The following is a 144,179-nucleotide window of genomic DNA, read 5'->3' on the forward strand; positions in this document are numbered from 1 at the left end:
AAAGTAGAATGTCAAGATTATATGATAAGGTGTGCTTGACTTTTTAAGAAACTGCCATACTTTTCCAGACCAGGTGTACTATTTTAAATTCCCAGTTTCATAGTATGAGAATCTGTTCTTTCACATCCTGGCCAATATTTGATACACTGATCTTTTCAACTGTAGCCATTCTAATGTACTTGTACTGGTACTTCATAATAGTTTTAATTTGGATTTCATGCATTTAACTTGATTTTTTTTTTACTTTTAACCAATACATTAAAATTGTACATTTTTAGGGGGAGTGTGATGTTTCAACACATGTATACATTGAGTGATATTCCAATCAGAGTAAACATATTTATTTCCTCAAACATTCATCACTTCTTTATGATGAAAACATCCAAATCCTTTCTTCTAGCTTTTTAAAATATATCTAGTACAGTATCATTATCTATAGTCATGTTGTTATGCAACAGAACTCCAGGACTTCTTTCTCTTCTCTAACTATAACTTTAGTTATAACTTCCCTTTCCTTCCCCTCCCCCTACTCCCCCAGCCTCTGGTAACCACCACTCTACTCTCAACTTCTATGAGATCAACTTTTTATATTCCACACACACAGTGAGATTATGTGTTATTTGTCTTTCTGTGCCTGGCTTATTTCACTTAACACTTATTTCACCTCCAGGACTTGGGGTATAGCTTAGGGCACAGTAAATGCTTAGCATGTGGAAGGCTCTGAGTTCAGCACCACCACAACAACAACAACAAAACAGTGACATCAACTTCTATTCTTGTTATCACAAATGACACAATTTCATTCTTTTTATGGCTGAAGAGTGTTCCGTTATATATATGTACTACATCTTCTTCTTTATCCATTTGTTAGTTGATAAGACACTTAGGTTGATTCCATTTCTTGGCTATTTTGAATAGTGCTCCAATAAACATGGAAGTGCAAATGTCTCTTCTACATGCTAATTTCCTTTCCTTTGGATATACACCAGGTAGTGGAATTGTTGGATCATAATGTGTCTTATTTTTAATTTTTAAAAGGAACTTCACTCAGTTTTCTATAAGCTAGATTAATTTCTACTCCCACAAACACTGTGTAAGAGTTCCCTTTCCCTTCTCCAGCACTCTTGATTATAATCATTTTAAATGGAGTGGGACGATATCTTATTGTGGTTGTAACTTGCATTTACCTGATGGTTGGTGATATTAGCATTTTTTATATATTTGTTGTCCATTTGTATATCTTCTTTTGAGAAATGCCTACTTAGGTCTGTTCATTTTTAAATCAGATTGTTTGGTTTGGTTTGCCATTGAATTGTTTGAATACCTTACATAGTCTAGATATTAAACCTAGAATGATGATGTGAAGCATCTGTTCATGAGCTTATTTGCCATCGATATGTCTTTTTCAGTGAAGTCCTTTTAAACCTGCTACCCATTTTTTCTTGCACTATTTTCATGTTGTATTTACATTGTGGATATGCATCCTTTAATAGATATGTGCTTTGCAAATGTTTCCTCCCTAGCCTGTGGCTTGTCGTTTCATTCTTTTAACAATGTCCTTTGGAGAGGACCAGTTTTAATATTGATGATGTCTAATTTATGAATAATTTATAGATCATGATTTTGGTGTCATACCTATGAAGTAGTCCACTAACCAAGGTCACAATGATTTTTACTTTTCTTCTTCTAGAAATGTCATAGTTTTATATTTAGATTTGTGATTCAAGTTAACTTTGAATTAATTTTTGTATGTGGTTCAAGGCTTAATGTTTGTTTGTTGTTTTGCATGTAAATATACAATTGTTCTAGCACCATTTCCTGAGTTGACTCTGAATCTTTGTCCAAATCCACCACGTATACATAAGCATATTTCTGTCCTCTATTTCTGTTTTATGGATTCATTTATTTATCCTGATGCCTTTACATCGTCTTATTCAGCTTGGGTTGCTCTAGCAAAGTGCCATAGACTGGGTACCTTAGACCCTGGCCAAAAGGAAAGTGTGTCTTTGGGTGAAATATTTTTCATGTTCTGTGTCTCTCTCCCTGTGGGCTAGTGAGATGAGGACAGCATCTAGGACAGTGCATTTTTAAGTACGGGTCCCTGACCAGCAGCACCAATGTCATGGGATATTTGTTAAGAATGAAAACTGTTGGACCTCATCCCTTATTATTAAATCAGAAACTCTGGAGTTGGGGCCCAGCCCTCTGTGTTTTAAAAAGCCTTCCAAGTGCTGGGCGTAGGTAATGATAGCAACTCAAGAGGCTGAGGCAGAGGATTTCATGTTCAAAGCCAGCCTCAGCAACTTTAGTGAGGCCCTAAGCAACTTAGTAAAACCCTGTTTCAAAATTAAAAAAAAAAAAAATTTAAAGGCTGGGAATGTGGCTCAGTGGATAAGCACCTCAAGGTTCAATCCCTGGTACCAAAAAAGCAAAAAGTCCTCCGGGTGATTTTGATGCATGCTATGCTTGAATATAGTTGCCCTGGGGATGCACATCATCAGTTTCAATCTAGTTGTCTGGCTATGCTTGGGAGGAGTCACCCATTCTCCCAGGACCATCTGCCCAACCCTACCCTCTACTGTGTTGGAAAGATAAACTCTTTGTTTGAGATTTTGTAACTTTTGCTTCTTTGATGCACTACCTTAACCAATCTCCAGGGTGCCTCTACTATACTGACCTCCAGTCAGAGAAGATTCTTTCAGATGACGTTTCTCAAAAATGATATCAAGATTATCACTTCATGTTAACTTTTATTTGCTTACACTGAGGGTCCATCATAAGAACTGGTAGTACCTTACCTATATAAACTTTGATATTTTTAAAAGTTGGGTAAGTAACAAAGTTATATAACACGCTATATTCAAAGTTATAAACTTATAAATTATCATATATATTTTAATCAGCTTTGTCACCACTGTAACTAAAAGACCCAAACAGAATAACTGTAGAGGAGGAAAAGTTTATTTGGGGGCTCATGGTTTCAGAGGTCTCAGTACATAGACAGCAGGCTCTATTCTTTGGGGCTCAAGGTAAGAGAGGACATCATGGTAAAAGAGTGTGGTGGAGGGAAGCAACTCACATGATGATCAGAAAGCAGAGAGAGGGAGAGATCTCCATTGCCAGACTCGAATATATACCCCAAAGCCACACCTCCAATGCCCCATCTCCTCCAGCCACACCCACCTGCCACTCGATTAATTCCATTAGGTGATTAACTCGTGATTGGGTTAAAGTTTTCATAACCCAATCATTTTTCCTCTAAACCTTCTTTCATTTTCTCACACATGAATTTTGGGGGGATTCCTCATATCCAAACCATAACAATATATGTCAGTCTTTAAAAATTATAAAACATATATTTTCTGCCATTTTTCCCTTTTTGCATAATTTTTTCTAGTTTTAAAGAAAAAATATGAAATTTTTTCCCCTCCAAACTATTCACTATCCATTCCATCATGTGAGTCCTTCAGTTGTCAGTAGCTGCAAGAATTACCCTAAAGACTTGTTCAAAGGAATTGAAAAGGAATGAGTAGCCCTAGCTGCTGCTGAAACAGAAAGAATGCTTTAAATAATATTCACAGTTGATTATTCCTCACACAGAAAAAAAATAATTATGACCCAGAAAAAAATTATATTTTATGGTCATGTACAGAGATAGATCTATCTACATGACCTAAAATACATATATGGATGTATTTTACATGTGCACATGTGTATAGAGTCTAATTACTCTTGGTGGAAAATTTTCAATAGCTCACCATGAAGGACATTTTATGACACTTGAATGAGCCCGTCAAACTTGACTCAAGTTCTTCCTAGTGACAGGAAAACTCAAGTGTTCATAGCTCATTCAATATTCTACTTATTTGCTAAGTACCTACTCTGTATCAGGCAGCCTCCTCATTTCTGAGCAGCTGTAATTGTTAAAAAGTTGTAACTCTGGGGCTGGGGATGTGGCTCAGAGGTAGAGCACTCTCCTAGCATTCATGAGGCACTGGATTCGATCCTCAGCCCTGCATAAATGTAAAATAAAGATATTGGGTCCACCTATAGCTAATTTTTTTTTAAAGTTGTAACTTCTGTTAAATGAACCCCATCACCCCATAAATAGCTTTATCGTGGTTTCATTGCAGATACAACGTGCGCTAGGGTTATAGACATAATAGCCCTCAAGAAACTCACAGTGTCATTGGGGAAGGGACTAGGATTAATAAGAGCCAGGATGTGGATGTACAGAGCTGTAAGAAACAAAGAGGAAGACTTGAGCTAACTCTGTTAAGGGACTGTCAGAGAAGGCCTCAGAGAGAACATGGTGTCAGAGATTCCTAAAGATGAACAGAAATCAAGAGGAAGAACATTCCAGGCACCAGGAAACACATGGATACAAGCAGAGAAGCATTGAAAAACATGGCATAATTAGCTTCAAGTAATTCAGTATGTCTAAAATAAAAAGTTGTGAGAAAGAAGCAAAGACTACCGAAAATCAGTGAGAAGCAGATTAACAAAAGATTTGTACACCACAATAAGGAGTTCAGACTTAATTGTCCAGGCAGAGGGGAAGCAGCAAAGAACAATAAATGAGGGAGTAACATGATTAGTTTTCTGATTTGAAAGATTTCTCTGACTGAAGTATGACCTCCAACTTATAATTGTTTAACTTAAGATTTTTTTTGACTTTATGATGGTACAAAAGTGACATGCATTTAATAGAAGCCCTTGAACTTTGAATTTGGGTCTTTTCCCTGGCTATCAACATGCAATATGATTCTCTTGCACAATATTGTGTTGTGCCAATGAGAGCAGCTCCCAGTCAGCCACACGATCACAAGGGGCAAGTACAAGGTCCTGTGTTACTAAATTATGATGCTTGGTCAGTGACATGTATTAAGTGCATTACCAATTTACAATGGGTTTATCAGGAACCCCATCTGAAGTTGAAGAGCATTGGTATAGAGAATGAATCAGAGAAAGGAGAAAACAAAAGAGAAAGGAAATGTGTAACATCTGTTAGTTTCTTCCCCATCTTTTCTCCTATCCTCTCTGTTTCTTTCTCCTGTAATGGAAAATGTGGCTAAACTAAGAAAGTAAAAATGAGGATATTGCCAAGTGTGGTGGTGCATGACTATAATCCCAAACACTTGGGAGACTGAGGCAGGAGGATTGCAAGTTTGAGACCAGCCTCAGAAACTTACTGAGACCCTGTCCCAAAATAAAAATTAAAAAGAGACGGGTTCTGCTCAGTAGTTAAGCACCTCTGGGTTCAAATCCCAGTACAGAGAGAGAGAGAGAGAGACAGAGAGAGAGAGAGAGAGAGAGAGAGAGAGAAAACATAGATGAATCAAAAGATTTGAGAGATAAGGAATACAATTTTCACCAGGTTAATGACATATTCAGTATGGGGAGTGAAAAAAAGAACTTTTTTTTTTTTTTGCTCTGTGAAGGGAAGACCCTATGTCAATCCTTCAATTGTTTGGAATTATTATTGCATTCTTTCCCTCACCATTAAAAAAAATCTCTTCAACTCATGCAAAGTAAAAGATCATTTCTTAGGCCTCCTATTCTCCAGAGTTATTTAGGTATAGAGGGTACCTGATCTAAAATTTCTCAACTCATCAGTTTACTCCACACTTAGTAAATAGATAAATGCATTCCATTTCAGTCCATAGATATTTACACCAGTTGAGAGATCTCTCTCACTGCTCAGTTGTCAAGAAAATACATTAATGCCTCTAATTCAAGAACAAAAATAAAATACTCAGAAATAAAGTTTAACATTTCATATTTTTGGCACTTAAAATATTCCTCTATTTGTGCTATCCTAACATGAGCATATGACTTGCAAAGTGAAGTAGCCATAAATCAGGCTACTATAACACCCTCCCTACAGACATTTGTCAGGAAAAATAATTAGTATACTGGCGAAGAGAACACTAATAGAACATGCATTTCATTTCAGTTGGTCCTTATTCAACAACTGCAAAGAGTTCCAAAGAAATAGACAAAGAAAATTAGAATTATCATGATCCTCTCCCCAGCCCTAATGATGAAGCCCATTTCTTGATGCTGGCAAAACTCCTGGACCTAATCCTTATTTTTTAACCTACTGATCCTTTTCCATCAGTGGCAGACTTGTTCTGCTGCAAGGGATGGGTTTCCAAATTGGCCTGAGCGAGGCGTGTGGGTTAGAAACAATATTGTCATTGGCCTAATTTTGGCAGGATTCGTGGAAAGTCAGACAACTGTTATGTTTTGGAGTTGTGGGTTAATAGTGCCCTCTGTTTTCCATTTTTGCTCCCAGCAACAGAATTACCAGATGGCCAAGAAGCCACTAAAACAGAAGTGAAGTCCCAATACAATGGAAAAAGACCAACCCAGTAAACTCTCTAACATCTATTTAGTGGCTTAAAATAGCGATCTGAATGATCTAAAGATGTAAGGAGGAAAAAAGAAAAAAAAAAAAAAAGCAGAAACTAAGCCTAAATCCTTACATTCAAATACTTGGTCTTTTTAGAGAATAAATTTTTCCCAGATTTCAGCAACTTCAAAATATATCCCCTGACCTCCCAAAAGCCAAACTGTGTAGACCCTGGACCACAAGTGCCTGAAGACTTCAAAGATTCTTCCCATCTTCAGAGACTCTCAGTCAGCAGACAGGGTGGAACTTAGGAGCAAATATTCATAAACATTTTGGTAGTATTTCTCTTCCTGTGAGCCGCCTGAGGTGATTTATGAAAATGGTCTGCTACTTTCTTGACCTGAAAAAGCCCACAAAATTAGGCAAATCAGGAGGTTCAAATCTTGGCATTCACTGTAAGAATACCAGTGAAACTGCGCAGGCCATCAAGGGTATGCATATCCAAAAAGCCACCAAGTACCTGAAAGATGTAACTTTAAAGAAGCACTGTGCGCCATACAGGCGTTATAGGTAGAGTTGGAAGGGTGTCCAGGTTAAAAAGTGGGGATAGACACAGGAACAGTGGCCCAAAAAGAGTGTTGAATTTATGATGCACATGCTTAAAAATGCAGAGAGTAGTGCTGAACTTAAGGGTTTAGATGCCAATTCTCTGGTCATTGAACATATCCAGCTAAACAAACACCTAAGATGTGCCGCCATATTTACAAAGTTCACAGTGGGATTAACCCATACATGAGTTTCTCCTGCCAAACTGAGATGATCCTCACTGAAAAGGAAAAATTTTTCCTAAACCAGAAGAGGAAGTTGCACAGAAGAAAAAGATATCCCAGAAGAAACTAAAGAAACAAAAACTTATGGCACAGGAATAAATTTAGCATAAAATATGTGCAATCAAAAGTTAAAAAAAATCTTTGTAGGTGATTGTGGTGGTGATCACAAACAAGACTAGGGTCTATCTGTGGGAAGAATTTTAAGATGAGGTGCTGGATGTGGAACTGATCAGTTGTGTAGCATTTCAGTTTACACTGGTCCTCTGCACTCACTCCCAAGTTTCTTGTATGTCTCTTGGTGGATAGAGGTTACAGTACTGCTAGGGTTTGGATGTAAACCATTTTTGGAATCTTGGACTCTGATGTGGCAATGTCAACATGGTGGAACCTTTAAGAGGTGGGGTGTAGTGCAAGGTAACCAGGTCAAAGGACTCCCCCCTCGTGAATGAATTAATGAATGACCTGGAGTATGTGAAGTCTCATGTGAGACAATTTGTTTTCCTGAGAGTAGGTTGTTACAGGGCAAAGATACCCTATGCACTAGGCCCTTCTGTATGTATCTAATTCTATTTTCAATTTCTTTGCTATGTTGTAAAACAAGCAGAAAAAAACAAAATTCATCAGGATGCTGGCCCAGTGCCATGTGGACCTTCCAGCCATCAAAATCAAATACTTTATAAAGTATCCAGTCTTAGATATTTTGATACAGCAATATGAAACAGACTAGGACAAACACCTAATGAAGAAAAGACTTAAATTGAGAACCAGTCCTCTTTGGAAACTATCAGGAGGGAAAAAAAGAAAGAAAGAAAGAAAGAAACCTCCCTCTCTGATTATGTGAACATGAAGAACTAGTTGGGTACAATTACAAACCAGTTCCCTTCACCATTCATCCTAACCCTGGTTCATTCTCTAAGGCAAGTTCTCTCTCTGCTCCTGGAAGAAATTCTGGGTAGGTGAAAATTGCTTTGTTCCACGCATTCTCAAGTGAATAAAGTCACTTTGTCTGAACAAGAGTCATGTTAGAGCTAAAAGTCAAGTCAAGTTGTAAAGTTTAAAGTTAAACGTTTCCCTTTGCGTCACTGGACACCCATTCTCTCAAGTCTGGCTTTGCATTTTCAACCTTCTCTCCGTTCCTCTCTTGCTTCTCTCCTTCCTCCATCTCACTCAATCAGCTCCTCTCCCTCATGGAAGATTATAAGTGGAACCAGAGGCTGGGGAGAAGAGGTAAGTTTACAGAAAGGTCTTGCCTGACCAACGTTGATGCAATCTGACCCAGGTTCCCTCTGACTGGTTGATGTATAAAGTTGACTCTTGCTCATGAGATGCATCAAGAGTTTCTTGAAGTGCTCCTGCTATCACTGGAGACCTCTCACCTGCAGAACCTGGTGACTTTGCTTTCAGTTCCTCCCTCACTCCCTTACAGCCACCATATCCCTGCAGCCTTCTCTGCTGACATCTCCTCGCCCTCTCTGCCCACTGCAGGACGTAAACCAGTTAAAGGAAGCTTTCTCCTCAGACATGGTCAACATTTTATCCATGGAAAAGACTCCGTGTCTTCCCTTTCCCACCAACAAAACAGGCAGCTCTGGCCAGAGCTTCTAGCTTTTAGGTGCTTCAATCATTTGTCAGATATCAGTCTCTGGTGTCCCTCACATCAGAGAACCATGTTAGAATTTTCAGTTTATCCCATAGACCTATTTTCCCCAAACTGGGGTGAAGAAAAAGCCACCCCCCATTCCACCTCCATAAGTGATGTGTATGAGCAGCATATTAAAAACTCTCTCTAAAAGATCTTCAATCTCCAACCAACATCTCTTTCTTACATTAGAGGCAAATGATCTGCAAAAACAGTTTATCTGCCATCTTCTCAAATTGGTATATGGTATATCTATTGCCTTGAGGCCTTACAAGAAACCAGGATTTGAAGAGACCCATTTTACAATTTGGTGGCTAAACTCCTGGTCATTTGGACTGCCACACTGAGTGGGTCAATGGATCCCCATTAGAGATCTGAACATGCCATGCATTCAGTTGGCTCTTTGACATCTGAATTCTGGGCAGTCCAGCAGGTCCCATTTGCCAAGGAGCAATTACTTCTGTAGTGATTAGGTCGGAAATCATGTTGCCTGTTTGAATCAAAAGCAGCTATCTGCACCAAAAAAAAAAAAAAAAGTCAGACCAGTACAGACACAGAAAAGTAAACAAACAACCTATGTTTCTTCCACCAAGAGCAGTACTGAATTGAATAGTAGTATTAAAGGTTCTGAGAGTATTAAAGATTACAAGCCAATAGTCCTAAGACTGCCGAAGAGATTTGTTAATTTTTCCAAAATTAGGAAACATAAACTGAAGTTATTATTATTATAATAGAAAAAAAGAACCGTAAGATAGAAGGAGAATAAGAGAAAGAATCTGAATTGGAAAGAAAAATCACAAAAAATTTAGATATAACAAGGATTATAAAATCAACTGGTTAAATACCTTCATTTTAAATAAAATAGTAACAACAGTACCCCTGCCACTCTATTGAACATTTACTATGTCTTAAGCACTGTATATGTGTTATTTCATTTATTCATCATATATGATTGTGGTATGTTATAGTCCTTGGGTCTTTACTCATTTCCTTCCTATGTTTACGTAACCTACTGTGCACAGTACTGGGTAGAAGATATTTCCTCAGTCCCTCGATGTTGGGCCTGATCATGTGACTTGCTTGGACCAATATGATGTTAGCACATGTAATAAATAGATTATTGGATTGTTCCCCTTTCATTTAACCTTGTTTTGTTTGTAATTTTTTAAATCGTGTAATTTGACTTTTCATCTTTCACTCTTGATATTGGTGCTGGCCCAAAGATCACAAGAAGTGTATAGAGCAGACCTAAATCCAACCTGAAGTCTGGAGCCAAGAGTAACAAACCAATGAGCATCCTGAAGCAGGTATGTCCCAACAAAGTTGCAAGCCCATAAGCTAGGAAAACTAGTGCTTGTGGTAAACCACTGAGTTCTGGATATTTTGGCGTACAATATTTTATTTTTAACCAACAACTCATTAAAACAGAGACCAAGAAAAAGAGAAAAGAATTATTGCTCATCACTGGGACCAAATTAAATTTCAAAATATTGCCAGCTTTCCCATACTATTTGTCTCAATTGTTGACACTTTTTTTTTTTAAAGAGAGAGAAGAGAGAGAGAAAAAGAGAATTTTTTAATATTTATTTTTCAGTTTTCGGTGGACACAACATCTTTATTTTATTTTTTTTATGTGGTGCTGAGGATCGAACCCAGTGCCCCACGAGTGTGTTACCACTTGAACCACATCCCCAGCCCCAATTGTTGAGACTCTTGTCACAAAAGAAAGTTAACAATTTTATTTGAAATGAGTTCTATAAAGAACTATAAAAATTCCTAATTATTCTTTTTGGTGTTTGCTTTTCCTGAAATACAAAGACCCAAATGGACATCTATATCTTGACTCAAGAAATATATTGGCTTTTGGATGGACAAAATTAAGCAGATTGGCAAGGGGTTTTCATGCAAAATGGACCATCAACTCACAGGGCTTGAAGAATATAAAAAGCTTGGCTTAACACCCATTGATGAGACACCATGGAGAAAAATATAATATCTATTAGAAGGCATAAAAGATGACTTAAATAAATAAGACATACCATGTTCATGGATTGTACAAATACATATTTATCAAAACAGTGTCAATTGTCTCCAACTTGTTCTACATATTCGATTTAACTTCAATCCCAGTTCAATAGGGTTGTATGGGACATTAATAATTTTTTTAAAAATTGCATGTACATTAATAAATGGATAGAGGCATAGATGTGTAAAAGCAATGTAATAAAATATTAATTATAGAATTGATGCAATGAGTTTGAAAACAATATGGCTTTACCCAATAAAATGAATTATACATATGCTTTGTGACCAAGCAAATCCATTTCCAAGCATACATGCTAGAAAAACTTTTTTTCTTTTTTTTTGGGGGGGGAGGGGGGGAGGGTACTGGGTATTGAACCCAGAAAGGTTTATCTCTGAAGTAAATTCCTAGCCCTTTTTAATTTTTATTTTGACACAGAGTCTTGCTAAATTACCCAAGCCAGCCTCAACCTTCAGGTCCTCTTGCTTCAGCCTCAAGAGTATATTGGATTACAGGTGGGCACCATTCTGCCTGGCTTAGAAAAACTCTTATTTGTGACATGTGACATATGAATTTCACAGCAGAATTGTTTGAAATAATAAAAATGTAAAAAAAAATTTAAAAAAGTCAAATCAGTCAGGTGCGGTAGTACACACCTGTAATCTCAGCAGCTCAGGAGGCTGAGACAGGAGGATTGAAAGTTCAAAGCCAGCTTCAGTCAGCAAAGGCAAGGCGCTAAGCAACTCAGTGAGACCCTGTCTTTAAACAAAATACAAAATAGGGCTAGGGATGTGGCTCAATGGTTGAGTGCCCCTGAGTTCAATTCCCAGTACAAAAAAAAAGTCAAATCAAAAATAACACCAATGTCTACTACAGTAGAAGAGATAAAATTGTCATTTATATACAATCATGTATCACTTAACAAGGAGGATGTGTTCTGAGAATTGCATATTTAGGCAATTTTGTCATTGTGCAAACTCCCTAGAATATATTTATAGAAACCTAGATGGTATAGAGCCTACTACATACCAAGTCTAGATTGCTTTTTTTTTTTTTTTTTTTTGTAGTTCTGGGGATTGAACCCAGGGCCTTGTCCATGCAAGGCAAGCACTCTACCAACTGAGCTATATCCCCTGCCCCTTAGTTTAGATTATATATATATATATATATATATATATATATATATATATATATACACACACATTCTGTGCATGTGAGTGTGTGTGTGTGTGTCTGTGAGTGTGTGAGGAGAGAGAGAGAGAGAGAGAGAGAGAGAGAGAGAGAGAGAGAGAGAAAGAAATATCTGCATTGCTCCATAGGGTCATAGAGTCATGAGGAACAAAATAATATGAGGTTAAATCAATCACAAGATGTAATCAAGAAACAATGTTATATGTATGAGACACATATAACATGGCATACTATTTCTACTTTTTTTTCTTTCTTTCTTTTTTTTTTTTTTTTTTTGGTACTGGGGATTGAACCCAGGGGCATTTTACTACTGAACTTCATCCCTAGTCCTTTTCATGATTTATTTTGAGACAGAATCTCACTAAGTTGCTGAGGCTGACCTCAAACTTGGGATCCCCCTTCCTCAGATTCCACATTTGCTGGGATTACAGATGTGCACCACCATGCCCAGCATGTTTCTGAATTTTTCATAAGTAGAAGTACACTCTAAAACAATATTTAGAAAAATATCATTGCAAATACATAAACCATGAACACAGTCATTTATTACCAAGTAATATATACTGTACATAATTACACGTGCTAAACTTCTACACAATTGGCAGTAGTAGGTTTATTTACACCAGCCTCACCACAAAAGTGCAGGTAGTGCATTGTGCTAGGACAGTATGATAGCTACAGTGTTAGTAGGCAAAAGGAATCCTTCAGCTCTGTTATAATCTTATGGGAACACAGTCACACATGCAGGCTGTCATTGATTGAAAGTTTATGCAATATATGATGGTAATTGAATATAATATAACTGGAATGTATGAACTATGATCCCATATCTCTCAAGAAATGTAATGCCAACAATAAAGCAAAGCACAGAAAAATAGTGTGAGATAGAAAAATGTATGCCATGTGCATGAACAGATAGATCACAATAAATCCCACTGTTAATGTATAATTATAACTCACCAATAAAATATATACAGTGAAAACATGACTATGTTCACGACAGATAAGATTGAATAATACATTACTTAGTGATAGACAGAAATGTAAAAATTAAGTTAGATATTATTAACACAAGAATTATGAAGTAAAGTTTGAGGATGCAATTTGGAATGAGCATATAAGGAGATGTAGGAGTTGTGATAGTGATCAATTTCTTATACTTGTTGACTTGTATCTAAATGTTCATTTTATTAATATCATTGAAACTAGACCTATGCATATTATTTTAGATATGATGTAACTTACTCATTAAAAAAAAATTTTAAGGCAACTACAGAAGGATGTCGAAAAGCCAAATGTGGCAGTAAAAAAAATCTAAAGTCTATCAGAGAGGAAAGAAATGAGCTAATTCCTTTAGAAATCTTAATTTTTTTAAAGCTCCTCAATCTTAAAAAGAAATAAGCCCAAAAAAGGTGGCACACTTAAGCTATTCTGTAATGAATTTGATAAACTTCCCATAAAGTTTAATGTAGAAGTTTAAAAACCACAAAAGATTTCATGGAGACTTGCTTATTACTCTCTCAAAGATGTACAAATTATAGGGGCTGGGGTTGTGGCTCAGTGGTAGCATGCTTGCCTAGCATGCATGGGGCACTGGGTTCAATCCTCAGCACCACATAAATGTAAAATAAAGATATTGTGTCTACCTAAAACTAAAAAATAAATTTAACAAAAGATGTACAAATTATAAATTATGTCATCTGCTCAGGAAACAAAACAAGGGAGTAGAAATTAGGACCAAGTATCCCTTTCCCTTCCTCCCTTTCTGTCCTTCCTTCCTTCCTTCATCCTTTCCTCCCTCCCTTCCTTTTTCTTCTCTTTCATTTTCCTTCTCTCCCTCCTTCCTTCAATCCTTCCATCTTCCTCTTTATTCACAGAACACTTCCATTCTGCTCTCTATATTGGTTTTTTTTTTATTACTGCATAATACAAATTACAAAAAGCTTAGCAGCTTAAAACAAAACAATTTATTTTTCCACAGTTTCCATGGGTCAGGAGCCCAGGAACAGACTCACCAGATCAGGGTTTTACCAGGCTAGACACAAGGTGTTGGCCAGGGGTCTTATCTCACCTGAGACTCAGAGTGCTCATCCAAGATCCTTCAGGTTGTTGGCAGAATTCAGTTCCTTGTGATTGTAGGACTAAGATACAGTCGACAAACTGGCTGCTGGCTGAGGTTGCTCTCAGCTCCTAGAGGCTGACCTCGGGCCTGGCTACATGGTCCTGTTACAAGATGCAACTTGCTCCTTCCAAGCCAACAGGAGAGTCTCTCTCATGCTTCAGATTTTCTCACTTCATGTAAAGCCTTCAATTAGGTCAGGCCTCCTTTCATAGTCTCCCTTTAATAACACAAATACAACTGCCTAGGGACCTTAATTACAGCCAGAAGCCACAAATTATTTTAAATGCCTTATGTATAGAGTGACAGGTGGCATCGAGTGGGAGAAAGCTAGAGAAATAAAGGCCATCACATAGGACTCTGTAAGGCACATATGGCATGTGGCCTTTATCCTAGCAACAGTTAGAAACCATGGGAAAATTGAAGGTTCTTAAGAACGACGACAAATGTTAGAATCAAATTTCAAATCTGCAATTTAGAACAATGACTCCAGGGGGCAGTAAGAAAGAGAAAGAAAAATGGAGCCGTTTACTTAAGCATCTACTTGTGGGCTGAAAAGAGAGGCTGTGACAAAATGACTTTAGACGCCACCCATCCAATACACTGTCATGTTCTCAGAAATTTTTTAATTTGAAAAGCATTACTGAATATCTATTGTATGCCTAGAAATGAAGCTTGTGATCAGAAAAACAAGTAACCTGGTCCTTTTCTTCCGGCCTGCCACTGATATACACACATGACTTTTAATAATACAGTTAAGGCAGAGCCGAAATCAAAATGTAAGAGAGAATCAAATCGAGCACACCAAAATCCGGACCACTTCTTCTGTTGCTTTTGGTGAGTTTAAAACACCATTCTTAAATTTCTTTGAAATCAAAGGGATGCAAGAAACTCGGTCAGTTACAAAGTCATTTTATTCAAGGATAAATTATTCAGGAGAAAAACAAACTCACCTGACTGTGAGATTGAGCAAACCTTTTCCCATGGATCGTCAGTGTTATTTTAAGCAGCACACTAAGAGCAGGAAGAGGTCAAAACAGAGAGTAACCAGCACACAGTGGGGTTTGCCTAAACAGGTCTCCTGGTGAAGGGAAGGGAGAAGGTGTGTCTGCAGAGAGAAGGAGCAAATACTAGTCATTTATTTCTCTCTTCATATGGTGTTTGATTACTATTCCTTCAGTTCATCAGAGGGCTTAAGGGGTTTTTTGTGATTGGATCATCCCACCTGTATAATAAATTTCCAACTTCATCTCTTGACTGACTTGTAAATCTTGGACCTTTTCAGGGATTAAGTACTTGCTAAATTCATTTATCAAAATTAAAACTAGGTTTTCAGAATGCTGCCCTACAAATCCCAAGAAACTATGAAAGATTAACCTTTTGCAGATCCTTCCAGGCTGAACACCAGTGGGTGACATCAACACCAGTGATTAATAGTAGGTATCTAAGGTCTGGGGGAGAGGCTGACAGACGTTTGCCCCACGTGAAGGCATAAATCAGCTGCTAATCAACCTAAGAGAACACACACGCTGAAACTCTCCATACTAATGAAACCTTTCCAAGTAATATTTACAGCATCCATACAAATTCTCTTTTGCCCTAGTACCAGTGGATCAGACCTCCTAAATGTTGTAAAAAAGACTAACACAGCCTTTTTTTTTTTTTTTAATCCTTATGGGAGCAACAGCAGCAACCACAGAATGAAACCTAAAATCCAGAGTCAATCAGTCATAGTTGTTCTGTGATGCTGTTTGGAGAAAAGGACGTTAGCTAACATTTTTATGCCAGGACCCTTGCACTATTTGAGTTGCACACAGTCTTGATACTTCTAGAGAAGCATCCTGCTCTTCTGTCTCCTTTCTTCCTTGTCTATTTAGAGTCTGTGGTGCTATCTTGGGGCCTGAGAGGCATTTCATCCAAATATCCACATTCACACAAAATGTTCCTACACCTTCCCAGTACAATTCTTGACATTTTCTCTTCCCTCCCTGAGAGACACATGCTGTGAACCTGTTCCTTCTTGCATCTGAAATGGCAGCTGGGCTCATTAATGGTCCCTTCAGATCTTCTACCTCCATTATTCCTCCAAAACAAACTCTTTCTCTGTTCATAACAGGCCTGAGGATGCTCTAAATAAAGTGCCACCAAGACTTTGCTCCCCACTAAAGGGTACAGGTTGGGCCCAGATGAAGACATAAAACAGCATGTCCCTGCTGAAGTACTCCCAGGTTCCCTTGATTATACTTTATGGAATTATTCCCTTCAAATTCTCCAAAACAGTCATGAATGAGCTGTTCTTTTTCCCTTGGGGGCCACTTGCTTACAGTACAATCATTTAACTGGGGAATCATGAGAATAGGGGTCATATCAGTTGTGTTCATTTTATCAGTCTCTGGTAGAGCTAGCATGACTGAGCCTTTCTGATTAACCATGAACTGTCAGAAGCAATTTATTTGCATCGTTATCAACAATCTTTACCACAAGTCTGTAAGATATGCTCAGTCACCAATGTCCTGAGAAGACTAAGGCACCGGGAAGTTAATTTGCCCAAAGCTATTAAGTGGCAAGACCAGAAGTCAGACCTTGGTCTGTCTGGCCCCAGAGCCTGGGCCATACTCACCAATGGCTGCCTTCTCCCTCCCCAAGGCAAAGCCCTGTGCTGGACCTAAAGGCAGCTGGATGACATGGTTGCATCAGAAAACATTTCTGCCCCACACCCATCTGGGGCTTCAAGTCCAAGAAAAACACATTAAAAACTATTATAGAGCCAAGAGTATAGTGGTGGTTCAACATGGGAGGTGGGATAGCTAACTCTATTAAGAGGATTGAACAAAGGGTCCCCAAAGGCATGACATCCCAGCTTTGAATGTGATAGAGAGTCAAGACAGTCATACAGGAAATGTACTAAAGCGAAGTGTTAGAAAAGCTAGAAGCTTGGCGTGACAGTGACAGAGGCCAGGAGAGTGGATGGAGGAAGGGAAGGAGAGTTATAGGAGAAAAAAGAGGCTAAGCAAAACTTTAATTGCAATGCTCAGAGGTCTAGATATTACTTTTTTGGTAAGAGAGCCTATTATTTTTGAGCAAAAATATTGCATTACTAAGGTGGACTTTAGAGCTCTTTTAGGAATATTAGCCAAGTCAAGTGTGGATAATGGAGTGCAATGAGGACAAAGACCAAAAGGGAAGTCACCTGTTACCAGGCCAGGGCAACACTGAAAGCAACACGTACGTAGGTAGAGAGGGCCTGGGCCAACCAGTGGCAGTGCAAGTGGAAAGGAGAGGCCAGATGAAACCACATGAAAATTTCTCCATGCCACTTCTCACCATGTGTTTACTCATTAATTTGTTTATCTTCTGTCTTCCTCTAGATCGTAAGTTCTGTGAGGTTGGGGTTTTTGCTGAATCCCTAGTACCAAGAACATTGCCTCCCAAAACCCGCAGAAATATATTTAGAATGATTAAAGTTAACATAAAGAAATTTGGAATTTGTTGTGTTTAATAAATCACAGAATGGGATGCCTGAAAAAACTAAAATTTCTAACTTTGAAAAGTGATTGGGGCTGGGGTTGTAGCTCAGTGGCAGATCCCTTGCCTAGCACATGTGAGGCACTGGGTTCAAACCTCAGCACCACATAAAAATAAATACAATAAAGGTGTTGTGTCCATCTACAACTAAAAATATTTTAAAAAGAAAGAAAGAAAAGTGAATGAATGGTGACAGAAATCAGGAGTGTAACACAAAAGAAGTTTTGAGGTATCTGCATGTTCTAGACTAACATATGGTTAAGGCTGTTCAAAGTCTGGGACTGGAGCGCAAGTGTTGAGACTGGTTTCAAAGATTTTGAATTCTCCAGCATACAGTCAGAAATGGCACTACAGTCATGGAAACCACTGAGCCTAGGAGGGAAGAGAGAGAAGATATGAGCAGACCAAACTGTACAAGAAAGAAACAATGGGGCTACCACCAGCTCAGGAAGAAACTGAGAAAGCTAAGAAAATCCAGAGAGAAAGGTGTTCCTGGAAACACCAAAGGAAGAATCTGGAAAAGCAGAGTCTGATGCATTTGGAGATGACGATAGACTTCTCAAGCATGTACAGGTAAAAGAAAATGAAGACAAAAGAAAGGACATTTGTTTGAATTTGGAAGATAAACGATCATTAAAATCTATAGAAAGAACACCAGAACATGGAGCAGGGAACCAAACTGAAGTTGTAGAAACTTACAGAGAAAGAATAGGATTACCACCAGCTCACATGTTAGGCACCAGGTACAGGGCCTGGCAGGTAGAGCGCCCTTCCCCATGAGCTGGCCCATGTGTGCAGGTGTAACTAGCCCCGAATCATGTGATGGCCCCTGGTAGGAATAAAGAAAGGAAGTATTTCAGAAAGGGAGACCAAAATGCAGGTACCCGTGGAGAAGTCAACTTAAGATAAAGGAGAGGGGATAGTAACTGGATTACAGTGTAAGGGGGAGACCAAAAAAAAAAAAAACCCCTTTGAGTTCGAAGCATGGTAGACCTTGGAAACAGGGAAAATAAAACTTAAGCAAAAAAAAAAAAATTGATGATCTGACTCATATTGATAGTTCACTTGAGATTGGAGAAGCCCAATAAAAGAAACAAAGACAGTGAATGGTTAGATTCATCTTAAAATATTTTAAAATTTTAGAAAATTAAGAAATACTTCACTATCCATTTTGAGAGTTGACAGAAATCAGAAAGATCTAGACGGCGGGGAATTATAGACAAATAATTTGTCCCCTCAACAAATAAATTGAAGTGAAGAGAGAGAGAAAGAACAGGAACATATAGAATAAAAACTATTAATAGAGGAATCAACCAATCACAGTAAGTGAGCTTTACTTGATTTCAAAGAGAAAATGATAAAATCATTTTTAATTGACATTAGAGGGTCATTGGAAATTGGAATGTTAACTGGATTTTGTAATAAGAAGAAACTGTCGAGTTTTTGAAGCATAATACTAGACTTTTGGTTATGTTGAAGAGTGCTCATGAGTGACAGAGATGTACAGATATGTTTACAGATGAACTTGTAACAGAACTGGAACTCGCTTCCAAATAATAGGGTCTAGGAAGCAGGAAGGATTGTAGATACAAGTGAAATAAGAGGGTCATGAATTGACAACTCTGAAGCTGGATTTTGGGTACAAAGGGATTCATGATATTCTATTCTGTGCATTTTCATAAGATTTCAGTTTTTCTATGATAAATTTTGTTTAATTAATGACAAAATGAAATTCCACCCAGTGAAGAACGGGAAAATTGCGTTTGTTCTAAAGGACAGTTAAGGAAATGGAGGAAAGCATTTTAAAAGGAGGATACATAAATCAAAAAAAAGGGATAGAAATTTAAAAAGACGGGAAAGCATAAATACAAACAGAAGCAGCAACCAGAGTGAAAGCAACACAGATTCAAAGACAGACTCGTGAAATTACATTACCACCTTGTGGTCTTTTAGGATATTGCCCCTAAATGCTCACACCATGATGTTTTTTCACACCTGTAGGCATTTGTGGGGGTATGGTGCCCATGCTTGCACCCACTGTAACTGCATTAAAGGTCATACCTAAGCTTCAGTCTGGGGTTTCTTATTTGTGACCTAAACTTTCTTGGCTTTCCTAATATTTTCAGACCCTATTTCCACTTGCTCTCACGGGACTCAGTATTTACTAACTGTCGTCCCAGTGTTCCACTTTATACATTCAGAGTTAACCCTTAAATTGTTATTTCAGAGTTTTATGAACAGATCCTCCTTTTGCCTTGTACAAACCCTTGTTGACCTCTTGTCTTTGGTTTTATCAAATCTTCTTTTCATCATTTTTTTTCTCCATCCTGATTAATCTTCACTTTTTACTTTTCTATCTCTTTGAGCATTCTCTTCACCTTTCTCTTACCTCCCCCAACTCCATGGAACTTATCTTTCTTGCAGTATGTGACTAAGCAGCATGTTTTCAGAGAGTATGGCACCATAAGACAGGATAGCAGAATGCGGAACCAAAGGCACTCTGTGGCTAAGGGCCCCACTGTCCAACCAGATAACCCAGTCTGGAACATTCCATCTCTTATATGTAAGAAGTCCAAATACTATGACTAATACCTATTATTGTTTGTTTTTCTTTTCTTTAAGGAGGAAAAGTTTTAAGAGTAGGGGCTTATGGGTTCAGAAGTCTCAGTCCATAGATGGCCGACTCCATTGCTCTGGACCCACAGTGAGGCAGAACATGATGGCAGAAGGGCATGCACTGTATTGTCTTTTAAATTCTCCCTCCTCTCCATCCACACACCTGTGTGAGTTCCAGCTGTCTTGATCTCTGGTAGGGCTGATTCGCAAGGCTCCTAGCTAACCTCCCTGACACAGGTCAGTAGCACCTCCAATTGACCCTCCACCCTACATGCAGTTACTTTTCCAAAATGTGTGTCTGATCATATGACTCTGTTTAACATCTTGCAGCTCTTCTTAAAACCCACAAGAAAAGAATCCTAAATGTAGACAGTCAGCCTCTCCATAACACTATTCCTGCAACTTTCTAGCCACATTTACTGTTGTTCCCTCAACTCACACCCCCTGCTTCAGCCATACCCAGCTACTTGCTATTCCCAGCAAGGTCACTGTGTGTTCACACTTCCTTATCTTTGTGCAGTTGGCATTCTTGTCTGAAAACCCACTTTTATGCCAGTTAACTCCTAATCTTGGTGTGTCTTAATTCAAACATATGGCTGACCTCACTCCCAAATGAGTGTTCCCCCAGCACTTTCACACCACTGCACATCATATCATAATGATATATTTACCAAGCTCTCTCTAATCACCTGCCTGCAGCCCCCTTAAACGCAATCATAAGGTAGACTGGACTGTGGCATATTTATTTCAACATTCTCAGAGTCTTGCACATTGGCCCGCCAGGTGTGGGTACGCAATAAAGATTAGCTGCCTTCTACTCTGCAGCTGTGCACGGGGATCTGACCTGCAAAAGATAAAGTGCATGGTCAGAGCTCTCATGAAGAAAAGAAGATACCACTAGGGACAAGTATTTTTAATGATAATTAACCAGTATTAGAAAGAATTTTCTCTTGACCTTCACGTAAAACATTTTTCAAGACTTCTGAAAAAAAAAACACATCAAAACATATCAAAAATATATACATTATTAGAACCAGATTCCACTTGTAGAAACTGAAACTGAAAAAAAGATTTTGATATAAGAATGTTTGTCACCATAGTATTAATATGAGTTTAAAAAAAAAGATCGAATGTTTTCTCTGATATGCAGATGCTAATTAACAATAAAGCAGGGAGGGGCTAGGGGAAAATAGAGATACTTTGGATTAGGTAGAGGGGAGTGAAGGGAGGGGAGGGGAATGGGGGGCAAGAAGGATAGTAGAATGAATTGGACATTATTACCCTCTGTACATATCTGATTACACAACCAATGTGATTCTACATCATGTACAACCAGAAGAATGAGAAGTTATACTCCATTTATCTATGATATGTCAAAATGCATTCTACTAATATATATAACTAATTAGAAGAAATAAAAACATTTTTTAAAAAACTAGGGATCAAAAATGTTCAGAATAAAAGTTCCAAAATGAATTCTGATATAATCTATAGTGGAATTCTGGGCAGCCATTAAAAAGAAATTCTTCTGAGAGCTTAGAATGTAGCTGAGTAGTAAGTAGCAAGTGCAAGACTGTGGGTTCTAACCCTAGCACTGAAAAAAAAAAAAAAAGAAAGAAAGAAAGAAAAGCCAAATTCAGGTATAAAACAACTATGGTCAATTTCACAATAGTGTGTGTTAATTCCTATCAGGGACTAATGCAATCGACTTATGTACATATATAACCAGTACACAGAGATTGAAAGATTGAAAATATATATATATACATATATGTTAAAACTAAAGTAGGGTTATAATTTAATCTTTGTCTTCTCCTTAACTTCTGGTTTTCCTCTATAAACAGGTATTTCCTTTAAATACTAAGTGAAAAAAATAAAGGTTATATTTTGAAAGGAACAGGAAAAAGAAAAGAAAGGGGGCAGAGTCCCTGAGACCATAGAGAAAGGAGAGCAGAGAAAGTTGGCCTGGATTGAAAAGAGCAACAGAATCCTAATAACAGAAAGATGCATGGAGTTTTACAGAAGGTTAAGCCAATCGGTCACATGTGCCTTCGTGTCAAGTATTCAAATCAATATGTACTTGAGGTCAGTGTCAGTGAATGGAAATTATTTGGAGAAGAAGGAGGTGGGAGGAAAAGGTGATAATTGTCAATATCATGGGTCAGACTATTCACATAACCCTTTTTTCCTTTGTTGCCCCATCCCCACCACCATGCCTTACTACAGGGACTTGGAGAATTTTAAATACTTCTCTTATTTGTGCAGAATAGAAAGTATGTCTATAAGAGGAGCACAAGATGAATATCTATGCCACATGCTGTAGCTGCATTATTAGACTTCTCGGCTTCCCATCCCTGACCAGAGGACAGACTGATTTTTTCCAAGATCTTGGGAATTTACTTAAAGTTAGATTTCCTAAAAATTTCCTACCAACAAATTTACCCACAAAAATATCCCTAATAAAAAGAATCTCTGGCATCATAAAAATGAATATAAAATATTTGTTTTGAAATTTCTTCTGGTTAGACAAAACAGAATATCAGAATCATAATAGATGAAAGAGGAGGTTGAGGCTGGGTGTAGTGGCACACACCTATAATCCCAGCAGCACGGGAGGCTGAGGTAGGAGGATCACGAGTTCAAAGCCAGCCTCAGCAAAAGCGAGGCACTAAAAAACTCAGTGAGACCCTGACTCTAAATAAAATACAAAATAGGGCTGGGGATGTGGCTCAGTGGTTGAGTGCCCCTGAGTTTAATCCCTGATACGTACCCCCCACCCCCACCCCCCAAAAAAGCCAGTCTCAGCAAATTAGTGAAGCACTTAGCAACTCAGGGCTGGAGATTTGGCTCAGTGGTTAGGCACCCCTGAGTTCAATCCCCAGTACCAATAATTTAAAAAAAAAAAAAAAAAAAAGGAACAAAAGAGGAAATTGAAGGTGATCAAATGGAGACAGCAAGAGTAAGTAGTTTTTCAAAAACTTCAGAGTAGATAAGAAGATGCAGATAAGGGGAAATATTTACTTATTGTTTAAGGAAAAAATAAACTTCAGTATCTTCATATCTTATGAGGAAAGTTATTAAAAGGGATGTTTGAATATTTAAAGAGAAGTCACAGAGGGGCACTGGTAATGAATGGAATAAAGAGCATCACAACTTAGGAAGTTGCAGAAAAGTAGAGGAGAATGATGTATAGTATTTGCAGAATGCTAAAAGTCAACTTATTTATAAACCAACACCCAAACCATATAACCTAAGTGACAAGCCTACTTGGACCACCACAGGGTCAACTTGTTGCAGAGGTCTTACCAGCTCTAAGCCCTACTCAGAGCTGGTGGTCTTCCAAACACTCCAATGCAGAGGCTGAAGCAGTATCCCTCCATGTGGAATGTGTTGCCTCTGGAACTTAGAGACCTGCTAGGCGTGTGAGCACTGCTTCTTTAGTCCATAAGCACAATGAAACATTATGTTGTACTTTGGAGATGTGCCAACATGTTCCTTACCACTAGATCCCTTAAATATTTAAGTCATTGTCCATGAATCTTATTGATTAGCATGTTTTTGCCAAAGTCTCTAATATGTTGGCTCTTTCTCATCCTGCTTGATTAGCAGGATGTCATTGAAATATTGAATTAATATAATGTTTTGTGGAATGTCTAGATGGTTTAAATCTATTTGGACTATATTATAGTGGATCATGAGAAACATAATAAAATCTTGGAATAAAATTATGTCTATTTTCCCTTCTATGTGAAAGAATATAGTTTCTGATCCTTTTTTTTGTGTGTGTGACTGGGTTAGGAGAAACTTTTTTTTCTGTCAGATCTTTTTTTTATTGGTTTTAGTTGATAACTTAGGAAAATTATGTCAGATTCATTGTACTCTTTCCTTTTCCTATCTTTCTTCCCTTCCCTTTATTCCCCATTATCTAATGTACTGAACTTCTCTTCTTTCCTCCTCCTCCTCACCAGAGAAAACATGCCACCTTTGGCTTTTGGGGACTGACTCATTTCACTTAGATAATCTCCAGATCCATTTTTTATGACATTTACTGGCAAGTGTCTTAAAGTCATTCTTCTTTATGGCTGAGTAATATTCCCTTGTGTGTGTGTGTATGTGTGTGTGTGTATGTGTGTGTGTATGTGTGTGTGTGTGTGTGTGTGTATATATATATATATATATATATATATATATCATATTTTCTTTATTCATTCATCTGTTAAAGGGCATCTAAGTTGATCCATAGCTTAGCTATTGCAAACTGAACTGCTATAAACATTGATGTGGCTTCATCACTGTAGTTTGCTGATTTCAACTCCTTTGAATATAAACCAAGGAGTAGGACAGTGGGTCATTCAATGTTTCCAATCCTAGTTTTTTGAGGACTCTCCATATTGCTTTCCAGAATGGTTGTACCAATTTGCAGTCCCCCTTGCAATATATGAGTGAACATTTTTCCCCACATCCTCATCAATATTTATTGTTACCTGTATTCTTGATAATTACTATTCTGAATGGAGTAAAATATCAGTGAAAGTTTTAATTTGCATTTCTCTAACTGCTAGAAATGTTGAACATTTTTTCATATATTTGTTGATCCATTTATATTTTAGAATAGAAGACACTGAGACAAACCCACAATAATACATTTACCTCACACTAGACAAAGAATGGTGCTGAGAAAACTGGAAATTTGTATGTAATAGAATGAAATTTAATTCCTATCTCTCAACCTGCACAAAATCCAAGTCAAAATGAATCAAGGACCTAGGTATTAAATCAGAAACCCAGCACATATTAGAAAAAAAGATAGGCCCAACACTCCAACATATCGGATTAGGAACTGATTTCCTTAACAAGCTCCTAAAGTGCAAGAAGTAAAATCAATAATAATAAATGGGATGGCATCAAACTAAAAAGCTTCTTTACAGCAAAGGAAACAAGAGTGTAGAGAGCAAGCATATATAATAGGAGAGAATCTTTGCCACCTGCACCTTAGATAGGGCATTAATTTCCAGGATATATAAAGACCTAAAAAAAACAATCAATAAATGGGCAAAGGAACTGAATACACTTCACAGGAGGAACTTTTTTGTCCAACAATTTACTGCATAACACAAATCTGTGGCCATATGAATGTGAATCTGCCCTAATATATACACCATAGTGGCATGGCCAATACTATTGAGATCATTACCCAGAAAAATTTGTGATAGTCCACTCTCTTACTTCAAGATCTACTTTCCACAGGGGTTAAACTGACAAATATAAAGGGTCCATCACTTCTTTATTCTTTAAGTCTTTAACAATGGAGCAAGCCAAGCATGGTTGCGTGTGCCTGTAGTCTCAGCTACTCAGCAGGCTGGGGCAGGAGAATGGCTTGGGCCCAGAAGTTCAAAGCAAGCCTGAGCAACATAGCAAGACCTTATCTCTTATTAAACAACAAAAAGAGGGTGGAATGCATCTCCACCATTCTCCTCAGAATGCAATACTGTTGTTTTTTTTATTGGCTTGAGAGAAGGCAGATTCAGGATTTCCCCATGGTTTTATCCACTCTGTTTACTTCTATCACTTTAGCCAAGGACCCCATGTGAAAATGACTTCAGCTTCCGATATGTTAATCCTAACTACTCATTTGGGAACTGGAAAAATGACCATCAGAAAGGTTTGTGGACTCAATGAATACAATAAACCAGACTTGACTGGGACTTCATTTGAAGTCAAATCCTCAAACATCCCCAGCCTAACAGGGAAGCCATGATGACGCCAACTATAGTCATCAACGCCAACATGGACCTTATGTCTAACAGATAAAAAAGTCCAGGCATTCCTCTTCCTCTGCATACAGCTTCAATAGCTAGAGGTCTCTTGGGGAAAGGCCAGTATTATTACTGTTTAACTTACTATGGGGATGCACTGACCTTTTCCATGAGGACTTGTCTAAGACCTTTGCAAATGGATTCCAGGCTTAAAAATTAGAACGTGTTTGAAAATTTGTCAAGTAATTGCAACTTTTTATTGGCAAGACTTCCCTCGGGCTTCTGCTCCTCCATTCTTGCTCTTATTTACATATAACAGTACACGTAACAGTACATGTGTACTCATCTCCTTTGCTGTGTTCGATTAACCATCTCTACCAAGGCCCAGTCCTTAGTTGTGTATGGCTTAATTTTTTCTGATGTATCCCTGTCTGTATAAATAATTTGACTTAAAATTCATGTCCCATGTGTAATATAGTGATTTATCAATGAATATTTAGAATAATGAGTAAAGAAGAGGCAAATACATGTTTTTCTGTCCAATCAGTGCATGTGAAGATTCCTTATATGTCCATGAACCATCTCTGTATTTAGCTCCAGCAATGGTCTTTTAATGTTTTGTTTTGTTTGGGGTACCAGGGATTAAACTCTGGGATGCTCGACCACTGAGCCACATCCCCAGCCCTATTTTGTATTTTATTTAGCGACAGAGTCTCACTGAGTTGCTTTTTGCCTTGCTGTTGCTGAGGCTGGTTTTGAACTTGCCATCCTCTGGCCTCAACCTCCAGAGTCGTTGGGATTACAGGTGTGCACTATTGGGCCCCACTAATGTTCTTTATTCTCAAATGTACCATTAGTAATTTTGTGTCTCCCATTATAAGGAAAAGGTAGTAACACTGTTATTAATCATAATGCCATGGCTCTTCAAAATCTGCATAAAACATAAATATCTCTTGCCTCTAGCTGCAGTTGTCTCATACCATTCAATGCTTGTTAAATAATTATGATCCGGTATAATATTAGTGGTTTCCATGAATAATGGTTTCCAGTGACTCTCAGTGTTGTTCCTATGCTCTGTTTCTGATAACCATGAATGTAGGTCTTAGCCAGAATATGCAGGAAAATGTGAACAATAATTTGGTCTTGGGTCATTTGAATTTACGATTTGGAGTTTGTTTTTAATGTAGAATAAAATCCCTTCCAATCATGTCTTGTCTTAGAATTTGAGGACATAGTTCGCTACCTTCCTAGAATGTATGGATCTCTTTTAACATTGACTGGCTGCTGCCTTCCACACACTACCACCAGCAGAGAGGATAGTGAGGCATCCTTGGGTGGCAGCCATGCATGGATTGAGCATAGCAGGCTTGTTTGTACACAGAATATCTGTCCCTTCATTTGGCTTAAGTGTGACCCATATTAGTCATGAGCAAGAGAAGACATCAATCAGAAGGGGTCATGGCAACACAGAGCAAGAGCCTTAAAAGCCCTCTAAGAAAATAAGTACAGTCACCCTTGTAGAATTAACTGCCTAAGTCTAAAGAGGGAATGGAGTACCCCCAACTCTAGGTGCTGGCAACAGGCAGGAGGACACACAGACACAGAATAAAGGATGACTGAAATCATGCTACTGCCCTTGGTGCTATAGTACCAAGGTAGTACCATAATCAAAACATATTTTCATGAGAAGGCAAGGGCCTACATGGTGTTCAATCTCAGGATCATTAGGCCAGCTGGTCAGTAAGTCATTGGTAGCCAAAATCCCTGACTTATTCTGTGTCCAAAATAAGTAAGAGTCATTTCAATATCAGCACATCAGAACCATTCAGTCAGTCCATTGAATTCATTGATTTAATAGAGCTGAGTACCACCTTATGAAAGCCGTAGGTAGCCCATATACTCTACTTTGCATTAAGTGACATCATATTAACAACTTGAAATTAGCCACAATTAAAGTGTTTATACCATGGTTTGGCAATGCTACAGGGATTTTGGGGGGAGCACTCCACTGACTTGATCCAACAAGATACACACTATGTTAACCAGCTAGAGTGTTCCACTTATCTGGCTGGTCTCCTGGGCCTGGGTCCTGGTCACAGGATTCCAAGCAGGACAACACCATAAACATGAGTCCTTGAGTTTGTTGGAGTATCTGGTTGGTTCTATATTCAGGAGAGATGGTCGAAGAGGAGAAATAAAAACTGAAGCACATGAGGGTCCGGCCTAGTCTTGGGCACTGCCCTGGATGGCAGGCCTATTTCCTGCTGACCTCAACATCAGAGGAAGACTTTAAATTACTGAAAGATACTCCAAAGCAGGGGAGACCATGGCAGGAGCTAAGCTTGCTCATATCTAATGATAATGATGAGTTCCCTGATTTCAACTGATGAAGCTCCAAAGACTTTTATTATTATTATTATTGTTATCTTATTGTTTTGATAACCAGAAACTCCTAGTTTCTGGCAGTTTGGCACCACCATCTGGCCTCTAAACTTCAGAGCACTTATTCCCATTGCTATAAATAAATGAGATTATTTCTATGATAGCATCTTCTACCACCAGCCATGGCTTACAGAGGAGTCATCTCTGAACATTTCGGCTGATGGCATTTCACCAGCTCATTCCCAATGGCCTTGGTGAATGATGTGTCCTTTGAACTGCCCTGTGAAACCTGATTTTATGAGTCTTCTGGCTTCATGTAATATATTTGATCCCAGCATCCACTTTCTGGACACTATGATACTTTTTTCTAATGTCTGTCATAGCAATCTGATCATTTCAACCTTTCTCACATAGTTCATAGTTTTTGCCTGTTTCTAGGAACCCCAGTGATAGCAAGTTTATATCATCTCCTGTGGGAGACCAACCTTACATGTGACTGGGTTACACTCCCCGGCTGGGTGCTGAGGCGCTCAGTCGCAGAAATGTGGCAGAGCTTTCCCCACCCTTCTTGGGTTCGAGGGTCGGTGTCTCCTGCATGGGTGTGTCTTGCTACAGCACCATGGGTGAAGCTATGCTCACCTGTTCCTTTGTAACATAACCTCTTGCCCTGTTTAGGGTAGAATCTTCCATGGAAGTGCCTTGTGTGTGTCCCCTTCTCTTACTGTGCCCTTGGGTGTGGCCTACCCAGGTGTCAGACAACCTGCTGACAGTGGACATCATGAAGATAGACTCAGCCCCCTGAAACCTGACCCCTTGCCTCATTTAAATAACTTCTCAATAAAAGGGGTCAGCACGTGCTCTCGATCTTTCTGCGGACCCTTAAGGTCAGAGGAGCCTTCAAAGCGACCCCAAAGAAAAAGGTATTTATGTCTCTTGTGTGGTTATTTCATGCAGCCCAGTTAGCCCAGTTTAACTGGAGTGACCTTTGAGCCTTTGAGTCGCGAGAACAGAAACCCAGCAATCTCCTAGAGCTATTACTAGAATGTTAAATTGTACATCCTAAGAGAATGCCCTCCTGTCAATACACTCATTTTGTTACCAAATAGACTCACTCTATTACTCAGTTTACCAATGTTTCTGAATTGATCTCAACTGTTCATTTCCTATCTTCAGGGTATAAATGCAATTTAGTAATAATATTCCAATTTGATTATCTTCACATTTGTCCTCTGTTTCTTCTGTTTGAAATTTTGAACTCCTGATTAATCACAATGGACCAATGAATTTCAATTCCCAGCACACCATTCCAGTTTACTAGCAGGAAAGCAGAGTGTATATATTATCATTTAAATTGCCATCTAGTGCCAGGGTCTCTCTGCACCACCAACCAGGTTGGAGTGGTGAGTTAATCAACTCCAATCCTATCTTAATGGTCTGCCTTCTTGGAACTTTTGTCACCAACTGCTGCATATTGGATTTCGGAAAAAAAGATCCTAAGAGTTTAGAAGACCTATTGAGGAGTAACACATGTGAAAAAAGTGGGCAGGAGGCTTGCTCGGAGAGATATTCCAGATCATGAGGCAGACACAAGAAGTCTACAAGACCAATGAGGCGCTCCAAGGCAAAGAATGCCAATAGCAGGAGCCCCATATTGGGCAGAAATGACCAAGTTACTGTACCATTGGCTATGGGTCACCTGGAAAAAAGTGTGAAGTCGAGTTGAATGATTAGGCAAATTCTGAAAGAGCCAATAGCTGTAGCCTATGAACTAACCATACTCCACATGAAGCAATGTGGGGGTTTTGGAGGATTTTTATTTGTTTCTGGCTTTCATTTTTTAAATTGGTGCATTATAATTGTACATGACAGGACTTATGATTACATTTTTGTACATGCACGTAATATAACAAGAAAATTTGGCTAATCTCACTCCCCAATACTTTCCCCTCCCTCCCTGCCTCCAATCCTTTCCTCCCTTTCCTCTACTAATCTCCCTTTGATTTCAAGAGATCCACCCTATCTTTCTTTTCCTTTTTCCTCTCTAGCTTCAGCATATAGGAAGCTTAACCTTCTGAGTTTGACTTATTGCGCTTAACATAATGGTCTAGTTTCATCCATTGTCCTGCAAATAACATTTCATTTTACTTTATGGCTGAATAAAATTCCTCTGTGTACATATACCATATTTTCTTTATCCATTCATTCATTGATGGACACCTAGACTGGTTCCATAGTTTGTCTATTGTGAATTGTGCCACTATTAATATATATAGGGGTATTCATGTATCCCTGTAGTATAACTTCTTTAGGATAAATACCAAGGAGTGGCACAGCTGGATTATATGGTGGTTCCAAGCCTACTCTTTCGAGGAACTTCCAAACTGATTTCTATAGTGGTTGTACACATTTACGATGCCACCAATAGTGTGAAGCGTTCCCCCTTCCCCACCCCCTTAGAACTGGGAATTGAACTCAGGGACACTGAGCCACATCCCCAGCCCTATTTTGTATTTTATTTAGAGACAGGGTCTCACTGAGTTACTTAGTGCTTCACTGTTGTTGAGGCTGGCTTTGAACTTGTGATCCTCTTGTCTCAGTCTCCCAAGTTGCTGGGATTACAGGCATGCACTACCGTGCCCAGTTAAAGTGTTCCTTTTCTCCACATCCTCTGCAGCCAGCATTTATTATTACTTGTACTCTTGATGACTGTCATTCTGATTGATGTGAGATAAAAATTTAGTATAGTTTTTATTTGCATTTCCCTAATTGCTAATGATGTTGAACTTTTTTTCATGTATTTGTTGGCAATTTGTATTTTTTCTTATGAAAAGTGTCCATTTATTAATTGGGTTATTTGCTCTTGTTGTAAAATTTTTTGAGTTCTTTATATTCTAAATAATAATTATCTGTCAGAAGAGTAGCTAGCAAAGATTTTCTCTCATTCTATAGGTTCTCTTCACATTCCTAATTGTTTCCTTCAATGAAGCAAATATTTAACTGAAGAGGAATACAAGCATCATATTTCCAAATCTGCCATAGATATTGATAGATACACAAAAATTGATAAGTTCAAGTACTTACCTTGTTAGGGTAAATAAACATAAGCATGTTTTATAAATTATGAGCATCCAACACAATAAAAATAAAATGTGTAATTTTTAACTCATTGTAAATTTTACATATGTAATAGAAAGTAGGGAATAAAAAGAAACAGAACAATAAACAATATGAAATACTAAGACAGAACTAAGTTTTAATAGAATTACAAAAAAGTAAATTCACCTATAGATGAAAAGACAGACTCAGACTGAATTTTTAAAAAGAATACGCAATAATGTCATCTTCAAGAACCACCCACTTGGAGCAAAAGACATAAAAAGATTGAAAGTGAACAAGGGAAAAAGATATACCAGGCATATATGAGCCAAAATAAAGCTAGGATATCTATAGTTAGCAGCTTTAATATCTGATATGTTATATCTATACTACATATATTTTTTATGAAATTCTTATGTTAGATTTAATAAGAACATTATATACCCTGATAAAAGGAACATTAGAATAACTTTAGTGTAATTCAGCAGTATTTCGTACAAAAAAATTATATGCACACCCTGTCTCAGCAATTTTCCTCTTTGATGTATCCTAGAAAATTATTACACAGGACCAGTAGTAGATATTATAATAAGAACAATGGCTACTGTATCAATGTTTGTGGTGGCAGAGTGTTGGAAGCATCTAAGTGTCCACCACTGGGAGAAAGATGGGTGAAACATGTTGGGTGCACACTACATGTATTATGCAGCTGACGGAAATAGTACCTTAGAGATGTGTATTTACATAACTACACAAGTTAATCTTTAAAATATAATGACTGTTGGAAAAGGTGAGGATGAGAATGAACTTAATAAAATCAGTTATGTGCATTAAAAGATAAATCACCACAAAACAATACACATTTGGTAAAACCACAAATATATACAATGAAATGGTTACTTATGAGGAGCAGGGAAATAAAAATAGAGGATACGAGTAAATAAACTAGAAGTGACCTGCAAGGACCAGCAATAATCATCTGGCTTTAACACAGGAGTACAATTAACTCAGTCCTCAGTTCCCAAGCACAAAAAGTGAGAATGATCAGAACCCACTCCAGTGAAGAATTAAAGTGTACAGAGTGGTTAGTTCAGAGGCTCTTCTGTTGGTTCCTTCAGGCTCATTTAAATTCACAACACAACTTTTTTCCAGCAGCCCTAGCCAATGGTACAGTGACCTAGGCTTCAGGATATATCTGGGCCTAAGAACTGGCTAGATGGGGCTGGGAGAAAAAATGGAGGCATTTTAAGCATGCTGGCAGCAGGGTCTGGGTCAGAACTCTAAGTCTAGGTTGGATAATAATGACAGACCAGAAGAGTGATACTTAGAAAGGAAAGGAAGAGATCTAAGTCCTAGAGGTCTGAAAGAGGTAAAAGGTGAGGGAAGAAAATGGGGAAAAAAAAAAAACAGATAAACAAGAAAGTTAAGCCAAATACTGGAATATTAGAAGATTTTACATTTCAGAGGTATGTGTTCAGGCATGACTCTGGACTATGACCATGCAGATAGGATGTTGATATGAAGCAGAAACACTAAAACATGAAGGGGCCAAGAATCTTGGAGGCTGAGTTGTTGCAAGGGGCCTTCTCAAGTACAGTTGAGCTGCATGTGATCTTTCTTGTTGTGTGTTCACAGGGCCCTTCCTCAATGTGTGGGGAGTAGGGAGTGGGTTCTCTGATGCATCTTCTTATAACCACATTAATAAACTCAGGGCCCATATGTCTCTACCTAACCTTAATTACCTCCTTAGAAATCTCTTCTCGAAATATAGCCACACTGAAGGTTAGAACTTCAACATATGAATTTGGGAGGGAATAAACATTCAGTCCATATTGTCAACCAAATGCTAAAGGTGAAAATGGCACCTTATCAGGAAGGGCCTATATAATATTTCAGAGAGAAAAGACTACAAGAAGTAAAATTGAAACACCTTAGGATCACCAAACACAAGGTATCTCCAAGACAGTATTCAGATACAGTGGAGCCACTAAGATTAACTAGGAAGCACAATAAAGGGAAAGACGTGATATTACAAAGTGATAGAAAAATACCAAAAGGGCTTGATTTTTATATTAAATCTTTCAAAAGTATTTTTGGTTACTGTATCTTAAGAGACTCCAGGGTAATCTTAATCTGATCATTTTCTAAATGAGACAGGCCCACAAACCCATGATCTTAATCAGGAGTTCTTTCTCCTGAAAATGGCCTTTCCATTATCCACCAAATTATCTCTACTCTTTTTGTCTGTCTCCAAAGAACTACTCTGGGAAAAAGAAGAGCAGAAACTAAACTCCATTCAACTGTCACAAAGACTGATGCAATGAGCAGTGCTCTGTTATCTTTCATTTTTATTACAAAAGGTAAATAAACTAATGTGGTCAAGATAGTACCAAGTAACATAGATAAAGTTCCGTGTCTTCTAACCAAGGAGGAAACTCATTTGTCAAATGTGGTCAAGTAGTTACATGTCTTTCTTGTTAATCATGTTTTTCTGGTTTAGAATATTTCAAAGGTGGAACTCAGAATCTTTTTTTGGCAGGATTGTTTTAGGTTCTTGTTAATGATGTCACCAAAACAGCCTTTTACAAAGCACTTACACAGCCTTCTGCTTTCATGGAGAGGGAAGCAGCACAATAGCATTTTAAATTCTTTCCACAAATCTCAGAGAAAAGAGAAGTTTGAATACCTTTTAAAATGTGGTAAGATTAAAAGCACAATGTTTCATCAACTAATTACTAAATATATAGTATTTTTATTAAAAAGTCTAATATTTCAACTATTAAGATTCATAAACTAGTTGATAAATAAATGAGAAATTTTAGTACAATCTGGGATGTTTGATTATGATCATGTGTTGAATTAAAATAATTCCAAAAAAATAAGTGATATGTCAAATGAGTTTTAGGCAGATTTTTTGAAATTCTGGTTGTGTGAAGGCATCAGAGGAGATAATCCAATGAGAGAGAATTTTATTATTTAGTTTTTGGCGGACACAATATCTTTTTTTTTTTTGTATGTGGTGCTGAGGATAGAACTGGGCCGCACTCACGCCAGACAAGCACGCTACCGCTTGAGCCACATCTCCAGCCCTGCAACCGCCAAATCTTTAGGGTGGAAAAAGATTCTTGCCTGCATAACAAATTAACAAGGACTTTTAAAAAATAAATTTCTGGTAAAAGTCAATAATATGTGGCTTGAGTTTATTGACTTTTATGTAATAAAAGAAAAACAATTACAGGCTTTGACTGCAACTCATCTAGAAGAGAAAAAAAATCATTTGCTGCTTATTTCAATGACATGGGCATTTTTAAAACGCTTATACACTAGTGGGGCTTCAAAAGCTGTTAGGATACTAGATTCTAAGAATACTTAATTCTGCTCACCTCTTGAGGAAATGGCAGTTAGTTAACAAAATATTTACATACTTTCCTCAGCTGGGGTACAAATAAATTAAAACTAAACCGTTCGTAAAAGTAGACGGGCATGGTGGCGCACACCTGTAATCCCAGTGGCTCAGGAGGCTGAGACAGGAGGATCACAAGTTCAAAACCAGCCTCTGGAACAGAGAGGGGCTAAGCAACTCGATGGGACCCTGTCTCTAAATAAAATACAAAATAGGGCTGGGGATGTGGCTCAGTGGTTGAGTGCCCCTCAGTTCAATCCCGGTTAAATAAATAAATAAATGAGGTAAAAAATGATGAAACTTATTTCTTACTTACAAAGTAGTAAAGCACAAGTTCTCCAATGAAGCAGCTTTGCAGTTACCAAATCCAATACACAAAAATTTTTCTGGATAACTATTTCCAGAGTTTTTAACCTCTGACCAAAATCAAATTCTGTCTTCCCATTTTACTTGTTTTTACTTTTTGTTTGATTGGAAATATTTCTCAAAAAATACATCAGTGTTTTTATTCATTCAAGAAACATATATCCAAATTTTACTGTGTACCTAAAGTTCTGAGACTATAAAATTAATGTACATGTCAATAAGAAGCATGAAGTCTATGCAGGGAGACACATTCATGAATGAAGAGAATTTGATGAGTCAAGTTTATATGATACTTTATAGTATGAGTTTTATAAAATTAAAACATTTGCTATCTGGCATTTTAGAAAACAAAATATTTTTGAAGCCTTGCTCTAATAGATTCCTTAGAATATATACTTAAATATTGTATTCTCTTGAGTACTTACACAATCAAATCATTTCTCTGACTTTGATGCCTAAAGCTTGACTGGTTATAACATTCCTGAAAAAGTATTGGCGGTGATGGGAGGAGTGGGACAGAAGGGAACAACTGACCAAGGAGCAAGATGACTTTCTAGAAGTGATACTTCCTAAGAAATTTGAGCAGAGTCTTAAAAGTTTTAACAGTAAGAATTAGTCTGGTCAAGGGAATGAAAAGAAAAGCATGAATGAAAGAAAGCACAGATATTTGAACAAGATGGATATGTGCCAGAGTGTTAACAGATAGATATCACTGTATCTCAAAGTATAAGGCAGGGGGGTTCAGAAGACATGAGGCTGAAGAGGAGATTGAAACCAAACATTGGAATTCTTATTTTAAAGATCCATATTCCTGGGTATATGAAGACTTCAGAGTTTGAAATTCAGATTTTTAAAAGTTAAATCATTGGAGAGGCCTGTGGAAGATAGATTTGAGGAGACAAAACTAATATCAAGATGAATAATAATAAAGGGCTGGGATGAACTAAGTGGTAAAGTACTTGCCTCACATGCAGGAAGCGCTGAGTTTGATCCCAAGTTCCAAAAAATAATAACAATAATAAAGAGAATTTTGAAAGAAACCACATGTGGGACAGAAGGAATAATTCCAAACCTATCTTGGAAATTAACCAGAAGCAATTAACTTTGAAAGTATCCCAATAAAATTATTAGACTTGAAGGATAAAGGAAAAAAATCAAGGTTCAAAAACAAAATAACAATGATCAAAATCAGTAAGGATAAGAAAATTAAGACAGCATTAGAACTTTCAAATCAAAATTTTCAAGGAAAGTAATCACAAGTCAGGAATGTTATAACCAGTCAAGCTTTAGGCATCGAAGTCAGAGAAATGATTTGATTATATAAGTACTCAAAAGAATACAATATCTAAGTGTACATTCTAAGAAGAATCTATTAGAGCAAGGGTCCAAAAATATTTTCTGTAAAATGTTTTTTAAAGGTAACTTATGATCTCTGGGCATATTCTTTACTTTTTAAAACAATCTTTAAAAATATAACACCATCCTTAGCTAAAGTGCTAGATTTGGCCCATAGGCCACAGTTTGCCTAAAACACCAAAAGATGTACTTTATCCAACCAAGAGAGAACAAAGAAATTTTAATAAAAGGACCCATGTAATTAAATATGTTCAATATATTTAAATGTGAAGCTAAGTCTAAAACAAGAGTGTAGGCATGGGTGAAAGAACAGTATGTAAATATTCTATGTTCTGACATGAAGAGAAGGTAAATAAAGGTGGAAGAAAGGAAAAGGAGAATAACATTATTGATTGTTCAACATAAAACAAGCTGGAGACAAAGAATAGAATTTAAAACCAAAAGGTAAGATAGGAAAAGCTAAGACAAAAGACTCCTAAAAAAAGTACACATAAAAGAAATCACTAGAACAAAAATACAAACATAAATAAACAACAAAATAACAAAGACACTAGAGGGAAAAAAATGATAAAATATAATACACTGTAATTTGACAGATTAATATGGCCAGAAGTATATCCAAACTTATCAGTCACATAAAAAATAAGAATGGATTTATTATTAAAATGCAAAAAAATTCAAATCTATTCATAGGGCAAAATCCAACTACATGCTGTATGTAAGAGCTATATCTTAAACAGTCACTCAAAAAAAGCTAATGGGGTGAAACAAAGATAAACCAAGCAAACAAAACAATAAGAACATTGGGTTAGAATCTGACATCGAAGTGGACTTCAAACCAAAAATAATTAAATAAAATTAATTCTAAAAGTCACAATATACAATGAAAGCATAAGTCAAGAACCAAATGACACAAAAACAATTTAAATGAAGCAGGAACTATAAGGGTTAGAAGAAAAATTGATAGAACCACACACTGGTGATTAGAGACTTTAACATATTAGTAATTCCAAACAGGTTTTGAAGGAAGAAAAAGGATGAAATTCGAACAACTTGATCCATAAAGTAATCCTGAGGGCAGGCCACAAGTCGGAAGTGTGTAGGGCAATTAAAATTCAAAAATCTACAGTCTCACTTGAAAAGCCAGAGGACAGACAGGGCAATCATAACAGTTTAGCTGGAAAGTGTATGCCTAGATACCTGCTTAAAAAAACAACAACAAAGTCAGTGCCTTTCAGATCATAATAGAATCAAGAGTCTACAACATATATCAATCACAATGTCTAGGATACATATCAAAACTATATCACACACACAAAGAAACAGGAAAATATAAACCATTCTCAAAAGAAACCAAATCAATGGAGATGGCTCCTTGGATGACTGAGTTGTTGAAGTTCGTGAATAAGGATTTTAAAGAAGCTATTATAATTAAATTTAGATCTGGTTTCTAAATACTACTTTTCAAAAAATTTCCTTGAAAAATATTGAGAGTTGGAGCAAGGAAGCTACAAAATGAGCCTGAACATCTCATGTTATCAGAAAAGCAAGTGCTCAAAAATGATGTGAACATGTTCAAAAGATATAGAAGCCAACTTGAAGGATCTCCCAATTACAAACTGAAACAATATGGGTAACACAATCATTGTAATGGATTATAGCCCATTATAATTAGATATCTGAATTCTTACTAATATGAATAGTTGAATAACTAAATGTAAGGTTAAAACAGGCACAGCTCCTTTGAGCAGAAATCCAATTTATAAATATACAAGGAACGATGGAAATAGAAAATCAACATTAGGCAAACACAATAATTACTGCAGACAAAACTCATCAATAGATGGTAAAAATTGTGGTAAAAAAGATTTGCACAGTTTGAAAGTATTCCCCATCCCAAGATGTTTACTAATTAAAAGGGGAAAATCTGGTAGACACTATTTCAATCAGTAAGGGTAAGTCACTATAGGTTTAACATCTTTAATCTGAAAATCCCAAATCTAGAATGCTACAAAATACAAAGCTTCTAAAGAACATGAAAACGAGTAGAAAACTCTATGCCATGACACTTTGTTTCATGTACAAATTTAAAATACTGCACTAAATTATCTTCATGCTATGTATATAAGACCTAAAACCATAAATTTCATGTTTAAATTTTATTCCATCTCCCAAAAATATTTCATTATATACATGCAAATATTCCAAAATCAGAAATCCAGAACCCTCTGTTTTCAAGCATTTTTCAGAAAAGGGATTTTCCACCTGTAGTAATTTACAAGTTAACATCTTTCACACATTCCTATGATACCGTGTTTTTTTTAATATATTTTTTTAGATGTTGATGGACATTTATTTTATTCATTTATTTATATGTGGTGCTGAGAATTGAACCCAGTGCTTCAAACATGCTAGGCAACAACTGAACCACAAACCCAGCTGCAAGCCTATGGCATTCTTAACACACACATATACTATATAATTTCAGTAAGGATAAAGGAACAAATATGGACAGCAAGGAAAAACTTCGCAGTTGAATAAAAGATATTAGTGATATCATTCTCAGCATTTTGGCTAAGATCAAGCATAGAAAATTAAAGTATCAGTATGCACTTATATATAAATGTTCATGTCCATCCTTTCTTGCTTGGTCAGCAAGAAGACCCTAAAGATAAAAGACCCAAAAGATAAATCCCAAAAGCCAGGAGCATACCGAATTCTCAAATCTCAGTTTCTAAATACCATTCTTTTTAAAAAGAACCAGACTCCTTAGAGAAATGGCTGATACCAGGGATAAGGGCAGAGAAGGTACAAGATGAGTCTAGAATGTCTTGCTTCCCAAAAAGAAAGAAGTGCTCAGAAAGTGTTGTGGGCCTCATAATAAGACACAGTATCCATACTTTATAGGACTCTCCCAAGTCTAATCTCAGATAATTTAAAAATCAATATAGTAAAGATTTTAACTCACTTTATGAAACAGAAATCTATGAGTCTACACTTGAAATAGTTTCATGGATGATAGCTAGCTAGAAAGATAAATAACAAGAGATCAATTCCTTAGAGTAAAATGCTGATAAACATGGAACACAATATAGAACTGAAATTTTTTTGCAATTATCATAATTAAGATTATTTTGAGATGTTTGATAAGGGGTAAAGTAACTACATAATCTGGAAGTACCTTCCCCAGAGATCGCCCATTAGTTGCAAGGAGGAAAACAGCTATACAGCAAAGACAGAACAACACTTTAACCAGGCAATCAAAATTAAGATAACAACCAGCTCCTCACCTCAGATGTGAAATCCTAACAACCCTGCCTTCACTTTAGTAGTATGTTGGTTGGGGAACATTTATCCTCAAGCTTCATTGGAAAATACCAGATAAACCAAAATTAGAAAACATCCTATAGAAAATCTACATACACACTAATTATTAATTATTTTTGTTATAGAGAACTGATCCACCTGAAGGCAGAAAGCATATCTTAAAATCTTTCTCTCTACCATCTCAATATCTGATTATTTTTAACAACTTAGTGAACACTGAAGACACAAAATATAATGAGATGGTTAGAATAGCAAATTTTGAAACTAAGTGAATAGAATTTTTCTTAAGTAATATTTCACACTCTCATTTCAAATTCCCAAAAGTAAACCTTTGCAAAACTTTTTAACAGTATTATTGTAAAATCAGAATATGTGAAATATAACCACTCCAAATATACATTTAAATAATGAGAAGTCTTATATATTCAGATACTCTACAAAAAGAAAAAAATCTCAAAAATGAATTGAATTAAAAAATTTATAAATACAACTGTAGTTAGAACCCAACTTTATTGTTACAACCAATTTTTATTTACAGAATATAAATCTCTTCAAAAAGATACATTCCTTCATTTAATCAATGGTAAAAAGCCTTATTAATATGGAAATAAAGGCTAAACATCACTTATATTTAAACAGAAAAACAAACTGCTTCCATGAAAAGTTCTTGAACATATAGTAAAAATGTATTTTTACTTAAGCAGTTACATGAATGAGGCCGTTTTAATTTTCTTCACTGGCAATGCCATTTTTTCCACAGAAGAATTTTACTTAAATTAACAGTAGTAAAAATGTAAAAATTAAATTTTAAACATGAATTATGCAACAAAAAAAACAGGAAGTATCTCCATTAGCAAACAGACTAACAAATTCTCAGACACTCAGATACTTTCTGAGGCATATCAAAACACCTACATCAAAAGTTGCATTCATTTGAGAGGTATCAATACATTTTCAGTGCTGAGACTATTTGTAGCACTTACAGTATATACAAAGCAGCATTATACTACTATAGTTCACATTTGATAAACACAAATTTAAGCTTTATGCCACAATTTCCCAATTCAACAAACAGCTAATGCAATGACAATTACTCATTCCATTTTTTTTTTCCTTGCACATGGGATAGCCACATCTTCTTCCTTAGAATAACAGTATGTTTTAAAATTCAAATACTTTCTATCATGGAAACTTGACCTAACTGTACAAAGCCTCCTAAACACAGTAGAGTCAAAAGTTTCTTCTTTGTAAATTCCATAAACTTATAGTTATTTCAGTACAGTTAAATACAGAAAACTACTTCAGATTATTGGACAATAAAATTCTGTATGTCACTACCTGTATTTAAGTAGGAGCATACCACAACTAAAACCACGGTAAGTAAACACTCTCATCTCCTCCACTGCTTTTTGGGGGGCCTTTTCCAAGTCATAGGAGCTAGTTTACATGGATACCACTGGATTTCAATCTATCTCTGATAGTTTCTTATTAAGAGTTTTTAAACTTAACTTTCAAAAGCCTACCATTCCAATCACCTAGGGTTTTTTTTTCCTTTTCTCTTCACTAACTAGATGAAATATAATATGTAATGCTTCCAAATTTTATAAACATCCTGTGTTTCATTAAAAGGATTAATGGTATCTAAAATACCATTAGTGGGTAAGATATTAACCAAAAAAATGAGATTAAGAATATTTTAGAGAGCACTGTTTTCATAACTAGAAAAGTTATAGATTCATAATGAATACAGATATACTAATATCTTAACCCTGCTGATTTATAATGTCAGTAGTACAGTAAGTGCATGCAGGAAAGAAAAAGAAAATTTCAGGAGAGAAGTCTACTAAAAAAAGTTTTGGATGATGCCTGAAACACAAAATAATTTTATAGTGCTTATAAGCACCATCATTTTTTCCCCCATCCAAATAGTTCAGATTTTCTTCCCATATCAAATTCTGGAAATAAAAAATTTTCAGTCTAAAAATTGTTAAAAAAAATTCATTAGGTAATACATCTTATTAAATTTCAGATTTCACATATCAAAGCAATGTGAACCATGTGTTTTCTTTTACAGTAACATTTTTTTATAGACCGAGTACAAAATTGGGGAAATATTCATTTAAAATAATTGATACACTTTTCTGTTTAAGACATCAAACCCAAAAATTAACACTGTAATCACACATGTGGTATGTAATAGAAAAAAAAGGTAGTTGAATATAACATTTAGCTAGGTTTTATTTTTAAGAAATGAAAATAAAACAGAGTGCCTTAATATGTAACTAAATTTCCCAGTAAAAGGACATTCTGAAATCTAATGGACCAAAGAAAAAACAAAGCTACTTTACCACATTACTTTAATTCTTTTTCCTCTGTGCATAATAATTACTAGTATTTACCTTCTGTGTACAGTAGTACAAGTTGATGCCAATAACAAAACTCTCCTAGCATAAAGCACTGTTTACTTTGTCTATCAACTGAATAAGTGATTAATATTAAATGTTGAAGTCTTTACTACTTTGGAATGCAGTATAAAATGCTTCAAAATAAAGCAAAAAAACCAAATTGACAGTATTTTTATTTATATTATGAAGTAATGAACTAAAACTGGTACTGAAGTCTTCTGTATAATGTAAAAAAGAAATATCTGGATAATTTTAAAAGTGGAGGTTTTTAACTTTTAATTGAGAGTGTTTGGGGGGACTTTTTTAAGTCTGGAAGTTTTAGTTAAAATACTTATGAAGTTAAAGTAAATATTTTTAGTAAAAAAATGGATATACTTGTCATTAAAAGATCACCTATGTCTTTTCTGTCTTTTACAATCCTACAATGAACAACTTTAGAGAAGTCACCTGAGAAATTTTTAAGTTGAACTAAGAGAAGTTATTTGCCATCTCTTTATGGGATTAAGATTCACACTAAACTTCAAAGGGGTTTTTTTTTGTAGAAAATATTAACAAACATATTTCCACAAACAGGAAAAGATAATAATACATCAGTATATAAGCATTAAACTATATTTTCAGTTTCCTTTAGTTTAGAATTGTGACTCAAAGAATGAAACTCTAATACTATAACAGTACATAAATTCACTGCTTCCAGGAAGCTAACCTTACAAAAATTGATGGCAAACTGAAAAATGAGAAAAGTCTTATTAGGCACTGAGAGGCTAAATAAATAATTACTGACATTAACCAAAGCTGATAAAACCCTATTTCCAGTTCCTGTCACCTCACTGTACAGCCATAACTGTTGGCTATTTTCAGTCTAAAAGCAATGAACTAGATTCATTTCCTGACAGAAAAAAAAAAAAGTCTACAAAAGGGAAGAGAATGCAAAACAATACACAATCTCATATGCAAGATACAATTCACACTTATTTACAAATTTTTATTTACACTGCTTTATACACATTCCAGGCAGACCTAGTTGATGAGTTTTGTGCTCATATTGATCTCATATGATCATGTCAACAGTATGATTTGCTACCACATCTCTTTGATTTCCAGAAAATGTTGGTAGCATGGGGTCAGGAGAGGAAAAAAAAAATCAAATATCATTGGTTACAAGTATATAAGGGGGGATAAAAGAAGGGGGTGGAATTTTGCTTGTTAAAAGCATTGAGGCCACTATGGTCTATTGACTAACATTGAACATATATGAAAGCCACTTCTAACAACCATTTTCATATATACAAAATGAGCTTACTACCAATTGAGTGATTAGGTAAGGCATTCAAATTCCTTAGCTTAACATAAAAAGGCAACTGATATCTCAGCAAGCCACAAGACAAATTTTAATTTAAGAGGGATGATTTTAGAGTGCTGTTGAGATTTACTCTTCTTTAGAATCCCTTAAATGGCCAATATAAAGAGAAGCTATTTTGAACCCTATTGTTAATCTGCACCATGATCCGCAAAACCTGTACAGGAAGCAGGAGCATCACAATACCCTCAATCTAGCCAGAATGAGGGCAACAGTTTAAGTATCTTAACTTGTTCCCAAGATCCACTGAATACTTCTTCCAGGACTAAAGCGACAGCCTTTATTCCCGGCTACATTCAATTCTATATGAATCTCTCTGAATCACTTAGTATCACAGCTAGCAGCTATGCGCAGACTAACAACAAAGGCTCAGTGAATCTCTATTCAAAATAGTTTGAAGTAAGATTATGAAGTAAGGTAGAAAAATGATCTTCTTTCCTCCCATAGTAGTATAAGATATATACTCTTGGACTTTAAAAGTCAGAGAGCAAAAAATCAAGAGTAACATTACATATTCTTCATCATTCTATGCTAATGTTCAAACCACAGATGAAAATTCCACCAAAAACAAGTTTTTTTGAATTTACTTTAACATTATAAAAAGCTACTCATTATTTAATTGGTTCCATTTATTTAATCAACTAGGCAAAATTTTATTGATCTTACAGTAATATGGTTTATAAAAACAAAAGTGAACATTTATAACATTGGGGAGGTAGAAACCAAATTTTGGTCTAACACTGTTACAGATACAAACATTTTAAGAGTCTATTTATGTAACTAGAATGTACCATTTTAAATGGTCTGTAAGTGTTTCTATTTACTTTATTATCTTGAGATAATCCAAGTAATTTTAAAGCACTTGTCTGAGAATATAAGTCATTTGGAATAATACATCAGACTCCCCAGAAGATTTCTCAGAGGATAAATTTGTAGTTGCATATCTTACAAATCTTTGAATATGCAGATCCAGTAAGCCAACTTTGTACATGAGCACTTACGTGACGAAAGTGCAAAGCCTGTCAGACTAATTTTCTAAGTATAGTTAACCATGACTGCTCAACTCCACAGAGCAGTCTTTAAAACTTGAAGCCTTCCTAACTATCCCAAAGATCTAACTTTCTTCCATAATATAACTGCCTCTCTCACCCCTAAACAAAATATATACTTAAACAAAAACAAGATACATAAAAACAACAGAAGCCCTCCTACCATAAGTATTTCTGCTAAATTCACATTTTGTTGCTTGTCAGATTTTAAGTATACAAGATCAATGTCCTCAATGTTCCTTATTTAACTCATTCACTGCCTCAACATATTACTCTGAAATTAAATGTATCAAGTAATTATTTGCTATCACTCTAAAGACAGAACCAAAGTAAACCATGAAACCAAAAAAGGAATGAATCTGAATAGATTTTTTTAAAAAAAGAATCAATCTAAATGATATTCTTTATAAGAATGACAATTTTGTGTGTCTGTTTGAAAATTAACAATACAAGCTATTATGTAATAAACTAAAACATACAGTATCTCAATTAAGTAAAACAAAATTTGGATTAGAAACAATTTGATACCATGAAATTTTAAAAACTGAACTGGTAACTCCAATGTCCACATTTAGCACTTGAAAACAGTACTAACTACAGATTTTGGTAACATTAAATCATTATTCTTATTCCAGGGTTATGTGGCAAATATAAAGAGACAAGAATTTAGTTCTAAGTTGTAGTTCCCCAAAAGGAAATGTTTTCCAATATTTAATTCAAGAAGATGTACCACCAACAGAGACATAAATGTATTTTTCCCTTCTAAGCAGATATTTTTATATGAAAACCCTAAATTATCTATACCAATCAGTGACTGGTATTTCAAGGGTAAATAATTCATTTTACTTAGAATCAAGATAAAAAAAAGTTACAATGAACAACCAGAAAATTTTTGTAAAATTATAAGATAAAACTTAAATTTCTCTGGAACATTTTCATTGCATACACTCAACAAACAAATGAATCAGATGAAAGAAGTCACAGATCATGTTAAATTCATAATAAATAATTCACATGTAACAGAGTAAATTATCACAGAAAGGCTTAAACTGACATCTTTATACCTTTTGCAGATTTAACAAATATCTAATCCACCACATACTGATAGCAGTAGGTATACATTGTGACATCACTCAAGTCTATTTAAAAAATAGATTGGTTGTTTTGAGGCATAATTTGTAAAGCAAGATAACCAAATTAAGTAACAGAATTTTAACAAATATTGGCTTTTTGGAATTTCTTAAGAAAACAATTCACAAGCATTGCTCAGCTACTTGAGAATAATTAAATCTCTTCTTTACTCAGGCACTTTCAATGCAGTAACCTCAGGCTTCATTTTAAAGTACTGGTTAAAACGAACAATTGCATACCTAATGAGAAAAGAGAATAAATGACAAAATCAGTCAAAGTTAAAAAACTTAGCCCTCACCTCCCATCTTAATTTCTACTCTTCTAAGCTGGATTTTTGTAAGTTTTAAGAGTTTCAAAGGACATATTTTGAGTTTACTGCACCACCTACTGGACACTTCTAATACTGAGAGCACTTAACAGCTTCTACCAGATTTCTTTACAGACCAAATCATTAAATTCATGCAGCCTTTGTAATGACTGAAAATAATAACATAATAATGTTCTCTATGAGTTCTAAATATTAATTCAAAGAAAAGTAGAGACAAATGCAATACATTTAATAAAACTGAACTTACCCAAGAAAATCAAACTCAATAGTAGAATATTTGGCTTGAATCAGAGCCCACAATCCCCAAAAGAAATGAGAAGCCTTAAAAGGGGAAAAGAAAAATCAAGAATTACATTAATGCGTTTCTTTCTAAAACTAATATAAAAATGTTAACTCCATTCTCTTCATCAATTACATGCATGGTTCTTTCCCTCTCTCTTGCTGGGATTTAATCTAGAGTCTCCCTGGAACTATACCCTCCTCTGGCTCCAATTCTTACTTTCTTACTGCTCTTTTTATATTATTTTAAAAACAGAGAAAATACTGAACAGTACAGTTACTGGATAGATGCAGATCACTTACTTGTCTATAATAGAAGAGGTTACAATAAATTATAATCACATAAAAAATAAAGCCCAATTCCTATAACTTGCTTTGTATCAGCACTGTCAGATGTTGTCTAAATGTTTTTAATGGCTATTAACTCCTAACAGGCTTTCTTATAACACATATTATTAAGAATCTTTCCTTCTTGACATAAAAACACAAACAAAAATGAAAATGCAAACCTCAGAAATAACAAATATATTTAAAATGTGAGACTGTTCTAGGAGCAACAAACATTTGAAAATAACTTTATTGGCTCAAATCTGCACAACCAACATAACACAAAGTAACAAACTTTATGGCAGCAAAAAATTATGTTCAGACTTAAAGAGAAATTACAGTGTAAATAGTAACTATATCTGAAATCCATCTTCAGTTAGACCTAATGGTACTTTAAAATTCTGGTAAGATTTTACTTCCTCAGACATAATAATTTATTGTGACTAGAAATACTCTAACAAAAACTCTTAAAGATAAGGTTTTTATTTCAGTTAAATTCACTATAGCAAAAGCAACAAAAGGCCTCTAAGAAAATATTACTTAATAGCTGTGAATTTTGTTATTTTAAAAAAATCTGATTTGGTATGTGAAACAACACAGTGTACCAGAAAGAATTATTTAATTTATAAGGTGCACAAGTGCAAGTCCTAGTTCTATTACTAATTCCCTTGGTAACCTTTAAGAAGTCACAAATTTTTAACGTCAGAACTATCATTTTATGATGTTCATAATATCAGCCATTCAGTATTCCATACAGAATTATTTTAAAGACAAAAGAGTATCTGTTTTTAAAAAGTTTTCAAGCTAAAGTCCTCTATTTACTCTTGCCTTCCTCAAAAAAATATCATTAACAGGATAACTTCCTACCACAAATACAAGTAGAAAAAGAATAAACAATGTAACAACTCCAAGTAGCTAAAGTCACACAAACATGAAACAAAATTTTTTGAAAAGCTATGCTTTGAAGTGTGGCTTTGAGCAACCTAATTAACAATTCTTTGCCTTTGTATCCATCCTCACCTATAAAACACAGGTATAATAGTGTCTCTACCTGGCATGTAACAAACATTCAAGAGAATTTCAGCTATTGTTATTACACAAAATTAGAATGATAAAAATGATGAAGATTTTTAAAAATAAACTTCCAGTTTCTACCTAAGGAAGTATCTCAGATACTGAGAATTAAATAATTAGATGATATTCTTTTAAATATCTCAATCAATGATTCTCAAACCCAGAGTCCCATAGGGATTGACACAAATGAAATATATAAAGAAAATGAACAACAAATGACACATACAAAATATAAATTGAGCAACTAGTGCATGAACCCATAGAAGGCTTCTGAGGACCAAAACTAATTCCTTAATAATAATATGTTACTTACCTTTTTCACTACCTTAACATCTGCACTTAATATTCAAAAGTAACAGTGGGGGTATACAAGGAAAATAGATGATGGGTAAAATTGCTGGTATCGTAATATAAGTGAAGACAATAGCAGCAAATAGTACTATTACAGGTCTCACTCATTATCACCACACACAATAAAAATCTAATCTCACTCTTTAGTATATCCAATGATATCCAATATGAAGCCACTGAAACCAGTAATTTCATCAAATCTCTACCTCAGAGTGTATGTTCTATTATTTTGTGGGGTGAAATAAGAAATATACAAGCATAGGCTCTATATACCATAGTAAAATGATTGTTTCAAGAAAAGTACTTATGTATCTAAGCTAGGAGTTGAATTTGCACCTTTTTACCAGAACATCATTTTTACTTGGGGGGGAAAATGACTGACATTGTGTGTGTGTGTGTGTGTGTGTGTGTGTGTGTGTGTGTGTGTGTGTGTTTGCTAGGGTTTGCATGCAAGGCAAGCACTCTACCAACTGAGCTACATTTCCAGCCCCATTTTCTTAAGTACAAAAAAAGAACTTGTCATTAGAAAGAAAATAAATGATAATATTTGTTGCTAATGGAAAAACTTCAGCTTTCACCTTGAAATTAGAACTTGAGAAAAAACTTATTTGATTCTGAAAACAGCTTCAAAATAGTACTATCAATTTTCCTGAAAACAGTTATTTTTATCAAAGTACGATTTTTTGATATCATGAGATTCACCAACAGTTGGTAGTCCACATAATTCAATGAATCCATATTTTCTAAGTAACTAATGATGTTAAAATTACAAAATCACATACTGGCAAAAGATTGTACAAATAAACCAATAAATTTTAAGGTCACATTTTTAAAAAAAGTAAATTGATATGCACATAGTTTACAAGTTGCTATTAATCTTAAAAGAAACTGTTGAGTCTTTATATAATATCAATAAAGAACACATACAATTATCTGAAAAGGTAAAACACTCTTTTTTTCCATGTTACATAACATGTGTAAAACTATTTTCTTCATGTACTTCAACTGCAATACTATATCACAACACAGAATGCAGAAACGTAAGAATCTAGCTGTCTTCTATCAATTGAGAAAATAAATTTACAAAAATGTAAAATAATGTTAACTCTTCTAACTAAAAAAAAACTTTGTTTTTGCTTTGGAAAAGTTATTTTTTATAAATGGCATTTATTTTAATGAGGTTTTACCTTTAATTTTAATAAACACTTTGAATTTTGTTTTGAATTCTAATATGATAAATTTGATAATTAGCTTACATAAAGAAAAGTTCATAGGGGTGTTCAAAATTTCTTTAAAGAGTAAAAAGGTTCTAGGACCAAAAAACTTGAGAACTACTAGTCTAAATCGCATTGGAGTATTTTTAAGTCATACAAAATTATCTGCAGATGGTATCTAATCTCTTCTAAGTTTGTTCTGTAGTGGAAAAGACTTAGAAATTAAGAGGTCATTCTAAGCCTAAAAATAACATCAACCTAGCACGTCTCACCATTTCAAGACTAGCAGGTAACTGTATTTCTCAAACACTTTTTATTTTTTATTCATATAGTGAGATATATCAATGATTTTACACTAAAGAAGCACTATAATAAAACCTCAAAAAATCTAATATTGATAGGCAGCATTTTTATAGAGTAAAAATGCAAAATTTATATGTAAGATTAGACTCTAAATGGATAAAAGGAGAGGCAGAAAACTTCAATCTAATGTATGAAATATGATATGTTAAGAGCTTTGTAATGTTGTGAACAACCAATAAAAAAATAAAAAATTTAAAAAAAAATAAATAAATATAAAAACAAAACAAAACAAAACCAGCATACATTAATGTTTATTCGAGCTCAATTCACAACAGCCAAACAATGGAACAAACGAAGGTGCCCTCTAACAGATGAATGGATAAAGAAAATGTGGTATATATACACAATAGAATATTAGTCAACCATAAAGAAGAATGACTTTATGACATTTGCCAGAACAATCATGCTAAGTGAAATAAGCTAATCCCAAAAAAACAAAGGTCCAATGTTCTGAACTCTAGTATGTGGATGCTAACACACAACAAGGGGTTGTTCAGTGGATAAGAAAAAGAGAAGGGAGGGTGCCACTGGGAGAGAGGATAGAAATAGGAAAAGATAGTAGAATGAATCAGATATAACTTTCCTATGTACATATATAAATAATACACCAGAGTGAATCTGAACAGCTACAGGATGGGATCCTAATTAGAATAGATACACTCTGGGTTGTATAAATATGTCAAAATTGACTACTATCATATATAACTAAAAAGAATTAAGTAAAAAGAAATAACTGCCTATGAATAAAAGGTCAAAAAGATAATATACTGGATTAAATCACAAAAACAACTGGTTCTACCAATCTACTTTTATTGTGATAAGATTGAGATGTGAGGATTAAATATATTGTGGAAAATCTCATCTCCCATAAATCTTCCTTCGATTAAAAGCTTTTTTATAACAAAGAAAAAGAATCCATTCCCTGAGCAAATAATTGCTGAGCACTTGTTATCTATTTCCAAGCACTGATCTATGAGCTGTAGATACAGCAGTGAAGGAAATGAAAAGTTTGTCCTCAAAAGAAGGCAATTTGGGTAATGTAAACTGTAAACAGTCAAGTTTTTTCATTATGTTGAACAAAAATTCACAACATTGAAAATAAATTGTTTTATAAGATGATTATATTAAGAATCTTTCATTTATTGTTTATATTTAATAAACTTACCAATGCAAACTGATTGACTTGAATGAAGAGTATTTCTACCTCCTTTTCAGTAACTTCAGTCCCAAACCCTTTATATTCCTTGTAGGCTTCAAGGTAAGAACGCAGCCACTGGCCCTGTAGCTCTCTATCTGGATAGAGACTATAGTCTACGTCACTTACACCTTTAGGGAAAAAAATACACTGAAGTTATTTTAAAAACAGACACTTTCCCACATACCTTAATAATCATTACAATCAACATTTTTTTCATAAAATGTTTTCATTTCTGTTTATAACACTAGACATTAAATAAATACTTATTAAAATAATAAACATTTTCCTGAAATGCCTCCCTTATCTTCAATTTACATATCTAACTTCTACTTAACTTTCAAGTTTAACTCAATTATATTTTCCACAAAATTGTTCTAAGATCACTGTAATTTTCTTTTATATCCACAGCATGACTATATGTGTTACTAACAGGGTGATATCTCATTGTATGCAGTTGATTTCCCCTCCTATAGGTAAATATGAAAATATGTGTATATATATAGGTGAGGCTCTAGCATGTATATGATAAGCTTGGTGGAGAAAAATAACTGAAAATGTGTAAAAAAACTTTTTCACAACTTATTTCCCAGTCTGGAAACAAAGAATATAAAAACACATGGATACACTAAAGTACACAAATACAATTCAATAATGAAATATTTCTGCTACATGTAAACCATCTAAGGAAATTTCCTAATTCTTTACTTTCAGGTCATTTCATATTTCTAAATACAGTCAGGAAATGAATTTTAAATTAAATCCATTACATTGAAAAAAAAAGTAAGCTTTTATATTTGATTACAGATAGTGTGTTCAGGAATACAAATGAACAATTCTTCAAACAAAGTTAAGAAAATTCTTGAGCTTTTCAATTAAAATCATTTCTAAAGCCCAAGTTTACAATGAGTGTGTGTGTGTGTGTGTGTGTGTGTGTGTGTGTGTGTGTGTGTGTTTTGCTGCTAGGGATCAAAACCCAAGCCTCCCACATATTAGGCTAGCCTCCCACATACTCCCATATAGCTCAACCACTGAGCTATACTCTCAACCCCAGGAAGTCTTTTAAATGATAAACAATACTAAATTCAAATCTCAGTTCTCAATATTCTACCACGACCTTGACGAATTATATATCCTAAATGTAAACAGGGAATACTGCCTTACAGGAGGAATATGGGGGAGAAAAAAAAAATGAAATGAGATTTATGAAGCATCTTGTACCTTATAATATCACAACAGATACCACAATTATTATTTTCCTCCTGTACATTATTTTCTGATGGCAATTAAGGAAGAAAATCTCATAATCTCTTTTCTCCAATAACCAAGAAAAACAAAGAAAAAGGGTCAGCAAGAGGAAGAAAAACAGTGCTACTATTCCCAGCTGATCCACATTTAAAAAAGCAAAAGAAAATTGTGAAACTACTATTTTAGAGGTAAACATGTTACTTCTTGGTTTTAAATTAGTTAAACCTTGGTTTTTACCTGCGAATTCATTGAAATGATTTCCAATATCATATGCCAGGTAGTTGTATCCAGAATATTCATAATCAATGAACTGTACATCACCTATATGAGACACAAAAACGAAGACATTAAGAAGTCACATACAAGATCAGAAAATCCCTATGCTATTTGTAATTAAATAGCTTCCAATATTTTGTCTCATTGTATGTGCTTGGTTACTTGCACTTCTGAGACAATACAGGGTAAGGCTGTGAATTTTATGGCAATGAGCTTTACAAAATTCAAATTATATCTCTTAATCAACAGCTTCTTGTGAACACAAAGGTCCACTCTATTAAAGAAAAATGAAAATACAGTCTCTAAATTCTAACAAAAACGGTATATTTTTCACCACATGGGGGCATCAGTAACTAAACTTTCAAGTTTAATCAGAAATAACTTAATAACCAATGCCATTTTAACAAAAACTTAATCTATATTTCAACAGTAAACTGGCAAGCTTATCTCCATATGAAAATCAAATACAAACTTTAAAAAGACCTGAATTAATATTAACTTTTACATTCATTTTATAATATATAACACTTGATTAACTAATTTAACATCACTGATTTAATGAAGTTGACTGCTCTCATACTCTCATATTTACCTAGAATTGCTATATGACTAAAGTTTTCATATCTGAGTAGCATTAAAGAGCAGCACTGCTCTTTTAAAAAGAGCAAAGATACAGTTTCTTTTAGACCCTTATAAAATTTAAGAAATCTATAAGCTAAATTAAGATTCCTATTCTAAATTATCTTATACCTATATAAGTTATAGTTTTTCATTATAATACTCCAAAGATAATCCTGTTCTTCCTGTACAAGTGAAATACTCCTACTTAGGAGCTTTTAAATTTTGAATACTTATTATGGAGGGTTTGGATCAACAAGATACAGTTTCTGTACAGATAAAAGGGGGAAAAAAAAGAAAAAGGTTTTAAAAAAAAATTAATGTGAGTCACTGTCTACACCAGAGAGAGGTTTTAAAAAAAAATAATATAAGTCACTATCTACGCCAGGGATCACAAACTTGAAAGCTTAGAGGAGCTTGGAGTTAAAATGGATACATGAACAGAGATGGCTGTAAGAACAATTTCTAAGCTGCTTACATTTGAGAAAATGTATAACAATTGCATAGTTATCCTCTCTTTTAAACTTTGAGAAGGTATAAAACAGATTCCTGAATTATAAGCACTGATATTTCCCAAATAAAAGTGTTTCTGAACTGTGCTGATATACTAACTTTATAAAGAAGTATGTTGATCATATTCAAACAGAAAAACAGAATTATATGACAAAAAAAAGAAAAAAGGCCAGAGCAAATGTAAGATTTCACATAAAAACAAATGCCTTTTGTAAATATAACTGTATTTAACATAATTTTAAATTTGTATAAATAATGGGTCTGGCGAATGTCACTCAATAATAGAGTGCTTGCCTAACATGTATAAGGCCCTGGGTTCAATTCTCAGCATAACCAAAACAAAAAGCCAATTCTAGAATAATAAGGGAGAATGATCAAAGTATCTTCCAGTTATCAAAACTGAATATATACTGTTATAATAAAGATAAGATTATAAAATGTTGGTGAGAATCATCACTGCAATTTAACTGCAAATATTATATTCTTGAATTCTCCAAATATTCCACAAAAGGTTTTAGTGTTAACTAAATCACTTCACTAAACTGCAGAAGGGGAAATCAAAACTTGTTTTAAAATTTCTTTTCTAGGAATCATGAATAAGAAGGTGAAAACCACCACCATGATAAAAATACTTGCAGCAATGTAAATAAATAAATAGAGCCATGAAAAATTCTCATTTCTAAAAATAACACAGGAAAAAAAGATGAATAGAAACAAGCCAAAACAAAATGTTTTAGCTGCTTTTATTACAGGTGATAGACAAGTGACATTTTTCCTTTTAAATTCTTTATAATAAACTTTACTTTTTAAAGGGAAGTGTTATTTTTAAAAATGGTAAGATGAATTTTCTAAACAAAAGTATAAATAAATAAGAGCCTAAATACAATGATTCAAGAGATAACCAACCATAAACCTTCAAAGAAAGTCAGGATACAAGATTTACCAAGTTGCGCAACTGAGCCAACAGTTTTCATATGTAATTTTTTTAAACTGCAGCTGTTGATTGCTTTAGCTCTTTAAACACTAATTCTTGTAGAGCTCATATCAACTGTTACATGCCAATAAAAATACACAGCCCAGTCCTGCCACTTACTTTTGCCACATAAATAAAAGCTTCAATTTCAATTTTCAAAATTATATTTAGAATTTGGCGAATATAATTAAAATGGCAGGTAAAAACATGCCTGCTTGTAAAGTAAATACAAATTAATTAAAACATAGATCACTTTAACAAAAGTTAAATTCTGTTTCAGTATGAAAATTTTAGCAATGACTTTTTGTAGTAGCATTAATTCATTAACACTAGCCTTTATTTTTAAACGCTATGTTGAGTTTATAAATAATGAAATTTAAAAAATAAGAAAATGAAGCTAACAAGATACAGATGAGGCTGTTACCAGGCTCCGTGCATGTGAACAAGTGATGCGATAAACCTCCAGTCAGTGCGTTTAAGAAGCACGGGGTGCGCCGCCACATGGCAGCAACAATGGCATACCTAATCTGTAGCAGATGAAGAAAATTTGGCAAACTCACATTTTACAAGACACAAAGCTTAAAAGGAAAGAAATTAAAAAAAAAATCTGCATTAACTATTCTTTTCCAAGTTATTACAAACAAAGTGGAACTCAACCTTAAATTTAATCTTCTGCAACAAAGTAAAATTAGAGGCCTACTGCCTTATTTAGGGTGCCAGAAAAATCAAATTACAGAATTGGAAAATGCTGTCTTATCAACAGAAAACATTTGGGTTTTTTTCTTCTTATAAATTTAGCATTTGATTTCCACAATATCCCATTATATAAAGGTACATTCATATCACTATTTATAATTAACTAACTTATATGGTGATCTTAATTCCTAAGACATGAATTTTTAATTGAAGCTCCAAGGGTTAAAAAGACAATGAGATTACTCTCTAAACTTTCATACAAAATTTTATGTGGATGTGTATTTCCTAAGGGAGGCAGGAATTCTCAATTTTCCAGATTCTCAAGGGATCTTTGACCTTTAAAAATGTAAAGAACCACTAGTTTAAGGCCTAGCACTAGTTTTTATTTATCTTTTGCAATTAGCACAATGACAAACACATAATGGGTAAAGCATGTTATTTACAGATAAATCTATAATTTGAATTTGCAAAAGTTACATTTTGTCTTTTATTACTGTAATCTTGCACATCTTCACTACAATAGTATATTCCATACACTGGGCTAAACTATCCAAATCTTAGTATATTAAAAATAGTCTTTCAATTTTCTAAGTACTTTAAAGCCAAAAGAATAACTAATTCCCTAGGGCTACACAATTACCACATGACACATTTGTCTGGATTGCTCTATCTTACTGTTAAATATTTAAGTGAATAAAAATGGAAGATTAAACTGTCAATAAGGAAACTGAAAATCCTTTCAAATGACTACTTGTTCTGCTCTCTTAGGTAGGAGGAAGGAGAACAGTAACCTGTCAGACCAATGTTAACAAAACGTTTTTTCTCTCATGCAGAAAAAGACAGGGAGTATTTTGGTCTGGGAAATTTTCCCTTCATCCCTCATGCTGGTGTCCAATAAGTACTCTGTATTTGCCTTCGACACAGCACTCATCATTTTAAATGTTAAGCATCTCTTCAGTGATGGACTCCTTCACTACATGATACGAACTCCTGGAGGGACAATAAGGTCCCTTTCATTTTTCACCAAGTGATCCACAGAATAATTCCCAGCATACAGGAGTAATCAAATGCTACTGGAATAAATGGATGTTTTGCACAGAATGCTGACACATAATAAGAACACGTTTCGGATGGGGCAGGCAAAAAAAAAAATAAGCACAAAAACGGGGGAAAGTGTGGTATTTTTTTTATAAGTATATGACTGAAGACAACGGGCCTTAATGCATGAGTTTAAAAACAAAACAATCAAAAACAAAAAAAGTTTTTAAATCAATTTAGACTTATTATTTGACTTAGGGATATTTTACTTTCTGTTAACTAGTGGTCTAGGGAAAAAAAACAGGTTTAAGATTATCCTTCATTATTGTGTGAGGAACTCTCTCAAATTATAGAAATATTAGGTGTCTGAGTCACAGGGGTGTACATATTTTTCAAAATTCATTGAATAATGTGCTCAAGATTTTCCTTTTCTTAAGGTCCAGGATCTCACCACACTGCCTAGGCTGGCATCAACTCCAAGGCTCAAGTCAAAAAATTCTCTTGCCTCAGGCTTCCAAGTGGCTGGAACTACTGGCATGCACTATCATGTCAAGCTTTGTAAGATTAAGTTTTGAATATTACACTATATGGAAATATTGAGCTTTAATTAATGTTATGCATGCTGACATGCTTAGGCATGAAAATCACTGATGTCTATGACACTTTGAAATATATATTTTAAAAAATAAAGCTGCGCATAGTGGCATATGCCTATAATCCCAGGGACTCCAAAAGCTGAGATACGAGGAACACAATTCAAGGTCAATCTGGACAACTTAGTGAGATCCTGTCTCAAAAGAAAAAAATAAAAAGAGCTATGGATACAGCTCAGTGGTACGTGATCACCCCTGGATTAAAGCTTCAGTATTGCAAAATAAATTAATTAATTAAAATATAAAAATAAGATGATCTTAAGCATGAATAGATGAAATGATATGATAAAGTACAAACTTGTCAACAAATTTTAGAATACAGGTGGCAGGTACGGGGGTGAGCACTGTACAATGTTTTTAACTTTCCTTGTATTTGAAAATTTTCACAAAATGTTTAAGAAAAAAAATAGATAAGTATGTGCACTTTTTTTTGTAGTTTGATACAACATCTTTATTATTAATATTTATTATTATGTGGTGCTGAGGATTGAACCCGGGGCCTCACATGTGCTAGGCAAGTGCTCTACCGCTGAGCCACAACCCCAGCCCTGTATGTTCATTTCTTAGAAATACATGTATGTATTTGTCTTTGTAGACATTTGTATCAAATACTGTATGCATATATTTTATTCTGAGTGAGGACGGTTACCTATGTATAAGAATAAATTTGTTTTATACACAAATATATACATATGATTATGTAAAGATTTCTACTTGTTCCATCTATTAATATATTTACATTTTCCTATAACATGAAAATATTTCTCTAACAAGGCTAGCTTTGCTGAGGGGGCCAAACAGGTTCTCAGGCTAGTATGATCCTCAGAAATATCTGCAAACCTTGTACCAGGGCTGATTTGTGTTTACCTAAACTTTAAAATAAAACAAAAGGAAAAATTTCTTATAAATCAATTAAACAACAATAACAATAGATGAGATTTAGAGCCAATAAAATGACTAAGAATGGCAATAGCCATTTACTATTTATATTTTGTAAAACTCTAAACAAAATCCTGGTTTACTCTATAATTCCAAGAAAAAGCTTTCCTTTTCTTTCACCTATTTGTATTTCTTTAAAGAGCAATAAATCAGCTTCTTCTTAGTTTGCTGACAGAGGAAACAGTGATTGCCATTACTAAAACTTAAGTTTAATATCAGATAATTATATGAGCTTTCTGAAGAAATGAGAAAAGGGAGAAATATAAAATAGCCACCAAAAGTCAAAAAAAAAAAACTGTCTAACAAAGAGCATCAATGCATGAGAAAGCAATCCAAAGGCTTCAGTAATTATGGATGACAAGTCAATAGTTAAAAGATTCACTGAAATTAAAACATTCAATTTGAAGATGACAGTCAACAATAAGCAATATTCCAATTTGTTCACTTAGCATAAAGTCTATTAAGATAATAATTGAGTAATTTAAAAAGTGACTGTCCAGTCTTATTTTACTGCACTGTGACAAGAACCACTGCTTTTTGTTTTCTATTTATTTCAAATTCTATCATAATCATTAAGTTTTCTTTTCCTAACTTTTTGGGCAAGGAATGGGCCACTGTTTATCAACCACCTAATTCCTAGCACTGACTTTTCAAAAATCTTGAGAGCTATCATCCATTTTAGAAATTAAGCACAGTCTTCTCACATATTCCTCAATCCTATCAGCTGACATGGTGAGAACAAACAGACGCATCATTTCCTGTAACGTTTGCACGTGAAAAGGTCAAACTGCATGATTCTTACAGTCTTTGAATGTACTGTGTAAGAATGTTACCTATACACTTTTAAATTTTAAATTAATCATCCTAATTATAGTTAAGAAAGAATAGAAATAGGGATGGATCTATAGCTCAGTGGCAGAGCGACTTGCCTGGTATGTGTGAGGCACTGGGTTCAATTCTTGGCACCACAAATAAACAAATAAGACATTCTGTCCATCTACAACTACAAAAAAATTTTTAAAGCATAGGAACATATATACTCCCATCTACACACTTTTTAAAAAATTTTAAATTAATCACTCTAGTTACAGTTAAGATAGAAAAAACTGCACAAAGATAAAACAAGTTACCATCTCACACCTATAAGCCATAAATCTACTAATCACAGTGAGTAATAAATTAGTGAATTTCACTTTGTCATAACCAGACACATGTTATAAAATGCATACTGTATAGATAATATACGAGTTGGCACATTGTTTATTTATGTATATACAGTGCCTATGACTATGTTCATGCTATAACATAGAGTTGAATATATTTAATGGAGACCACAGTATAATTACAAAGCCTAAAAGACATATTAAATCCTTAAGGGAAAAAATCGCAACTGGGAGCTGCTACGTGCTTGGTCTGTCTTATATATTTTATGTGCATTAAATCTAAAATTTTATCAGTAACCATCTTAAGTCACATTATCTCTAAATTAAAAATAAAGCAAACACAAGTTCTACACTATCAATAGTAAAAGAACTGCCTGGGAAGCTGTTAAACATGCAGATTTTTAAGCCTACCTATAGAAGCTCTTGTTCAGTTTGCCTTGGATGGGACCCAGAAATCTGCACTTTTGCCAAATACCCCAGGTGATTCTGAAGTAAATAGTCAAAAATCAAACCTAAATACTTCTAAAAGAATAAAACAATTGGTCTATATACCATTTACTTCAAGTGACTGAAATATTCTTTTTCCAAAATCTATAACTTTTCTTGGTTATAACTAAGCTTGAATACATCGTTTATTGGTGATTTTTCTAGTTAAAACAGAAAATCTGAACTATTATGGTTTAAAAATACATACAGAGGGGCTGGGGTTGTGGCTCAGTGGTAGAGCATTCGCCTAGCATTCCTGAGGCTCTGGGTTCGATTCTCAGCACCATATAAAAAAATAAAATAAAATAAAAATATTATATCCACCTAAAATTAAAAAATAAATATTAAAAAAAAAATACACACTGAGCCAGGCATGGTTGCCCATGCACTGAGGAGACTAAGGCAAGAGGATCACAAACTCCAGGCTATCCTCAGCAACTTAGGGAGACCCTATCTCAGAATAAAAAAGAACTGAGAGTATATACGTCAGTGGTAGAGCACACTTGGGTTCAATTCACAGTACTGTAAAAATAAAAATTTAAAATACACACAGATAGAGATAAAGATATAGATATAGGAGACACGGACTTTCAAGATGGTCCTGTAAAAATTTTTTAAGTCTGTCTAAAATTTGCACTTCTGAAAGAAATTGTCTCAAACATTTTATGGAGAAATACTGAACTTGATGCCATCTAAGGACAGCCCCTTGGCTTTCATCTTTTGTGTTTTGGGAGAGAACAATGTTGCAGAGGCTCAAACTCAGGGCCTTAGCCATCTAGGCAAGTGCTCTACCACTGAGCTCTCATCCATTACTTTTTTATCTATTTGAATCTCACAAGGTAGGTAATAAAATAGTAAGGCCTTCAGGTCAAATCACACGAATGAGGTAAAGAGAACAACAAATCAAACATGTCTGTGAATCTAATATACAATTTAATTAAGAATTCTATGTGGAAATTATCTCAATCTCAAAAGATTCAAATTGGCTCCTTAGGTAACCAGTTAAAAAAGTAAATAACTTTGCAGTCCACATCTGTAGGTTTCTTTTTTTTTTTAAAGTTGTTGATGGACCTTTATTTATCTGTATATGGTGCTGAGAATTGAACCCAGTACCTCATGCATGCTAGGCAAGCACGCTACCACTGAGCCATAACCCCAGCCCCATCACATCTGTAGTTTTAATAAGCCTTTCTGAGATTGTTGCCATAACTAAATTATCTATGCTACAATCACTTATGTGAATTAAACTTACTTAATTGTACATTAAGCTTACTTAATTTAAAGAATATGAGGCATAGTATCTTCTACTTACAACTAAAGACTCAAATAAATAATATGGTTATATTACCTCAAAATCATCAGCTCCTAATTTGAAATCTATTATTAAAGACTTGAATAAAATTCTTAATACTTTTTGATATTTTAACTGACATTCAAATTATATTTTCTTTCTCAAAATCCATGTCCCATTGTCCTATTCATAGGACAGCTATGAAAACTTAAATCGAGCAATTTTGTAAGTGTCCTATAAGATTCTGTAGAAGTTTTTTAATGTCCTGTATATATAAATTAATTATATATGAACTGACTGCATTTTTCAAATGGATGCCACAAGGTCCAAATTAGCTTCCAAACAACATTATAAAACTGAATGCTAATGGGGGGAAAAAATACCACCTTTCCAAAACTAGTACACAAACATAACCACAAAGAAGAAACAAATGGTACAACATGGACTTCTGAAAAAGGGTGAGCTCTAATAATATGAATCAAAATAGTTACATTTGTGGAGCTGTAAAATTTATTCTGTGTAGCAGAGAAAAATCAAGACACAAAATGATGATTCATTTAACTCTTTGTTTTTAAAAAAAATAAAATAAAAGACAACCTTGACCTCTTAAAAAACCAATTGAAGCATGAAGATTTTATTTGAAATTACAGGAATTTTCCATATAACTGAATAGTTTAGATATAGGCAACTGTTAAAATTAAAATACCTAAGGCAAAGTAATCTGATTTTTTTGGTCCCTTATTTTTTTGTTTTATAAACAAGTTTGTTCTATGAAATGAATATGCAAAAGAAACTCATAAAAACAAAAATATGAAAGGTGAAAATTATATTCCAAAGGAAATAATAGATCGTCTTTGATTAACTTGCAGTTAAAAATAAAGCTGAGTGTCCACTTCAAATGTAAGATGAGTCCCTCACTTGAAATTCTGTTATAAGGTGTTATTAGGTCTTGAAATGAACTTAAAAGCTAATACATTGCTTTAATGCATAACTAATGCTTTTTTTCTCACAAACGGCATTGAGATTTGGTTACTAATAAATAATGTAATACATATATACTATGATAATCATATGTAATAATACAATAACTCATTAACGGACACTGTCACGTACCCAATGTTTTAGAATGTACTGAAGTTTAAAATAAAAAAGGATACCACATAAAAATTTTAAGATGCTTCAAGATAAAGATGTAGGCTCATTATGTTTTCAAAAGATATACTCTATAATCCATGATATCAAACATTGGGCTGGAGTTGTAGCTCGGTGGTTGAGTGCTTGCCTCACATGCGTGAGGCACTGAGTTCGATCCTCAGCATCACATTAAAAAAAATATATTGTGTCCATCTACAACTAAAAAAATTTTTTTTAGACATAACAAGCATAATATAAACACGTTCTTTAAAATATGTGCTTACATCTACCATCTTTGACAGTGTTGCTTTGGTTGGTTTTCACATTGAAGCCATCTATTAATATTAATAACCCTTATATTACAATAGTCTAAACTTATAATATGATAAGAAGGGTCATAGTAATAATTCAACATGATTTTGACCATGTTAATGAGAATTCTTTGGCTTTAGTATATTCACAACAGCACAGTTTGGATTAAAAATATGGTCTTCCATCTAAAATATCTTTAAAAACCAGTTTCCTATGAAAAGCAATAGCTTCATAGTTTCAATATACTTTTAATTAATATTAATTCTTTAACCAAAATTGTATTTTTAACTTTCAATTTAGTATTTGAAGGGCATCTATTATTTAGCAACCAAACCTCAATCCACTTTACCCAATGATATAATACAATCAAATGTTTCTTAGATATGAAAACAGAGAAAATTCGAACACAGCAAGATATGAACACTCACAAAAAACATTCCACCAAAAAGTATCAATTTCTAACTCAAAAAATGTTAAAAGCTATTACCAAAGCTTCTTGATTATTACTTTAGTAGATATAAATTTGGACAAATTCAAATAACATTTTCTCCCTCTCTGGCTCTCTCCTTAGCATCAAAATGTCTAACAAATCAGCATAAGAAACAGGTAATAGAAAACCTACTGACACACTTGTTTCTAATACTGCTGTCTTTAACAATACTGTGGGAAATTTTCTGTAAATATGAAAACAAAGCAGTACAATGTCAATTTGTTGATTTTCTACAACCCTCATTACAAGCAGGTATAATTTAAAATCATAAAACCTCAAACAGGTTTCAGAATTATATGTGAAAACAGTATTTAATCATTATACACGTAAAAATCCAACAGGAACCGTAAACTGTTTCTTACCAACCAATTTTTAAAAATATTTTACCATGACTTTATAACCTAAAAGAAATTCTTTACAGGCTTTGTGAATGTTTTTAATCTTTACATTTGAATTGCATTTATTGTTATTAATACAAAGATCAAAGAACCATTAAGAACATAGAAGCAGTCAATTTTACTTACTGCTAATATCAAATACCTACCTTGTTTCTCATTGTAGATTATATTCTTACACAATAGGTCATTATGGCAAAGCACAACAGGAGAGCCCAGGTTGGAAAGAATTTCCTTCATCCAAGTCATCTCTTCCTTAAGAATCTGAGAGCTTGGGATATCACTTAGGAACCTTTTAGTTTTAAAAGAAGAGTTATACCTTGTTTATCTTAATGACATTTTTTTCAAGTTTAAGGATTAATATCTATTTTAAGTAAGTTATTTCCATTTAATTAGACACGCTCCTGAATTAATAGATCAATGTATTCCAAAAGCTGAAATACAGAAGATCTTTATAATAAACTAAATATGCATTAAAAAGAAACAAAGCCAAGTTAAAATGTAGGGCAGAGTTGGGCAAGGTAACACACACCTGTAATCCCAGCTACTTGGGAGGCTGAGGCAGGAGGATCAAGAGTTCCAGGCCAGCCTCAGCAACTTAACAAGACCCTGTCTCAAAATAAAAAAATAAAATAAAATAAAAAGGGCTGGGGATGTTGTTCAGAACACCCTTAGGTTCTATCCCTAGTACGACAAAAAAAAAAAAAAGTTGGGCAGAAAAATAAGATTTATAATTACAAAATTGGAGGAAAGAGTAACATAAATAGCTAACTGATAACATTTACTAAAAATTATTCTAAATATTCTGCATTTATCTCCATTTTATGAATAAAAAATACAAAGAATTTAATAAAAAGTTTTAAAAGAATATTATTTAAAGTTATAAAAACTATTTAAAAATTAAAAATATCTACTTTAAGTTATGAAGAGTGAATGCAATATAAAGCAGGTACAGTTCCAAAAAAATCAATTGATTATTGTCTACCATTAATAATTCAGGAAATATAAGTACATTCATATTATATAATTATGTGAACAACAAACTCACGAGAAAATGTCTTAAAATTGTGAGAGTAGAAAGGGCAGGGCAGCATGAGGAGAGAAACTAGAAACTGTGGCTTTTCATTCTATACTCTTTGACACTAATTATTATGCTACATTTGTATTAATTTGATAAAAATGAAATGACAAAAATGGGCTACTAAATTCCTCAACAGTATCATCAGGTGATGACTGCTGTTGATTTACTCTTTTCCTTCCTAATATTTGTCAAGTTCTCTTGATTCTTTCTCTATAATCTCTCAAATTATTCCTTAGTTTTCCATTTTACAATATACCTTTTTTACATTACTGAACTGTATTGTATGTATTTTCCCCACTACTGCACTGTTCTCTATAAATAACTTCTAAAAGTAATTCTTATAAGTTCCTTTCAAAATGGAATGACTATTCCAGAATTAAAAAAAAAAAAAAAAGTACGGAGTTGAATGGAAATAATAGGGTTCAAAGGATTATAAAGATTATCAACAAGCTGATTATAATCATTCACAAACAAAAGGGAATTTTAATTGTTTTTGTTCTAGATGTGTATTTTCTATTGAAGCAGAGTGTTTTCTCTCTCTTATTTACCATGGTACACTACTTGCTTTTCCAAAGTTTCACTAACCATACAGATTTTAAAGTGTACCTTAGAGAGTCTAGGAAATATAAGCTCAAAACCAACCTGAAGGGCTAGATATATAGCACAGAGTCACAGAGCTCACCTAGGATTCCATCCTATTCTCAGTACCACATGCAAAAAAAGACCTAAATAATCCCTTTTGAATAATAATAATAGTTTTAATTTGGTACTTATGAAGCCAGGCATTGTTTTAATTAAGCACTTTATCTAAAACTATTCTTATTTCCATTTTATAGAAGAGGAAATGAGTTAAGATGATTTACCCAATGATACACAGCAGAAATGCCTACTGGCAGAACTAGGATATGATCTCAATCTGGATCCAAGTCTTAGGCTCTTAATCTACATAATACTGTACTCTTTTAACTCTGCATTATCTTTAAAAATTAAAAAACTCTTGGTTCATCATCATCATTTACCTCTCTCCTTCGCACTCTGCTAAGGGATATACTATTAAGCTACATACATCCCCAGAACATTTCATTTTTCTTATTTAGAGCTAGGGTCTCACCAAGTTGCCCAGACTAGCCTGAAACTTGTGATCCTCCTACCTCAGCCTCCCAAAAGTAGCTGGAACAGGCATACACCACCATGCCCAGCCACCTCATTATTTTAAAATGGCTTCCCCAAAAATCTTTCAATAAAATGGCTATTTCAAGAAAGAATTGTCTATTTTTATGTGGTGGCTTCCATAATATCAACACACTACACATACTTCCAAAAGTTTGCCTATTCTAGCTTGAGGAATATAATATCCCTATGAAATTCCAACATTGACAAACCACTTACAAATACAAACACATACAGTTCTGTCCCTCAGTATCTGTAGGGGATTGGTTCCAGGATACCAAAATTCACAGATGCTCAATTCAAGTCCCTTACCTAGGCACATACTCTCCTATGTTTAAATCATCTCTAGATTACTAATAATACATAATAAGGTAAATTATATATAGCTATTATACTGTATTGTGTAGGGAACTATAACAAAAAAATGTACGTCTTAGTACAGAAGTAATTTTTTTCAAGTATTTTTTATGTGTAGTTGCTTGAATCTGTGGGTACAAAGCCTATAGAAACAGAGGACCAACCACACAGAGCAGATCAAATTAAACTTTGAAATAATTAAACTTGAGGACAATTTTTCCCTAATAAACTATAAAAATAAAAAGAAACAATGTGGGAAGCCAGCTAGCACATGACCACATCTTATCTCCCCTTCTGATTGGTGTGGCATTGTCGTAGGTCTAACCCAGAGGATAGCCCCAATTTTTAGGGTGTGAGCCACTGTGTCTTCCTGCATGGGCATGTCTTCCCACATTCCCATGGGTGGAGCTATGCTCACCTGTTCTTTTGTAATATTACCCCTTGCCCTGTTTAGGATAGAATGTTCCATGGAAATGCCCTTTGTATATTCCCTTCTCTTACTGTGCCCTTGGGTGTGGCCTACCTAGATGTCAGTCAACCTGCTGACTGCAGATGTCATGAAGCTGAACTCAGCCCCCTGAAACCTGATCCCTTGCCTCATTTAAATAGCTTCTCCTCAATAAAAGGGGTCAGCACTGCTCTTTCTTTCTTTCTGGGGATCCTTAAGGTCAGAGGAGCCGTCACAGCATCCCCAAAGAAAAAGGTATTTCTGTCTCGTGTGGTTATTTTGTGCAGCCCAGTTAGCCCAGTTCCCCTGGAGTGACTCCCTGAGTGTTTTAGTCACAAGCAACCTGGCAAATAGAGTCCCTAGGTGGGCGAAAGTCTGAGTGTTTATGTTGCCGGGTACAAGGCAAGCAAGGAAAAAAATTTAAAAGTCCTGCTTGCCTACATGGTCTTAAAAAACAAAGACTTTCTAAATACAAAGATACAGCCTTCACATGTTTTAGATATAAAGAACATAATAAAAATTTCCAATTTTATCAGTAATAACCATACTATATAAAAATACATTCATATTATTTAGATTCTATATACTGATATATAATTTTTTAATGTAGAAATCAAGGAAATACTGTAGTCAGTTGCAACCTAGGAAGTCAGTCTTACAAAAGCTGTGTAAGACTCCAACAAATGAATGTTAATATTCATTATCTGGCATTTAAGTTATCACAGTAAACTAAGACAACCCAAACTTATCCAATATTACCATACTGTTCCAAAGTAGATCTGTCTTTTCTCAAAACAACTTTGAATTAAGAAGAATTTTTTTTAAAAACTCTCTATGGAAAATTTATAGTAGGGAAAAATGTATGCATTCATAGTGATCTTTATAATTATTTCTAAATATGTGCTCAATATTTGTTTCTTGCCCCTTTGTGTACCTTCCCCCTTCCGTGGGCAGGATCTTCAGGGGGATAGAGAGGTAGTTACTTTTGTAGTGTCATTTGAAAGTCAAAGAATCAAGCTTTTTTAAACTTCAACACAGAGATAAACAAAATCAAATTTTAATACATAGAAACACTGTAATTACTACCTTTTAGTCCCTATTATAGAGCAAAGCGATGAAAACAATTGCAAATATGAAAGTAGTTTTACCTTTTATTAATGTCTTCATCTGCAAATCCTGTGGGAATGAGAGAGAAATATTTTCCCATCTTGAGCCACAAATTAGATTTTGGGATCCAGCCATTATGTGCATGGATAGCATGGACTTTAGCAAGCTGGCGTGCTATCAGCCTATTTAAAACAAAACAGCATAAAAGAAAAAAATTAGCATCATAAAGTTTACATCTATTGCCATAGGTTTTTCACTTAACTAACCTTTAGTCAGGCTTCTCAAATGTCTCCTAGGTATTTCCATGCATTTCCTTATAAAATCCAGTTTTAGCAGACAAACCCTGCTAAGTCAGATACCCTCAATATCTACCACTGATGAGGTTTTTTTTTTATCCCCTATCATCAGCTACGTGATATCTGATTACCCTGGACAGTGAACCGTGTTGGGCTAGTTTAACCAGAATGCCCCTTACTCTTGATGTAACCTCAGCAATTTTTGATCCACCAACCTCACCCATCCTGCTCACTTGGCTATGAATTTCTACTAGTCTATCCTATATTTGGAGTTGAGCCCAATCTCTTTTCCCAAACTACTGTAAAATCCCACTGCTGTGGTCCCTATACCTACTATGATGGTAAAATCAACTTTATCACACTTAGTAAGTATCACAGAATAATTTTGTTAAGTTATGGTGCCACAACTCAAGAGAGGGTCAGATTCATCATTTGACCTCTCAAGCAAGACCCTAAGTAACTTTGAAGCATTTGTCTTCACTTCTGACCAACTAATGGGCAATCCACTGGTGAATCAGACTCCTAAACTACTGCTCTAGACAAACATCCATTGAAGCTAGCAGGAACAGATCCTGATTCTTTAGATTTTTCAATATACATTATGAAACTGGGCTTGAATCCCAGGCTTCATTTTTTTCTTCCTGGGTCTTCTTCCAGACTGGAGATTATTCCATGACTTCCTAAACTGTAAGTCCCTTCCTGGCTGTGAGGACTCCCTGCGCTCCCTATGGGATCATGCTTCACCCACAGGAACTTCTCTGATACCCCTCTTATTGAACCCTTGCTAACTAAATACTCCATCAACTCTGTCCACCTCCTTCTTATTTGCATAGTATTGCTGAGGAATTTTATATTACTTGCAGAATTTCTGGTTTTACTGGTCCAGGGTACAGTCAGGGCATCGACCCAAGATATTTAAAAGCTTCCCAAATGACTTTAAAGTAATCACTCACTAACCTGCGATCTAATAGCATAATTTTATAAGATTTTTATACTATCATAAACACTATTGTTCTAATCTACCTAGTTTTTAGTAATAAGAATCCTGACTTTCCTTAGAAGTTCCCGTTTCCCTCATTTTTTGAGTTCAAATGGTTTTTATAGAGCTTACTGAAATAATTGTATCCCATTTGCACTACTACATTTAGGAGTAAACATATAACCAAGACTTGCCCAGAACATTTCATCGCATAGGCCACAGTGACTACCCAACCTAAGCCAAAGACAATTGATCCTGCATTCATTAATGCTATTCAGAATATAGAAAGAAATCTATTTTATGTCAGTCTCATATGTGCATAGGAAGCAATGCACAACTGAACTTACAGTACTAAAGCACCAGGTAACTTGACAAAAAAGGCAGGTGGTAATAAAATCAAAACAAAGGAAAATATGACTACATATGTGCATACACATACACACACACATTTTAAGCTGTAATAACTGGTTTGAAAACTTGAAAGAGGGGAAAACAGGCGACTTAAAGAAACAAACAATCTGTATTACATAAAACTCAAGCAACCTCTGCCAACAAAATCTAATATCACAGAACTATTTAATGAACAAGTGAGACAGATAATTCAGGAGATGGGTACAGATCAGAAAAGGTCTTTAAATCCAACAAATTTTATTTGCTCTGCTTTTTAAAAGCAAATGAGTAATACTGTTATTTTTCATCGTTTTACCCCCAAGGGATATAGAAGACCCTGACTTGCAAACTATAAAACATGATTTTAGAAGGAGTCCACTTGCTCATCTAGAGTGACTAGAATAACAATTCTAGTGTAAATACTTCAAAAAGGGATAAAATGGGGGCTGGGGATGTGGCTCAAGCGGTGGCGCGCTCGCCTGGCGTGCGTGCGGCCCGGGTTCGATTCTCAGCACCACATGCCAGCAAGGATGTTGTGTCCGCCGAGAACTAAAAAATAAATATTAAAAATTCTCTCTCTCCTCTCTCTCTCTCTCCTCTCTCACTCTCTCTTTAAAAAAAAAGGGGATAAAATGGTATAGCCACAACTTCAAAAGTACTTACATGTGAATGGAATCTATTAAGTATGAATAGCCACTAACAGAAAATATCAATTAATTTTCAGTGCCTGGACTTTTCTGGCAGAAGGCTGGCTAATAGGGCTGAGCCAAAATTTGAACTGATAATCTGACACAAAAGCCAAGTCCTTTCTAATATAGAATATACCTATAACAGTGCACAAAATCATTTGGAGTTACATTGAGCCATTGTATTTGTGACCTGAACTTAAGCAAATAATTTACTTTCCCTGATTCCTTATAAGAAAAACAAAAGAGTTGGCCCAATTATATAGTTTTGAAGTTCTCCTTCAGATTTAATAGCACATGTTCCTTAGTACCAAGAAAAAACAACTACATAAAAATCTAATTTACAATAACTAAAAAAAATATTTAAAAGGAGGGGCGGCAGGTGGCTGTGGCTGTGGCTCAGGGGTAGTACAATTGCCTGGCACATGTGAGGCACTGGGTTTGATTCTCAGCACCACATATAAATAAATAAAGGTCTATCAATAACTAAAATATTTTCAAAAAATATAATTTAAACTTTTATATTCAATAATGACATGAACTTCACATTCAAAATTATATACAATACATCCCACAGGCTAACATCCCATTTCACATCAATTTCCTCAGTTACAGTAATATAAAGAATAAATGCCTATAAACTATAGAGGCAAAATTTTTCAAATAGGTGATTGTGTTAAAAAAATTTCTCAAATACAGTTACTCCTCAAAATAAATTTCAAAAATTATGGCTGGAATTCTGATATTTAGTGTTATATAACACTTTAAAAACATTTTTTTAATAAGGTGATTTATGCCTAATCTAAAAGACTTATATTATCTGTGATCCTCATAATATAGCATAATTAATTTTTGCAAAAATAAACATCAAAATTTAACAACTAGTGTTCAATATCTTCTATAAATATCGACATTTGCCCTAATTATAAATGCATTTTAAAAATAAAATTAATTACATAACATGCAAAGTTAATATTAAATAGTATCATGTGTAATGGGATTAGATAAAAATGTATCAGCATGTTATTTGATATGCTAGGCAATATTTTACTATAAATTCAGAATAGAATAGCAGCAATAATATAACAGTAATAATAGTAACTTAATATTATTAATATTAAATAATAGTAATAGTAATCATTATTATCACTGTTACTATTACTATATAATCTCTAATAATACACATACCATAATACTGTTACTATGTTAATCTCTACTAATAATAGATTGCTATTTTTACTATTACTCTAACACTATGACTAAGTTATACTTCAAAAAGCAAAGACCATGTCTTATTATTCTACTTATTCTAACACTCAGCATTTAGAAGATACTTAACATAATATCTTATGAATTAGAGCCAGTTATTCTGGCAACAGACTCGGCACAGTGCACTGAGAAATTTACCGTGAGACCAAGGGATTCTTCCACTATCAGATTCATTGTAAGGTTGATTAAAACTTATTTTGAGGGGCTGGGACTGGGGCTCAGCAGTAGCGCACTTGCCTGGCATGTGTGAGGCACTGGGTTCTATGCTCAGCACCGCATATAAATAAGTAAAATAAAGGTCTATTAACAACTCATAAAAAAAACTTATTTTGAATTTTTCTAATCTCTGGTAATATAGTTTCCTTACAGTCATATAGTATATTTTCCTATACAAAATAATCATTCATTTGAAATACTGCTTATTTCTTATGTAAGAAAGCCACTTCTAGTTTCAGTTTTTTCTCAAAGTCTAGAATTTAAGTCAATTTCTACAGATTTCAGAACTACTAGTCTTTTTATCTTTTGTATAGCAAAATTAACAAAGTGTTTTAGTACTTTTAGGCTACTATAACAAAAACATCATTAAGACTGAGTGTTTTAAACAATAACACAAATAGTCAGGCACCTAGCAGATGCCTGTAATCCCAGCAGCTCAGGAAGCTAAGGCAGGAGGATCACAAATTCAAAGCCAGCCTCAGCAACTTAGTGAGGCCCAAGTAACTCAGTGAGACCTGTTTCTAAATAAAATATTTTTAAAAGAACTGGGGATGTGGCTCAGTGGTTAAATGTCCCTGAGTTCAAACCCCAATACCAAAAAAAAAAAAAAAAAAAAAAGACAGAAATTTCTTTCTCATGGATCTAGAAGTTGGGAAGTACAAGATCCAGGTACCAGTAGATTCCACCATGTCTGGTAAAGGTTTTTGCCACTTTACTGCTGCACCTTTACATGGTCAAAGAAATGAACAAGCTTCCTCAGGCCTCTTTTAATAAGGGCAATAATTTCATTCAGGAAGGTTTCTCTACCATGACTGATTACCCCTAAAAGATAAGGAGGATCATGAGTTTGAAGCCAACCACAGCAACTTGGCAAGGTCCTAAGCAACTTAGTGAGTCTGTGTCTCTAAAGTAAAATATTTTTTAAAAAGAGTTGGGGATATGGCTCAGTGGTTAAACACGCTGGATTTAACCTCTGGTAACTCTTAATACTATTGCTTTGGGAATGAGGCTTCAACAAAAACATTTTTGAGTAGAAACATTCAGACCATAACAGAAATGAAGGCAACTTATTTACAATAAATCTCCTTATGTAAATAACAATTATAGGATCTGAAGATGTAGCTCAATGGTTACAGCACCTATCTAGCATGTATGTGTGTGGCCCTCAGTTAAATCCCCAGAACTGGGAAAAAAAATTAATTTTTAAACCACACAACTGAGTCCAATTAAACCATATTACCTACATATTTAAAACTAGGCTTTGGTAAGAGATTTTAAAAATTAAGTATGTCCTAATTCTAAGCACCAAACTCATTAAAATTTCTGGCAAACTGAGCTTAAGCAAAACATGCAATTTGTTAGGAAAGCTTCCATTACAAAAATTAATAGTTTTTACTAATAAACAAAATTCAGCAAAGCTGCAGGATACAAATCAACATGCAAAAATCAGTTGAATTTTTATCCCAATAATGAACAAAAAGAAATCCCATTTACAATAGCATCATAAAGAATAAAATACAAGGCTTTTACACCAAAAACAACAAAATGTTGCTTTAAAAAATTTAGTACATAAATTAATGAAAACACATTCTATGTTTATGGATTGCAAAACAATACTGCTAAAACAACACAACTTAACCCAAAGAGATCTACAGATTCAATGCAATCTCTATCAAAATCCCAAAGATGGATCTTTCCAGAAACAGAAAAATCTATCCTAAAGTTCACATGAACTCAAGGTTCCCTGATTAGCTAAGACGACATTGAAAAAGAAGCATAAAATTGGAAATAGTACAATTTGTACTTTCAAAAATGTTTTACAAGGCTGGGGTTGTGGCTCAGCAGTAGAGTGCTGGCCTAGCACATGTGAGGCCCTGGGTTCGAACCTCAGCACCACATAAAAATAAATAAATAAAGGTACTGTGTCCAACTACAACTAAAAAAATATTTTTTAAAATGTATTACAGAGCTACAGTAATCAAAACAGTACAGTACTCACACAATTACAGACATGTAGACAAACAGAATAGAGAACCCAGAAATAAACTCACACATATCCAATCAAAACAATACTCAACAAAGGAACTAGGGACCATTCAATGGAGAAAGGATAATAAATGGGGAAAATAAATATCTACATGCAAAAAAAAAAAACTGAATCCATTCCTTACACTACATATAAAAATTAACTCAAATACATCAAAGATCTAAATATAAGCCTAAAACTATAAAAATTCAAAAACATGAGGGAAAAAACTTACTGACAGTGAACATTTTACAATGATGTCTTATATATGACACCAAAAGCACAGGCCACAAAATTAAAATTGGTAAATTGGATTATATCAAAATTAAAAACTGTGCAAAGGACAACATCAAAAGAGTGAACAAGCAACCCACAGAATAAGAGAAAATATTTGCAAATGACATATAGAAAAACTCTGACAATACTTTCACACAGTGTGAAAGTGATAAACATTCAGCATAAACCATACTTCAAATTTTGACCTAGTCCCAGGATAGCAATATGTAATAGGATACTCTCATGCAATGCTGGGTAGCAGCAGCACACAGATCCCTGTTGGCCACGTAATCACTAAAGATGAACAATCAATATTCCACTCTGAGCTGTGTTTGTTGACCTACAGTGTTTAGTAGGGTGGGTATGTTAAAGTATTTACAACTAATAATATTGTTTCAGCTTAATAATTAATTCATCAGAAATAATTAACTTCTTGTAAGTCTAGAAGAATCTGTATTTGACAAGGGATAATTATTCACAATATATTATAAACCCCAACTCAACAAAAAGAAACAATCCAGCCAGGCGTGGTGGCACACACTTGTAATCCCAGCAGCTCAGGAGGCTGAGACAGGAGGATCAAAAGTTCAAATCCAGCCTCAGCAATCTCAAGGTACTAAGCAACTCAGTGAGAACCATCTCTAAAATACAAAATAGGTCTGGGGATGTGGCTCAGTGGTTGAGTGCCTCTGAGTTCAATCCCCATTAATCCCCACCAAAAAAGGAAACAAAAAATTGTAATTGAATGGTAACAGACATTTATCCAAAGAATAAACATAAGGCCACTAAGTATATGAATATGTGTTCAACATCACTAATCACTAGGGAAATGCAAATCCAAAGAACAATGTGATGCCATCTCACACTCCTCAGGATGGCTGTGATCAACAAAAAAACAAAAGGAAGAGAACAGAAAACAACTATTGGCAAGAATGTGGAGAAAATGGAACGCTGTACACAATTAATGAGAACATAAAATGGTGCAGCTACATGAAAACCAGTAAGATGCCTCCTCAAAAAATTAAATAGAATGACCACATGATCTAGTGATTTTAATTACAGGTTATGTATTTTTAAAAAAACTTTTAAAAAGTAGGGCTTCAAAACTATAGCTGTACACCCCTGTTCACAGAAGTATTATTCACATTAGTTTTAAAAAAAAGAAAATAATCCAAGTGTCCATTCATGTATGAATGAGTAAACAAAATGTAGCATATAATAAAATGGAATATTTTTAATACTTTTAAGCCCTAAAAAAGAAAGAAAAAGCTGAACTAGAGATATAAATCAGTGGTAGAGTTTATGCTTAACATGCACAAGACCCTGGGTTCAATCCCCAGTATAAATAAATAAATAAATAAATAAATAAATAAATAAATAAATAAAGATAGATTTTTTTGAAAAAAGGAAATTCTGACATGCTACCACATAGATGAGCCTTGAGGACATCATGCTAAGTGAAATAAGACAGCCACAAAAATACAAATACTGTATGATTCCACTTACATGAGGTACCTACAGTAGTCAAATTCATAGAGATATGAAGTAGATGATGATTGTCAGGGTCTAGAGGAAAGGGGGAATAGGGAGTTGTTACTTAATGGATATAGAAATTCAGACTTGCAGAATGAAAAGATTCCTGGAAATCAGCTGCACAATAATGTGAATGTAATACAACTAAGTTGTATACTTCAAAAACGGTTAAGATGATAAATTCTGTTATGTGTATTTACCACAATTTATATATTTTGAATAAAATAAAATGCTTATAAAAAAGAAACAGCTCTTGGGCTGGGGTTATAGCTCAGTGGTAGAGCACTTGCCTGACAAACGTGAGGCACTGGGTTCGATCCTCAGCATCATGTAAAAATAAATAAATAAAATAAAGGTATTGTGTCCATCTACAACTAAAAAAAAAATTTTAAAAAGATATAGTTCTTTTAAAAATCTGACTAAGGCACTTTATTTTCTATTAGCTGGGTGCAGAGGCACACACCTATAATCCTATCTATTTTAGAAGCTAAGGCAGAAGAATCCCAAGTTCGAGGGCAGGCTGGGCAACTTAGCAAGAAATGTTTCAAAAAAAAAAAAAAAAAGGGCCATCTCAGTGGTAGAGGAACTCTGGGTTCAATCTCCAATACTGGGAAAATAAAGGTATAGACAATAAGAAAGAAAAAAATGGGGCTGGAGTTGTTGCTCAGTAGTTAGAGCACTTGCCTAGCACATGTGAGGCCCTGAGTTCAATTCTCAGCACCATATTAAAAATAAACAAATAAAATAAAAGTATTGTGTTCATCTACAACTAAAAAAATATTAACAGAAAAAGAATTGACATGATAAAAAGAACTGGAGAGGTAAAATTTTCTAAAACAGAAGAACTGAAAAGTACTTTTATGAAAAAGAAAAAAAAATACTTTTATGTCTTAATTAAGATGTTTTCTTTAATGTTCCTCCCCTCACCCCCATTACCGGGGATTTAATGCAGGGCTTACATATGATAGGCAAACACTTGTGTATTGAGCTATACCCCCAGCCCTTATTTCCTACTTTTTATAATAAAATACAAAATATTAGAAAAATCCAAATCCAACAAAGTATAAAAAGAATCACAAATCATGCAAGGTAGAACATCCCAGATATGCAAGACTGGTTCAACATGTGGAAATCAAATGATATTATCCATCACATCAACAGGCTAAAGGAAAAAAAAAAAATCACATGAACATCACCTATTGAGAAATGTAGGAAAAAAATATTTCACAAAATCCAAAATCCATTTATCAAAAATTCTTCAGTAAACAGATATGAAAGGAGAACTTCCTCGAGTTGATAAAGAATACATATTAAAAAAAAAAACCCTAATGGTGAATGATAAAGAATATCTACACACTACTACTTAATGATGAGGAAACAAAACTTTCCTACTAAGGAATAATGCAAGTACATTCTTACCACTCCTTCTTAACTCTGTACTAGAAGTCCTAGCCAATGTAATTAAACACAATGCATACATATAATATTGAATGTGAAGAAATAAAACTGTTTTACTTTGCAAATAATATGATTACCTATGAAGAAATTTTTTGATTAAAAAACACTCCTAAAATAAGGAATTCCAGATTAAGGATGTGGCTCGGTGGTATAGTGCTTGCCTAGCAAGCACAGGGACATGAGTTTGATTCAGATTACCCAAAAGGAAAAAAAAAGTCACTTTCTATATGCCAGTATCACTTTCTATATGCCAGTAATAAGTGGAACATGAAAATAAAACGGAATTATCTTTTAAAGTTGCACCAAAAATGAAAAACTTGGATATAAATCAAACAAAATACAAGATTTTTGTACTATGAACTATAATGAAAGAAATCAAATAACTAAATAAATGGAGAGATAATCCATGTGCATGGATAAGACTCAATACTGCCAACTTGATCTACAGATTCAAACAAACTCAAATAAAAAACCCAGCAAGTTATTTTGTACATACCAAACGACTCTGAAAGTTTATAGGGAGAGACAAAAGACCCAGAATAGGCAACACAATGTTGAAGGACAAAAAACAAAGTTGGAGAAATGACACTTCCTGACTTTAAAGATAAGATACTGTGGACTTTGCAAAAGGATAAGCAGATAAGGGACAAAACAGCTCAGAAACAGACCCACACAAATAAAATTAACTGATCTTTGACAAAGGAGCAAAAGTGATGCAATGAAAAAAATATGATTTTTTCAACAAATGGTGCTAAACAACTAGATATTCAGAAGCAGAAAATGAATCAACATACACCTCATGCCCTCTATAAAACTTATCTCAAAAAAGGATTTAAGGAACTAAATATAAAATTTAAAGCTAAAAAACTCTTAGGGTAAAAAACACAGAAGAAAATTAGCAGAACTTCAGATTTATTGATGACATTTTAGATAGATCAAAGACAAAATCTACAAAAGAATTGATAAACTGGACTCAGTAAAATTAAAACTTTGTTTTGTGAAAGATACTGCCAAGAGAATAAAAAGAGAGAGAAAATATTTGTTTGGCTTTTTTGTTCGAGGAGGGGTGGGCACATTGTTTTGCAGTGTTGGGGATGGAACCCATGCCTTGAGATGCTAGACAGCACTCTTCCAACTGAGCTAAATTCAGCCATAGGAGAAAATATTAGTAAAACACATGCAATAAAGGATTATTATCAAAAATATACAAATAACTCAAAACTCAGCAATAAAGAACTTTTCATAATCTTTTTAAACAAACTCAAATAGAAAAAAACAGAATTTATATGATTATCCTTTGATATACTTAGATGGAATGGTTCCAGGAACCCTTGAACCTCCAGATTATTCAATTCAGTTTTTCTGGATGTTCAATTAAGTCCCTCATATAGAAAATGATGTAGTTATTCGTACATACAATCATACAGAATCACAAACATCATATACAATCCTAGCTTATACTTTAAGTTCTCTCTAGATTACTTATAATACCTAAAAAAACAATGTGAATAGCATATAAACAGTTGTCATGCTTTTTGTTTAGGGAATAATGGCCAATTTTACATGCAACTCACAATGTGACAGTTCCATGACAGTACCTCTAGCATGCTTTCTAATAAATCTGTAACAATTAATTTCAAACTACATTTCTTCCTTTACATCTGTCACTGGGTGCTTTTAATTAAACTTCAGTAAAGATTCCCCCAAAACAGGCAAATTTTTGAGAAAAACTGAAAAGTAATTTGGGAAAATTCCTAAATGCTTTTTAAATTTTAAAAATTTTCTGAAAATCTCAGCAATACTTGTTACAGAAACTTTCAAACGAAACAGATCATGAAAATCTCCATTAATGAAATTACTAATTAAGCACTAGCTTAGTACAATTGCTAACTTGATCTAACTAGTTATCTTTACTAATAACATTCTCTCACCTCCTCTATGTTCTGCCCCTGTTCTTTAAAATCCAGTTCAAATGACCTTAGTAAACCATTTCCTAATTTCCCACATATACACAGTAAATTAGTTGTACTTTTTTTTAAATTCTTTTCTGCTGTTCTTTGTATACTACATAGTTCTTTGTATACTACGAATACGTTCCTGTGAGGTTACTGTCTGTCACAGACGGTAAATTACTCAAGCCAGTGGGGAGTAATTTCTTTTTCCTGCCCCAGACTAGGTCAAACATATTCCAATGCCTTTTACATTATCCAAGCAGACAATCTTAATCATAAGTATATAACTATGCTCTAATGAGCCACAGAGTACTGTGGACTTTGAGTCAAAGCTCAATCAATCAGTCTAATATGCAGCCAACAAACTGGACTAACAACCAAGTTTCCTAAAAGTCCAAGACTTTATTCAAGCCCTAAAGCTCATAACAAGAGATCAAAATGTGACATAACTAACTCCAAATTGATAATAACCTATTAATAAGTCATGTTTCCTTTTATCATAAATATACAAAATTCATTTTTTTAAAGGAAAAAAAGCTAAACAATCACATAATAAATGTGCATCTCTATTTCTAACCTTTTCTTTGGGGCCTTGTAACCATGGTTTGTTCACTTATATATTTGATATTTTAAAAAAGTTCATCATATGCCTAGCATATACAAGACAAGGCTTTTATTTCCATCCCCAACACAAAAAAATTATCATAATACAGACTTGTTTTTGTTTTATTTAAGATGGGGTCTCACTACGTTGCCCAGGAAGGCCTCCTATGTGCAATTCCCTCTTCCTTGGTCTCTCAAAGCATCTAGAACTACAGATGCATACCACACACCTGGTAACTTTAGTGTTCTTGACAAAAACTACAGTCAACCCTCTGTATTCACAAGCCTGCATCCCCAGATTTAGTCCATCACAAATCAAACATATTCAGAAATAATTCCAGAGAGTCCCCAAAACGAAAACTAATTTACTATGTGCCAAGCACTATAATTCCACACATATAAAATATGTAGAATTACCCTGCTGTTACATTCAGAAATTCCATAGATGATCTTCCTCACTTTCTCTCCAGTTCTCTGAGCAGTAGTTGCTTAGTATCTTGTTTACATATTATATAGCAAGGCCTATGATGATTACACCTGTTCTAAACATGCAGACTTTTTAAAATCATTATTCCATGATTTTGTCAATAAATCATAACAACTATTTATATAGCAATAGTATATTACTATATAATATTACTAACACTGTATTAGATATTATAAGTAATTTAGAGAATATCTGAAATATATGGGGAAAATGTGTAGATTATAATTTTATATAAAAGACTTACTTGAGTATTCAGATTTTGTTATTGGGGGGGGGGGTCCTGGAATTAGTCAACCAAGGACACAAAGAGACAATTATATAGTTATTTTTTCTACTTAAGGTTAAAAAGATTATGAAAAGATTTCTGGTTAAGAAAGAAAACTCTACAATAGTCTTAATAATTACTACTTAATTATACAAAAAGGTAGGAAATCAATGGAAAAGTCTGCATTTACTTCTTGGTTATTCACTTTAAATCTGCAAATTTTTTTTATTTTTAATAAGTGATGTTATATCATATCACTTATTAAAAAATAAAAATATATATATATGAAGCCCAAATATTTCTCTTTATATTTGCTCAGTAACTTTTCTCAGTAACTAAAGCTTCAATTACTCATTGGTTTTCTTTAATAATGTACTTTTACTACCCATATGATCATAGGCAAATTACTTAAAATCTTTGCAGCTTAGTTTTCTCATCTACTTAAATGTGATTATATTACCTATCTCCTAGAGTTGTTTTGCTTTGTTTATTAATATATGTAAAGTGATTATTAACAATGTACAGCTCATGTTATATTACAGAAATATTACTCATCTTCATATTTTAAGTCATTTCTCCGATATTTCTTTTTGGTGGTGCTGGGGATTGAATCCAGGTGGTGGGGATTGAATCCAGGGCCTTGTGCATGCTGAGCAAGCACTCTACCAACTGAGCTATATCCCCAGTCCCCCATTTCTCCAATCTTTACGGAATAAATTCTGACAACAATTAACAACTAATAATAATATAGTCATTACCAACATATGTAGTATTAGTAAAAAATAAATCTTAAATTTTTAATATCAAACAATCTCTTCATTAAAGTTAAAATAAAGAAAAAAGAATAGACAAAATAGGACTCTAATATTCCCATGACTTAGGCACATAGTAAATTTTGTGTGGTCTTTCTCCTACTAAAAAGGCAAAACAAATTTCTCAAGGAGAGCAAGTACTAGTAAAATTGCTTAGTTTGTGTTATGGTTTAGATGTTCCCCACAAAGTCACATGCTGAAGCTTGGACCCAGCTGATGGAGCTGTTGTAGGTGGTGGAAACTTTAGGAGGTGGGGCCTAACAGAAGGAAGTTGGGTCACTGGGGAGATGCCTGAAGGGGACTTTGGGGACCCTAGCTCCCTTCCTTTCTCTCTCTGCTTCTGAATCATCAGGAAATGACAAAAAAATAAATAAAAGTCTACACACGTTTAGTTTGCTTCTCTTTGCTCCATCACATGTTCCCTTGCCATGGCGTTCTGCCCACAGGCTAAAAAAACCAAGAAGCCAATTGACCACATACTGAAACCTCCAAAACTATAAGCCACAAGAAATCTTTGCTACTTTTGATTTTTTTCAGATATTTTGGGACAGCAATGGAAACCTGGCTAACACAGTTGGGAAGGATTCTGAGGTCTAATCCTGGCTAAAGAGGAAACAGTTCCAATACTAGTTAGTATTGTCTGTCTTAAACAAGGGAGAGGGAGTTAGTAGCAATAAATACTTGCTTTGCCACATGTGTATGCTGCTTTTAGCACTTCAGAACTTTATATGTGAAAGTAAATAATACCAAAAAGGAAAAAAATGGCTATGAATGAATTATTCAGTTAGTTATTTCAGAAATAAGGTCTAGAGGGTATGTGGTTAAGTGGCAGAGCACTAGCCTGGCATGTGTGAGGCCCTGAATTCAATCCCCAGCACTGAGAAAGAAAGCAAGTCTTGCTAATGTTGTCCAGGCTGACCTCAAACTTCTAGACTCAAGCAATCCTTCTGCCTCAGTCTCCTGAGTAGCTAGAACTACAGAGCATGCCACTGCATCTGGCTAAATTTCAACTTTAAATTGAAATTGGTGTGGTGGCACATATCTGTAATCCCAGCTACTCAGGAGGCTGAGGCACAAGTGAAAGTCCAAGGTCAGTCTGGGAAACTTAGCAAGACCAGGTTCCAAAATGAAAAGTAGAAAGGGCTGGGGATGTAGCTCAAAGGTAAAATGTCTCTGAGTGAAATCCCCCATACTAAAAATAAATAACTACAGTGCTTCCAAAAGCATAATAAAGCCAAAGAACAAGGCCTAGCATGATAATTTGCCTAAGTAATATTAATAATTTTTAAGTTACTATCTAAATTGTTAGAAGATCTGCAGAAGTTTAGAAAAATTTGAGAAGACATGGGGGAATATTACAAAAGTTAACACCTAGTACTTAACATATACCAAATGATATTTTAAACTTTTTAAACAGACAAGTGGAGTACCCCTCATCAGAATTTCCAAAATCCAAAACACCATTCCAAATTTGACACTGAAGACCAACATGACGCCACAAGTAGAAAATTCTAAATTCTACCATGATCTAACATGATGGGGGTCAGTCTGTCAAGTCAAGGACATTCTAAAAATAATGTATAAAATTACCTACAGGGTATATGTATAAGCTGTATATGAAACATAAGTCTAAATATGATATAACACAAAATTCATTTAAGTTCCATCCCCAAGGTGTCTCTTTATATATACGCAAATGTTTCAAAATTTGGAGAAATACTTCTGGTCCCAGATATTCTGGATAAAGGACACCCAACCTACACTTCTGTACTAATAAATTCAATCCTTACAACAGCATTATTATTCCAATTTTTTAGATAAGGAAATTAAGGCACACAAAGCTTAATACTGTGCCCAAATTCATTCAGCTCATAAAGCTGAGGCAATCTGGCTCTGTAACGTTTTTTTTTTTTTTTTTTTTTTTGGTGGAGGGGCATACCAGGGGTTGAACTCAGGGGCACCCAACCACTGAACCAAATCCCCAGCTCTATTTTGTATTTTTTATTTAGAGACAGGGTCTCACTGAGTTGCTGAGTACCTCGCTGTTGCTGAGATTAGCTTTGAACTTGCAATCCTTCCGCCTCAGCCTCCCAAACTGCTGGGATTACAGGTATGCGTCACCACACAGGCTAAAATGTACACTTAATGAAAGAGGTAAGCAACCTAATGTCGAATTTCAACATTTTACCTCATTCCACAAATTTCCACTATCATCAATGAAAGAGGAAAAAAGTCTGTTCCACATATCCAGTTTCCACCATGAGACTGAGGAGTAAAAGGAGAAAAATTCTAAATCTGATCTCACTGGCAGATGGTATCCACCAGTTTAAACTGAAAGTTTAAATTTGATATATTAAAGACAATTCAGGAGTACCAATGTATTAAAAAAAAAAAATGTGAGGCTTACAAAGGCAGTTAAGACTACCAGTAAAATGATATTGGACTTAAGCAACTTTTTTTTTTCTAATCTTTTGAACACTTTTTTTTCCACTGTCTGTAAGCAAGAAAATTGACAACATCAAAAATCAATATAGTGTGTAATCCCAGCAGCTTAGAAGGGTGAGGCAAGAGGATCATAAGTTCAAAGCCAGCCTCAGCAACTTAGCAAGTCCCTAGGTAAATTAGCAAGACCCTGTCTCAAAATAAAAAGGGCTGGAGATGTAGTTCAGTGGTTAAGGACCCCTTGGTTCAATATCTGGTACCAAAAAAAAAGTAATATACATACAAAATTATAATTTTATGTTAAAGAGAAAATTTCTAGTATTGGTAACAGTTGTCTGCCAACTTCCAGCTGACATATCACTCCACCCCCTTGACAGGCCCCTGAAATAGAGAATATCAAAAAAAAAAAAAAAAAAAGTAGTCCTGTTCAGATAGTATTCTCAGAGATTCTAGTGCCATGGTCAAAACTTCAGGGAAACAACTGGACATTAATTCGTGTGTTTTTTGTCACAGTGTGTGTCAAATGCAGGTGTACCACAGTCTTCACAGCCTGAGTTTCAGCAATGCTGTTCCTATACAACCATTTATTTCATCTTGGCCTAGTGCTTGCTGGGTGTCCACTGACTGATGGGTGTCATATAGGCATTGGTCAAGGTTCATGTAGTTGTCCAGGCATCTCATGTTTAGCAGTGGTCACTTTTTCTCTATGCATCTTCCTTTTCTGCAAGGTAGCAGACCTTTTTGATAAGTTCCATATTGCTCAAGTTCAGTACTATTCTCCATTTGACTTGGTTTCCATCTCCTCCTCTGAGCCTTCTCTTGTGTATATCTAGTTCCTATTGCCATGTGGATGCTGCTCATACCTATTATAATGTGAATAACCTCTGTAGGAGTCCTGGGAGACCATGTAATAGTCAAAGAACTATTATATAGCTTCCTTATAAGAGCTCTGAGGAAGAACCAAAGGTGGGAGGGAGTACCATGGGGAACTGAAATAGTATTCTATGGCCTTCCTGTAGTTCTGGTGGCTTTATATCCAAGGCACTGCTGGATATTAATGTTGTCAGTATCTTGCATATACCAAAAGAGAATGCCAAGACTACCAAGAATACCAAGAACCTTTTGCTATTGATGCCTTTGCTGCCATCTCTCATGATAAAAATCCATATGGGAACTGAAACTTGTGGGCATGCAGCTTCTGGGCTGTGGGCAAGCAGGGACTTATTTTTCAGTGAATATGGGATTAAGGAGTAGGGGTATGGACAATGACTCTGAAGACATTTGTGTCTCTGCTTAAATGCAAAGGAAGCTCATGTGGCTCTTATCTAGCAACCTTACACAATGAGTATTTTTGTTTCTGAATCTAATCCCAGCTTTTCATTGGTCCAATGTATCTTTAGACTTTTAACACTGTTATACAGGTATTTCTCAACCATAGTGAACAAGACTAAAGATTTATAAATAATAAACTTATGTAAGCCTCAAGACCCAAAAAATTTGACACAAAAAGATAAGTCAGTCAGACATGGGGATGTGCATCTGCTAGTCCTATCATTCCAGAGGTTGAAGTAAGAGGAGCCCTTGAGTTCAAGCAGGAATTTGAAACAAGCCTATGCAACATAGCTAGATCCCATCTCAAAAAAAAAAAAAACAAGTAATCACAGCCTGGTGTCCCAGCTACCCAGGAGACTAAGGGAGGAGAATCTCAAGTATGAAGCCAACCTGGGCTACTTAGGGAGACCCCATTCTCAAAATAAAAGGAAAATAAGAACAAGCACAAATTTATTAATCGGAATCCTTCAACACATCTAAAAGAGAATATACCTGATGGCTAATACCTAGGATTTGAATAACTTTCTATGACAAATTATTTTATTAGCTGATATGGGTTACCCAATAAACAAATGATACTGATCCATTCAATTTTTATCAGTGTGTTAATTCAGCACTTCTTAAAGCATGCCCCTGATACCCAAGATCTTTCAGGATGTTAATAACTTTCTTTCATAAGACATTTACCATCCTCACTCTCATTCTTTCAAAGTATACAGTATTGTTTGGGAAGCTACCTGACATATGATAATGTCATTATACTGATGTTTAACACGATGTCCACCAGATATTCTTGTGTTCTAAAAATTTTAAGTTTGAATATTGTAAATACTGATAAATATAAATAAAACATTAAAATAAAAGCTGTTGTATTACTCAGTAACTTTTCAGAGTTATAAAAAATTACTAAGAAAAAAATGAGAACTATGAACCTGCTACTTTAAAATCAAACCCATTTTCTAGAGTTTAAGAGCATCAAGTAAATTTTTAAAGATGATTTTAGAAAAATCATCAAATATATTAGAAAAACCATCAAAAAAATATATATATATATCTCAAATACATACATTTTCTTTATAGCAAATCTAAGATACTGAGTTCAATAATGAACAACTTAATAGCAAAAAGGGGATAACAATTAATAGACATTTATTAAGAACTATGAAAACATGAGCAATTAAATAATAAGTAGCTTAAAATAAGAAATTTGCAACCCTTCAATTTCAAACATTTCTTTAAAAAACTAAGGGAAAGCCCTGACCCTACATCAATTAATCAAAAATCTCTTGTAGCCCTTTTGTGTAGTCAAAAATGAGAATTCTTAAGAAAAGAAACAAACAAAAATAGCTCTAAAGAAAGTTTCCAAGTAAACCAAATAATAGCTCAAAGAAACAAAAGTAGTTTTAAAAAATATTTTCTTAAGTGCATTTAATATTCCTTTTCAAAGGAAAAATTTAGAAAAAGATATGTACCTGAAAATGGCTGGATTGCAGACATGCTTTGGATCCAACGCTTCTCCCTGTATAAATTCATAGCATAGTCCATTGTTGAAGGTACAATAGAGTTGTGGTGCACAGCCATGAGCCTGCAACACTCGAAAACTCTTCACTTCTTCATCTCGATCAACTAACAACTCAGTTTTATTGCCATAAATTCTCACCAGGACTACGTCTTCCATGGTATTACCCACGTAACAGCCAATAAGTTTATTTGTGATTCCATCTGTGAAGAGCTGTCAGAAAAAGAAAAACATGGGGGGGAAAACAATTACATGTTTTATAAAATGGAATGCAAGATAACCTGAATATAACGAGTAAATAAAAAGAAAAACAAAACACTAGGGGTTGGAGGCATAGCTCAGTGGTAGAGCAGGTACTTTGCAAGTGTAAGATGCTTCGTTCAATATCCAGCACCCAGGAGGGAAAAAGAAAAACACCTACTTCTTGATATAAAAGAATCTTTGGGTCTGACAATGTATTAGGCAGATTTTTTGATACCCTGACTCAAAAAAAAAAATTGAGTACAATGGTACACACCTATAGTCCCAGCTATTCAGGAGGCTCAAGCAGGAGGATCACTTGAGCCCAAGGATTCAAAGCTAGCCTGGGCAACATAGCAAGACCCCACTTCAATCAACCAAACTGTATTGAAAAGCATGTTGTTTTTATTACAATGCCATATCAATTCACACATGCTATTCTGTAACTTCTTCATGCATCAAATAGAAAAATATTTTAACTATTGTTAGAAAGACTGAGAACTATTTAACATTTTGAAATGCTTATCATAAATGACAGTCTAGCTCCTCAAATACAAGAAATTTCCATGTTTTCTATATCTTCACAGCAAACAGTAGGTCCTTAATAAACACTAGAAGCCACAGTTATCAACATTAATGTCTTCATCTACCTTATAAAAATTACATGTTCATCAAATGTTTCAGGCAGTAATAGTTCAGAGGATGAGTTGCAGATCCAGACCATTTGAGACTGAATGCCAGCTCTGCTACCTACAAACTGAGTAACCTCAGACAAGCCACTTGACCTCTATGTATGCCATCTCCTCATATGTAAAATCTGTATATTAGACTCTACTTTGTAGCACTGATTCAAAGATTAATGAGTTAATATACATGAAAGCACTTAGAACAGTGCTCCACACAAAGAAAGCTCTTAAACATAGCTAACTATATACTAAGATTTTTAACACGATTGTAAAGAAATTCATGATGAAATCATAAAGCAGTGATAATATTAAGACAAACTCAATATTACAACAATATTTGAAAACAATTATTTCCAAAATATTTCTCTAAAGAAAGTTTAAATCCATGCACCAGACCCTGGATTTAATCGATTACCTAGCACCACAAAAAAAAAGGGGGGGGGGGCTTATATCAACATAGTCAATAAATACTAATTATTATTGCTTCCGAGAAAATTCTTTTCATACCTAAAGAAGTAAAAAGCCTTTATTCTCAAAATGCCATTCAACATTGTCCTCTCAAATTAGTGCTATCCTATATATATTTGGTTTTGTAAGGCTAGTTATATTTTTAAACATTAATCCATAAAATTCATATTACTAGTCAGTGAATTTTGCTCCTAATCACCTCTAATCCTTAGTTTAAAAAATTTTTAAAATGGGGTCTCACTATGTTGCTCAGATGGGTCTGAAACTACAGGGCTCAAATAATACTCCCTCCTCAGCCTCTGAGTAGGTGGGAACTACAGGTACACCCACTGTGCCTAGCCTTAGTTTAAATATTAACAACATTTAAATACCAGGTAAATAATGTATTCTAAATTTGTTCTCTGTTTTATCTTATCACATATTTTTTTAAAATAATATGTATATTTGTTAAAAACAGAATTTAAACTTAACTTTTTACAGACTCCAAAAACGAGAGTACCTTTAAATTTGTTTTTTTATTTTTGCTTAATATTAATACAAGTATCACTTACTATGAAAACTGGCAATTAAAATCAATTAAGAATTTATCCTCACCAGGCCTGATGTCAGCATACCTTTAACCCAGCCTACTCAGCCTGCTGTTGCAGGAGGATCCCAGATCCGAGGCCAGCCTCAACAACTTAGTGAGACCCTGTCTTAAAAATTTTTTTTTAAATGTTGAAATGGGCTGGGATGTAACTCAGTAAAAGAGTGCTTGCCTTAGCATATGCGAGGTTCTGGGTTCAATCTCCAGTACTCCTCTAACTTTTTTAAAATAAAAAAGTATCCTGCATTTTCTATGAACTATACTTCATAATATCCATGTAGCCCTAATTTATAAGAAGAGTTCTCTAACAAAGAATACCAACCGACAAATGTGGAAGAAATAACAGAAGCAGAAAAATCAATATTTTACAATGAAAACATTTTGTTTCCAATGAAACAAATGTTCAGGCAACAATCTTTAATCTTTAATTGTATTTAGGCAAAAGACTGATAGGGAACTTTATGATAGGAAATGCCACCTCCTGAACTCACTAAACAAACATGTCACACTGCTTCACATGATACAAATATGAAATACACTGTACATCCATGACCTTTGGGGATTTGGGGCAAATATACAGATTAAGGAAACACCACAAAGAATCACAACAAAAAACATACAAATCCATCTGGCTATGCAAATGAATCACCAATAGTTAAAGGCAGAAGCTAGAATATGACTTTAAAGAAGCTTAAGAAACATTAACAACCAAAGAAAAGTATAGACTTAGTTTGTTTTCTGATTCAAACAAGTAAGTGTCAAAATATTTTTGAGGTAACTGGGAAGATTTGATTATGGACTGCCTACTAAAGGATGCCTAGAAATTATTGCTAATTTTATTCAGTGTGACACAATAGCACTGTGATTTTGTAAGAAAACACCTAAGTTTTGTTGTTGTTGTTTGTTTCTTTTTCTTTTTTTTTTTTTTAACTCTGGGCCTCCCACATGCTAGGCAGGTACCCTACTACTGAGCTACATCCCAAGCCATCTGTTTTTACTCTTATTTCAACAGATGCAGAAAAAAGATTTGATAAAATAAGCACCCTTTCATGTTCAAAACACTAGAAAAACTAGGGATAGTAGCAACATACCTCAACACTGTAAAAGCTATATGTTAAACCCAAAGCCAGTATCATTATAAATGAAAAAAAAAAAAATTGGAAGCATTCCCTCTAAAAACTGGAACAAGACAGGGATGTCCTCTTTCACCAATTCTATTTAATACGATTCTTGAAACTCTGGCCAGAGCAATTAGACAAAAGAAATTAAAGGGATATGAATATGAACAGAAAAACAAAAACTCAAACTATCATTATTTGCCCAGGACATGATTCTATACTTACAGGATCCAAAAAATTTCCACCAGAAAACTTCGATTTAATAAATGAATTCAGCAAAGTAGCAGGATGTAAAATCAATATCCATAAATCAAACGCATTTTTATACATCATTGATGAATCCTCTCAAAGAGAAATTAGGAAAACCACCGCATTCACAACAGCCTCAAAAAAATAAAATAAAATAAAACACTTGGGAATCAATTTAACAAAAGAGGTGAAAGACCTCTACAAGGAAAACTACAGAACATAAAAGAAAGAAATTGAACAAGACTTACAGTGATGCAACAACATCAATGTTTATAGCAATACAATTCAATTTATACATCAATGTTTATAGCAATAAAATTTACAATAGCTAAATTGTGAAACCAACCTAGATGCCCTTCAGAAGAAGGAATGGATAAAGAAAATGTGGTATACATGCAGAATGGAATATTATTCAGCATTAAAAGAAAATAAAATCATGGCATTTGCAAGTAAATGAATTGGATTATATAATGCTAAGTCAATTTAGCCAATCCCAAAAAAACAAATGCCAAATGTTTTCTCTGATTTAAGGATGCTGATTCACAATGGGGGTGTGGGGAGGGAGATCAGTTGAATTCTAGATAGGGCAAAGGGGAAAAGGGGGGGAGAGGAGAATGGAGGAGGCAAGGGGGTAGGTAAGACAGTGGAATGAGATGGACATCATTACCCTCAGTACATGTATGAAGACACAAATGGTGTGATTCTACTTTGTATACAACCAGAGAGATAAAAATTATGCTCTATATGTGTAATATGAATTGCAATGCATTCTGCTGCCATACATATATAACAAATTAAAATTTAAAAATCTAAAAATTGAAAATTAAATCTGAGTTTTTTGTTTGTTTTGTGTGTTTTTGGTGGTACTAGAGATGGAACTCTGGGCCCCCCACATGCTACACAGGCATCCTACTACTATGGTACATCCCCAGCCCTTTGTTTTTATTTTTTACAAATGAATATTAGAATACAGGAAGGCAGTTACTTGGGGTCTGAGCTTTGCTTTAAAATACTTCAAATGGGCAGGTGAGGTGGTGCACACCTGAATTCCAGTGGCTCAGGAGGCTGAGACAGGAGGATGGGGAGTTCAAAGCCAGCCTCAGCAACAGTGAAGTGCTAAACAACTCAGTGAGACCCTGCCTATAAATAAAATACAAAATAGGGCTGTGGATATGGCTCAGTGTCCCTGAGTTCAATCCTTGGTACCAAAATAAAAATAAAAATAAAATTCTTCAAATGGGTTAAAAAAACAAATGAATCAAATGTGGATTTTGGATAATGAGTATATGAATATTCAATTCATTCTCTCTGAGCATATTAGGAAATTATATTTTTAACTTTTATGATATAACTAATCAAAGCAGTGAGAAATTCCTTAAAATTTCCATTGGAGAATTACGTAATATAGCAATAAGTTCATAAGCATAAGTATAGATTCCTAAACAAATAAATAAAACATGAAGATAGATTAAAAAAGCAAGAGGAAAAAAAGTCAAAAGATCCAAGTGGTAAGAAACTGAAAAATAGATTTGGCAATATATCCCACTTACTTTTAGACACTAATTTCTTTCTCCTTCCCTTCCCAGCCAAGTTTCTTGAAAGAGATTTTATATTCAATGCTTCTGCTTTCAAAGCTACCATCTGCTTTTTTGTTTTGGTATGTGGCACATGGTTTTAAAAAGTTAACTAGCACTGAAAGTTTGATAGTAATCAACAGTGGAACTAATTCAAACTATTTTCAACTCCCATAGTATTTAACTCCTATTTTTAGATATCGTTCTTAAATTGCTTTTTTATATCAAAGTCTATACATTATTTAAGGGATTCTTATAAGACATCTTTCTTTACCAACTACACATACACACTCACACACACACACACACACACACACACATCCCTATCCTCATTTACCCACAGGTATAAGAGGAATAAGTATATTCCACTTTTTGCTTTATCCACCTTTAATAACACTACTACATATACAACCATCCAAAAACCCCAACATGAAGTGTACTATATATTTCATTTCCTGGATGGTTTATTTCCTCTTTAATAATTGCCTTGTTTTCTTATTTGCTTTCTTTTACATATCCTATTTTGTACTCCCTTTAGTAGTGTTTTTTTAGCTGGGATGTAAAACCCAGCTAAATAGGGTGTATTCCTATTAAAACATTTTTAATGTTTTAATAGGAATACAAATGGGCAAAGCTTTGATATCTCCCCAGCATACACAAAGGCATGTAGACATGCACTACACTATCACCACATCTGTTCTCATCTATTTTACATATTGGACTTTGACATGTGATTTTATTCAAAGAAGAGCCTAAAAAAGTTGAGGATTGGGGATTTAGTCCAGTGGTAGAGAGCCTGCCTACCATACACAAGGCCATATGTACAAAGCCCTATGTTGGGGTCGGGGTGGGGGATAAAGCTTCAGCTGACAGAAAACTTCCAAGATAGATAATCTGCAAAGGAAAAAAAAAAAATATGAGGGTCAAAATTTTTCCCAAAAATTTGATGAAAAATTCTAATCTCAAAGATCTAAGAAAGAAGCTTGACAAGACTGTAGCCCAAAAAACATGAAGAAAACTACATAAGCACGCCATAATAAAATTTCTAAATATCAGATACCAATCCCTTTTTTTTTTTCCTGGTGCTGGGATCAGGAGTAGCCCACTGAATTACATTCCCAGGTCTTTTTTATTTTTCATTTTGAAACAAGGTCTCCTTAAATTGCTACAGCTAGCCTTGAACTTGGGCTCCTCCTTCCTCCTGGGATTACAAGCAAATGCCACTGCACCAGTCAATTCATTCCTTCATCCACAGAGACAAAAATCAGGCAATCTTCCTTCAATCTTCTCTCTTCATCCACATACCTAAAAAGTTTCCTCCCTATGTACTTCTTGAATCCTCTTCTCTTTTTCTTTTTTTTTTTTAATATATGTTTATTTATTTATTAGGTGTAGATGGACACAACATAATGACTTTAATTTTATGTGGTGCTGAGGATCGAACCAGGGTCCTGTCCGTGCTAGGCGAGTGCTCTACGGCTGAGCCGAAATCCCAGGCCCCCTCTTGTCTTTTTCTACCCCCCCACTCCCACCCTAATTAGGATCTTGTAAATATCCTATTTATAGTACTATATAAGTCTCATTTCCAGTTTACCCATCTCTCCCCAAGGAGGGAAACAAAATTCATTCTCTACACTGCCACCACAATATACCTAAAGTACAATTAGGAACATAATTGTTGGAAACCTTGAAGTGGCTCCACACTGCTTAAGAGAGAAATTCCAAACTCCTCAGGGTAGCAAGTTCCTTGCTATCTCTCACCCTATCTAGCAATCTGACAAACTTTTCCTTCCTTTGCTTGACCTGATTAACTCATTATTAACTTCCTTGAAAATTTTAACACAGTACTTACCTCTTCTAGGAGGCAGGCAGGCCCTAAGTTTATATAAGGCATAAATAATTCTCAGTGCTTGCTAGTACCCGACCCATTGCATTTCCTAAATTGTACTATAATTGCTTAACTATATTTACCATATCATATTACAATGTGAATTCCTCCAAGATTTGGAAAACATCAAAAGAAGGAAAAAGGAAGGACACAAATAGAAACATAAAGCAGATGGGATAAATAGAAAAAAAAACAGTAAAAAGAAAAAAACTCAATAACTCAATTAAAATACTAGTAAATGATGCTTTAACAAAAGACATTCGAAATGAAAACTGATACAGCTATCCCACATCATACAGAACAGATCTTAACAAAATGACATAAAAAAGGACATATCAATACAGCTTCAAAATAGATCTAGCAAAAACTGATAGAACTAAACAAACCCCCAATAATTGCTGGAAACTTGAGCATACTGCTTAAGACCTCATTTTCAAAAAGAAAAAAAAAAAACCAAAAAACAGCCATATCCAACAACAGAATATACATTCTTTTGAAGGCTGCATAAAATGTTACTAAAATGAACTACAGGCTTGAATACTGAATAAGTCTCAATTAAAAAATTGGTATTTTCATAAATAGTGGGTATGAGCTAGACAACAATAGTGGATGTGGCTAGACAGCAACAACACACAAAATAAAAAAAGGTGAAGATAATAAATTTTGATTTTATAACTTTTTAAAAATTTTTTAAAACTTTTAAAAATCACAAATTCATTGGAAATGATTTGAATGCACCTCTAAGTAAACTGTGATACAAGAAAAATCACAATGGGAATTAGAAAACATTTTTAATTGAATGATAATGAACACACATTATCAAGCAAGTAGCATCTGTTGTCCATTATCAGTCAGGAGCAGATTAAGTATGTCAGTCCACTATATCTTGGTATCTGAGTCACCAAGGAAAAAAAACAATGAGCAGTAAAGCACTGCTTTACTCACAAAAAGAAGAGACAGAGCAAGACCAGCTTCAGTAGCAGCTATCAGTCCCCCATAGCTAACAGATTCCTCACAGAACCATATGCAGACATCTGATCTGTACACCCTCCTCTTATGCTTGAGCAAAAGGACCTCATCATCTCCCACAGAGGTCAGACACAGTAGTGAAGTTGGCCAGGTGACATGTGACATACATCTTAAGCAGAACAAAGGAGTACACACTGAGTCTGAAGCAGGGAAAGATATTACCACATAATGTGACAAGTTCAGAACAAGCTGTGAGGACACTCTCTCTTGGTAAGGAAGTGTTTCAGGATCATGGTACATTCTTTTATATTGGGGAGGGGGGTAACTAAGGACTGAACCCAGCAGCACTCTACCACTGAGCTATATTCTCAATCCTTTTATTTTTCACTTTTGAGACAGGGTCTTGTTAAGTTATGGAAGTTGGACTTGACCTTGTGATCCTCCTGCCTAAACCTCCAAGTCACTGGGATTATAAATGTACCATCTCATTCATTCTTTTTCTTTCTTTTTTTTTTTTTAGTTGTAGATGGACACAATATCTTTATTTTTATTTTTATGTGGTACTAGGGATCGAACCCAGGGCCTCACGTATGCAAGGCAAGCACTCTACCACTAAGCTACAGCCCTTTATAGTCTCTTATGTTTTAAGAGACTATAAAGCCTGCACAAGAGACTTTAGGCTTTCTCAACACATATCAAAACTTGTGAGCACTTATAAATAATATATCAGAAATTTAAAAGATAAAATAATCAGATGCTGGGAGGGCAGCTCAGTAGTATGGTACACGCCTAGTATGAGTATGGCCTTGGATTCAGTCCCTAGTACTTACCCTGCAACATACACACAAAGGCAAAAAATTAGTAATCTAGGCTTCCAGCTAAAAAGAAACCTAGAAAAATAAAAGGTCACTAACATTCAAAGATTAGGGCTAGGCATGGTAGCTTCTACCTATAATCCCAGCCACTTGAGGCTGAGGCAGGAGGACAGAAAGTTCAAGGATAAAATTTAGCAAAACCCTGTCTCAAAAAACTAGAAACTTTAGGATTGGGATGTAGCTCAGTGGCAGAGCACCCCTGGGTTTAATTCCCATTACCATTAATTAATTAATTAATAAGGTTAGAAAGGAAATAATAGAGAGCAAAATTATCAAATAGGAAAACTGAAGTTAAAAAAGTTAAAAAATTTATTGAAAAGATCAATAAATTGCAAAAACAGATCAATAAAGTTAAAAACTTCTTAGCGAAATTTATCAAAACAAAAAAAAAGTTAACAATAAAGAAGTAGACTTCATTACAGATCCTAAACATATATTATTAAAAACAACTCATCCAAAAAACAGGAAAAGAAACACCTTCCAACTTGATACCAAAACTTGGTCAAGGATTTTATAATAAGGGAAAAATTATAGATTAATCCAGTTCATATATACAGTTGTAAAACTGCTAAAATACTAACAATTGATATTGTGATATATCAAAAAACTACTTCACAACCAATGGGGTTTACCGCAGGAATGCAAAGGTTATTAACGTTCAAATTTTTAAATCAATGCAACTTACTTCAACAAGAGAAAATTGGATATTCTATATTTAATCTAGGAGCTACTGTGAAGATATTTTGTAGAGTAATTAACAACTATAATTAGGTGACATAAGATGTAGGAGATTATGCTCAGTAACACGGATGGGCGTCATCCAATCAGTTGAAGGGCCACAGAAGCAAAATAGGTTTTCCTGAAGAAATTCTGTTTAAAGACTCCTATCTGAGGATTTCCACTCTGCTGGCCTGCCCTAATAATATCAGACTTGCCAACTGACAAAACTGTACAAGCCAATTTTATTTATTTATTTATTTGATTTTGAATCTCTGGAGAACCCTTATAGATACAATTTATAATCTTTAAATTCCACTGAAAATTTATACTATGGATACACTTAGAATATTTATCCATATTTTACCTATCACAGAGGTTTGATAGAATACTGTTTTAATAACCCCCCCAAAAAAAAGTAAAAATGGATTCAATGATGTTTAAAAAAAATGAGGTTGATTAGTATCTATAATGACCCAAGAAAGTATCTAAGATGTTTTTATTTTGCAGGGTTTTGAAAATACTAGGCAAAAACTCAACTATTAACCTACATATCTTCAGCCCAAAGATGTTTTATTTAAAAAAAGAAAAGATTTAGGATAATTTATTATATATACAAAAGAAATGTTGTTATATTTACTGATATTTATGAACAGATAGGTGCCCAACTAAATCTGTAATTTACTAAGTTTTTTAGAAAGACAAAAGAAATTATTTACAAAATACCTTTGAGGTATATGATTTAAAGTTGAAGGATTTAGAATTTTTAAATTAATTTATTTCTTCTAATTAGGTATATATGACAGCAGAATGCATTTTGAGTCATTGTACACAACTGCAGCACAACTTTTTAATTCTGTTTGTGCACGATGTAGCGTCGCATCATATGTGCAGTCACATATGTACCTAGGGTAATGATGTCCATCTCATTCCACCATCTTTCCTGCCCCTATGCCCCCTTCCCCACCTCCCCTTTGCCCAATCAAAATTCCTCCATTTTTCCATGCCTCCCCCCATTATGGATCAGCAGAAGGATTTGGAATTTTTACTTTTTATTTTATAGCCTTGAATTATTAAGGGCATGTGTTTGTCTTTTTAACAAAAATTAATATGCTTAGATAAAATACATGTATTTCTACTTCTTTACAGGCTAGAAGTTAAAAACCCAGTGTTATTGTTTTTCCTAGTGGTGCTGGGGAATGAACCCAACGATTTAGGCATGTTAGACAAGTATTCTACCACTGAATTACATCCCCAGAACGAAATGTCATTTTAAGAACTAAGTCATGTGATGTTTAACATGACTGAATACATCTGCAGCTACCAAAAATTAGAGTCAACACCATACAAACATGGGAAAATGTTCAGTGAAAAAAATAAATACAAAATTGTACATATAATTACAAATATGCAAAATGTTTCAGAAAAGAACAGAACATAACAACATTTGAGAACAGAATAGAGAATAGACAATAGGAAGCAGTTTTTTCCTTCTATTCAAAGTTTTAATCCTGTTATATATATATTTTAAATATTTTTTAGTTGTGGATGGACACAATAACTTAATTTTATTTTTATGTGGTGCTGAGGATCAAACTCCATGCCTCACACATGGTGGGCAAGCAACTCAACCACTGAGCCACAACCCCAGGCCCTGCAATATATCTTTTCATTAAAACAAAATGATTTTGTTTTTGCATAGTCTCTTATAAAAGGACCTTAACACATTTTGGCATATTATTTTCTCAGAGAATTTATTTGTGAAAAATTACTACTACAAAATGTTCTATCTTGTTTAAAGAAAGAAAACCAATTTTGTGGTTACCACTAGAGGGAGGAAGAGATTAAGACCAAGGAGGGAGATACTCTGAGAATACTAGAAACATTTTCTTTCCCAGGGTTGAGGTAACATAGGTACAACTTATGTTTCATGAATATTTCTCAATGTTTGTTTACCTCACAATTTTAAAAGTGATATTAAATTTTCATTTATAGTCAATCTGGTACATCAAAGAATAAGTAATACCCTACAAAGCAAAATCAAGAAAAACAACCAGCCTGGGGTTGTAGCTCAGTAGTAGTTTGCCTATTATGTGAAAGGCCCTGGTTTCAATCCCCAATACTAATATAAGACTTAACAAATCATAGATTATATTTTTCTTGTCAAGTTTTCTATTACTTCTCTATCTTTGCTACTCACAAAACACACACAGAAACCCATTCCTTAAATCTTCCCTCTTTCCTCACCTGCAAGAAGTCCCACATTTATTTTCTAAAATGTCAGATCTGTCTTTTATTTCCATCTAAGGCTACTATCCTAATACAGCTTGTCTGGACTGACACAATAACACAATAGCCTCTCAGGTTTTTCTCCCTGAAATATTATTGTATCCATCCACAACTAAATAGCCCAGATACTTGGGCTAGTCTTCTACTCCTGGACTCAAGGGATTCTCCTGCCTGCCTCTCAGACTCCAAAGTAGCTGGAGCTATGGGCACTCAACACTACACACCAGCTAAACTTTTTTTAAAGCAATACAACAGGAAGAAATACATTTAACAACTGATGTAATACAAAGATAATTCTATATAAAACTGAAACAAGTTAAACCAAACAATACTTACTTTAATATCTGCAAGGCTTTCTGATGTATCCTATCTTATTCTAAATCATCTTTTTAAACTGTAGTGGTCTCAATCTACTATATTAATATGGCATCCTATGGTAATATTCATTTTAAAATCCATGTTCTTATGTTCAATTTTTTGGGGGGAGTGAGGGGGGTGCTACTGGGGATTAAACCCAGGGTGTTTAACCACTGAGTGATAACCCCAGCCTTTTTTATTTTGAGACAGGGTCTCATTAAGTTGAGCCTTGCTAAATTTGAACTTGTGATCCTCCTACCTCAGCCTTCCAATCACTGGGATTACAGGTATGGGCCACCCACCATGCCTGGCCTCAAAACCCATGTTCTAATTAACCACTTATTCCCCAATTCCAAGAATTATACTTCCAGACTCCCTGATGAAATTTATCCTCCCAGCTGAGAAGGTTTTGGCTTTACTGGGGAGTAGGGATCTAGCCCATTCAGATTATAGGTGACAAGAGGAGGCCAATAATGTCAAAGACTGGTAAAACAAGCTACAGATGAAGATTTTGGGAAGTATAGTATCTGCACCTTCAGAAACAGCACTGAAGCTTTTTTTTTTTTTAAACTAGTGTCAAGAAAGAAATTACAAGCTCTCTTAGCTATATAAATATAGTATTTGTTACTATCTACCCTAATACTTTATTATCCTGAGACACCAAAACCAGGGAATAGGGAATAGAAAAACTGGATTTAACCACTGATATTAAGTTACACTGAAAATAAACTACAAAAAAGGAAAAGAAGTGGGGTGGGGGATCTTGAAAAACGAAGGGAGATCACTAGTGGAAAGGGACCAGTGGGGAAAGGGGAAATAATGGTGAATGATACTGGCCAAATTATATTGTTATATAGTGTGCATGTATGAATATATAACAACAAATCCCACCATTATGTATCATTATAATGTACCCATAAAAAAAGAAAATATGACCTCTTAAATATATAACTAAAGATTCCTAAAATATTATATCCTCTCCTTGCACATTTAATATACTAGTTTAATTTACTTAAGACTTTACAGAAACTTCTACTGCTCAAAGTAAGGAACAAACTCTCGTCTTTTTGGAAACAGAAAAGAAAATAAATTATTAAATTAGAATGCTAGGCTAGAAGTATAGCTCAATGTAGAACCTTGACAAGCACGTCTGAGGCCCTGTATTAGTAACAGAACAGTAGCAGGAGAGCACTTGCCGAGGCCTTGGGTTTGATCCTCAGCACCACATAAAAATAAATAAAATAAAAATATTGTGACCAATTACTTTAAAAAAATAAATAAATGAGTGAATAAATTAGAACACTAAAGGAGACACAACTTAAAAAAGCAACTGTACAGATCTAGTCATTTATTCTTCACTTAAGGAACTATGTAATATTAAATATCAATATTAAAATAAAATAAAAGTGATTGACTGGAGATGTAGCTTAGAGGTAGAATGTTTCCTTGGTATATGCAAGGCCCTAGGTTTAATCCCCAGTACCACAAAAAATAAAAAATAAGATGGGTTGTGGATTTTTAATAGAATATTTAGGTAGCTACCTCAAGAATGATTTAAAAAAAAAAAAGGGAAGGATAAATGCACTCTAAAGATTAGTTTTCAATCTAATTATATTAAAAAATTAGGAGATTTAGAAAACATGCATAGTTCAGTGGGAAAGCACTAGCCCAATATGCTGCAAGATCCTGGGTTTGATGCCCAACACTGAAGGGGTGGAGGGACAGAAACAAAAACTCAAGCATGGCCAAAAGAACAGTACACTTAATAAAAATGTTCTTATGGGGGCTGGGGATGTGGCTCAAGCAGTAGCGCGCTCACCTGGCATGCATGCGGCCCAGGTTCAATCCTCAGCACCACATACAAACAAAGCTGTTGTGTCCGCCGAAAACTAAAAAATAAATATTAAAATTTTAAAAAAAAATGTTCTTATGGGCTGGGGTTGTGGCTCAATGGTAAAGCGCTCGCTTAGCATGTGCAAGGCGCTAGGTTCGATCCTCAGCAACACATAAAAATAAATAAATAAAATAAAGATATTGTGTCCAACTACAACTAAAAAAAATACTTAAAAAATGTTCTTATGTAATCTTTGCATATGAAAACATTTGAATATTCATGTAAAAAGGACTTTTATTGTATTTTCTTATTTGTCTTCCCCTTCTCCATCAAACTGGGAATTTCAAAGAACAGATATTTTTAATTCAAGCATCTAATATATAGTAGGTACTCAATAAAAATAATTTTCTTGAGAGTATTTATTGCCCCCTCACAACCACCTGCAGAGGTAGAGGATGTTATTGAGTCCATTTTACAGTCAAAGATCCTGAAGCTTAGGAAAGTTAAATCAAGTACTGAGTCCAGACTCAAAATTAGCATTACATTCAAACTCCATTCTCTTTACCACTATTAAAATTTTGCTATTGAAAATTTAAATGGAGGGGCTGGGCATGTGGCTCAAGCGGTAGCCCGCACGCCTGGCATGCATGCGGCCCGGGTTCGATCCTCAGCACCACATACAAAGATGTTGTGTCCGCGGAAAACTATAAAATATTTTTTAAAAAATTAAATGGATAAAATGTACCTTAATAGTAAGCAATCTCACTGGGATCCTAAGCAGAAATAAACATTAGTTTTACAATGTTACATAATACTGGTTTTACTAATCTAGCAAACCTTTGCCATTTTGTCCTATAGGTACCAAGATCATGAAAAAATTTACAGAGATGAGTCAATGAGAAAAATAACATTGGTCAATATGGCAAACAGAAAGATCCTAAAACAACATACAGTAAGAATTTATTAACATTTTTACAAGGAAAAATAATTTTAAGAGTCTCATAAGAATTATTCTGTTACTGTCGAGTGTAGTGGTACACGCCTATAGTCCCAAGGAATCTAGAAGCTAAGGCAGGACAATTTTAAATTGAAGGCCAGCTAGGGCAACTTAGCAAGACTTTGTCTCAAAAATTTTTTAAAAAAATTATAAAAAGGATTAGGGACATAGCTCAGTAGTAGAACATCCCTGGGTTCGATTTCCAGTACCCAAAAAAAAGAATTATTTTGTTGGACCTAAGAGTCTTGATTCTTTTTCCTTTATACAATGACTACCCAAAGAAAGAAATGCAGAAAAGTCAAAAATCCAAACTCAAGTAAGTAAAGGAAAGAGTTTTTACATAAGAAAAGGAATCACTATCTGAAAGGAAAGTTGAAATAATCCCTTTTCTAAAATAGTGACACATATGGGAAGAGGAATGCAAATTTACGCTCAAGGGAACTTTAAAAAAAAAAAGCCGATTTTTTTCCCTTAAGAAATTAATTTTATACAGACCTGGCTTCCCTGCCTTAATCATAATATATCAATATAACCTTTTCTTGGTCAAAGAGCAGTAATTCATAAAATGGGTTCTTATTCCAGATTTGCCATTTACAAACCACAAGTTCAGTTTCATTATCTAAAATACACATTAACAATATTTGTATACATCCACCTCAGAGGGCAGTTGAGAAAGAGCATGTTAAAGTGTTCTATAAACAATAAAGTATTATTAAATGCAAAGCATGATGGCTGATATTATTGTCTTAGATCCTTATTCCAGATACTATAATCAAAAAGTCAAAATCCACCTTTTATACTTTACTCTTGTAAAGACAGAAATTCTATCCAAAAATGAGATTTATTATTCCATGTACCCATAGTTTGAGCAAAGATTAGGCCTTGTATCATTTTGACTGCATTCAAATCTTTTTTTTTTTTTTTTTTTTTTTGCTTCTTTCTGGATTTTCTGATAGTTTAGTTATTAGGATTGTTCTGGATAGTCCAGTCTGCAGAACTAGTTTACAAACTGAGTATTACTTTCTACAGAAAGTTTCTAAAGTAGTTTAAAACATTTTAAATGCACACCACACAAAAAAAAATTTATATATTTTTTTAATTATTTTGGAAAAAAATGGGCTAGAGCTGGAAGTACAGCTCAGTAGTAAGCACTTGTTTAGCATGCACAAGGTCCTGGATTTGATCTTCAACACAGGAAGAAAAAAGAAAACAGAAAAACCACAGGCTATATTACTGATACCCAACTGTCCTAAAATTACATTATAATCAGTTGCTTATGTGATACATGCTTCCTCTTCTGAAATATGAGGTCTGATTTTTGACCTTATACTTCAAGGAAAATAAAATCTCAAAAGAAAATATTCCCAATGAGATTGACTAAAGAAATCCTGAAGCATCATTAAAGGGGAGTTGCAATGACCTACGATGTGAGAAAGCAGATCTACTGAGTTAACAGATGAACAGTGATCAATTCATCTTATGGACGTCCCAGCTTCTTAACCAAATGCTTTACTTGCATGTGGAAGGAATGTATTTCTAGTAATCATCCTTAGAACAAAAGAAGCCATAGTGTTTACCATCACTTATAAATAATTATATTAGAAGATCAAATTATGAATACAAAGATCTAAACTAAAAGTTGCCACAGCAAAAACAAGATTCAATTGTAATTAGTTACTTTCCAACAATCAAAATCAGTTTCATGTTACTATCACCTTTCCTCTTTTTTGTTTACCTATACCTTAGCTTTATTTCACCTAAAAAAAGAAATCGTATCTTTCTAATATCGTTTTGGTTTGGGCAATTTTTTTTTAAAATATATCAGTCTGGCACAGAGCACTTCACCATAGCTATTATTATTCTATAGACAAATACACCAAAGGAAATTTCAACCTTCAAAACTTTCAATTTTAAAATCACTATTTAAAAAGTAACATGATTTGCCAGTACTAGAGTTTATAAGAAACAGCACTACCTTTAATAAAAGATATTTAATTTACAATTGCCATAAAATATATTATTTTAATAAATTTTGAAAACTTCTAAAATAAACTAAAAAGAAGTTTATAACAAGCATATATGAGAGCTATGTGGTAGAGCACTTGCCTAAAACGCTCTCTGCATAGCATTCATAAGGCCCTAGGTTCAATCACCAGCACCACAAAAGATTTAAAAAAAAAAAAGGAAGTTGTTTTAATATGGAAGACATTTCCTTAAAGGAAATATGTGAGTTTTTTCACTTATATACAAAAATCATTTTGGATTCACTGTTCATTTATACTTGGGACAAAAAATACTCCCTTAAAAATTTCACAATTCTTTGTCTAACTTTTCTTCTGAAACATATGGTTCCTTTTAATCTGCTTAAACTCTCCTAGGCAATAAGAACTGAAACTAAAACTTATGAAAGCCCAAGCGTTAGGAACCATTCTTGGAACTAGTCACTGATCATATTTTTATTTATCTTTGTATAGGTAGCTAGTTCCTTTAGCGAAGAATTATATCGATAAACATCTCTGAATATTCAAATTCAACAATTTATTGCATGCAGTTATCAAAATGAAGCAGATGATTTGGCTAATTCAAATAAATGTTCTTACATTATTGCTCAGATCTAAAAACCCCAAATATCACAGCTTTTAAGTTATTGATTAATTTTAATTTGCAAGGAAAAAGGACAAAAGGAGCTTCATTTTCAGGTAAAATATCCTAAAACTCAAACTGTAAATACTAAAAACAAATCATTGAAAATAAATGTTACATGTAGGAAATCGTAACTCCCACGTTATTAGAAAACTCCTAGATTCTTAGGGAATTCTTTGGGTTTTTTTTGTCTATGAACACAGTGGTTCAAGAAAGGGAAATATTCCCAAACCACTGCTCATTCTAACATCAAATATTAGGCAACATTAAAAATATAAATTTAGAAATATAAATTCAAACAAAACAATGTACACAGTGCCACTAAAAAACAGATCTAGAATGCATGACCATGGTTATTAGTCTGGAATTGAGAATTCTCACCAATCTGAAGACTGGGGAAGATAAATGCAGGATAAAGCATCAAAGGGAGTAAATCGCGGGGGAAGGGAGGAAAAGATCAGAGAGGATTAATTACTGCATTATTTATGGGAGGAGGTTGCTTGAAACGACAGACGAGGACCCGAAGCAAGAGGAATGAAAAAGGTTCATTTTGCAGAGAGAATGGTCAGGGGAGTGGGAGGAGGGGCAAACTATGAACAGGAATCTTCCCGGTGTGGAAAGGGTGCGTCACTTACGTAGCGGCTTCGAGAAAAAGAAAAATTGCTCTCGGGGCAATCTTAATGAGCAAAGATGAAGAAAAGGGGAGTGACCTTCCTAGGTGTGATGGAAGAAATACAGGGTCACCTCCCAAAAGCCTGGGAAAGAGATGTTCCGTGGGTCCTAGGGATGTGCGAAAACCTCCAGGGCCGCATCCGGGATGTGAGAAATCAGGGCTGCGGTGTGGGCGTTACCTGCAGGGTCACCTCCTGAGGGTCCCAGTGCGGCCGCAGGTGTTGCAGGAGGCTCAGGGCCCCTTCCCGGCAGCGCTGTTCTTCCTGATCTTGAACCGTGACGTTCAGCTTGGGCACCTCCGGAGAGCCGGGTGGGACGTGGATGTAATTGGCCATGGCCCAGGCGACGGCGGAGACTACCACAACGACGACGGCGACGGCGACCACGAGAACGGCGGGCGCCGACAGGCTGGTGGTTCCTTCCGTCCCGGGGCGCCCTCGCGGGAGGGCTGGGGGCGCTCGAACGGACGGGAGGGCGGTAGGAGAAAGGCTGGAGGCGACACTATCGCCCACCGGGGTCTGGACAGCTGCTGAACTGAGCCCGGGCCGCTCACGGGGAAAATTCCTCTGCGATCCACCGCGGTCGACCGCGGAGGCTGCCGGGACTGGCCTGACGCTGGCGTCACGCCCGGGGCGGAGCCTCCGCTGCGTCAGGAGCCAGCTGGGTTTCTAACCTCCCGCACAATGGGGTGGCTGCTCCGCCCCAGGGTCTCAAGCCGCGGAGATGGTACTAGGCCCCCCGAGCGCTGTTAGTCTGGAATACACCGGGCTTCTCCTCCCCCCGCCCCCTCCCCCCCGGATGGAGTCGGAGTCCTGCCAAACCCTGCAAGGCTTTAAAGCTTTGGTTCCCCAGATCAGGAGGGTCATGAGGGTTTGAGGGGTGTTAGGGCTGAGGGTTTGAGGGCTGGGGGCGGGGGGAGCAAGGGACACGTCCTGAAATAACCCCAGGATAAGGCTGTGAACTTGGCCTGAGACTAGGCAGACTGGATTAATTTGGTCGTTTTGATCCTGGAGCTGCTGTGTACTTGGGATCACATAGTTTGCGTTAGCAGCTGATTTCCCATTGGCAGCGTATGGAGATCATAATATTAGGGACAGATTTAGTTAAGATATTTGGGTAAAACAAGTACAACATTTAAAGTGTTATATATAGTGTCAGATGTTTGACCATACTGAGAGTTATTCAAAGTCTGGAAGAACTTTGAATAACAAGGTTATTGTCTGGGATGAAGATGAAAGGGATGGAAGGAAAATTAGTTTTGAGATTCAGCAACTCTTAAGACTGTCGTGGCATCCCTGAGTGGGTCCTGAAAGCTCACAGAATGCTACCATGAAACCTTTAGTGTCAGTATCATTCAACAGCTATATCTCCTGGTAAAGGAACGCTGGAAACTGGATAATCTACAAGTAATGTGAAAGGACTTACTAGTTTTATTTTATGATGGAATAAAGTAGACTAGGATTTGATTTCAGACTTTGACCTTAGTTCACAGTGAATACATTTGTTAGTAGTAAATTAAACCCCTAACTGGACTCAATTACCATTCAAAATGTTTATCTCATTGGCAAAAATTTACATTCTGATTGTCAAAAAAAGAACCTACTTACCTTCGTAATTCACAAAACAAATACTTCAAGGATAACATTAAACTTCCTAAACTAAAAAAAGAGGAGATATGGAGTTGTACAATAATGGTAGGGAAGTTGGTTCAACGTTTTCCCTACTTAGGCATTTTCTTTAATCACATGCTATGTGTGGATGGCCTTGGGATGAATCCCCAACACAAAAAAAGAAAACAAAATTATGTACTCCAGGGAACACTAGATTATGCATTCCTTCCAATTAGGGGGAAATAACATCTAATACTTCCAAAATTTGAACTATTAGGTGTCAATGAATAAAACTAACAAGGTATAAGACATTTAAAGATGTAATTATATTAATGGAAAAATGAACCATATTCATAAATAAAATGATTATTACAAAGATCTCAATTCTCCCTGAACTAATCAATACATACAATGCAATGGCAGTTAAAATCTCAACAAGATTTGTCACGGAACTTGTTAAGATGACATTGAAATTCATACCAAAACTTAAGGTCAAAGAAATGCTTCCACAGTTTTTTGCAGAATGCACATAATGTTGGAGATGAAGTTGGAAAGACCTGTCTTACTAGGACTTATTATATAATTGGTTTAGGAATGGATAAATACACTAGTATGGACAAAGATCCCAGGGGAAAAAAAAAATCCACATACCTATAAGAATTTTTTTATATGAAGAACATAATGTTAAAAATTAAAAAGATAGGGACTGGGGATATAGCTTACTTAGCAGAGTGCTTGCCTTGCATGCATAAGGTCCTGGGTTCAATCTCTAGCACCACAAAATTGCAGCAACTTGTGAGGCTGAGGCAGGAAGATCACAGGTTCCAGGTCAACCTGGACAACTTATTTAGAACCAAAGAAACCACAAAATTAAATAACAAGTTATAAAAAGAGAAGATAATTTCAATGTTTATGATCAAAGATGTATTTATATTCAAAACACTACTCGAAAATAAGAAAGTCAAACCACCGTTAAAAAAAACAGGCAAAGAATATCAGTACTCAGAAGAGGAACCCAAATATCCAATAAGCTTATGAAGATATATCTCCCTAATAACCAAGGCAATATAAATCAAAACAATGGGGGGCTGGAAGTATAGCTTGATAGAGCACTTGCCTAAAAGAGCAGTGAGATACCATTTTGTACCCATTGGATTGGAAAAAAATTTTGAAGTCTGACAATGCCAAGTGGACTTTTTTAAATTATTATTTTAAAAAGCAATGAAATTAGGCATTGTGGCTAATATATCTATATCATCAGCTATAGGAAATTAAGGGAGGAGGATTACCAATTTGAGGCCTACCCGGGAAACTTAGTGACACCCTGCCTCAAAATAAAAAATAGAAAGGACTGGGGTTGTAGCTCTGTGATAAAGTGCTCATGGTTTCAATCTCTGGTATCAGAAAAATAAACAAACTTTGAAAAATAATTTGGCAATATTTAATACCAATGATGATAAGCATCTTTTCTACCTAACAATTTCAATTCCAGGTAAATACTAAAATCCCACACATATACCTGAAAAAGTGTGTACAAGAATGTTCACGGCGATATTAAGGAGTTTAAGTATTGGCAACAACAATCTGTCCCTCCGTATAGAAATGACTGGATGATGGATAAATCCATAGATAGATCCTACAGTAAAATAAAGATGGCAGCTAGAATATATATGTCTGCTTATGGATATATTCAGGAGATAACAGGAATGATACAAGTCAGACTCAAGAAGTAGTATTGGGGACTCACAAGTACTTCTTGTTAGTTGACAAAGTGTTCACGTCTCTGTTTTTATTTCTACTCTGCTTCTGAGGTTTTTTCCTTCATGATTTCTGCCTACTGGTTTCTCTCCATGTGTCTTTTCACTGAAATCTAAACCAAAAGTCATCCCTACTGGCCCCTCCCATTGCTTTTCTTATCAAAACAACCTGTTTTATATTTTACGTATCACTTATCACAATACAAGTTGTCTTGAAATCAATGTGTTCACCTTTTTTAGTGTCCAGCTACTAGAATGGTGACCCCAAGAGAGCAGAGTTACAGCTTATCTATTGTCACATTTCCACTGCCTAGAATAGTGCCTAGGATATAAAAGATACCCAATAAATAAATGCATAAGCTAACCTAATTAGTTGTTGAAACTCTGCCAGTCTCCTAGAAGAATATCCCTCAGCCAGAGGTTGTATTAGCTGATCACCATAGAGTATTCTATAGTGAAATCTTCTGTTGACCAGCATGTTAGTCTAACAGACTGCCACTGGCCAGCCCGTTAGTTATATTTGGGTTTAGAACAAATCTTAGCTTCAGGATGTCAATAAAATTATTTAGTAGCTTGCAACACATATCTAGAAGATGATTATAAAAAATATAACATTATAATGAAGTATCCAATACATTTTTGTGTCTTTCCTGCATTTAACATGATATTGGGATCCTCCGTTATCTAGAATGGCTTGCCTCTTATGTGCTTCTTGAAGTCCTACACATTCCTCTTCACTTAAACCCACAGCAGTCTTCTTCATAGAGCTAATATGGATTTTCCTAGTGCAAATTTATTTCTCCCTTTTAGTTATTTATTGTTTTTCTTTTTATGGTGCTGGGGATTAAACCCCAATGCTCTGCCCATGCTAGGCCAAGGCTCTACCACTGACCCACATTCCCAACTCTACTTCTCCCTTTAATACATCCGTTAAAATGCCTAAAAATGGTTGCCTTATGACACCTAGATTGTGCATTTAAGTTATAACAATTATACCACATAGAAGGGACCAGAAAAATATTTTATAACTTGTTACATAATAAACATTTTATATGAAGGAATGAAAAGATCCCTGAATATAAATCTGGGGGCTCTGGTCATAAAAGTTTTAATTATAACTGTGTTAGATTTAGTTTCCAGAGTAACCATATAAAGAATTTGCAGAAGAAAATAGTCTATGAAATAAAATTACTTAGGGATATCTGATAGCTAGATCATTACCCAATTGAAAACATGTTTAAAATGAAATCAAGGGCTGGGGATGTGGCTCAAGCGGTAGCGCGCTCGCCTGGCATGCGTGCGGCCCAGGTTCGATCCTCAGCACCACATACCAACAAAGATGTTGTGTCTGCCGATAACTAAAAAATAAATATTAAAAAAAAATGAAATCAATCCTGTATATCTAACAGAAAATTAGTTAGTGTCATAGTATAATAAACTGAAATTTAAGAATTCATAACATCAGTAATTGAAGACATCCAAGAACAAGAAGGTTCTGCCCACCACCACCCCCCCCAAAAAAAGAAAGAAAAAGGAAGAATTTCTAAGTGTTTAGTTTTCAGAAACACTATATCAAAATGAGGCTGCACCTGTTCTATTCTTTACAACTTTAAGATAGCCTAAGGGAACTGGTTGTCTGTAAAACTACTACAACAACCTCATTAAACACCTAAGAGAGGCCATGCTACTTCTTGTATATGTGCTCAGTTTTAAGACCTAATAAATATTTAACTGTATAATAAGGTGATCAGTATATGTTCTATCTTGTCTCCTTTTCCTGATCTGAGAATTAGATTATAAATCTATTCCAGGCTGGGGATGTGGCTCAAGCGGTAGCGCGCTCACCTGGCATGCGTGCGGCCAGGGTTCCATCCTCAGCACCACATACCAACAAAGATGTTGTGTCTACCCAGAACTAAAAAATAAATATTAAAAAAAAAAAATCTATTCCATACATTCGATCACCATCTGAGAGCAGGAATTTTGTCATTTTCTTGTCTATATTCTCCATGATCTTAAGTCAGTGTTCTTGTGATTATAAATCACAATTTGGGGCTTAATTAACAAAAAACATAAGCAGTTCCTAATTTTCATCATCTAAAATATACATGGAGAACAATTTTTTTTAAAAGATCATTGAATGGATAATGAAAGGGGATGTACCTTACCAAAAGTCAGATCACATTTTAAAGCCATAAATTGTGGGGTTGGCAGCAAAAGAAATAGATCAATACATAAGAAAGATCCAATAAAAAGAATAATTTTTATTACTTAATATGTAATAAGGTAACAGAGTTTGCCTATGTTGCTCAAGCTGGATGAACTCTGGGGCTCAAGTGATCCTCCTACATCAATTTGCTGGGACTACAGGTGTATGCCACTGTACCTGGTTCATAAAGGTAATTTGGGGGTGGGGGGAGAGTATTGGAATTTGAAGCCAGGGGCACTCAGCCACTCAGCTGCATTCCCAGCCATTTTTTATTTTCTGTTTTAAGATAGGGTCTCACTAGTTGCTGAGAACTTTACTTCCTGAGGTTGGGTGGAACTTGCAATCCTCCTGCTTCAGCTTCCCAAATTGCTAAGATTACAGGTATAGGCTGCACACCCAGTTTAGATTAAATTTTTAATCTCTCTAGTTTGTGCCTATTTGATCCTTTGTAACAAGTATTTGAAACAATATTTTGATATTTTGAAGAAAATATATTTTGGTAGAAAAATATATTTTGGTAGAAAACTCTAAGTAATACAAAACATTATAATTAACTATAAAGAAATGTGGAGTGTATATCAGAGAAATTGTGTGTGCACACACAAAAAACTAATGCCTACTATTTGTGTCTATAGTATCTGCAAAGCACACAAGAAAGGGCCATTTTCTCTAGTTTCAGATTCTACTTGGCCTTGCTCAAAAGGATACAAGGTTGGTTTCTTATTCTTTATGACTATCAAATTAATGAAGGAGATTAAAAGAATTTGAGCTTTGTAATTAGTCCTGCTATAGAATTTGAATATTTTAATCTCTTTTAATCTCAGTTTTTTCATTTGCAAAATGGTGATAATAATAGAATTGCAGAGACAATTTAAATACAGAGATGAAAGCCAGGAGTACAGTTTAGTGTAGAATATGTGCAAGGACCTGAGTTTGATCCCTAGTATGCACACAAACACACACACATGCACAAACATACATGATTGTTAAATAATTAAAATAATGCCTTGTCCTAATAAGGACTCACATATGTTTGAGAGCTTATTATTAAATTTTATCCAGATTAAATAAAATGATACTCAATAGGCTATTACTAAATGAGATTTTGTTGTTATTATTATGTAGTAAGAAAAGGTAAAAGATTTGCTTAACACAATCCAGGGGAATTGTTCCAGTGTTTAAACCCTAGTTCAGTAAAGGAACTTTGAGCCAGGCACAGTGGTACACACTGTAATTCCAATGACTTGGGAAGTTGAGACAGGAGGATCTCAAGTTCAAGGCCAGCCTTGGCAACTTAGTGAAAACCTTCCTCAAACCTCAAAATAAAAAAAGGGCTACGGTGTAGCTCAGTGCCTAGAGTGCCCCTGAGTTCAATCCCCAGTACTAAAAAAAAAAAAAAAAAAAAAAAAGTGAAAGAAATTCAAAATCCAGACTTGAGTTATAGATTTAGGGTTTGTCTAACCTAAGGACACTTCTTTCTTCTTTCTTTGAGATAGAAGACTTTATCAGAGGCTAGAACAGTATATTCTGGGGAAAGGGTAAAGAGAATATCAAAGACCTACTTTCTGTGGTCCTTTGTAATCTACCAAGTCTACTCAAGTTACTCTCCTTTTCTTCCCATTGTATTTTAAACTAGTAACATGACCTGGAAAGAGCACAATGGCAAGGAATGAGTATCGAAATGACTGGTGGCTCTGTTATAATGTGTGCAAGTCACCTACAACAACAGTAGTTGCAGGATGATTGGCTGTTTGAAATTTGACAGATTTATGGATGTGAAAACTCTGGATATTACTAAAGAGTTAAACGAAATTCTAGTTTGTTTTTTGTTTGTTTTTTTTTTTAATTCATACAGGCAGAATATAACCCTATTAACTATAAGTTCACTCTGATGCCTAGGTAACAGCTAAACAGATTGCCAGGCAATCCAATAATAACCATTCAGAAGAGCTTAAAGTACAGTGAGGCAAAATCTCCATGGCTTTACAAGAGCACATCCTACTACACTATTAATTGACTTTTATGATGATGTGAGGCCATTAGAGATAATGAGGAAACACTGGATTCGATCTATTTGGTAAAATGTAATTCTTGGGCTAAGGATATAGTTCAGTTGTAGAACACTTGACTAGTATGCTCAAAACCCTGGGTTTGATCTCCAGCACTACAAAGGCAAAAAAAAAAAAAAAAAAAAAAGTGATTCTTTCTTATAAACACTAAATTTATGTGATCCAGAATCCAGCATCATTAGAAAGAAAATTGATGGTTAACCAAATGGTTAACAAGTATCACTGCTGCTGGAATGTGTACCAAATGGGGCTATTTAAGGATCAGTCCAAGGGAGTTTTAATATGTAACAAGGATAAGACACTTTATAAAAACCAGTAGCAGTTTCTATTCACTCCCACACTTCTGAGTCACGGTGCAGAAACAGTAATTTCTAAACTGAGGTATACCTTCTTGAACCAAATATATGAGGTGGTCAGTACAAAGGCCCTCAGATGGAAAAATAAGAAGGTAGAGGAGAAAAGGGGAAGAGACAGAGTGATAGAAAAATCTAAGTAATACAAAGCATTGTAATTAACTATAAAAGAAATGTGAACTGTATATATATAAACTGGTAGTAAAGCTCAGTAGTAATGAGCTTAACTAACATATGCAAGACCCTGGATTAGATTCTGTTCAGCCCCCAGGGCTGCAAAATTCCCAGCATACTATTTACTGATCCCAAAGAAAAATCTTGGAGAACTCCACAGAGAAGGTTTGAACATTTTATTACTCACGTGCTCCTCAGAGATAGCAGACAGGACAAAATAGAGGGCTGCCCTGCATCTACAGGCAGGGAAAAATAAATACAGGATAGTTGGCATGCCAACTGCACATATGGATTTCTCCAGATGTTTTATGAGTACATGTTTTACTTCACAGCCTAGGTTGTTCTGCTTTGATCCCCACCTAAATATTGGAGATAAGAGAAGTTTCCCTCCTCCTTGTCTCACCAACATATTCTCAGGAGTCCTTCTGAGTTCACATGCAGGAACAAGACTTTCTAGGCACTGACTTGTCTATTGGCATTGACCTAATAGATCACCAGTATCATTAAAAAAATATATATATATATATATATATATATATATATATATATATATATACATATATATATATATGTCCAGAGAGATACAAAATTATTTTTTTAATGTTAATTATCTCTCTCTCCTTTTTTTTTTTTTTTTTTTTGTACCAGGGATTGAACCCAGGGGCACTTAACCACTTAGGCACACACCCAGCCCTTTCTATGTTTTATTTTGAGTCAGAGGCTTGCTAAATTGCCTAGGGTCTCACTAAGTTGCTGAGGCTGGTTTTGAACTCTGAATCCTCTTGCCTCAGCCTCCAAGTTGTTGGGATTATAGGCATACAGCATGATGCCCAGCTGTTATATCTTGAGCTGATCACAAAGTAATAACACCTGAAACCTGAGCCAATCAGGAATCTGAAGCAAGAGGATCACAAGTTTGAGGCTAGCCTCAGCAATTTAGCAAGACCCTGTCTCAAAATAAAAAGAGCTGGGATGTAGCTCACGAGTAGAGCACCCTGGGTTCAATCCCTAGTACTGCAAAAAAAAGGGAGGGGAAGGATACATGATGAATCATACAAAATCAAAATTATTAACTTGAAGTTGAAAGAAGGGCCCCAATATTAAGAAATAAATAAATGAATATTCTCTTAAATAAAAACCAAGTCAAAAAGGAAATTAAGAGGCTGGCAGTATAGCTCAGTGATAGAGCACTTGCATAAGCCCTAGGTCGAATCCCCAGCACTACCAAAAAAGAAAGAAAGAAAATAAAAACACATTTACAATATTTGGAAAATAATTGGAATAAAACAATATGTAGTAGAAGATGGGCCACTGCTAAATTGGTACTGAGACTTGTAGGCAAATTCTTCAATTTAGATGTTTTATCAACAAAAATGGAAAAGAGATAATAAGTACTGCACTTATCATTTTAAAAATAACCCAGGGAAAGGAAGTGGGAAGAGCACAGGCTCCATAAAATTAATCTTTTTTTTTTTTTAGCTCAACCAAGACTTATACCTTATCTATAGTAGAATATGCAAATATAAATGGGGGCTGAGAATATGGCTCAGTGGTAGAGGAGTACTTGTCTGGCATACATCAGGCCCTGGGTTCAATTCTTAGCACTGCAAAAAAAAAAAAAAAAGGAAATGGGATTCTTATGTGTCAATAATAACTAGTTTGATTAAATATCATTATTAATCAAAACAACAAAGTAGTTAAAACATATTCTCAGTATCTAACTTTCACATATGATATCCCATTTTTTTAAATTTTTTTATTAGTTACACATGACAGTACAATGATCTTGACATTTCATACATTTGAATCAAATGGGGTACCATTTTCTCATTGTTCTGATTGTACAGGTTGCAGAATCACATTGGTCATACAGTCACGTATATACATACAGCAATAATTTCTCAATCTTTACCTATAGTTAATAATTTTTGTCTATTTTCAGAATTTTTTGCAGGTTTTCTTTTTTTCAGAAATATTTTCTTGGGGCTGGGGATGTGGCTCAAGCGCGCTCACCTGCAATGCGTGTGGCCTGTGTTCTATCCTCAGCACCACATACAAACAAAGATGTTGTGTCCGCCGAAAACTAAAAAATAAATATTAAAAAAAAAAAAGAAGAAAAGAAATATTTTCAATGAATTCTACTGGCCTAAGCTATGTGACTTTTTGTCTTATAAATTGACAAATTATGAAGTACAAAGTGATGTTATGTTCTATGTATACAGTCTGGAATCATTAAATCAAGCTAATTAACATACCCATCACTTTCAATATATATCTTTTCTTTTATTGAGAACATTTGATACATATATTTTTTTTTTTTGAGGAGCATTCATACTGTTTTCCATAATGGCTGTACTCACATTCTTACCAAAAATGTACAAGTGTTTCCTTTTGCCACATACTCATCAACACTTGTTATTTGTGTCTTTTTGATAATAACCATTCTGACATATGTGAAGTGATATCTCATTGTGATTTTAAGTTGCATTTTCCTAATGGTTGGCCATTTGTATGTCTTCTTTTGAGTCTTTTGCCCAGTTTTTTAAGTTTATATATGACAGTGGAATGCATTACAATTCTTATTACACATATAGAGCACAAATTTTCATATCTTTGGTTGTATACATAGTATATTTTCACCAATTCGTGACTTCATACCTATACTTTGGATAATAATGATCATCACATTCCATCATCATTAATAACCCCATGCCCTCTCCCTTCCCCTCCAAACCCTCTGCCCTATCTAGAGTTTATCTATTCCTCCCGTGCTCCAGCTCCCTCTTTCACTATGAATCAGCCTCCTTATATCAAATAAAACAACGGCATTTGGGGTTTTGGGATTGGCTAACTTCACTTAGCATTATCTTCTCTAACTACATCCATTTACCTGCAGATGTCATGATTTTATTCTCTTTTATTGCTGGGTAATATTCCATTGTGTGTATATGCCACATTTTTTTAATCCATTCATCTATTGAAGGGCATCTAGGTTGGTTCCACAGTTTAGCTACTGTGAATTGTGCTGCTATAAACATTGATGTGGCTGTGTCCCTGCAGTATGCTGTTTTTAAGCCCTTTGGGTATAGACCTTTTGCCCATTCTTGAATGGAGTTATTTGACTACTCCTCCTTCTCCTTCTCCAAGATGGACTCTAACTATATTTGTTACCTGAGTTGACCTGGAACTTCTGAGCTCAAGCTATCCTCCTACCTTATTCTCCCAAGTATGTGGGTGCACCTGGCATTGTTTTCTTCCTGTTGAGTTGTTTGAGTTAATTATGTATTTTGGATATTAACCCCTTACTTGATGTATAGCTGGCCAATATTTTCTCCCAATTATAGTTTGTCTCTTTACTCTGCTAATTGCTTCCTTTGCTATGCAGATATCTAGTTTGAAGTAATCCCATTTGTCTATTTTTGTCCTTTGTCTATTTTGCCATTTTTTTATTCCTTGCCCAGATCAATTTGCATATTTTCCAACTGTTTTCTTCTACTTATCTTATAGTTTCAGGTCTTATGTTTAAGTCTTTAATCCATTTTGAGTTGGTTTTTATATATGATGTGTGATTAAGACTTCAATTTCATTATTCTGTATGTCGATATCCAAATTTTCCCAGCACATGTCTTTGAAGAGACTGTCATTTTCCTTTTGTATGTTCTTGGCAATTTTGTTGAAAATCCTTTGACTGGGCTGGGTGGATAGCTTAGTGTTAGCACACTTGACTAGCATATGCAAAGCCCTACCTGGATTTGATCCCCAGCACAACAAAAATTAAAATTAGCTGTAAATGTGTAGGTTCATTTCTGGGTTCTGGGCTCTGTTCAATTGGTTGGTGGGTCTGTTTTTATGCCAGTGCCATGCTATTTTAATTATTATCAGTTTGTAGTTTAGTTTTAAATCAGGGAGCAGGATATCTTCAACTTTATTCTTTTTGCTTAAGATTGCATTGGATATTTAGAGTTATTTGTGGTTTCAGGTGAATTTTACAATTATTTTTCCATATCTGTGAAAAATGACATTGGAATTTTGATAGGGAATCAATTGAATCTGTAGACTGCTTTGGGTAGTATGAACATTTTAGCAATGTTATTTCCTCCAACCCATGAACATGGAATATCTTCCATTTAATTTGTCTTCAATTTCTTTCTTCAATATTTTATAGTTTCAGGTATAGATTACCTTCCCAATTCAATTTATTTCTAAATTTTGTTTTGGTTTTTTAGCTATTGACAATAGGATTGATTTCTTGATTTCTTTCTCAATTTTTTTAATATATAAAAAGTTTATTGATTTTTATGTGTTGACTGGTATTCTACAACTTTAATTAAATTTATTAATTCTAACGTTATTTGGTGGAATCTAAGTTTTATATATCTAAGATTATGTTGGCAGCTAACAGTGACAATTTCACTTCCTCCTTTCTGACTTAAACTTTTTGTTTGTTTGTTTGTTTAATTTCTCTAGGTTTATTGCTCTGATTAGGACTTTGAGTACTATGTTCAATAGATTTAGTGGGAATGAGCATCCTTGTCGTTTTTCTGACCTTAAAGGAAAAACTTCAAGTTTTTATCATCAAGTATAATGTTAGCTATGAGCTGGTCATATGTGGTCTTAATTATGTTGAAGTATATTCCGTCCATCCCTAATTTGTTGAGTTTTTATCATAAAAGAATATTGAGTTTTTGTAAATGCCTTTTCTATATCTAATAATATGTTCATATGATTTTTTTCTTTCTTTCTGTTAATGAGATGTATCACATACATTGCTTTACTACGTTGATCCATCCTTGAATTCCATGGAAAAAAATCTCACTTGATCTTGGTGAATAATCCTTTTAATAATGCTGTTGAATTTGGTTTGTTAGGTTCTTGGAGTTTTGGGGTTTTTTTGATTGATTGTTTTTGTTTTTGGTACTAGGGATTGAGCCCAGGGGCACTTTACCACTGAACTGCATCCTCAATTTTTTATTTTTTAATTTGAGATCAGGTTTCTCTAAGTTGCTGAGACTGGACTTGAACTTGAGATCCACTTGCTTCAACCTCCTGAGTAATTGGGATTACAGATATGTGCCACCACACCCATCTGTATTTAGTGGAGTGTTGGTATTGTTGGTTTAGTGGAGTGTTTTTATATTTATATAACCAGATATTTTTGGCCTGTAATTTTCTTTTCTTGTAGTGTACTTGACTTTGGTTTTAGGGTAATCTTACCTTGTAAAGTGAGTTTGGGAGGTGCTCCCTCCTCCTCAGTTTTTTGGAAGAGTTAGAGAGTTGGTGTTGGTTCTCCTTTAATTGTTTGGTATGATTCACCTGTAAAGCCATTAGGCTTTTCTTTGATGGGAGACTTTAAAAATAGTAATAATAATAATAACTGATTCAATCCCCTTATTCATTACTGGTCTATTCAGATTTTCTATTTCTTTAAGATTCAGTCATGGCAGATTATGTGTGCCTAAGAATTTATCCATTTCTTCTTGTCTATCCAATTTGTTGATATATTACCATTTATAGCAGTATTTCATCATTGTGTAATTTGGGAGTATCAGTTGTAGTGTCTCCTCTTTCACCTCTGATTTTATTTATTTGTGTCTACACTTTTATTCTCATTCTAGCTAAGGGTTTGTCCATTTTATCTTCTCGAAGAACCAAGCTCTTCATGTCATTTATTTTTTGTAATTTTTTAGTTTTTATTTCATTTATTTTTGCTCTGATCATTGTTCCCTTCTTCCTGCTCACTTTGGGATCAGTTTATTCTTTTTCAAGTACCTTTAGGTATAATATTAGATTGAGACCTTTTCTCTTTGAAATAGGCATTTCTTGCCATAATATCCCCCCTTAGAACTTTTTTTGCTGCATCTCATAAATTTTAGTATGCTGGGTTTATATTTTTAAATTCCCTTTTGGTTTCTTCTTTGAGTCTCCATTTGTTCAGGAAGATGTTATTTAATTTCCACAATTCTGTGAATTTTCCAAGATTTATTATTGATTTCTAGTTTCATACCATTGTAATCAGAAAAGTTATCTGACATGAATTCAATTCTCTAAAATTTGTTAAGACTTGTTTTTTGACCTAATGCTAACTATCTTGGGGAATGGTTTCACCTAATGCTAACTATCTTGGAGAATGGAGAATGGTTCTGTACAGGATAGTTAGCATTAGGTCAAAAATGTAGACTCCAATAAATAAAATCAGAAGTGAAAGAGGGGACACTACAACTGAACCATTTTTCTTGAGAAAAAAGTGATCTATTGTTGGATGGAATGCTCTGTATTGTCTATTAGGTCCTTTTGATTTGAAGTATAGATACAATGTTTCCTCATTAATTTTCTGTGTGGATGATCTGTCCATTATTGAAGTGGGGTATTCAAGGCCCATCATTATTATATGGCAATCTACCTCTTTCTTCAAGTGCTTTACTATTTGCTTTCTAGATTTAGATGCTCCACTGTTGGTTGCATATAAATTTATAATTGTTTCATTCTTTTGATGAATATACCCCTTTATCAATATATAATAATCTTTTTTTCTGTTTTTACTATTTTAGACTTCAAGTGTTTTTTAAAATCAGATATAAATATAGCTATCCCCTTTTTTTCCTAGTTTTTACTTATGTGAAATATCTTTTCCAATTCTATCCCTTTCAGAATTGTTCTGAAAAGTGAAGTGAGTTGTAGGTAGCACATAGTCACGTGTTAATTTTATTTCTTTGTTTCCCATTCTGTCACTCTATTTATTAGAGAATTTAATCCATTACTTTAGTCTTAGTCTATTTAGTGCTACTATAACAGAGTATCTCAGACTGGATAAATGAACAGAAGTGTATTGACTCAAGGTTCTAGAGGCTAGAAAGTCCAAGATCAAGGTGCTAGCATTTGGTGAGGGCTTTCTTGATGCATAACATTGTGGGGGCCATCACATGAACAAGAGGGAGAGGAAGAGAGTGCTGAATACATCCAGTGAATAGACATTCACTGCCCTCAGGAGCCTAACACAATCCATTAGCCTGCATTGCCCAATACTGATGGCTTGTAAAGCAGGTTTCCAACACTTGAACTTTGAGGGACACATCTAAACCATAGCAACAAAGTAATTATTGACCGGTAAAGACTTACCACTGCTATTTTGTAATTTGTTTTCTGGTCATTTTGTGGATGCTTTGTTTCTTCTCTTACCATTCTCCCCTGTGGTCTGGTGGGTTTCTGTAAGTGGTATGCTTTGAATTATTTCTTTTTTTTTTTTTTTATCTACTATAGATTTTTTGCTCTATGGTACAAAAAACATAAAACATCTTAACATTTATAAGTTACTTTTAGCTGATAACAATTTAACTTTGATTTTATACAAGAACTCCAATAGACCCTCACTATTTTGTTTAGTCTGAATGAGCCAGCTGCTGACAACCCTGGGAAGTCAGAACACTCAATTGGGTTCTTTAACTGTGTATAGTAGGCTCAGCTGTCTGGTAATATCACTAAGGTTCTGTAATCAGGCAGACCTACTACCTGGTCATGGCAAATGCCTCTCATCAGACCAGATCACAGGGTATATTCCCAAGCCAAATAGTTTCCTAGTTGAGTTCTCTATTTGGACAAGGCTTCAGTTTGAGCTCCAAGGTTAAGATGAATTGAACCAGTGTGTAGTCTCTGTAGAAATTCATAGTTGAGGCTTAACTCCTTGCACAGACAGGGCCTTGGAGTGTGCTCTGAAGTTGGGCAGAGTTGCCATTAAGCTATGCTGATCATCCCTCCCCTCCCCCGAGCTTCTAGGAGTGAGGAGCTAGGCTTTGAATGTAGGCTGTGCTATTGCCTGGTATATCAGATTAGACACTATCACTACTGATAAAAACATGGACCCATTACCAAGACTTAAACAGGTGGTTACTGGGATCTCCACCCTCTATTTCTGTTTCTGCCTGGTCCCAAGCAGTCTAATCCTGCCTTATCCCCAATGATCCTCATGAGGTCAGACTGGAATGAACTTCCTGGAAAGTATCTTGGAATGTTAGGGTAGCTGAGTATCTGTCTTCTATTTTCATTTATCACCATAGGAGCCAGGGAAATCCTCTCTGTGGGTCATTGTTCTGACTTAGGAATATGGTCAAATTGAGAGTGTTAATTTTACCCTATTAATGTGTTCTTTATTTGGGTCTGTGGTCCTTGCAGATGTCTTGTCTCAAGTTTTGTAAATTTCACAAAGTTACTCTGGTCTGTGGATTGCTGCTCCTTGGACATTCTGGGGTGGAGGGAATGAAGCCTGGAACCTTATCTTGTTTTTCTGATTCATCAGTTATAAGTGTAGGAAATATGAAAAATAATTGTAATAAAAGACAATGAAATGTTAAAACAAAATGCTCGTGGATTTGAGCCAAATGAACTTTTGTTTTCAGCTTTTACTTTTCACTCTATAATTTAGCTATTATATCTTCTCATCCTTGTAGGCAATGTTTTTATTATTGTTTTTTTCTTTTTCTCTTTTCTCTTTTTGTCTTGCTTTTCCCCCAGCTGATCAAAACCAAATTATTCTAATTAGCAGTTCATAATTTTGTCTTTTTTCAAGACTACATCCCAAGTCTGGCTAAAATATATTTAGATGTATAAAGTAGAGGAAAAGAAATCTGAAAATGTATGCTAATCAATATGTGAAAACTAATGACTAGAAAAATTGTTTGAACAAAATTTTTTCAAAGAATTATTCTACTATATGTAGCATACAGCCATAAGATTGTGATATATGTACTACATATACTTATACATAATTTTACACACACACACAACATATATATTATATATATATATAGGTTTTTTTGGTGGTGGTGTTGAGGATTGAACCCAGAGCCTTGTGCATGCGAGGCAAGAACCCTACCAACTGAGCTATGTCCCCAGCCCAACATCAATATATAATTGTGTAAGATATGTGTGTGTGTATATATATATATATATTCCCACAATATGATATAAATTATGTTAGATATATACATATCTAACATAATTTATATCATATTGTATATCAGGTTTTAAATATAAAGATTTTTATTAATATGTCATGCATTCTTTATGTGATTAAACTCAGGGTGAGCATAAATTTGATGACTGCATACATTCTATCATAAACCTTCCTTCTTTCTGTCATGGTAAAAAAACAATGTGAAATAGAACATCTTGATTTTTTTTTCCTCCAATACTAGGGATTGAATCCAGGGGCATCTACCACTGAGCTACATAAGGTACATTCCTAGCCTTTTCATTTTTTTTTTTTTTATTTTGAGACAGGATCACACTAAGTTGCTGAGGCTGGCCTTAAACTTGTGCTCCTCCTGCCTCAGTGTCCCCACTTGCTGGGATTACAGGCATGCACCACACTTCCTGCCATCTCTTAATCACATTTTAAGTGTACAATAGATTACTGTTAATTATATGCACTCCATGGCTCTAATCAGTCAATTTGTTGCCCAGCTGACTTCTGAACTGGAGTTCAGCACTTGTTTATCAGGTACATAAAATTAAGCTAACTTAATAGACCATTCTCACTCAGTTTTCTCATTGTAAAATAAGCATAATATTATAATATTACTATCTCATCAGTACTATCTAGATTAAATAAAAACATGTAAATCACTTAAGGTAGCAGATAGAGCTACTCAATCTGTCTTTTGTTGCTAGTATAAGTCAACCTAAATTGTCAATCACAATGAGGAACTTGAAATACTTAGTTGCAACTTACATAATTTAGATTGATTTTGCCTCAGTAAAAAGAAAATATTCTCTTTGGACTACCTAAGATCATTTTTTCACTTTTTAAAATGTAGCATATCAGTTGGGTGCAGTGGCATAGGAACTATAGTCCCAATTATACAGAGGGATCACTTGAGCCCAAGAGCTCAAGATTCTATAAAAAAAAAAAAAAAGTGATATATCCAAATGAAATCTTTTATTTCCCTCTTTGTGGTTTGACCTATATAACACAATGCCTGACACAGAGTAGAAAATCAATAATGTTTTTCCTTTTTTTCCCTTTCTGTATGTGTGTGTGTGTGTGTGTGTGTGTGTGTGTGTGTGTGTGTGTGTGCGTGCGTGCGCGCGCGCCCTCACACATGCATGTGCATGCTGGAGATTGAACCCGGGGTTTTGCATATGTATACTACCACTGAGCTAAACCCTCATGCTTCAAAATGTAACTGTTTGTTCTGAGTCTACACGAGATATATCATTGAATCCTTGGTTAATTGTGGTAGATGATAAAACTTTTAATAAGTTCACTGGCTTCACACAAATAGAGCCCATTACCCTTTTGCTGAAGAAGATACTACCATACCTACCTGCCAACATATCTGACCAGGAGGGAAACAAACACGTTTTCCTACCCATTTCATGTCCCTCACACTTCTACTGGCTAACATTGTTGGGGAGAGGGGCACTTATGTGAGTAGAAGTAGGTCAAATGAGGCTGAATTTTTCAATAACTAACTACAATTGGAAATCTGTGGGGTCTGCCTAAAATGTCATAAAGGATAATTCAGAATAGATAGGCATCATGGCGCACACCTATAATCCCAGCCTTAGAACCTGGGAGCACTGATATATTTAAGAAGACAATAATTTACAGTATATGCAAATCACAGCTTGGGAGGCTGAGACAGGAGAATCACCAGTTCAAAGCCAACCTTAGCAACAGAGAAGTGTTAAGCAATTCAGTGAGACCCTGTCTCTAAATAAAATACAAAATAGGATGTAGCTCCGTGGCTGAGTGCCCCTGAGTTCAATCCCTGGTGCCAAAAAATAAAATAAAATAAAAATTTTAAAAATAAAAAAATTTTAAAAATAAAAATATATGCAAATCATCTGATATTAACAGTAATAGTATAATAAATATGTATCAAAACTGTTTTATTATTTGTTTTAGTCAATTTTACCATGTTAAACTATCACTTGGGAATTATTTTAGTAATTTATAATAAAGACAGAAGAATTCTCAAAGCAAGTGCCTCTAGTTTTCTGCTTGACAAAAACTCCTACTTATATTTAAAGATCATTACATTTGTAACCTCTAGGAAAATTATAAATATTATAGTTCCGTGCCAATTTTAATTATCTAATTATGCTTCTTTTTTCCTAACTAGATGTGTATTTTGTTATTATTTTTTTGCAATGTTGGTATCAGACCCAGGGCCTCATGCATACTAAACAAGTGCTCTACTGCTGAGCTACATCCCCAGCCTCTGGATGTGTGTATGTGGTTGTTTTGTTTTTGTTTGGGGTTTTTTGCTTTGTTTTGTTTTTTGGGTTTTTTTTTTTTTTTTTTTTTTTGGTTTGCTTTAGTATATTGGACATCCTTCTAATATAAACTATGAGAAAGCAACTCTGATTCAATGGAAGAGATTCTGAAAGATTCAAGATTAATATCATCCATTATTAGCATGTAAAACTGAGTGAATTGTGCTCATAGAATTCTGCCCCCATGGGAGATATAAGTGTCAAGTCCAAAGTCATCAATGGGAAAGATGAAGAACGATGAAATCACAGAGCATGGGTTTCCACCTGGAATCTGTTCATTACTCACTATGTCAATTTTTTCTCCCAGCCCCCTCAGGCTAATTCTCTAGGTTAATATGGTGGTAATCATGTTTGCTATAGTAGGGAAAGGAAGTGACAGACTGAACCTAGTGGTAGTGCTGAAAAGCTTCCCAAGTCACACTTGGTCCAGGATTTTCCAGGGAAGATGGAAAGAGGGAAAGGAGGTACTGGCACCAAGTGAGGGCTTGGCATGGGGCTCTGGAAAGTTCAGAGGAGCTAGTAGCCAAGGTGGCAGGACACACATGGATAGCAATGAACTCCTATGGCCATGAGAGTCTGCAATGCCCGTACAAGGGACAGCAGTCCAAACCCTATCATGCCTAAGCAGATGGAGCCATATAGGGGTATGACAGACTTGCCCTAACCTGTCTCCCCTATGGGACTGACCCAGCCTCATTTAAGCCCATGGTGGGCAGTCTGAGAGAGTGGTGGTCAGGGTAGCCCAGTGTTGGACAGGACACCCTAGTAGACACTCTATCTAGTTTCTGGTTCATCTCCATCCCTCAAAGATTTTGGATATGCACAGAGCTGGCTGAGAACTCTGGAAAGCTCCCTCTAGTAAGAGTGGTTAGGGGTGGCAGGGTAGGGATGGGGACTGCTTTCAGAAAGCCGCTTAGTAAAGGATGGATCGGGATTTCCTAGACTTCAGAGATGATGCCTGTTCTGATAGGAACATGATTCAATGCTCCAACTTGGGGCTAATTTGCCAAATGAGGTAGTTCCATCCTGACCTCTCTAGGCAGGGTTGGTCTGGGAAAACAGAAAACAGGCCTTCCCAAGACCCACGGGAATGAAAAGTGGCCAAGAAAAGCCAGATTTGGCTTCCCAGAATGCAATAAGAAAAATAGAGAGGGCTGTAAAGAATTCTAGGTACAGACTGAGCTAATGGTGACTTCTATTTATGATTCTGATCCTGCAATTGGCTTGGGTGGATGTATTTTTAAGGATAGGAACTACATTCTATTTGTTTTCATATCCCCTACCTAGCACAATGCCTGACACATAGTAGGCATCTAAAAAGTGATTGAGGCAACAGATTAAATAAGTGACATATTATTCATCATTGAAAAGTTGAAATTAAGTTGTTGATAGCAAGCACATTTTGGCAAAGTCATTGATGCTATTAAGCATGAAGTGCTAAATGTGCTAGGTTACGAAGACCTAGTTCCATAAGGTTATAGACTTACTGAGCAGAGCTGATAATTGACTTTATTGCTCAACAAATTGCCGACACAAACATAGGCATTATAATGATGAAAAAATATAAATTGTGTTGGCTTTTTAAAAGTCACTTCATTTACTTTAAGCTGTGATGAACTTATTACTGTGAACAGTTTGAAGGAGTTCTTAATTTCCCAGTAATGTGAGAGTGAACTGGAAGGTGGAATATGACCTAAGGGTTGCAATTCTACACGGGTATTTAACTTCTTCAAGTAACTCATTAACTATTTGTATTACTAATGCAAAGTGCATGATGATTCTGGAATAAGTAAATAGACAAATGCTTTTGGAAATGGTAAATATTTCATGATTTTATACTGTAAGATGCTCTCTGCTTTGTGAGTTGTCTTATATCCACAGAGATATTGCATCAAATTTATTGCTTGCTGTGTAACTTTTCACCTTCAAATGTGGTGCAGAGTTGTAAAGCTTTCACTTGAACTGTGTTTGTGATTCATTTCTCATAATAATTACTTGCAAGTTGGCACATACTCAGATACCTGCATGGAAACTTTTTTCAGAAACTATAAACAGTGGTGTGGTGCTGAATTTAAAGATACAGTCTATTAAAAAGGCAAATTTAATATCATTTTGTTTATATCCTTAACTGTGATAGTCTACCTCTTAGGTTCTAAACCATAGTGATATCTGTATTAATGTGGCTATTGTCTTAATTTTTCAAGCCTAACCTTGTGTTTTCATGTCTGTTGACTTCAGTAAAACATTGAATGTAAAGATGAAATTTCTTAAAATAAAGATGAAATATTTTCCTAAATACTACCAAGTGAAAACCCAGCCCACCAACAATCTAGACATTTATGTCTGATTTGTTTATCTTTTGTTTCCTAGCACCTAAATGAATCTGGCATAAAAAGAACCTGAACTAATTATCTTCCAATGTCAGATACTTAAACTGAACTGCAAATAAATAATTTTCTATTCTTTTGATACATATTTATGTTTTGCACAAATAGATAATAAAAAATAATAAAGGGAAATGATCTCATTTTTATTAATAATTACAGTTTAGATTAATCTTATCTTAGGTTGCAATTAAAAAAAAAAAAAGTTTGGCCAAGAAAGAAATAGTTCTACTAAGTTCAGTTCAAATCAGACTTTTCTAGGATATTATGAATTTATTATTTATTTATTTTGGTACTGGGGTTTGAACCCAGAGGCATTTACCACTTAGTTACATCGCTGACCCTTTTAATTAGTATTATTTTTATGCTGAATCAGGGTCTCACTAAATTGCTTAGGGCCTCACTATGTTGCTGAACTTGCAATCCTCTTGCTTCAGCCTCCTGAGTTGCTGGGATTATAGGCACGTGACACTGCTTCCAGTAGATGTTATGCATTTATAATGTCACAAAATAAATATAAAGGAAAAGACTCTTAATGATGTTTTAGATAAATGAAACCAGAACATCTACATTGATTACAAAAAGTTCACAACTATTCTGAAAGAAAACATTGAAGGTAAAGATGAAATTTCTTAAAATAAAGATGAAATATTTTCCTAAATACTACCAAGTGAAAACCCAGCCCATCAACAATCTAGACAAACACAGTTCAATGGTGCATGGTTACATTGACAGTAATAGTGGTACATTATTCTCTTACAAGAAAGAAAAACTTTTTACTAAATCTAAACAATATTAAGGAATTGTTGTGTGAATCATTCTTAAGGGGTATGGCCAACATTATGAACAATTGTTTTTAGTCACAATTGTACAAAGTATGAATAATGCCATTCCTAAAATGCTGTCACTTCTGAAAAAGAATAAAGAATGTGACCAGAGAAAGTTGAGGAGGTTAGTGAAGCATCCCAAAAGGATGTTACTTGTGGAAGGGTTAAAGTCAATGTAGAGAGAAGAGAATAATACTTAAAGAGATATCTTCAGGCTGGGCGAGGTGGCACACACCTGTAATCCCAGTGGCTCAAGAGGCTGAGACAGGAGGATCACAAGATCAAAACCAGCTTCAGCAAAAAGTAAGGTGCTAAGCAACTCAGTGAGACCCTGTCTCTAAATAAAATAAAAAATAGGGCTGGGATGTGGCTCAGTGGTCCAGTGCCCCGGAGTTCAATCCCTGATACCACAAGAAAAAAAAAAAAGAGCTATCTTCAAATATTTGTAGAGTATTTTATATAGGACATAATAGATCTTATTTGGTTTTGCTGGGAGACAAATAAGATTTCTTAAATGGGATAGGGGGACTGTGAATCAATGAATTCCCTGTGCATTGCCAAAAGTGCTCAATATTATCATTACCAGGGTAATTTGTCATTATTCTCTCTAAAATATATTTCAAAATAAATATAAAACAGCTATACCCAAAAAGTGAAAGATAAAAAAAAAGGGCAGTAGGCAGATAGGCAAGAAGGCAGGCAGGCTGACAGGCTCAGAAAAATCATAAGAAATAATCTATCAAAGATTTCCTTAATGGGTGAATGCAATGTAATTTGAGATGATAGTTACTAGTTTCTTATGAGAATAGAGAAGTGTACTCATGTATGAGCTAGCAAGCATACTAAAAAATTATAAAAACAATCATATAAAAATCCTAAAAATAATGTATATATGATGGATATTTTCATATATTTCTGGTGGAGTTGATAATATTTAAACAAAACAAAAAAATTTTGCAATATAGAACATTTTTAACTTTAACACTGTAGTTAGTTCTGCTTTTGAGACTATATCCTAGTAGAAAAGATTCTTAAATAAGAAATATGAAAAAAAGAAAGTCAAGTGATTCATTTTCAAAATATAGTATTCAGCCTTAATTGGATCCAACTGTAGTAGCCATTCCCTTTTGCCTGCTCTAATTCTAAAATTAGCCAATCACATAGATTGTCCCAATTGGCATGAAGGGCAGTGCTGTACAGCGTTAAGCAGGCGGACTGCCTGACCAGTGCTTGCTAACCAGACTCTTGGTAGCATGCCCTTCTAACAGAATCAAAGGTTTGCTTTGCCCACCTACTTTCAAGCACGTATTTGATTTCTTGAAGCAACTCCTTATTTCTAACCAGAAAGAAGCTATGAGCACAAATATATTAATTACAATGGTTTGTAAATAAAAGAAAATTAAAAATAATATAAATCCAATTATAGAGGAAAAGTACATTAAGTACAGTGTATTTACTGGACAGAACATTATGTTGTCATCAAAATTCATTTTTTATTTTATTTTTTTATTTTTTGATAGTGAGGATTGAACCCAGGGCACTTTACCACTAAATTATCTCCCCAACCTTTTTTATTTTATTTTTTATTGTGAGAAAGGGTTTCACTAAGTTGCTGCATGTTTTGTCAAGTTGCTCAGCCTGGCTTTGAACTTGCCATCCTCCTACCTCAGCCTCCTGAGCTGCTGGGCTTGCAGGTATGAGCCATGCGCCTGGCCCAAAAAGATGTTTTCAAAAAATGAGTGCCAGCATAGAAAAATGTTTGTGGATAAATGGAAATACTTTCAAAGAAGTACAGTTCAAATACTGAAAATATTTTTAAAGGAATTCTAATAATTTATAAAACTCGCTTTTAAAATTGTTAATAATCTTATATGATTTCATTCATATACCCAGGTGACATTTCCCACATCCTCTTATTTCCTTTTCTATTTTCTGCAAGCCCAATTATTCTGGAGTTTCTTATTTCAAATGACATTGTAATATTCTTACTTCCCCTTTTCTCAACTGTTCTTCCTCTCTAATCCCTCTCTACGATGATAAGAGTTTGTTTTCTTATTGCTGTTATTTTGATTTTTGTGGTGCTAGGGATCAAACCTAGGGTCCACCACATGCTAAGCAATTACTATTTATTTTTTAAATTGATCCAGATTAATTTAGCTTTTCAGTTCTCACTATTTTTTTTCTAAGCTTGAAATCTGCATCTCAAAAGTCACTACAGTCTGACAAATAAGGGGTGGGGGTGGGGGCAGAGACAGGAAAGGCTAGAATGGAATAAACAAAGTCAGCATCCTCTCTTGTGGTAGAGGGAGGGCCAGTCCACATAATTATTTTCCATCCTAGTTAGTGTATTTATGAACAGGCTATCAGAATTTGAGATACCAAACACTGAAACAATATCAAATCTCAAATGTTGAAATTTCATACCAAATTCCAAATATTGAAACTTGGTATTCAAATATTGCTGTCAAACAGGTTTTTGTTTAAATATATCAGGTTGTGTGTACTTTCACCAGAAAAATTCTTTAACATTGGGTATTTTCTTTCTTTGTCTTCCTTTTTTTTATCAGACTAACAAAAAATAATGTTATTATTTACTTTTTATTTCTTAAAAGATAGGGTTTCACTATGTTTCCCAGGTTGGAGAACAGGGCCTATCCATCCACAGGCACGATCAGTGCATGAACCCTGGTAATCCCTTGCTCCTGGGAGGTCACTATATTGATGCACAAGTTAGTGCTGACAGCCATCAGCAAAGGGCACTTCAGTCTTGAATTCCTGGGCTCCAATGATTCTTTTGCCTGAGCCAATCAAGCAGATGAGATTATGATGCACATCACTATACCTGGTTCAAAAAAATTCACAATAATAACAACAACAATAATAACAACATAAGCACAGTTATCCCACATAGAAGAGTGAAGATTCAACTGTAAAGATAAAAACTTCTTTTGAAACTGTATCCTAGAACTCTTCCAATCACTTGCAGTCACTTGCTGAGTAAACAAGTGTGATGTCCGTACATCCTGGTCACACTGAGGGAAGAGATTGCTGGGGAGTAGCCAGTTGTTAATGGAGAATGTGTCAAGAGGAAAGAAAACAGAAGTTAGGGCTTTTAAGAATACTTAAAATTGCTTCCTTGTTTTTGATTTTTAAAAATTTCCATTTCTAAGCATAATTGATATTACTTAAACCCTGCTGCTCTCTTTGATTAAACGAGAAAAGATTAATTGCTGCACTTTTCACCTCACTAGATACTTCCTGGGATATCCTGTTTTCTGTTAACTAGTTATTTAACAATCCAATTAAAAATCAGTAGAATTTTAAGTATGTAGGATGAAGTCTGAAGAAGTCTTGGATTTGCTTTAAAATACTTTACTAACAAGAAGAAAAATGATGAGGGTAAGATGAAACCAGAATTGTAAAATAATGATAATTTTTTAATTCAAGGGGTGCACATATGAGTATTCATTATACTAATCTCTCTACTTTTGTGAATGTCTGAAATTTTTCATAATAAGATTAAAATCAGTAGTTATATGGAAGGCAACTTCAAAGTCTTATTTTTATTTATTACTAATATTAATTAATTAATTTGCAGTACTGGGAATGGAACCTAGGGGCCTTGTTCATGCAAGGGCTTTATCGCTGATTACTGTTCTTTTTATTTTGAACTCTATTTCTAAGAATCTTCACTAGCTTTTTCCCAAGACCCACCAAATTCTTCTTGCCTTCATATAACTCATATCCCTCAGTCTTGGAGTTAGCTTTAACACACTTTTCTTTCACAATTGTTCTTTTATTGATTTCACTTGAATGGAAAAAAAATGTTTAAAAAGCTATGTAGGATTCAAGAGAAAAAGACTCTTAGATCAAAAAGAATCTAAGAAGAAGATGGTAAGTAAAGACTGAAGACAAAGGAATGAACAGTTTTGAGCTCTATTTTATGTGCCAAGGCAGTATTATGAATATTTTACACTTAATAAGGTAAGCATTCTAGACATTCTTCTTCTTTTTTCCTTCAGAGCTGGGAATCAAATTCTGGGCTTTAAGCATGCCAGGAAGTGCTCTACCACTAAGCCACACCCAGCTAGCCTGCTTATTTATTTCTTGAAGAATCACTAAAATAGCCTTTTCTTTTCTTTTTATAAATTTAAGGCAGGTAGAATCCGTTGCTCTTTAAGGAGGGTATAGCAAAGGTTCCTGTGATTCTGAGGATATAACACTGGTTACTGGGGCCAAAGTAAACCAATTTGCCTAAGGAGTTCACAGCTTTATGGGGGAAGGAAAAAAAATTCTAAATATTTTCTACTGAGATATTATACACCGTCTTTTAGACATGAAATTAGAGAATAATGCTGACAGAAAACGTAGGCTATTTCACCCAAGGGCCAGTGGTAGGAATGGGCAGCATGTCTCCTAAGATTACTGTAGAGGGCTGGGGATGTGGCTCAAGCGGTAGCGCGCTCGACTGGCATGCATGCGACCCAGGTTTGATCCTCAGCACCACATACAAAGATGTTGTGTCCGCCGAAAACTAAAAAAAAAAATAAATAAATAAAAATAAACATTAAAAAGTTGTCTCTCTCTCTCTTAAAAAAAAAAAAAAAGATTACTGTAGAGAGTTTATCTCTACTGGTAACTTATGGCACCCAAACCATACAAAACTAAGTAGGATAATAAATATTTTCCTACTCTTTTTCAACATAAAGAATTAATTGGGTCGGGAAATTGAGGAAGGAGTTTGGCAATTTGAGGCCAGCTTAGGAAAATCCTGCCTCAGAATACAAAACCGAAAGGGCTAGGGATGCAGCTGAAAGATAAAGTGCCCCTTTCAATTTCCAGTACCAAAATAAAAATTAAAAATAAAGAGAGACAGAGAGATAAAAATCGAAAGCTCGGCCCTTGTCCCCCGTGCCAATCAATGCCAATTTAATAAAGAGGACACAGTTTTCAAAAAAGGAAAACGAAAACAAAGCTTTTTTGCTTTGCTGGCAAAGACTCCTTTCGGAAAGGCTGTGACTCCCTATCAAGAGGGACTCGGGGTGGGGGTGGGGAATTAAAGGAACTCTTCAAGGGTTACATTCCAGGTGTGCTCTGATAGGGAGGATCCCAGGGCACCCTGTTGCTCCTACTGGGATTCATTTGTTAATTTGGGAGATATTCACTTCCCAGATCCTAAGCAGGCATTTCCTTCCTGTAGTGGGTGTGTTCAAGAGCAATTTACTAGGGGAAGAAAAGATTACACTTTCTCCTTAATCTTGTTAGGGAAGGGGAAAAGAGAGAAAAAACTTTTTTTTTTTTTTTAAAGATAGACCTTAGAGTAAAGAGGGCTCTATTCAGAAGGTAAAGGGACCACTGTTACACATACACGTACACAAAGAAAGAAAGAGGGAAGGGAGGGAGAGAGGGAATTAGTTCAGAGCTAGGAAAATAGCTCAATGGTAGAGCACTTGTCTAGCAATATGCAAGGCCCTGGGTTGGCTCTGGCACTGTTAAAAAAAAAAAAACTAATTGGTATTTACATACTTCTCCTGAATAAGACTGAACTCCTGTGCTGCATTGAATGTTCCTCTACCTTAAAATGAAATTTTGATCTAAATTAGTTTTTTTTATACTATACCTCTACTTAGGAAAATTATGTTTTAAATACTGTTGCCTGCATTTCAAGGAAAATAATTTGGAGTCAATTAAAGAGAAGTAAGAGGCATTCAAATCACATAAGATTTGCTCCATGACCCCAGACTGGGTCATCCTAAGTCTTTTTCCCCTTACCTCCATATCTGAATACGACTCACCATTGATTTCCCATCTCATGTCCCATTTTCCTCTTGAAACCTCAGGAAGCATCTCCATAGAGATATTTTCTTCATCTGAATTCCTATCATATTTACCACTTATTTTCATATTCTTGTGAATGTATTTTAAGTACATAAGCTAAAATGAAACTTAATTTGAGAGAAGTGATTGCCTTTTAAATCTCTCTGGACTTTATAAAGGGGTTAATGTCGTGTTTTACATGTAGGCTGTATGTTAGAATGAAACTCTAATTTGATTCGAACATTTGAGTTCTTCCCTTGGGCAGCTCTTTTTAGCTTAGTAACCGGCATGGGCAACTGGACATGAATCTTGGGGCTATTGTTGCTTTACCTAGCAACCAGGATAATACAGCCTCTGCAGACACGCCCTCATATAAACTGAAATCATATGTCAATATTAGAACTACTGAATAATTACCTGTGGCTTTATGTTCTCAGAAGGAGCCATTATTGCCTTTTCTAATCAAACATTTTGCTTTAGTCACTGGAAACAAACATCTCTAAATTTTAAAAATTAAGTAATGAGGTCAGATATAGAATAACATAGCAACTAATAATATACCAAGAATAATATAGCAACTAACCACATACACATAGGCCAGATTTAATGAATGTTACTATTTAGTCCTTTATTTTAAGAAATAAAACATGACAGGATTTAAGCCTTCTGACTGCATTTTCCTCTTCCTTCCCTGGAGGAACTATTATCCTGAAGCTGATACATATACTATTTCTATCAATGGTTTATATTTTTTATCATACATATTTATATCCATTAATGCTGTCTAGTATTGTTATGCTCAAGTTCGGGACCCCCAAAAGACCACCAGAGACCAAGATCGATGTAAACAGCAAAAAGGTGTTTATTGCGAGCTAGCTCGGTCCTCCGCAGCACACACAGCAATTGGTGATGCTGAGAGGCCCTGAGCCCAGGGTTTGCAGCAGTTTTATACACTCTTTGGGGAAGGCAGGGACTTCACATACATCATAGCATCTCTTAGCAAATCATCACACACCGCAGGAAAATCAAATAACAACTCTAAAACATGATTAGCACATTCACTGGCGGGAACAAGTTGGGTAGGGGTGATTGGTCAGTACAAAAGGGGTATTCATTTGAACTGATTGGTTTGAGCCAAGAGGGGTGTTCGTGCTAAACTACATGGTTTCCCAACACGTTATCAACCACCATAAACTACTGGGAGGGTCATCTGGCATCCCAGGTATTTCCCTGTCTTATGCTGATTGGTGGCTGCTAGGGGGCTGCTATGGATCCCCACCTAGCCTGACTGAGTCAGGGACACCTGGCGCAGCAGATCTCTCCTGTTATTTGTAGATAAACAACTTAGCCAGGTGGGAATGTGCCTGGGAGTGCTCTGTGGGTCTTTCCAAGGACAAAGGTGATGTCCCTTCTTTGGACAGACTTTGCTCTGAGGTAGAGGCTGGTTTTTCAGTATCATTCGGAATCTTCAGAAATATATTCCGCAAACTACTTTTTCATTAAAAATTAAAAGTTCATTAAAAATCAAATCAGCTTCTCAATTTTTTTTTTAGTTGTTGATGGACCTTTAGTTTATTTACTTGTTTATATGCAGTGCTGAAAATCAAACCCAGTGCCTCACATGTGAGGCACTCTATCGCTGAGCTGCAACTCCAGCCCCAGCTTCTCAATTTTTTATTTTCTACCTTTTGCTCCTATTTTATTATTTTCTTACACTTCTTGATATTTTTTCCTACTTTCTTTAGCTTTGCTGTATTTTTTCTTTTTTAAAAAAATATTCTATGTGTGCTTGAAAAAATATACATATTCTTTAATTGTTGTGTATAGGTGTATAAAACATGGCTCAACCTTGTTAAATTGGATTACTCAAATATTCTACAACCTTTTGAAGTATTAGTCTGTTGGAGTTGTCAGTTTCTGATAGAGCTATTGGAGACCTAATAAGTTTTTCTTGTATTCTTGAAACTATATTACTAGGAATATACTAATTTAACATTATTATAACTTTTAATAGGTAATCTTTTCTCATTATGCAGCATTAATTTTTTTATTTATCCTTTTTAGTTGTAGTTGGACACAATTTCTTTATCTTATTTATTTATTTATTTATTTATTTATTTTTATGTGGTGCTGAGGATCGAACCCAAGGCCTCACACGTGCTAGGTGAGCACTCTACCACTGAGCCACAACCCTAGCCCATAGCATTCATTTTTAATGCTATTAATTTACTGCCTTAACTTTTTTTTTGTGTGTGTGAGGTGTTAGGGATTAAATCCAGGGCCTTGTGCATGCAAAGTAAGCACTCTACCAACTGAGCTATATCCCCAGTCGTGCCTTAACTTTTATTGTATGTAGTTGATATTTCCTTTTTTTCCCCCTTGCTTCCTTCCCTTTCTGTGTGTGTGTGTGTGTGTGTGTGTGTGTGTGTGTGGCGGGGGTAGTGCTGGGATCAAATTCAGAGCCTCACACATGCTAAGTACATGCTCTACCACTATTTTTCCTTTGTGTAGTATTTTTTTCTTGGTTAATATTTTCTTGTTTAGCTAGTTCCATCATTTTGTTCTGTTTTAATACAATTCTGTTTGGGGATATAGCTCTTATAAGCAGCATTTAGTTGTATTTTTATGAATTTCTATTTTGAAATTATTTGAAATAATAAATGATTTTAGATTTGCAAAATTTTTGAAAATAGTAGAAAGACGTATAACTTTCACAAGCCTTCCCCAAGAATTTACATTTTATATAACCAAAATATAATTATCAAAATCAGGAAAGTAACAATGATATGATGCGATTAACTGACAGACTCATTTAAATTTCGTCAATTCTCCATTAATGTTATTTTTTTAACTTCAGGATTCAATCTGGGTCATACATTTCATTTAGTTGTCATGTCTCCTGCTTCTTCTTTAATCTTGACAATTTTTGAGGCTTTCTTTGAATTTCATGACACTGACACTTTTGAAAAGTTGTGTACAGCTCTTTTATAGAATGTCCTCAATTTTGATTTATCTGATTTTTCCTTATGATGATATTCAGGTTGTGTTCTTTTTTGTAACAGGGATTGAACCCAGAGGTGTTTAACAACTGAGCCACATCCCCAGCCCTTTTTAATTATGTCATTTAGAGACAGGGTCTTGCTGAGTTGCTAAGTGCCTCGCTAAATTGCTGAGGCTGGCTTTGAACTCGCAATCCTCCTACCTTGGTCTCCCATGCCGCTGGGATTACAAGCTTGCGCCACCACACGGGGTTGTGCATTTTTTTTTTAATTTTTCTTTTTAGTTGCAGATGGACACAATATCTTTATTTTATTCATTCATTTTTTATGTGATGCTGAGAATTGAACCCAGTGCCTCACACATGCTAGGCAAGCACTCTACCACTGAGTTACAACCCTGGCCCAGGTTGTGCATGTTTGACAAGACTAAAATATAAGTGATATTTTATCCTTCTCAGTGCATCCCACTGAGTTTATAATGATAAATTATTGGTGATATAGTTGTCAATAAGTATTTTACTTGGAGATACTTTTACTATGTAAATATCCAACTTTATAGCATACGTCTGTTGCTAATCTTAACATTCATTGACAATACTTGTCTGAAACAGTTATTACTATGGTGTTTGTCAATGGTTATTTTCTATTTGCACCATACCTTTTACATTGATTTATTGGACTTTTATGGTAAAGAAGAGCTTTCTCTTCTCCATCTGTAGTATAATAAGATATATTCTCCTGGTATGAAACTCCCCAAACACTTAGAATTTCCTGAGTTAAGGAGGGTCTTTTGTTCTAAGGAGACAACTCTTGGCAGGCCCCTAGACAGTCTCAGGATGGTTGCCAGAAAGACCAAACTTTTGTTAGAAGCTTGAAACTTTTTGTATTATCTCCAACCTTCAGGGAGGGGAGAAGGGCTGGAAATTGAGTTAGTCACCAATGTCCACAATCGTACCTTTGCAATTAAACCTCCCTAAACAACTTTAAAGATAGCATTCAGAGGGCTGGGGCTGTAGCTCAGTGGCAGAGTGCTTGCCTAGCACATATGAGGCACCGGGTTGGATCCTCAGCACCACATAAAAATAAATAAATAAAATAAAGGTATTGTGTCCATCTACAACTAAAGTAAATAAATAAACAAACAAATAAATAAATAAAAGGTGGCATCATTCAGGGAGCTTCTAATGTGCTAGGAGAGTAGCATACTCTAACTTCACAAGACTGAGGCTCCTATACTTGGGACCCTTTCAGACCTCACTTTATTATCTCTTCATCTAGCTATTCATTTGTCACCTTTATTATAAAAGAAAAGAGGTGGTTTGGTGGAAACCAGCATTTGAAGATATAATAAATATTTCAGAATTAAATGGAGTCATAAGTCTTGAAAATCATAGTGTACTGCAAAGTCCCAAAATAATCAATGGTCATAGTAAAGGAAAAGGATCCTTTCAATTCTTTCAAAAGTAAAAAAGGAATGAAATGCAACTGAAAAAAGATTTTTCTCTATGTATTGATATAGAACAATTTCCAAGATAACTTTGTTTTCTGAAGTCCTACAATTGCTTACTTCACAAATATCTATATGATATATTTTTTTAATATTTATTTTTTAGGTGTAGATAGACACAACACAATGCCTTTATTTTTATGTGGTGCTGAGGACTGAACCTGGGTCCCGCCTGTGCTAGGCGAGCGCTCTACCACTGAGCCACAATCCCAGCTCCTCTTTATGATATTTGCAAATATACTATTTTAGGTTTAGTAACAGAAACTATACCTTGTTTCTTTCTTTTCTTTTTTCTTCTTTCTTTCTTTTTTTTTTTTTTTTTCCTGGTACTGGGAATTGAACCAGAAGGAGTTTATCATTGAGCTACTTTCCCAGTTCTTTTTATTTTTTATTTTGAGATAGGGTCTCGCTAGTTTGCTGAGATTGGCCATGAACTTACCATCCATCCCTGTGTGTGTGCCACCATGCCCCACCATGTTTATTTCTGAAGGTAAACCACTGGTAGAAAAGATACTTCAGCTGGTAGTGCATACCTGTAATCCCAGCAACTCAGGAGGCTGAGGTAGGAGCATCACAAGTCTGAGACCAACCTCAGCAATTTAGTGAGACCCTTCTTTATTATAAAAAATACAAAGGGCTGGGGATGTAGCTCGTGGTAAAGTGTCTATGGGATCAATCCTCAGTAACTCCCACCCTCAAAAGAAGAAAAAAAAATGGAAAGAAAGAAAGAAAAAAAAAAAGAAAAGAAAGAAAAGGTAATGCAAAGTGAAGTTAGCCAATCCCCAAAAAACAAATACCAAATGTTTTCTCTAATATAAGGAGGCTGACTCATAGTGGGATAGGGAAGGAGAGTGTGGGAGGATTAGATGAATTCTAGTTAGGGAAGAAGAGTGAGAGGAAAAGGGAGGGGGCAGGGGATTAGCAAGGATGGTGGAATGTGATGGACATCATTATCCAAAGTACATGTATGAAGACTCAAATTGGGTGTCAACATACTTTATATATAAATAGATATGAAAAATTTTGCTATATATGTGTAATAAGAATTGCAATGCCAAACAAACAAACAAAACAAAACACACACACACAAAAAACAAAGTACATATATAAAGGCATGAGTTGGCATGAACTTACTCTATATACAAAGATATGAAAAATTGTACTCTAGTAGTAAGAATTGTAATGCATTTTGCTGTCGTGTATTTAAAAAAAATCAATGAAACTGAAAAAAAAAGAAAAGAAAAGATACTTCAATATAAAGTTGCTTAAAAATGTAGTTCTTTAATGTTCTCATATTAGGCTAAGTTTTCTGGCTGGCTTTTCTATACAATCATCAAATTGTCAAGATTCCTCCCATCCTCTGTCTCTACCATTGCCTCGAGCAAGCATTCTTAACCATTTTCCTGCATGGACTTCTTTGGTACTTTATTCAAGTATTTGGACTCTCAGAATAACTTAATGAATAAAATGGTTTCAAGGGAAACTAATTATAATGGATCGTGATTATCAAAATAGTTTTGTGAATTGTCATACGATAATAAATATACTTCTTAACTCATTAAACAATACAATCTAGGCAATGAGTCTAATAACTTCCATAATTTTGAAGAAGGATTTGAGTCATAAATGACATTTGAAAAAATCATAATGTGATATAAAGACATTATTTTGGGCGGCAAATTCATAGATGTTGCTAATACTCCAATGTGGTTTGTTGTCTACATCATAATTTAAAAAATATTGATTTTAGCTAAACACTTTTGAACATAAGGAAGTAATATTTTCCCACCCAAGTTCATGAACCTAAAGTTAAGAATCTCTGCGTAGGGTGTCTCTATGGCTTGAAGCTGAGTCACAAGTAGCTTGATGTTCCTACTTATAGAAAGAGGAAGGGCATAAAGTGCATACTCAGTGTTTTGAATCTCTGTTCTTAAAGTGTAGTGGATTATTCCTTCATAAGGACTTAGGCAATGCCACATCTAGCTACAGCATAAACCCAGTCTTTAAATATAATTGTGTTATATGAATTTTGGTAAGCAATTGGTAGCCTTCTCCATGCTCCATATAAAAAAATATTTTAGCAAATTTGATTGACAGAACAGATAAATAAGAGGGTAGATTTCCTTAAGAATTTCTTTGACATATAAACATCATTCATGTGCATTTTAAACATGTTGATAGATCTTAATAATATATAATATACTTCTAAGTTGTAAGTCTAAAGCAAATAACTTAACTAGGTTAGAATCTTGGAACTGCCACAAAGCTGTGAATTAAGTAAGGTTTATTTCAATCTCTACAACATTCTCATTCATATTCAATTTTTAAAACATCCTCTCTCTTTTTTTCCCATTTTGTAGATTTGGATCTTTAAGCCTTTGTCTATTTCCAATGTTTTATTTTGAAAAATTTTAAACATACAAAAAAGTTGAAAAAACAGTGTAATGAATACCATGTAAACTTTTCATCTAGATTAAATAATTGTTAATTGTTGATATTTTGCCACATGTTCTCTCTCTCTCTCTCTCTCTCTCTCTCTCTCTCTCTCTCTCACACACACACACACACACACACACACACACATTGAACATTTCTAATCTGAAATTCAAAATGCTCCAAATTCTGAAACTTTTGAATACCAATATGATACTTCAAATGGAAAAATTTGACACCTGACCTCATATGACAGATCATAGTCAAAATGAAGGTGCAATAAAATTTTTGTACAAAATTACCTTCAGTATTTGTTTATAAACTGTGTATGAAACATAAATGAGTTTCATGTCTGGATTTATGTCCCATATCAAGATATCTTGGGGCTGGGATTGTGGCTCAGTGGTAGAGCACTCGCCTAGCACCGGCAGGACCTGGGTTGGATCCTCAGCACCACATAAAAATAAAGGCATTGTGTTCTGTCCATCTATACCTAAAAAATAAATATATATATTTTTTAAAATATTTCTTATTACAAGTATTCAAAAATCTGAAATCCAAAACATGGATTTGGATTCCAAAATGCTGGTCCCAAGCATTTCAGGTAAGGGACATTGAACATGTACATAATATATATGCAATCATGTATTGCATAATGTTTTTGTCAATGATAGAACACAATACCACAGGGTCTCATAAGAGTATATTATCTAGTGACATTGTGACTGTCTTGGTTTGTGTAAGAATATTCTGTGATGTTTGCACAATAACAAAATTACCTAATGAAACATTTGTCAGAACATAGCCATGTAGTAACAAGACTAATAACTTTGGTTATATGTACACACATTATATAATTTTCTAAACAATTCAAAAGTAAGTTAAAGGTAATATGAAACTTTATTCCTAGATACTTCATTATGAATCTTCTAAGAATAAGGACATCCCTCCACATAACTACAATGTTACCACTTTTCAGGAAATTAACAATAACTCCATATCTCTAATATCCATTCAATATTTAAAATTTCCCAAATTAAAAAAAATATTTTCTATAGTAGTTTTTGTTCCAGTATGCTTCTTTAAGTTTGATAATTGATCCTATATTTTATTTAGTTCCTGTTTTGTTTTGTTTTCTTTTCTTTTTCTGTTTTCAGTACTGAGGATCAAAACCAGGGTTTCTTGAATGTTAGGCAAGCAGTTCACCACTGGGCTATACCCCCTGCCCCAGTCTTGACAATTTTAAATGAAACTCCTTTTGCACCAAAGTATTATCTTCCTTTTTTCTAGAACTTTTATTTTTACTTGTGGAACACTGTATACAATTTAGACAAAGAAATGGAGAAATATGATTTATTTTTATTTATTTATTTTTGTAATTGGACACAATACCTTTATTTTTATTTGTTTATTTTTATGTGGTGCTGAGGATTGAACCTAGCGCCTTGCACATGCTAAGCAAGTGCTCTACCACTGAGCCACAACCTCAGCCCCAAGATTTATTGTTTTGTTTGTTTGTTTGTAGTGCTGGAGATTAGCAAGCACTCTGCCACTGAGCTACATCCCCAGCCCAATAATTAATATTTTAATTATAAGAAAATAATCACATTTATTGAACTCCTACCATGCAATGGCTCAGTGCACTTATTGCTGCAATAATGCTACAGAATAAATCATCCCCAAACTCAGCGGCTTAGATCTACAAGCATTTACCTTCCCCCTACAGGTCTGTGAATTAGTTGGTTACTCCTTGGTCATGTCAGACAAGAAGCTTACCTCGGGCCTCTGGGTTCCAGGTTCCAGACTGCTAGTTGAGTTGAGGTGTGTTCTGTGTGTTTGCACAGTAACTACCTGGGTTACTTCACTGAAGCACAAAGCAAGACAAACTTTACAAGCACACTTAGAGCCCATGCTTGTTTCCATTCATATTTTATTGGATAAAGCAAATGATATAGCCAAGCCCCAAGTCAACGGAGTAGTGAAATAGAGCTCATTGTCAGTTGGAAGGCAAGTGCAGCGAATATCTGCTGACATCAGTTTAATCTATTACGTAAGACTTCCAGGAAGAAGAGCACAAAAGGAAGAAAAAAGTATAAGCTCCAACCAGGTACAGGGATGCACACTTGTAAACCCAGTGATTTGGGAGGCTGAGGTAGGAGGATCTGAAGTTTGAGGCCAGCCTGGACAACTTAGTGGGACCCTATCTCTAAAATATTAAAAGGGCTGGGGTTGTAGCTCAGTGGTAGGGAACATCCTGGGTTTAATCGCCAGTCCGCAAAAAAAAAAAAAAAAAAAAAAAAGCTCCCAAGGGGTAGGAGAAAAGCTTAATTTTGTTTATGGTTAGAGACAGAAGAGGAGGAATAGGCCTCTAAAAACACCATCAAAAAATAACACAGAGCGGGTGGTGATGTGGCTCAAGCGGTAGCGCGCTTGCCTGGCATGCGTGCGGCCCGGGTTCGATCCCTAGCACCACATACAAACAAAGATGTTGTGTCCGCTGAAAACTAAATAAATAAATATTGAAATTTAAAAAATAATAATAATAATATAGAGGAGCACTATGTGTGATAAGGATAGTGATGAAATGCAACAAGATATCATATATACATACATTGATGCTGTTGAGAAAATTCATCAACAAAACAAATAAGAGGAAAATTAAAATTTTATTTGATTGTATATGATGAATAATAGCTATTTGTGTAAGTTCTTACCTCCTACGAATCACATTCTTTAGGTACCTAAGTAATCATCAATTATATCAAATTGTGTTATTTTAATTATAGCATAAAAATTTATAAGCCAAGTGTCCACAGATTTTTGTCATGTAATCTGATTTTTTGCTGATAATTAGAGAGATGCATGATCTGCTCTTAGGGTAAAAGCAGAGGGAATAGAAATAAAAGAATACATTTAAAGGTGCTTTGCAGAAGTTATTTATCCTCCCAACCCCCACCCTCATCTCTCTTCTGTTCTTTTTTCAGAGGAGTTCTTGCTATATTGCCAGGTCTTGAATTTGTAATCCTTCTGCCTCTGTCCCTTAAGTAACTGGGATTGTAGGTATGTACCACAGTGCGTGATGTTTAAAGAAATTACTAATGGAAGATAGGAAATAATAGGATATGGGCTTAAAGAATATGTTTGAATCCAAGATATTATCATATACAAGTCCATATAACTTCTTCAATAGTACAGTCAACAAAAGCAAGTAAATGTTAAGGGGTTTGCTATGGCTGGGACCTGGAATATCCCCCAAAGGCTCATGTGTTAAAAGGCTTGATTCTCAGGGTGGTGCTATTGAGAGGTGGTAGAAACTTTAAGATGTGAGGGAGGCCTAGCCAGGCACCGTGGCACACATCTGAAATCCCAGCAGCTTGGGAAGCTGAGGCAGGAGGATCACAAGTTCAAAGTTCAGCCTTAACAATGGCAAGATGCTAAGCATCTCAGTAAGACCCTGTCTCTAAATAAAATACAAAATAGGGCTGGGGATGTGACTCAGTGGTTGAGTGCCCCTGAGTTCAACCTCCAGTACCCCACCAAAAAAAAAAAAAAGATATGAGGCCTAGTGGGAGGTTGGTTTGTCATTTGGGGTATGACCTTAAAGGGGATCATGAAGCCCTACTCTCTTCGTCTTTTCCTTTTTCTTCTTGGTGATAAAATGAGCAGTTTTACTCCCTCACATATTCCCACCATGTGATCTTGCCATTTTGTCATATGTCCCAAAGAAACAAGACCATAGTCCTTGTCATAGTCCCAAAGAAACAAGATCAACCAGTCATAGACTGTAACCTCTAAAACTGAACCAAACTGGTTAGGGGGGTAGCTCAGTGGGAGTGAGCTTGCCTAGAATGTACAAGGTCCTGTGTTAGATTCCCAGCATGGCAAAAATAAAACTGAGCCAAAATAAATCTTTTCTCTTTTTAAGGTAGTTATCTCAGGAATTTTGTTATTGTGATGGAAAGCTAACTAACATAGTGTCTGAGAGATGGTCTCCAAAGATGGCTACCAGCAATTCCTTTCTATCCTATACAAACCTGCTGTTCCTCCCATCCAGAGGAGAAGTATATTTACTCTCTCCTTAAACCTGATATACTTTTGGATGTCTCTTTTTTGTTTTGTTTGCAGTGCTGGGGATCAAACCCAGGGCCTCACATATGCTATGGTAGCACTTTACCACTTTGCTATATCACCAGCCCTTTGTGATTTGTTTTGACCAGTGAAATATGGCAAAATTTATATGGTACAATTGTGGGCCTTTCTTTTCAGGAATCATGTTAAATATTTCAGCTTCAGGGGAACTCTCAGCAGAATGTAATCATATGGGTAACCCTAGCTAATGCCATGTTGGCAATTATCATTCAACTGAGTCTAGACAACACACAGAATCATGAAAAAGTATAGTGTTATTTCAAGCTAATACATTTTGGGATGGTTTGGTCTTCTTCAATAGACAGAAGCTGCTCATTGGGTGTGGAAGTCAGCCATAACGATAACCTTAAAATACATAGCAATGACTTTTGGACTAAGTGGTGGACAGAGAATAGAATGTGAGAAGACTGTGGAAGTGGACTGGAGATTAGGAAAGAGAAACCTCAAGTATGTAATAACAGAACAA

General features: G+C 34.9%; 1 protein-coding gene across 1 annotated transcript; it reads right to left on the bottom strand.

Moving 5' to 3' along the window:
* Positions 1-40,475: 40,475 nt before the first annotated feature.
* Etnk1 (ethanolamine kinase 1) lies at positions 40,476-104,769 on the bottom strand. Its single transcript, XM_005328899.4, has 8 exons — positions 104,331-104,769; positions 85,943-86,202; positions 67,490-67,630; positions 63,435-63,577; positions 52,546-52,629; positions 51,031-51,191; positions 46,505-46,578; positions 40,476-46,168 (listed from the first exon to the last, which is right to left on the bottom strand). The coding sequence occupies exons 1-8, from the start codon at positions 104,484-104,486 to the stop codon at positions 46,096-46,098; spliced, it is 1,092 nt and encodes a 363-aa protein (XP_005328956.1). The 5' UTR covers positions 104,487-104,769; the 3' UTR covers positions 40,476-46,095.
* Between the last annotated feature and the right edge of the window lie 39,410 nt (positions 104,770-144,179).

Source organism: Ictidomys tridecemlineatus, chromosome 6 (genome assembly GCF_052094955.1).
Source record: "Ictidomys tridecemlineatus isolate mIctTri1 chromosome 6, mIctTri1.hap1, whole genome shotgun sequence".
Classification (NCBI taxonomy): domain Eukaryota; kingdom Metazoa; phylum Chordata; class Mammalia; order Rodentia; family Sciuridae; genus Ictidomys; species Ictidomys tridecemlineatus.

What these genes read in the sequence shown, in the direction of transcription:
- Etnk1 (XM_005328899.4), bottom strand. Translation starts at nt 104,486, where the DNA reads ATGGCCAATTACATCCACGTCCCACCCGGCTCTCCGGAGGTGCCCAAG. An exon ending in GATGAAGACATTAATAAAAG is followed by an intron (nt 63,578 to 67,489) that starts GTAAAACTACTT and finishes TAAAACTAAAAG; the next exon opens with GTTCCTAAGTGATATCCCAA. An exon ending in ATTGAGTTTGATTTTCTTGG is followed by an intron (nt 46,169 to 46,504) that starts GTAAGTTCAGTT and finishes TTTTCTCATTAG; the next exon opens with GTATGCAATTGTTCGTTTTA.